This window comes from Oncorhynchus tshawytscha, linkage group LG16 (genome assembly GCF_018296145.1).
Source record: "Oncorhynchus tshawytscha isolate Ot180627B linkage group LG16, Otsh_v2.0, whole genome shotgun sequence".
In the NCBI taxonomy this organism is placed as follows: Eukaryota; Metazoa; Chordata; class Actinopteri; order Salmoniformes; family Salmonidae; genus Oncorhynchus; species Oncorhynchus tshawytscha.
This window is the reverse complement of record NC_056444.1, coordinates 57,027,216-57,171,394: the sequence shown is the minus strand read 5'-3', so window position 1 is coordinate 57,171,394 and position 144,179 is coordinate 57,027,216. Positions and strand designations below refer to the sequence as shown.

The 144,179-nt window shown below is 42.9% G+C and overlaps 1 protein-coding gene across 2 annotated transcripts; it reads left to right on the top strand.

The window, feature by feature from the left end:
* The first annotated feature begins 41,982 nt into the window (after positions 1 to 41,982).
* LOC112215981 (multiple epidermal growth factor-like domains protein 6) lies at positions 41,983 to 127,534 on the top strand. 2 transcript variants are annotated; one of them, XR_006079079.1, is made up of 35 exons: positions 41,983 to 42,368; positions 63,695 to 63,817; positions 66,687 to 66,812; positions 70,044 to 70,166; positions 70,285 to 70,407; positions 70,883 to 71,020; positions 71,166 to 71,288; positions 71,961 to 72,083; positions 72,364 to 72,537; positions 75,081 to 75,212; positions 75,666 to 75,794; positions 75,987 to 76,115; positions 77,820 to 77,954; positions 78,393 to 78,527; positions 90,525 to 90,650; positions 91,980 to 92,111; positions 92,203 to 92,331; positions 92,873 to 93,004; positions 93,188 to 93,316; positions 93,479 to 93,607; positions 95,296 to 95,424; positions 96,675 to 96,803; positions 104,108 to 104,236; positions 110,674 to 110,802; positions 111,050 to 111,178; positions 113,212 to 113,343; positions 113,606 to 113,734; positions 113,981 to 114,109; positions 114,283 to 114,411; positions 114,766 to 114,894; positions 114,999 to 115,127; positions 115,317 to 115,445; positions 115,678 to 115,806; positions 125,311 to 125,507; positions 127,371 to 127,534. XR_006079079.1 is itself a non-coding variant. In XM_024375512.2 (34 exons), exons 1-34 carry the CDS (start codon positions 42,200 to 42,202, stop codon positions 118,456 to 118,458), a joined length of 4,416 nt encoding a protein of 1,471 aa, XP_024231280.2. In that variant the 5' UTR covers positions 41,983 to 42,199; the 3' UTR covers positions 118,459 to 119,001. The 2 variants fall into 2 exon arrangements, 1 of the variants encoding a protein (XP_024231280.2); XM_024375512.2 differs by lacking the exons at positions 125,311 to 125,507; positions 127,371 to 127,534 and adding an exon at positions 118,382 to 119,001.
* The last annotated feature ends 16,645 nt before the right edge of the window (positions 127,535 to 144,179 follow it).

Below are 144,179 nucleotides of genomic sequence, written 5' to 3'. Positions count from 1 at the left end.
CTCCGGCGCGCACCTACGTCCCCACGGAGGCAAGGGATCGGCTGTTGACCTTCAATTCCATCTCCGCAAAGTACTGGTGGGCACCTTTGCGCAGGACTTTGTTCGCTGCATCAACTCCTGCTCCGTATGTGCCCCAAACCAAATCTCCCTGCCACACTCCAGCAGGGAAACCTTCCCCTTTCCATGCCTCAGCGGCCTTGGTCCCATCTGTCTATAGATTTCATCACTGATCTTCTCCCGTCTGATTGTTTCACCACTGTTATGGTTGTTGTGGACAGATTCTACAAATCCTGCCATTTTATCCCTCTCTCTGGTCTCCCTACTGCTCTCCAGGTTGCTGAGGCACTGTTCCAGCAGGACTTCTGGCACTATGGCCTTCCGAAAGACATCGTCTCGACCGTGGCCCCCAATTCACGTATCGAGTATGGAGAGCCTTCTTGGAGAAGCTGGGGGCCATGGCCAGCCTCACCTCTGGATGCCGGCCTCAGCCCAAAGGGCAGGTGGAGAGGACCAATCAGGAGCTGGGAAGGTTCCTTCCGAGTAATCAAATCAAATCAAATGTATTTATTTAGCCCTTCGTACATCAGCTGATATCTCAAGGTGCTGTACAGAAACCCAGCCTAAAACCCCACACTGTGTATCCGATGATACCCACAGACATTGCCAAACAGGAATGATATAACCCCACCCACTTTGCCGATGCACAGCCCCACACCACTAGAGGGATATCTTCAACCACCAACTTACCATCCTGAGACAAGGATCCTACAATGTGATTTTCTGCTTTTCTGATTTTTGCTATGTTACGTAGATGGAAAAAAGCTGTCCTTGAAACAGTCTTGATATGTTCGTCAAAAGAGAGATCAGGGTCCAGAGTAACGCCGAGGTCCTTCACAGTTTTATTTGAGACGACTGTACAACCATTAAGATTAATTGTCAGATTCAACAGAAGATCTCTTCGTTTATTGGGACCTAGAACAATTATCTCTGTTTTGTCCGAGTGTAAAAGTAGAAAGTTTGCAGCCATCCACTTCCTTATGTCTGAAACACAGTCATCATCACCGCATTGAGGCTCCCGTGTTCCATTCTGGTGATCGCATCTGGCTCTCCACCAGGAACCTCCTACTCTGCCTACCCTGACAGAAACTGAGCCCCCAGTTTGTGGGACCCTTCAAGGTCCTCCGGAGGGTCAATGAAGTAACATATCGATTAAAACTCTCTATCAACTACTGGATATCACCCTCTTTTCATGTTTCCCTTCTCAGGCCGGTGGTTCCTGGTCCCCTGGACATCAGTGGGACACCTGCGTATGCCGTCAGGTCCCACCAGGAGCGCTGTTGGGTCCTGGGGGCCGACATCCTGGATCCATCCTGGACCCATTCCCCTGGCCGGCATCGTCCTGCGGCTCGATCCGCGAGTCGTGGGGTACTGTCATGCCTATTCCCGCTCCCCCGCTTGATGTTGCCGGTCTGAACCACCGGTCCTGGCAATCATCATTACACACATCTGCTCCCCATTGTTACGCACACCAGGATCTCATCATCACCTTGATTACTCTCCCTTTATTTAGCCCTCAGTAGCCTCAGTATTGGTTTTGTTTGCGTTCAGTACGCTTCTCCTGTTCTGTTTTTTCTTATTCATTAAATGTACCTTCTGCACCTGCTTCCTGGGTAAATGGAAGCAAGGGCAGATGGTACATTTGGTAAAACAATTACAGAGTTTAATGGCTGTGATAGGAGAAAACTGAAGATGGATCAACAAAATTGTAGTTACACCACAATACTTACCTAATTGACAGAGTAAAAAGAAGGAAGACTGTACAGAATACATTTATTCCAAAACATGCCTCCTGTTTGCAACAATGCACTAAAATAATACTGTAAAAAAGTAGCAAAGTAATTCACTTTTTGTCCTCAATACAAAGTGTTATGTTTGGGGGAAATCCAATATAACACATTACTGAGTACCACTCTCCATATTTTTAAGCATAGTGGTGGCTACATCAGGTTATGGGTATGCGTGTAATCGTTAAGGACTGGGGGAGGGGGTGGTTCAGGAGTCAGGATAAGAAAGAAACGGAATGGAGCTAAGCACAGGCAAAAATCCTAGAGGAAACCTGGTTCAGTCAACTTTCCACCAGACATTAGGAGGTTATCTCAGTTTTGCTCTACAACCCCCACAAGTGTCACGAGACTGTCTGAATGTAACCAGTACTTGTTTTAAACAATTTATGAAAGTATGACGGTAGTTTTGTGCCTACCAAAACAATTAAAAATATATCCTATATCTCATAGATATAGGACAAACACTTGTTGGGGAATAATCAGAATTGGTGGGTAACATAGATAAGATGTTTTATATTCATCATATGCTTATGAGTTATTTCTCATAAGAATGTATTTTGTTGTACTATAGTGGTGGCCATTGGCAGTTATCTGTTCTATGTCAAGATTAAGTTGCATGGGCCGCAGAGAGGGGAGAGGTCAAGGTGTCATCATGTGTAAACATATCTCTTTTGTTTTTTTGCTCCACTGTGTCTGTGTGCCTGTCACTCCCTACTTTTCCCATCGGGGAGAGGAGGATGGCAGTGTCTGGAATCATTCTATGCTCTCTCTTTTGTTGTTCCTATCTTGACCTATAGCCCCACTCTCCTCTCCGTGAGTTTGTCCAGGATTGGTTGTATTCAGAATTGGTTGCATCTAAATGACAATTTGATATATATCATAGGGTGGGGGTAATGTCTTGGTACCATTTTGTACCAAGGACGAGATAAGAGCTTTGTTTAGGAGACCAAACTGAACGATAATTTATAGCCAACTCTGTCTGACTAGGGGATATTCCTCTGAAGTAAAGTCTTTCTTTGTGTAAGTTCCTAAGACCTGTGTTTTGTCATGTCGTCTAGGGGGGGGTGGATCTTTGCTATAAAGGATCCCATTTGCCATTATGTTGGCCACTCTCAACTTTTCATTAGAGATACTGAACTGTTGAAAGTCAAAATGCTATTGCAAAAGCTTAATTATTATTAAAGGTGAAGATTAAGCATAACTCTGACTCGTGTGTGATTTGCTCTCTCATCATTTGGTAATTAAGGAAATTTCCACGACACACTTTTTTGCAATTTATGAATGTGTTATTCAATGTGTTTCTCTGGGCTATAGTAGTAAAGGCTAAATTCAATATTTTATCAAAAATGTTTTTATCAAAACAATTATACCTAAAGGGGTCCTAAAGCTTAAAATCAAATAACTAAATGATCTATAGTATGACCATCTTAAAATAATTCCATATGTCAGCTTAGAACTCCCCCCAACAGCTTAGACTTTTACAAAATAACCTAAAACACAAGGCCAAATCTACACTGACGTTACTTACGAAGAAGACAGTGAAATTTCCTGACTGGCCGAGTTTCCGTTTTGACTTAAATCTGCTTAAAATTCTATAGCAAGACTTGAAAATGACTGTCTAGCAATTATAAACAACCAATTTGACAGAGCTTGAAGAATTTTGGCAAGAATAATGAGCAAATATTGCACAATTAAGGTGTGAGACTTACCCAGAAAGACTCACAGCTGTCATCGCTACCAAAGGTGATTGTAACATGTATTAACTCAGTGGTGTGAATATTTATGCAAATTACATTTCTGTTATTACTTTGTGATTATGAGGTTGTGTGTGTAGTTGGGTGAGATTTAAAAAAATCCATTTTGAATTCAGGTTGTAACACAGCAAAATGTGGAGTAAGTCAAGAGGTTCAATACTTTCTGAAGGCACTGTAAATAATAGCCACTATTGATAGCCTTTCTTTCGTCTGTCACATTTGTGTGGTTGTTCCTGAGCCTTGCTAGCAATAGTGGATTATATTAGGCTAAGATATTACAAGTTGTGCAATAATTTGGGACATGTAGCCTATTTGAATCATTATGGAACCCATGCCATATGCATCCGTTTATTCCTGGAGCCTAGTGCATGGTTCACGACAACTTGACCATTGTCATCACCGTTCCATGATTAGTGAGGATTATTAGGGTAGATTTATAGGACTCCTGTTAAACCTATAGTGTACACTTTTCTCACCTTCCAATATTTCATGGATTGAACAATTAAATATGACAACTTTCAGGATGAATAAAACCACTGTATTTTTGATTCACCAATATACAGTGGGGCAAAAAAGTATTTAGGCAGCCACCAATTGTGCAAGTTCTCCCACTTAAAAAGATGAGAGAGGCCTGTAATTTTCATCATAGGTACACTTCAACTATGACAGACAAAATGAGAAAAAACAATCCAGAAAATCACATTGTAGGATTTTTAATTAAGTTATTTGCAAATTATGGTGGAAAATAAGTATTTGGTCACCTACAAACAAGCAAGATTTCTGGCTCTCACAGACCTGTAACTTCTTCTTTAAGAGGCTTCTCTGTCCTCCACTCGTTACCTGTATTAATGGCACCTGTTTGAACTTGTTATCAGTATAAAAGACACCTGTCCACAACCTCAAACAGTCACACTCCAAACTCCACTATGGCCAAGACCAAAGAGCTGTCAAAGGACACCAGAAACAAAATTGTAGACCTGCACCAGGCTGGGAATACTGAATCTGCAATAGGTAAGTAGCTTGGTTTGAAGAAATCAACTGTGGGAGCAATTATTAGGAAATGGAAGACATACAAGACCACTGATAATCTCCCTTGATCTGGGGCTCACGCAAGATCTCACCCCGTGAGGTCAAAATGATCACAAGAACGGTGAGCAAAAATCCCAGAACCACACGGGGGGACCTAGTGAATGACCTGCAGAGAGCTGGGACCAAAGTAACAAAGCCTACCATCAGTAACACACTACGCCGCCAGGGACTCAAATCCTGCAGTGCCAGACGTGTCCCCCTGCTTAAGCAAGTACATGTCCAGGCCCGTCTGAAGTTTGCTAGAGAGCATTTGGACGATCCAGAAGAAGATTAGGAGAATGTCATATGAAACCAAAATATAACTTTTTGGTAAAAACTCAACTCGTCGTGTTTGGAGGACAAAGAATGCTGAGTTACATCCAAAGAACACCATACCTACTGTGAAGCATGGGGGTGGAAACATCATGCTTTGAGGCTGTTTTTCTGCAAAGGGACCAGGATCACTGATCCGTGTAAAGGAAAGAATGAATGGAGCCATGTATCGTGATATTTTGAGTGAAAACCTCCTTCCATCAGCAAGGGCATTGAAGATGAAACGTGGCTGGGTCTTTCAGCATGACAATGATCCCAAACACACCGCCCGGGCAAAGAAGGAGTGGCTTCGTAAGAAGCATTTCAAGGTCCTGGAGTGGCCTAGCCAGTCTCCAGATCTCACCCCCATAGAAAATCTTTGGAGGGAGTTGAAAGTCCGTGTTGCCCAGCAACAGCCCCAAAACATCACTGCTCTAGAGGAGATCTGCATGGAGGAATGGGCCAAAATACCAGCAACAGTGTGGGAAAACCTTGTGAAGACTTACAGAAAACATTTGACCTCTGTCATTGCCAACAAAGGGTATATAACAAAGTATTGAGATAAACTTTTGTTATTGACCAAATACTTATTTTCCACCATTATTTGCTAATAAATTCATTAAAAATCCTACAATGAGATTTTCTGGATTTTCTTTCTCATTTTGTCTGTCATAGTTGAAGTGTACCTATGATGAAAATTACAGGCCTCTCATCTTTTTAAGTGGGAGAACTTGCACAATTGGTGGCTGACTAAATACATTTTTGCCCCACTGTATTTAGTGCCTAATGGCTGTCCAAACCAGTTTTTTTTTAATTATTCATAAATACTTTAACCCTAAATAATATACAAGATCAGAGTATTTTTTTATTAACCAATTGTTGCTGAAAAGAAGATGAATATGTCTGTATTTACATGGCTTTCTTTCATTGATCCCTAATATTCTGAACTGTTCTCTCAATATATTCTAGTGAGTCTGTCGAGAAAATTGGAATTAAAGGTACACCAAATTTTAAAAGGATGGCTTTAGATAAATGTACTGAAAAACCTATTGAATGAAAACACCACAAGAAAATCTGTTGGCCAGGAAGTGGGACACTTTTCAGCTGTTGAATTACATTTATTCAGCGAGCGCAAGGGAACCACTCCTTCAAAGCCCGTTACGCACCTGCATAAGGTAAATCAAATAGAATGATATTTGTCACATGCTTCGTAAACAACAGGTGTAGACTAACAGTGAAATGCTTGCTTATGAGCCTTCCCAACAATGCAGAGAGAAAAAAATGAAATTGTAAAAGAATGAAAAATAATAACACAAGGAATAAATAGTCTCAATACTAACTACTCAGAAGTGTGTAGGAAAGGCGCAAAGTCTGCCCAAACTGAATTAGAACCAGAAGCACCATGGAAATAACAAATCTCCTTCTTGACTGTTTTATATTGATTCATGTTCTTGACCTTGGAGGCATCTCCCACGTATCTTCCATGCTTTTGCTAATGGATGGTTTGGGAGAGCCAAAGAATACAAGATCTCACAGTTACAAACTCCTTGGCCACACTGGAGAAGGCATCATTTTACTCAGTTATTGTTTTTGTACATCATCTGGTGGTTAGCATGCACTTCATTGTGGGTTGCTTCTGCTAGCATCTAATCTGCTTCCATTAGAAACCCCTGAAAGGAGGATGTCATAACCTTCATGTCATAACCATAACCACATCAGGCTATGTCATACATCAAATACACTGTAGAATGTGATAGAGTATATTGATGATTTCAGAGATACATACAGTGTACAGCAGATGTACAATATAGGTGGTTAAGAAAAAATAACCACCCATGTTTTAGCCCACATATTATGGAAATAATTTCCCTCCTTGCGCCAGGACTTCCCTGCTTAGGGCAGGTACTGCACAGGGATGAGGTATCGTGGACAGTGATTTGTCCTGTAATCTCATCTGGAATTTGAATCCCTCCTAATATGTGGTAGAACCAGTGTGCATACAATAGGAATCACACAGTTTTACACTTCAGGTTTAGACTTGAAAGTATTGTCTGCTCAAAACATGTTAAGCATGCAACTCACTCCATTCTGTCCTGTATAACTGCTTAGTTTATGCTTGAAAATGATATTTTATGGAAACAATACACAAACTTCATGCTGATCACTCTCTCAAATTCCAGTGAGTACTCTTGGTTAAGAGTACTCACCTGGCTTCCGGGTTAAACGAGCAGTGTGTCAAGAACCAGTGCGGCTTGGCAGGGTTGTGTTTCAGAGGATGCATGGCTCTCGACCTTCGCCTCTCCCAAGTCCGTACGGGAGTTGTAGCAATGGGACAAGACTGTAACTACCAATTGGGGAGAAAAAGAGGTAAAAAGTAAAACATACAAATGACATGCAACATGTAAAGAAATAAAATATCCCAGAAACGTCCCATATGTACAAAAGTTTATTTCTCTAAACTTTTGTGCACATATTTGTTTACTTCCCTTTTAGTAAGCATTTCTCCTTTGCCAAGATAATCTATTCACTTGACAGGTGTAGCACATTAAGAAGCTGATTAAACAGCATGATCATTACACAGGTGCACCTGTGGCCAATAAAAGGCCACTCCAAAATGTAGTTTTGTTACACAATGCCACAGATGTCTCAAGTTTTGAGGGAGCGTGCAATTGGCATGCCGACTGCAGGAATGTCCACTAGAGCTGTTGCCAGAGAATTTAATGTTAATTTCTCTACAATAAGCTGCCTCCAAGTAATTTTTTGAGAATTTGGCAGTACGTCCAACCAGCCTCCCAACCGCAGACCACATGTAACCATGCAAGAGCAGGACCTCCACATCTGGCCTCTTCACCTGTGGGATCATCTGAGACCAGCCACCCGGACAACTGATGAAGCTGAGGAGTATTTCTGTCTGTCATGAAGCACTTTTGTGGGGAAAAACTCATTCTGTTGGCCGGACCTCCCAAGTGGGTGGGCCCATGCCCTCCCAGACTGCGCCCCTGCCCAGTCATGTGAAATCCATAGATTATTTAAATTGACTTTATTTAAAGTCAGTAAAATCAGTGAAATTCTTGCAAGTTGCATTTATATTTTTGTTAAGTATATGTATAACTTTATAAGCTGGATTTCCTGTCTTTGCAATTTAGTTATTTTTTCACTTGCGCTCATTGGCATATTTAGCTAGCAGCCTCTAGGGAAATGTGCCATTACTTTAAATTTGTTAACATTCTGGTAATATACTCCCAATGGCCTTTGTTTGTGTTTTCAGCGTCCCCTTGTGTACTAAGCTGGTAAAACCATAAATGCCCACAATGAGGGAAGGACGGTATGACGATTTGAAAATCTGGATAACGATAACCCTAGTTACCAGGTCAAAGTATTCATTGTGAAGAGTTACCACAGTAATTCCCAAATATATCATTCAAAGATGCCTTTGAAGACTGTCTCAATACTTCTAAAGTAAAAAATGTCATTGAGGACCAAACTATGTGTCAGAGTTCCCTCATAGTCCGATGCCTTCCAATAAAGCCTTTGTATTCATTAGCATTTCCAAGTTCCTCAACCTAGCCACCAAAGTAACTCATCCAGCACTTTGACCAAAATTACAAAATAACATCCCAGGTAGCACATTTGGTTCCTTGGAAGTTGTGGGAATGTATGTTTTTTGTTTCCAATTGGTTCTGGGAACAAAGCCATAAGTTTCCTAACCGTTTTCTAAACATTCTGAGAATGGAAGTGAAAATGTCACCTTTTCTGGGAATATTAATTACTTAGCTTAGGTTTTGGGAATGTTAACTATTTAGCGTAGGTTAACTGTTTTGAACACCAAGCACAGATGGAACTTCATTTCCTTAGGCATTAATCATTCAAACACATTTCTTTATTGTTGTGGCATTGCACCAGTGTGATGCAAACCTATGATCTTCTGCTCTTTATCCATGGAATTAGTCCACTGCGCCAACAGGATGGAGCTAGCATGCCATGTATTTTTTAACTCATACAAAGCTGTTCATTTTAGTCTATTCAAACAGAACCTGTTTCAAAGGAAAAAAGCACTCGTTAAAATCAGCTGTGGCAAATTAGTGGGGATGGCCAACACACCTGAACACACTTTCTTAGGGCTGAGATTCCGTTAACGGGATTGATATGACAACAGCCAGTGAAAGTGCATGGCACCAAATTCAAACAACAGAAATCTCATAATTAAAATTCCTCACACATACAAGTATCTTATACCATTTTAAAGGTAATCTTGTTGTTAATCCCACCACCGTGTCTGATTTCAAATAGGCTTTACAATGAAAGCACCACAAACGATTTTGTTAGGTCAGAGCCAAGTCACAGAAAAACACAGCCATTTTTCCAGCCAAAGAATGGAGTCACAAAAATCAGAAATAGAGATAGAATTAATCACTAACCTTTGATGATCCTCATCAGATGACACTCATAGGACTTCATGTTACACAATACATGTATGTTTTGTTCGATAAAGTTCATATTTATATCAAAAAACCTCAGTATACATTGGTGCGTTATGTTCAGTAGTTCCAAAAACATCCAGTGATTTTGCAGAGAGCCACATCAATTTACAGAAATATTCATTATAAATGTTGATGATAATACATGTGTTATACATGGAACTTTAGATAAACTTCTCCTTAATGCAACAGCTGTGTCAGATTTCAAAAAAGCTTTACGGAAAAAGCAAACCATGCAATAATCTGAGTACGGCGCTGAGACCCAACAAGCCAAAAAGATATTCGCCATATTGTGCAGTCAACAGAAGTCAGAAATAACATTATAAATATATTCACTTATTCACTTATCTTCATCAGACTGCACTCCCAGGAATCCCAGTTCCACAATAAATGTTTGTTTTGTTCGATAATGTCCATCATTTATGTCCAAATAGCTACTTTTGTTAGCGCGTTTGGTAAACAAATCCAAAGTCACAAAGTCTAGGAGCAGACGTAATGTCAAAAAGTTCCGTTACAGTCCGTAGAAACATGTCAAACGATGTATAGAATCAATCTTTAGGATGTTTTTAACATAAATCTTCAATAATGTTCCAAACGGATAATTCCTTTGTCTTCAGATATGCAATGGAACGGGAGCTACCTCTCACGTGAACGAGCATCACGAGTTTGTGGCACTCTGCCAGACCACTGACTCAAAGAGCCCTTATGAGCCCCTCCTTTACAGTAGAAGCTTCAAACAAGTTTCTAAAGACGGTTGACATTTAGTGGAAGCCTTAGGAAGTGCAATATGACCAATATCCCACTGTATCTTCAATAGGGAATGAGTTGAAAATCGACCAACCTCAGACTTCTCACTTCCTGGTTGGATTTTTTCTCAGGTTTTTGCCAGCCATATGAGTTCTGTTATACTCACAGACATCATTCAAACAGTTTTAGAAACTTCAGAGTGTTGTCTATCCAAATATACTATATGCATATATATAATATAATATGCATATATTAGCAACTGGGACTGAGTAGCAAGCAGTTTACTCTGGGCACCTCTGGGCACCTTATTCATCAAGCTACTCAATACTGCCCCCGGCCAAAAGAAGTAGATAGTGGCTAGAGAGTTTTGTTGACGCTGAGAACGGAATGTATATGTTTTTAAATAACGTTTTTTGAACGTTACTAATGTTTTATTTTATTTTAATCCTTATTTTACCAGGTAAATTGACTGAAAACATGTTCTTATTTACAGCAACAAACTGGGGAATAGTTATAGAGGAGAGGAGGGAGGATGAATGCTTTTTATGGAAAGTTTTCTTAATGTTCTGGGAACATGCCTTTAAATAGAACCATGCAGAACCTGCAGAAAATGTTATGCTGAATAACTGACATTCCCACAGAATAACGTTGTTTCTTAACATTTTCAGGAACAAATTGAGAACATTACTTTAGCATCATGAGCAAACCTGTTATATGAAGGTTGTGTGTAAAATAATCACAGGACAACCACACTCTCACCAAGATCTAAGAAACATACACTGCATTCAGAAAGTATTCATACCCATTCACTTATTCCAAAAATGTTTTGTGTTACAGCCTGAATTCAAAATGGATTAAATAGATTTTTCACACCCATCTACACACAATACCTCATGATGACAAAGATAAAACAATACAGAAAAATCTCATTGACATAAGTATTCACAACACTTTGCTATGACACTCCAAATTGAGCTCAGGTGCATCCAATTTCCTTTGATCGTCCTTGAGATGTTGCTGCAACTTGATTGGCGTCCACCTGTACCCAATTCAATTGTTTGGACATGATTTAGAAAGAAACACAAGTTTCTATAGAAGCTCCCACAGTTGACAATGTGTGTCAGAGCAGAAACTTTACCTTGAATTCCAAGAAACTGTCCGTAGATCTCAGAGAAGGGTATAAAACCATTTCTAGTGTTGAGAGTTTCCAAGAGCACAGTGCTCTCCATCATTGGGAATTTGAACAAATATGGATCTACCCAGACTCTGCCTAGAGCTGGCTGTCTGACCAAACTCAACAACCGAGCAAGAGGGACCTTGGTCAGGGATGTGACCAAGAACCCAATGACCACTCTGACAGAACTACAGAGTTCCTTGGCTGAGAGGGGAGAACCTTCCAGAAGGACAACCGTCTCTACATCACTTCACCAATCTGGGCTTTATGGGAGACACTCCTGTGAAAAAGGCAAATGACAGCACATCTGGCATGTGAAAGACTCAAAGCATAAGGCAAAATATTCTGAGACAAAAAATCGAACTCTTTGTCCTGAATGCAAAGCGCTATGTTTGAATAAAACCAGGCACAGCTCATCACCTGTCTAACAGCATCCCTACCATGAAGTATGGTGGTGGCAGCATCATGCAATGGGGAAGCTTTTCAGCGGTGGGACTGGGAGACGGGTAAGGATAGAGGGTACAATGAATGGAGCCAAATACATGCAAATCCTTGATGAGAATCTGCTTCAGAGTGCAAACAACTTTAGACTGTGGGTGAACATTTACATTCCAACAGGACAATGACCCAAAGCGTGCGTCCAAAGAAATTCTGGAATGGCTTCAGAACAAGAATGTGAAAGTCCTTCAGTGGCCCAGCCAAAGCCCAGACGTGAATCTCATTGAAAATCTTTGTAAAAACTTGAAGATCCCCAAATCCAGCTGTGCAAAGCTGATACAGACATACCCAAAATGACTTAAAGCTGTAACAGGCACCAAAGGTGCTTCTACAAAGTTTTGACTCTGGTCTTAACAGATCCACCTGTACCTGAGTATCTGAGACCAGATCCGGGACCCTAAATAATATCACAGGTCTGGGTTGGATCTGATATGATAGTCACAGGTCTCCGGTATGTGTCATTTTAACTGGCAGGTCTGGAAGTGCCCGTACAGATCCAAACACTGCTGCAGTAGAGAGCGAGAGAGAGAGGGAGAGAGCGAAATATAATTTATGCTACTGCTCTTGCTTTTCACGAGAGTGGAGCATGGTGCATGTAGCTTGTTGTTGTTGGCCAATAAGTCATCAAAGCGGTAATAGGCTACAGTCATAAAACCCTGTGTATGGCAAAAGTTAGGACATATCTAATCAATGGAAGAAGGAATTAAAATGCTGGAATTAAAAGTTAAAGGAGGATAGGCTACAACCACCAAGAGCCAACAGGTAGGCTGCTACTTAATATTTGTTATTTGTTAATTGTTAACTGATTTAAGCGCATGCACTGAGAAAGCGCATGCACTGAGAAAGCGCATGCACAGCAGCCTCAATTAGACTAGCTAGCTAACATTTGATGCAGTCATATTTGATCCTATATAACCTAGCTATGGTAGCTATTGGTCTACTATAGCGCAAGTTCGCTTGGTTGGTTGCTGTCTCTCCCTCCCTGCTCCTGTGTCTCTCACTCACGGAACGGGCCCTCCGCTGCCTGCTAGAGTGGCACCCCTCTCTCCCTCCTCTCACACTTTTAACAGCTCCTATTTAATAAAGTAACTTTAAAAATATATATTTTCTGCTGCTTCCCTCACTCGGATCGGACTAGGTCTGGATCTGAGCAGGTCTATAAGGAATGTGTCTAGTTCAGAATGGTTCTTTATATATATATATATATATATATATATATATATATATATATACTGCTCAAAAAAATAAAGGGAACACTAAAATAACACATCCTGGATCTGAATGAAATATTCTTATTAAATACTTTTTTCTTTACGTAGTTGAATGTGCTGACAACAAAATCACACAAACATTATTAATGGAAATCAAATTTATCAACACATGGAGGTCTGGATTTGGAGTCACACTCAAAATGAAAGTGGAAAACCACACTACAGGCTGATCCAACTTGAAATGTAATGTCCTTAAAACAAGTCAAAATGAGGCTCAGTAGTGTGTGTGGCCTCCACGTGCCTGTATGACCTCCATACAACACCTGTGCATGCTCCTGATGAGGTGGCAGATGGTCTCCTGAGGGATCTCCTCCCAGACCTGGACTAAAGCATCCACCAACTCCTGGACAGTCTGTGGTGCAATGGTGGATGGAGCGAGACATGATGTCCCAGATGTGCTCAATTGGATTCAGGTCTGGGAAACGGGCGGGCCCGTCCATAGCATCAATGCCTTCCTCTTGCAGGAACTGCTGACACACTCCAGCCACATGAGGTCTAGCATTGTCTTGCATTAGGAAGAACTCAGGGCCAACCGCACCAGCATATGGTCTCACAAGGGGTCTGAGGATCTCATCTCGATACCTAATGGCAGTCAGGCTAACTCTGGCGAGCACATGGAGACCCCCCAAAGAAATGCCACCCCACACCATGACTGACCCTCCGCCAAACCGGTCATGCTGGAGGATGTTGCAGGCAGCAGAACGTTCTCCACAGCGTCTCCAGACTCTGTCACGTCTGTCACATGTGCTCAGTGTGAACCTGCTTTCATCTGTGAAGAGCACAGGGCGCCAGTGGCGAATTTGCCAATCTTGGTGTTCTCTGGCAAATGCCAAACGTCCTGCACGGTGTTGGGCTGTAAGCACAACCCCCACCTGTGGAAGTCGGGCCTTCATACCACCCTCATGGAGTCTGTTTCTGACCGTTTGAGCAGACACATGCACATTTGTGGCCTGCTGGAGGTCATTTTGCAGTGCTCTGGCAGTGCTCCTCCTGCTCCTCCTTGCACAAAGGCGGAGGTAGTGGTCCTGCTGCTGGGTTGTTGCCCTCCTACGGCCTCCTCCACGTCTCCTGATGTACTGGTCTGTCTCCTGGTAGTGCCTCCATGCTCGGGACACTACGCTGACAGACACAGCAAACCTTCTTGCCACAGCTCGCATTGATGGTCCATCCTGGATGAGCTGCACTACCTGAGCCACTTGTGTGGGTTGTAGACTCCGTCTCATGCTACCACTAGAGTGAAAGCACCGCCAGCATTCAAAAGTGACCAAAACATCAGCCAGGAAGCATAGGAACTGAGAAGTGGTCTGTGGTCACCACCTGCAGAACCACTCCTTTATTGGGGGTGTCTTGCTAATTGCCTATAATTTCCACCTGTTGTCTATTCCATTTGCACAACAGCATGTGAAATTTATTGTCAATCAGTGTTGCTTCCTAAGTGGACAGTTTGATTTCACAGAAGTGTGATTGACTTGGAGTTACATTGTGTTGTTTAAGTGTTCCCTTTATTTTTTTGAGCAGTATATATATATATATATATATATATATATATCGGGTCATGACCCGTGAAGACCTCTAGTGTGAATACTTATATAAATTAGATTTCTGTATTTCATTTTCAATACATTTGTAAAAATGTGTTTTCCACATTGTCATTATAGGGTATTGTGTGTAGATGGGTGAGGGGGGGAATATAAATGTAAAACATTTTGAATTTAAACTGTAGCACAACAAAATGTGGATTAAGTCAACTTTCTGAACTCACTGTATGGTTCCCAAAATGTTATGTGCTGGATGGGATTAGAGGACATCTGGGTGATATAGGTCCTACTGAACACAACCCTGGCTTGCCACACCTGGTCCAAGGAGACTATCCTGTCTGTATGTACTGTAGGATGGGGATTAAAGGGTGACTTACTCCTACTAACCACACAATGCCACCCGTCAGGCACTCTGTTTGGATGTGTTCTCCTTGAACTTGTTGATCACTATGAGGGTCAGGAAGGAAGGTTAAGCTTGTGTGCTTTTTTTTTGGAGGAGATTTCACAGTTGATTTGTTCTTGGAAATTGGGTGGGGGGTGGGTACAGCAGGTCCTCAAAACCCTGTAGAACACATGCCCACACACACTCACTCACACAAACTTGTCACATACTTCCACAAGCCGTCTACTATCACGTTAGGCACAAACCAGTGTGTATGTGGAAACATGCTTTTCAATGTACACAAAAGTAGCTGATAAATTAAGTTGTTTTGGAGCAGGTCCTGTAGAAAGAAGCCATAGCAGTAATTTGTGAATTCTGACATTCCTGTCTGTCTCCTAACCTTGCCTCGGGGCTCTGTGAAACCTTCCAAATGCCAGAGGTAGACTCAACATACAAACACTGCCCAGAAGGTTAAAGCCAACTGTCTCAGGAACATGTTTGCTTCTGTAATATAATTTAGTGCAGATAGACAGACAGTTGTTTGGCCTTCTCTGCACAACATCATGCTAGTCAAAATTACTGTTGACTTGGGCTATAATGCACATCTGTATCTGATTAGATGCCTATTAAAGGATCCTGCAGGAACATGGTGCATCCTGGGTTTCTATGCCCCCAACAACGCACACTTGTACGTACACACACACAGTGTGTGTACACAATCACAGTGCTCAAAGGGAAGTCCATGTTGATGCAGTTCTCATAGGAGAGATCAAACAAGCATCACGTTTTTTCACACATACAGGACTGTTTGCCATTGGTCCACTGAGCTTAAAGACAATGTTTGGTTGTTCAGGTAACTGTCAAAATGAAGGAAACATGTGAGAAATGAGGATTACAAAGTATATTGAAAGCAGGTCCTTCCACACAGGTGTGGTTCCTGAGTTAATTAAGCAATTAACATCCCATCATGCTTAGGGTCATGTATAAAAATGCCCAGTTGCCTATTATTTTGGCTACCATGGCTAGAAAAAAAGATATCTGTGATGTTGAGGGCTTTCACACCAAATTGGTTTGGAGTGGTTTTCCAAATTACCCCCTTGTTCGGTTTCGGTTTGTTTGGACTGGTGTGAACACTCTAACTGCACTTGGAAGCTTACTAAACAACGCACCGTGGTTCGCTCACAAAGGGTGGTCTAGGTCCGATTACATTTGTACTGTGGTGCGGTTTGCTGCAGGTGAGAACGCAGTCCGGACCAAACACAGAAAAAGAACCATGACTAAGCATTTAATGAAATGCACACAGTTAGGCTACCATAACTTGATATCTCTGAAACATTATGTGAGTAGCGTAGCAGCACATTTATGTTATGAGTGCATCCGATGCAGATTAGGGGAGACGGGGATACACAGTGCATTCGGAAAGTATTCAGAACCCTTGACTTTTTCCACATTTTGTTACCTCACAGCTTTATTCGAAATGTTATTAAATTGTTTTTTTCCCACCTCATCAATCTACACACAATACCCCATAATGACGAAGCAAAAACTGGTTGTTAGAAATGTCTGCAAATGTTTTAAAAATAAAAAACTGAAATATCACATTTACATAAGTATTTCGACCCTTTACTCAGTATTTTGTTGAAGCACCTTCAGCAGCGATTACAGCCCCGAGTCTTCTTGGGTATGACGCTACAAGCTTGGCACACCTGTATTTGGGGAGTTTCTCCCATTCTTCTCTGCAGATCCTCTCAAGCTCTGTCAGGTTGGATGGGGAGCGTTTCTGCCTAGCTATTTTCAGGTCTCTCCAGAGATGTTTGATCAGGTTCAAGTCCAGGCTCTGGCAGGGCCACTCAAGGACTTCAAGGACATGAAGAAACTTAACCCGAAGCCACTCCTGCATTGTCTTGGCTGTGTGCTTAGGGTCGTTGTCCTGTTGGAAGGTGAACCTTTGCCCCAGTCTAAGGGTCTGGAGCAGGTATTTATCAAGGATATCTTTGTACTTTGCTCCATTCATCTTTGCCTCGATCCTGACTAGACTCCCAGTCCCTCCCGCTGAAAAATATCTCCACAGTTAAGGTTGGTTACAAAGGATGAACACACCACAATTTTATTGTTCTCTCTTTTCCTTTCTCTTCCCATCATTGCATTAAGCCCTTCCGATTGTTGTCTTGGATTGCCTGTACAGAACCTCTGCTCCACTTTATCCTTGAATTCCTTTTTAGCTTCCCACATTTTTGACCTGAATTCAGTATCTCCTTACAGGAACGCAAACTTCCTTTCATTGAGGCACATTTTCAAGTCCTTGGACACCCAGGGCTTGTTGTTGGGAAATACTCTGACAGTTTTTGTGTTAATGATAGTATCCTCACAGAACTGGATGTATTATGTGATGCTGTCTGTCAACTCGTGGGGATCCCTGCAAAGAAGGTCAAAGAACACCTCCCAGTCTGTGATGTCAAAGCAATCCTTGAGCTCAACGAGAATCTCATAGTCTCTGGTGCACACTTGTTCAATCACATTACACTACATGGACCAAGTATTCACTACAAAGATACATAGCCCCCCGCCTATTGATTTATGTGATGTTGTAATGACAGTGTATCCATCAATGTTCACATCAATATTGTCCTGTCCTGCTTGAGCCACGTTTCTGTAAAGCAGATTGAATTACTTCTCCTAAAGTCCTCTTTAAATTTAGCCCTTGACGCTATCTCATCCAGTTTATTATTTAGTGACCTCACATTTGACAGGGTGATCACCAGGAGCGAGTGACGGCTTCTCCGCCTCCGTAGTCTCGACCACATCTTGAGCCTCGCTTCTTCTTAGTTTCCTTTTTTGACTTTGTAGAACAACCATCAGGCAAGGCAATGCTGTTTTGGAGAGTGTGAGTTGTATCTCGGAAAGAGAGTAGAAACTCACCAGAGTAGGTGATGGTGGTTGATTTACTCACAAAATCCCTACAACCTCCAGTAGTGATTGTAAAGTTTTCCGCATATTGCAGCGATTAGGATGAAGAAGGTCACACATGCCACGTACGTTCAAACTTGCGACACACTTGGATTTAGACAAAACAAAACTAAATTGAGCGATATAACTATAAACAAACAAATAATTCACGCAGGTGAGCTCAGGGTCTGGCAGCAGTGCCACGCCCCCAAGTCGGGCCCCCAAGTCGGAGCCTGACTAGTCCCTGCCGCTGAAAAACATCCCCACAGCATGATGCTGCCACCAACATGCTTCACCGTAGGGATGGTGCCAGGTTTCTTCCAGATGTGATGCTTGGTTTCAACAGACTAGGGAATCTTACCATAAAGGCCTAGAGTGCTGCAGGGATGGTTGTCCTTCTGGAAGGTTCTCCTACCTCCACAGAGGAACTCTGGAGCTCTGTCAGAGTGACCATCGGGTTCTTACTCACCTCCCTGACCAAGGCCCTTCTACCCCAATTGCTCAGTTTGGCTGAGCGGTCAGCTCTATGAATAGTCTTGGTGGTTCCAAACTTCTTCCATTTAAGAATGATGGAGCCCACTGTGTTCTTGTGGACCTTCAATGCTGCAGCATTGTTTTGGTACTCTTCCCCAGATCTGTGCCTCGACACAATCCTGTCTCGGAGCTCTACGGATAATTCCTTTGACCCCATGGCTTGGTTTTTGCTCTGACATTTACTGTCAACCGTGAGACCTTATATAGACAGGTGTGTGTGCCTTTCCAAATAATGTACAATCAATTGAATGTACTGTACCACAGGTGGACTCCAATCAAGTTGTAGAAACATCTCAAGGATGATCAATGGAAACAGGATGCACCTGAGCTCCATTTTGAGTCCCAAAGCAAAGGGTCTGAATATTTATGTAAATAAACATTTCTAAAAACCTTTTTTCACTTTGTCATTATGGGACATTGTTTATAGATTGATCAGGAAAATAAGTAATTGAATCCATTTTAGAATAAAGCTGTAATGTAGCAAATTGTGGAATAAGTCTAGGGGTCAGAATACTCTCCGAATGTACTGTAGGCTACTGAATATAGGCTATTAACATTGCAGTTCAAGCAGCTATTGTTTGCTCCCTTATGTTGTTGAAAATTGTAATATTACGTTTGGGATACAGGTTAATAATCGTAGATGGATTTAATGTGATAAACAAGTGACTTGCATGGACACTTGGTTTTGTTAAGTCATTTTAATTAGTCAGTTTAGTTTGTGGCATTGTGAAACCAACCGGACCAAATTAGAAAAAAATACAATGTGACAAATAATCTAACTCTGATTCAAACTATAGTTTAGAAAAATGTGTGAAAATGCCCATAAAAAGGGGTCTCAAAGGAGCATAGGGGGTTTCAAGGGTGTTTGTGTGTGTCTCAGTCACCAAATCTCAACCCAATTGAAAACTTATGGGAGACTCTGGAGCCGTAGCTGAGACAGCATTTTCCACCACCATCTACAAAACACCAAATCATTGAATTTATCATGAAAGAATGTTGTGACATCTCTCCAAGAGTTCCAGACACTTGTAGAATCTATGCCAAAGGTATAGGAATGGGTGACAATGTATCAGTGTTGAAGAATGTTCTTTATGTCATTTAACATTTGCTTTATGATGTTGAAATTACTGTAGGATTGGCAAGGCTTTATTGCATTATCCAGCTTCCACATTATCCATATCATATGATCATAGACTTACACAAAATAGACCAATCTGTGGAGGACTCTTATTCACTTACAGCTACAGTGAGTCTGTCTAATGTTGGCTTGACTCATCTTGTCTGGAAACGCTAGCTATGATACTTATATATGTACAGTACAGCGAATCAATACCAGACTCCCTTGTGGACTCTCGGGTCCTGCAGCTCTTGGCCGTTGGCTAGGCCGTCTTGAGGAAGTTTTGGAGATATTTTTTTATTTGAAGAACTGAGAGAGATGACGCCTATAGGAAATACTTCAGCAATTTGTCATGACATTGAGCATAGCATATGTAGTAGATGCAGTGATGGACCCACGCATTCAACACTCTCTTTCCACTGTCCTGCATTCACTCCATTTCCGCTTGATTGGAAATCCCACTCATCGCTCACCGAGCATCCTTTCCACTAAAAACCCCTCTCCGCTCACAGGAACAAAAAACTGCCGCTCGAAATTCGCTCCATTCATCTTTTATAGTCTACCATTTTAAGAAAGAAAGAAATACATTTTTAAGCATTTGCGACACGCTATATGCAGCACGATCACTCAGCATTTATTTAATCAACAAAGCTTTTAAACCGGGCCTTTAGGCTGTATAAAATGAAATGCAAAAATATACTTTGAATTTAAGAACAATTTATAAAGAAAAATGCCTTATTATTACAGTCTACAGTGCCTTTGAGTTCACTTTTAGAAACACCATAACTACACAATGTCGTCCAGCATAGCCTAGTTTTTTTAAAGTTAATTTAGCCTAGTAGACGTTCTTATATTCCCATACCCTAATTACAATCAACATAAATATTATTGATTAACAATATAATGGATTAAAATATAATACATTTAAAAATGACATTTTCCTATATGAAAATGCTGCAAGTGCATACATGATGATATGCGGCCACTGTGTTAAAAAACAAATCTCCTTTTCTCTAATCCATCGATGATCAGACACTTCAGTTGTAACTGGCTCTGCTGTGCTACATTTTTACAGACAACTTTAGACTATCCACATTATTAACAATATCCTCTGTAGAATTTAAAACGTTGCCAGTGCTGCAGCATTCACTCATTCATTGTCCCGCCATCATCAATTACACAGGCTGTCAGTAACATATTTCTTTGGTCGACTCATATCTCTGCGCATTGCTAGTGGTGTGGGGTAGGCTAAATCAATACAACAGAAATAGGCCTTATTAATGTTATAGTGATTAAGGGAACAACAAATGCTGGGCAAAGCATGCCCATACCTTATGACTGACCGGTACTAGAGCGAAATTGGAATGAGAGAGAAGGCCAGAGAGAAGGCCGATGATCTAACATTTTTTTTAAATCCGCTTCACGCTCCAGACAAATTATGCACACTCCACCCCTCGCTTCAATCCAACTGCACCTGTATCCCAGCTATGATCACATGCTCTCACTAGTATGGCTGATTGAGGGGGGGTTCCTAATATGGATTCCGTAGGGGGACTATTTGGTCACCTGGAGATACAGGGAGCAAGCATCGAAATAGAACAGCACCGACGATGAAGCACTGACGCTGTGTAGCGTGTTATTTTGTGCCGTCTCATGGATGGAAATATGATCAACGAACTAAGTATTACTTTCGCAATGGAAATTGCTGTCTTTTGTCATTAAAACAAGAACCGCTGGGCCTCGAGTGACCCCCCTTCAAGCTAATGAGCAGTCATTCTGACTGCAGCATTCTAGCAGTGTAAACAATACCTATGGAACCGAAAGCATGTGTTGGAACGCGGTAACAGCTTATTTTTGTAATTAGAAAAAAATGAAATACCCCAACCACCAAGACTCGCGGTCAAATGATGAAAACATCAGTAGCCTAAACATAATATCAGTAGCCTAAACATAATTTTAAGCGCCAACTGTGCTTGATAAAGAGTGAAAATCTGCACAAAAGCAATAATTGCATTATAATGAATATAAGTGTTGATATGACAGCAAGGCCCTTGAGAAGGCACTTAACCTAATTGTTCATGTAAGTCACTCTGGATAAGAGCGTCTGATAAATGACAACGACAAAAAAGCTGGCGAGTGCGTTGCTGATGTTGTTTTCTTGCTTGAGATGTAGGGCCTCCTTTCTGTGATGACATTTTGCGCTGTTAATCGGCAGTAGCATTGTCACCAGCATGCGCAACATTCTGGATTTTTTGCATTTAGGCCTCGGAGGTGCAGGTTCACAATCAGAATAATAATCATCAGCGATGTGATGAGTCATTTCTTCCACAACATCTGAGTCGTTTTCATTCAGATTTTGTAGCGTCACTAACACAGCATGTGCATCCATTCATCTTGGTCTTCTTGCCATTGTAAATTACCCACTCTCTCACTGTGTACTCCACGTAGGCCAGCGTAGACTGACACGAAAGCTTGAATTCGGGGGACTGATATAGGGTACATACCATTTTTAGATTATAATTAGAATAAATCACTAGAATAGACTTGCTGCCCTGTTCTTCATTTGCAATTGGTAATTACATCCCCTCGCTCATCAACTCACCCATTCTCCCCCTTTCTCCCCATCATAGTTTGCTTCATTTATTTCATATGTTGTTTATATGTGTGAAATGAGTTTCTGTGTAGTTTATGTTCAGTTTCCAGGCATTTATCGGGGTTATTATCAACTTGGCATGGCACCTTCAGAAGGCCTTTCTGTCGGGAGAAGGGGGCAATGGGGGGGGAAACTGGTTACAACTCCAGTTTTGTTTGTGATATTAAGATTCTAACAACGACAGTGTGTTTATATAGACTTATTTAGGACAAGTCAAGGATGGAGGGGGGGCATGACTTATAAAAATAAATAATGATATGAGCAGTCCAAATGACCTCATCAGCAGTTCTAGTGATAACATTTTTGTCGGGTGGCCATGGTGATGGAAGAAAGACACAAATGTAGGTCCGTTTGCCAACACAGTCAGAGTGTTTGTGGATGCTTTCCTTGGAGATACTAAGGAAATATCCTGAACCAGGATATTAACTTTCAGGACATACCGGAAAGGAATTCTCAGGATATACCAGATAGGAACTCTCAAGGCATACTGGAGAGGATCTTTTTATACTTAATCTGCACAAATAGCTGCTTACCCCTCAAAGAGGGTGGAAAGGTTACAGTACATGAGAGATCAGGGGTACTTAGCTCTACACCCTTAAAGCATTAAAACATTAAAACAGGTTCTAACCAGTTCTCACAGCCTATGTGTCTAAGATAGGGGAGTGATAAGATCTCAGTCATGCAGTGAGTTTCAAACACCAGGGAGGTTGTCTAATGCCTCACAAATAAGGACACCTTTTGATAAAGGGGTAAAAAAAAACAGACATTGAATATCTCTTTGAGCATGGTGAATTTATTAATTACACTTTGGATGGTGTATCAATACACCCAGTCACTACAAAGATACAGGCATCCTTCCTAACTCAGTTGCCGGAGAGGTGTTGCTCAGGTGTTTCACCATGAGGCTCTTTGAAAGAGTTACAAAGTTTAATGGCTGTGATAGGAGAACTGAGGATGTACTGTAGTTAATCCATAATATTATCATTGTAGTTAATCCACAATATTAACCTAAATTACAGAGAATAAAAATATTCCAAAACATGCATCCTGTTTGCAATAAGACATGAAAGTAAAACTGCAAAAAAATTGGAAAGGAAATTAACTTTATGTCCTGAATACAAAGCGTTATGTTTGAGGCAAATCCAACACAATTATATTACTGAGTACCACTCTTCATATTTTCAAGCATGGTGGTGTCTGCATCATGTTATGGGTACGCTTGTCATCAGCAGGATAATAACATAATACACAAGTCAAAATATACAGTACAGTCAAAGGTTTGGACAACACAACTGATTGGCTCAAGCACATTAAGAAGAAAATAAATTCCACAAATTAACTTTTAACAGGGCACACATGTTAGTTGAAATGCATTCCAGGTGACTACCTCATGAAGCTGGTTGAGAGAATGCCAAGAGTATGCAAAGCGGTCATCAAGGCAAAGGGTGGCTACTTTGAAGAATCGAAAATCTAATATCTATTTGGATTTGTTTAACACTTTTTTGGTTACTATATTATTTCATGTGTTATTTCATACGTTTGATGTCTTCACTATTATTCTACAATGTAGAAAATAGCAAAAATAAAGAAAAAACCTTGAATGAGTAGGTGTCTTCAAACTTTTGACTGGTACTGTAAATCGGCTTAAAAATCTATGGGAAGACTTGACAATGGCTGTCTTGGAATAATCAACAACCACCTTGACAGAGCGTGAAGAATGTTTAAAACATTATGCAAATATTTTACAATCCAGGTGTTTAAAGCTCTTACAGACTTACCCAGAAAGACCCATAGCTGTAATCACAGCCAGAGTTGCTTCTACAAAGTAATGACTCAGGGGTATGAATACTTATGTCAATGAGATATATTTCATTTACAATGAATTTGCCCAAATTTCTAAAAACATGTTTTTATATTTTCAATATGGGGTATTGTGTGTAGATGGGTGAGAAAAAAAATATTGAATGCATTTTGAATTCAGACTGTAACAACAAAATGTGGAATAAGTCAAGGGGTGTGAATACTTTCTGAAGGCAAGTCATACACTGTAGGTGACACAATATTTTGCAGTACACTGCTGAAAAAAAAGCTCTCGTTAGTGATCATGTTGAAACTTTGTAATCTTACCAATTGATCGCAAAGTAGGTTATGAGACAATATGGCTGACAGTTTACAGTAATTTGGAAAACAGACAACCACAGAACTAAATATGATTGTTGCATTTGTCAAGTTCCTCTCATGCCCTTGTAACTGGCTGTAATTTTGGCTGCCCAGCATTTGTGGGTAGTTTGTTTTGGGCAGCATGTGATTTATTATATTTATACTTGAAATGAGTGTTCTGCAAATGTACCCATACCTTCCATTGGTTTTATATTCCAGAGTTACAACAGTTTCCAAATTAACTACATTAGTTGGCAAAAAAGGGGATTTGGTTATTACTATAACTCATTAATAGGAAAAGCACCCTTTGAGGTTTAGTTTAAACTTGACTCATGTTACTCCACTTCACTCACACTACTGTGACAGAGCCATAGGGACCGGTTCAATTGTTAAAGCCGCTTTTGTCGTGGAAATTCGAATTCATTAATGAGGCGAGACAAGGGGCAGTCAGCAATTAAGTTATTTCTTCATTCAAAACGTATTAAGGGAGCAGGTCACACCACACACACAAGTGAATAGACTGAGAGCTCAGCGATTCAGAGTCTGGGCTTGCCTTGTATAGCCCAACCCTGTTACATTTCCTTAATCCACCACAACCGTCTCAATGTGTTGAACCAACCGATATCTACTGGATCAGCTGGCCATATTCTGAGTCCTCTGTGTTCTCCTGTGAGTACTAAAAACGGTTTGTTCCTAGAATAGACATAAGTAGACTTCATTCGGAACAGAGATACCTCGCTCCGAACATGCAAGTTTCAGAATACAGAGGGTGGGGGTAAGAACACGAGATGTGCACAGCCGTGGTGGATTAGGTACAGAGTTAGGTGAAAACAGCAACTTACACAAACAGAATAACAGGATTGTACATACCAATCATTTAAAGTAGTGCTAATACACATTTTTCCCCCACAATTTGCAGAAAGATTCAATTGTTCCTGCACCCTGCGAGACAAGGCACCCTTTCAGTACATTCCAAATGAATGTAGGTTCAAACAGTTAAAGATTTTAAATATACTGAACAGAACAGAGAATATGTTCTTATAGGTCGCATGCTCATCTAGAAAGTATACATTCTAAATAGACTCATGTAATGGCCGTTGAAATTCAAACCAACTGTCCTCTCTCTCTCTCAGCAATCCAATCCTTTTGACACTATGAATGACTCTGAGCTAGAGCAACTCCTCTAGGCCAGACTCTGACTGACAAATGAAAAAAGGCAGATCCCATTTGGTTCTATTATAGGGCTTCCACTGACTAAGCCCACTGGCAGTGCCCACAGTCCCATCAATGGGACATTTATTCCAACAGGAAGTGTGCATCAGGGTTGATTTTAGGCACAGGGAAAGAGGAAAGACTGGTTTTGGCTTGGCCTGGGACAGGACAATGTGGAGATGGCTCAGTCCAGTTTTCAAATAAACTTTATTAACAAATGCCGTACCATATACAAACAACAAAAGGAATAGTCACATACCTCTCAGTCACAAATACAAACTTCTTAAAATACTTGTTGTAAACTTTTCCAGTTGCAAGAACAGTATTGTGATACAGTATTAGTGAACTGAAAGTCACACTCAGTATGATCAAGCTCACATCAGTGCTGTGCAAATTCCAGACTAATCAGCCTTGGGTAGATTCTGGCACAAACTTATCACGTTTTGTTCATTGATGTTAAGGTTTTAGTAGAACACTCTAAATTACCCTAATCTTCAGTAGTTTGACCTTATTTCCCCAGTGGACTTATGTTGATTTCTTCCACTTTTTTTTAGTGGTGGCTAATGAGTGAACTCATGCCCACCCCTTGACAAGTTTGATGGCTTTGTAATAAGTCCATGGCCACATTAGTATTTTGTGTGTGAGAATTACAGATGGAGTAAGTGTGTGTTACGTATGCAACTCGTCCGAAAAGTAGAAGGATGAGTTGTTATTTTGTGTTAATGCATGTCTGGCCATGCCCTAAAGATGCTACACAACCCCCTTCCTTCAGGAGGCCTGTCCTTTTTCTGTTAATCTCTTTCATCTCATGCATCTGAATTATTTAATGATGTTTGGTCTATCAATAAAATATAACAATGAACTGTTGCAATGAAATACCTTACTGTAATAGCTTTCCATTTAAAATGGTCAAAAGCTAAAATAAATTGATTTCAGCAAAAGACCATTTTTCAAACAAGAATTCGGCTAGGACTGTCTAGGAGTGGTCTGAGCGAGGGACCTTTTTTGGAGGGGCCTAATGGGAGGGATATGTAACCTGACAACTAGCTGTTATTGGCAGAGAGGATTGGAACCATTTTTGTTATTGGTCTGTTCACTTTTACCGCCTGGTGATGTCACCAGGCAAGCAAAACCTCGGCCCATGCAAAACCTGCTGATTAGAAGGTCTGGTGTAAATTGTATTTTCAACCAGCAACTATCAGGAAATAACACTGATTGCTTTTTCAAATTTTTACAGTGTTAGTTTCATCAGCCGTTGTACAATATGATACAAAATTCAGGAAAACTGAATTTTGACTGCACTGGGCCTTTAAACGTAAGATGGTACAGAACATTGATCACCACATCCCATGGAACTGAATGAAACACTCTTATAAACTGGCTTCTATACTATAACCCCATAAGACGATTCAGTGTGGAAGTGTTTTACCATGTAAAACGTTTTATGTTTTATATGGGCCTCACACTTAATTTGGGCCCTTCACACAAATCCTTTATTGAGCAGAGGATAACATCAAACCTGTGCACTGGAATTGACTTCTACATATCCATACACATCCATAACTCACTCTCCACACTCTCCTCCTAGCGTAGCTTATGAAAGCGATATCACATGTACATAGCCCAGGAGGTCTATGTAGCTCATGCATGTTTCCCCCGATAAATCAAAGTAACTAGTGGATTTGTTGAGCTTTTGGGTGCCAGGAAAGCAATGAAGCTATATTATGTTTCCTAGACAAAGCCCTACTGTATTTTTATGACGCCAGGCCCGAACCAGTGCCAGGACATCTTTGCTGTGATGAATGCAGACCTGCTCGGACTGTGTTTACTTAAAATGTGAATTGATTGCTTTCTGTTCCCCGCAGTGCTAACTGAATGTTGTAGAGAAATGTTATGCTGAGGTGGAAGTTATTTCAAAGAGTAAAGAGTCATGGCACAAAGTAAGAGTTATTGCATAGAGAGACCAAAATAAACGGTTGCATTGATAAAGAGTCCATATTTTCCTCCCTCCATCTAGGTGTCATTGACTTTAGTGCTGTATATCAGTGGAGGCTGCTGATGGGCGGCCGGCTCATAATAATAGCCGGGACGAAGCTAATGGAATGGCATCTAACACCTGGAAACCATGTGTTTGATGTATTTGATACCATTCCACGTATTCTGCTCCAGTCATTACCTCGAGCCCGTCCTCCCCAATTAAGGTGCCACCAACCTCCTGTGATGTACATGTATTCTTTTTATGTTATATTCTTTGTTAAACCGGGTAGTATCAACTTTTGTTGTAATATCAGCCACTGCGAGAACCCCTTTAAAATGATTTTATAGCGATACATCAATCTTAATAAATGTGACCGACTGGGTTTGAAGCTGGGTCCACTTGTCTGCGCACGGCAAGACTGTTAACCTGCTGTGTGTGTGTCTCTGTCTCTGTCTCTGTCTCTGTGTGTGTGTGTGTGTGTGTGTGTCTGCATTTCAGTGAGAAATAGATCATTTTGGTGTGTGCTTTGGCATGTCTCTGCGTTACCTTGCACTGACCTGATAGTGTGGCCTGTTTGGGAGATGAAGAACATACTGCTTTCCCCACTGGACTGGAGGAATATATTTTGGGCCGGCATGTGAGGTACATTCTGTTCCATTTGATTTCTGTGTTTGTGGCCGTGTCCCAAATCTGGCTTGTCTACTACTTACATCACTTAAAATGTATACTGTGTACTAATCGTACTACATGCTATTTAGAAGGGACAGCTTAGTACAACAAATATCAACAGGCTACTCATCCACACTGAGAAGGCGTCATCAAATCAAATTGTATTGGTCACATAGAAGGCGTCATCAAATCAAATTGTATTGGTCACATAGAAGGCGTCATCAAATCAAATTGTATTGGTCACATAGAAGGCGTCATCAAATCAAATTGTATTGGTCACATAGAAGGCGTCATCAAATCAAATTGTATTGGTCACATAGAAGGCGTCATCAAATCAAATTGTATTGGTCACATAGAAGGCGTCATCAAATCAAATTGTATTGGTCACATAGAAGGCGTCATCAAATCAAATTGTATTGGTCACATAGAAGGCGTCATCAAATCAAATTGTATTGGTCACATAGAAGGCGTCATCGAATGAGCAACTGCGCTTGTTCCCCGCCATTCCTTCATTTTTGTAGAGTGCTATTCTGATTAGCAGCTGTTGTCAAACACACTTGAGTGTGAAAAGACAATTCTCTGTGCATCGAATTCTACTAGATGAAAAGCCTAAATGAGTATGACGTCCAGGAACTCCGCTCCAGACATTACCACGAGCCCGTCCTCCCCAATGAATGTGCCACCAACCTCCTATGGCGTGTACTTGTGTGTGCATGCCAGGAACACAGACCTGTCTTATTACATGTGTCCACCAGTATAGGTTTGTGTCCTGGAGAACTGGCTGTAAGATTCCCTTGTTCCCTTCTACTATGGCATTGTGGAATCTTTTATGGCTGGGACGTTCTTGAACAACAGCAATTTCATTTTGACCATTCAAGTTCTTTGGCCTGAGTCGTCAGTGAACAATTTACGCTTTAATCAAGTGAATGTTGATGGATCTGGTTGCTTACAGAATCTATCATTAGTGATACCAGAGGGACCTTAGCTAGGAGCAGTAGCAGAGATACACATGCTTCAACCCTTATGCTTAGAAAGCTTTACATTCATTAACAACGTACAGTTCCTGTATACACTTGTCCTCGTTAGCTAACACGCTGAACAGTGATATGTCGCAAATGTTCGGATTGAAACCTTGACCTTGATGTTGCCAGCACCATATTTCAGTCAATTGAGCCACCTAGAAAACTATGATATTGTACATCAGAGTTTGTTGGACTGTATGAAACTAAAAGACACTTTTGCTCCCTCAAGCTTCTTCATTGACGTGGCCAAGGCTTTCTCAAATGAATGCCTCGCCTGGTTCACCAACCACTTCTCAGATAGAGTTCAGTGTGTCAAATTGGGGGGCCCGTTGTCCGGACCTCTGGTAGTCTCTATGGGGATGCCACAGGGTTCAATTTTGGGCCTACACTTTTCTCTGTATATATCAATGATGTCGCTCTTGCTGCTGGTGATTCTCTGATCCACCTCTACGCAGACGACACCATTCTGTATACATCCGGCCCTTCTTTGGACACTGTGTTAACAAACCTCCAAACGAGCTTCAATGCCATACAACACTCCTTCTGTGGCCTCCAACTGCATTTAAATGCTAGTAAAACTAAATGCATGCTCTTCAACCTATTGCTGCCTGCACCCACCCGCCTGTCCAGCATCACTACTCTGGACAGATCTGACTTAGAATATGTGGACAACTACAAATACCTAGGTGTCTGTTTAGATTGTAAACTCTCCTTCCAGACTCACATTAAGCATCTCCAATCCAAAATTAAATATAGAATCGTCTTCATATTTCTCAACAATACCTCCTTCACTCATGCTGCCAAACATACCCTCGTAAAACTGACTATCCTACTGATCCTTAACTTTGGCGATGTCATTTACAAAATAGCCTCCAACACTCTATTCAGCAAATTGGATGCAGTCTATCACAGTGCCATCCGTTTTTTCACCAAAGCCCCATATACTACCCACCACTGCGACCTGTATGCTCTCGTTGGCTGTCCCTCGCTACATATTCGTCGCCAAACCCACTGGCTCCAAGTCATCTATAAGTCTTTGCTAGGTAAAGTCTCGCCTTATCTCAGCTCACTGGTCATGATAACAACACCCACCCGTAGCACACACTCCAGCAGGTATATCTCACTGGTCATCTCCAAAGCCAACACCTACTTCGGCCGCCTTTCCTTACAGTTCTCTGCTGCCAATGACTGGAACAAATTGAATATCTCCCTCTGTAACTTTAAGCATCAGCTGTCAGAGCAGCTTACCAATCAGTGTACCTGTGCACAGCCCATCTGTAAATAGCACACCCAACTACCTCATCCCCATATTGTTATTTATTTATTTTGCTCTTTTGCACCCTAGTATCCATGCTTGCAAATCCTCATCTGCATAATGCTAAATTGTAATTATTTCGCCTCTATGGCCTATGTATTGCCTTACCTCCCTAATCTTACTACATTTGAACACACTGTACATAGACTTTTTCTCTTGTGTTATTGACTGTGCGTTTGTTTATCCCATGTGTAGCTCTGTGTTGTTGTTTTTGTCACACTGCTTTGCTTTATCTTGGTCAGGTCGCAGTTGTAAATGAGAACTTGTTCTCAACTGGCCTAGCTGGTTAAATAAAGTTGAAATAAAGTAAATTATACAGTATTTCATTCTCATTGGATTTTCTCTGTTGAATTACCAAACTTCCCTGACCATTGAATCAATATTCAATAGAGCTATGGATGTGTTCCCTTCTGATTATGCAGTTTAGACAAGTGGCAGAATGCACAGATTGAAGCAAACAGTTGTGCTCATTTCTTCTACAGTCATGCACATATTAAACAGTCAGATATGTTTTTTTCCTAATGGTTCGATAAAACAAGCTGGAAAATATTTGCTCCTAATGTTGGAAAATTTAATGTGCACCGTGCAGCCATTTCTCTGTCATCTACTTTGAAAAGGTCAGGAATTGGAGCCAGCTAACTGGAGGTTGTGGTTTTTCAGATCGCTGTCTGTGGTTTCCATCGCCAGTGGTGCAATTCTTGAAATAGAATTAAACGGTTTAAGTCATTTGCCAGGATTCAAAGTTGTTTATGGAAGCTATTTGCCATTGAGTTTAGTCTATTATTATCTGGTATTGGATTGTCCTCATTACTGTACAAGATGTTTCTGTTTGAACTAATCCATTTTCAAAATGACCTCCAAGGATGTACAATAGCAAATTCCCCTGTGAAATCTACGGTAGGAAAAGCAGTATTGTAATAATCTGTGTGATCAAGGCTGAGGACCGAGGAGTTGACTTTGACCATGACTCAGCATAAAATATATAACGTTTAGTCAGAAGTCTTATGACCTATATTGAAGGCCCAGAGTTCTTCCTGGTCAGGTCACATGGTCAGCAAAGCTCTGGGCCCTACTCACAAACTACCAAAACCAGGGATTCCCAAACCTTTATGGTCCGCGACCCGTTTCATATCAACATTTTCTTGTGAACCCATCATGTAAAAAAAGTTAGGTAATGTTTACTTTTTTTATTTGGGCCATGACAATCTATCAGTCTGACAGCATTTTGACAGTATTTCAATTTGAAGACAGTGTAGTTTGAAGTGACTGAAATGCATCAGAAAGGTATTGGTGGTTATGGTACCGGTACCCCCTGTATACAGTGCATTCGGAAAGTATTCAGATCCCTTGACTTTTTACACATTTTGTTACGTTACAGCCTTATTCGAAAATTGATCAAATAGTTTTTTCCCCTCATCAATCTACATACAATACACTGTTGATACAAAACAAAAACAAGTTTTTAGAAATGTTTGCAAATGTACAATATATATTTTTTTATATTTACATTTACATAGGTATTCAGACTCTTTTACTCAGTATTTTGTTGAAACACCTATGGCAGTGATTACAGCCTTGAGTGTTCTTGAGTATGACCCTACATGCTTGGCACATCTGTATTTGGGGGGTTTCTCCCATTCTTCTCTGCAGATCCTCTCAAGCTCTGTCAGGTTGGATGCGGAGCGTTGCCTGACACCTATTTCCAGGTCTCTCCAGAGATGTTCAATTGGGTTCAAGTCCGGGCTCTGGCTGGGCCACTTAAGGATATTCAGAGACTTGTCCCAAAGCCACTCCTGTGTTGTCTTGGTAGTGTGCTTAGGTTTGTTTTCCTGTTGGAAGGTGAACCTTTGCCCCAGTCTGAGGTCCTGAGTGCTCTGGAGCAGGTTTTCATCAAGGATCTCTCTATACTTTGCCCCGTTAATCTTTACCTACGGAGCTCGATTCCCTCATTGCTTTGACCATCCGTATCGATGGGCGATTATGGGAATGAAGGAGGGAGAGGAAATTGGATTTTGCTCGCACGCCCAGGGATCCCACCTTGCCTCCGAGTCATCCCAGAGCGGCAGGGTAGCCTAGTGGTTAGAGCATTGGACTAGTAACCGAAAGGTTGCAAGTTCAAATCCCCGAGCTGACAAGGTACAAAATCTGTCGTTCTGACCCTGAGCAGGCAGTTAACCCACTGTTCCTAGGCCGTCATTGAAAATAAGAATTTGTTCTTAACTGACTTCCCTAGTAAAATAAAGGTAAAATAAAAAATAAAAGCTCCCGACAGTCTCGATGCCCAGAGAACCCGATGCTTCCCAACCTGCCCCGAGGGCTGCTGAAGACGGCAGAGTCACCACTTCCTGAGCCAATGCCACTAGGCAGAGCTGGGTTATCGCCAGCAGAAAGGCAATACAGGATCGACACAAAGAGTTATCTGTATTGCAGGACTCTTGGTAATTTTGTGTCCTATTGTCCTTTAAAAAAAACAGGCTCACCGGTAGGAGCGAGTACTCTGGTGGGCCATATGTAGAACATTCCTGCTTCCCCTGCTCGCACCCCTTTTCAACCATTCTGCTGTGGGGAGACCAGTCCAAATCTTTCACGGTTCTCAATGACTCTGGGGCCAACGAGAGCTTTTTGGACGCTACCCTGGGGTTCGAGCTTAACATCCCCACTCAGCCCCTCTCCATTCCCATGGACGTTAGAGGGCTGGACGGGCGCTTTATAGGCCGAGTCACCCACAACACTACTCCCATCAACCTACGTGTGTCAGGGAACCACAGCGAGGCTATCCAGTTCCTGCTCATCATGTCCCCTCAGCTTCCCGTGCTATTGGGTTTCTCCTGGCTCCAGCGACACGATCCCCTCATTAATGGACTTGGTGTTTTACAAAATAGTACTATCTTCTGTATACCACCCCTACCTTGTCACAACACAACTGATTGGCTCAATGGATTTTAAGCAAAGCACACCTGAGAGTGTGAGGAGGAGGCATTAGACTTACTGGGCTGTGGAGGCGCACTGGAGGCGTACTGGAGACCTGGTGCGTAGAGCTGGCACAGATGGTGTCCTTCCTTCACCGCTTGCGTCTACTTCCATGGAAGGCTTTCGTCTCCTGCCATTATCTCTTCTCAAGTCCAGGATGTCCTTACCTCCTGGATATCCTCCCAGGCCCAGGATACCCTCTCCTCCTGTGCACTCTGCTTGGTCCTGGTGTGGTGGGATGTTCTGTCACGATCGTCGTGGTAATCATACTCGGAACAAGGTGCAGCGTATGTAGATTTCCACATGTTTATTAAACAAAACTCACAAAAACAATACAGCGCAACGTGACGTTCTGTAGAGCTCACAGGCATTAACACGAAAACAAGATCCCACAAAACACAGTGGGGAAATGGCTGCCTAAATGTGATACCCAATCAGAGACAACGATAAACAGCTGCCTCTGATTGGGAACCATACCAGGCCAACATAGAAATAAATTAACTAGATCACCCACCCTAGTCACACCCCGACCTAACCAAAATTGAGAATTAAAAGGCTCTCTATGGTCAGGGCATGACAATGATTCCATATGTGTTATTTCATAGTTTTGTTGTCTTCACTATTATTCCACAATGTAGAAAATAGTAAAAAGAAAGAAAAATCCTTGAATGAGTGGGTTTGTCCAAACTTTTGACTGGTACTGTACATGCCTCCTTTAAGACCCTATGATCTGTAAACCGTACATGATACAGACAACACCTTGGTGTCATTATAATCCCAATAATGTGCTCTAAAATATGGAGTATTGTCACGCCCTGACCTTAGTTATCTTTGTTTTCTTTATTATTTGGTTAGGACAGGGTGTGACAAGGGTGGTTTGTTTAGTTTTGTATCGTCTAGGGGTTTTTCTAGTCCATATGTCTATGGTTGCCTAGATTGGTTTTCAATCAGAGGCAGCTGTTTATCGTTGTCTCTGATTGGGAACCATATTTAGGTAGCCATATTCCTTGGTTATTTTGTGGGTTGTTATGTCTATGTGTAGTTGCCTGTTTCAGCACTCGTTGTTTATAGCGTCACGTTTGTTTTGTTGTTTTTGGTTAGTTTGTTTAAGTGTTCTTCGTTAATAAAAGAAGAATGTATTCTAATCACTCTGCACCCTGGTCTCCTCTATACGACGAACGCGACAAGTATTTATAGATTCCGTAATACAATTTTATATATGAATTTATTAAACATTAAATCCATTAATGTTAATGTCTAAAAAAAATTGATTTTGTTAATTTTGTGACATATTATTTTAAGCAATATACTCTACAAGTACATCCACTTTCCAGAGTGGGCTCTCTGCTGCTTTTAAAGTTATGATACATTTTATAAGCACAACCAATACTGTGAATGTGAAAATGGATTCAAAGGGAACTCCCTCTGCTGGTGTTTTGCTGAATATGCAATCCTACAATAGGGATGTGATCGGTTAATTACCTATAATGTAATTTCCCTGATATCAAATGGATAATTTCTTTAAAAGTACTAGAGAGCCCAGTCTTGAAATGTTTTGTGTTTGAAATTAAGAGTAAATTGTTCCAAACAATGTCTAAAAGTAAGCTAAATCAAGATGCGGTTGATGTTTAATAAATGAATGTAGACATACTCCATATTTTAGAGTGCACTATAAGGGGTATAATGAAAACAAGATGTTCTATGTACCATGTGTGGCTCACGGATTATAGGATCTTATAGGAGTTATGTACATGTAGACAATAAACATATAGACCAGCGGTTCCCAACCAAGGGTACTAGGACCCCATGGGGGTACGTGAAAAGACTCATGAGTCCATGGGGTTACTGGTAAAACGCACAGGAGCGGGTACTTCAGGCATACTCCGGGCAGAGCAAAATTCAGTTGGTGGTACAACAACCAAAAAAGGTTCGGAACCCCTGCTATAGTCCATATAGGTTTAAAAAGGGCCTAAAATAGCCACTTTCATCAAGATCTTCTCAAAAATGGTGAGAATTGTCAGAACAATCTGTGACACCAAAAATATTGCTCTATTACAGTAGGAAAAATAGGAATTCCAACAGTAGGAATCCCAACACCCATCTAAAAAAGGCAAAGGTTTGAAAAGCTGTAAGCCATTAAAAGTAAGAATGTCCTGTCTGGTTTACATTAACTCTTGGCTTTTTGGGGTTGAAAGAACTGCAAAGTTTTCTTTCCTTGGCCTCATTAATCAAAAGAAGCCTTCAGGAGCTGTGTCCATGTGCCATACTCTATTACAGGAAGCAGGAGTGTTTGTGTGTGGGTTTGGGTTTGTATGTAGGTGTGTGTGAGAGAGTAATGCACACATGTACTCATGTATACACACACACACATGCGCAAGCAAGCACACACACGGCAAGGAATTAATCATTTGTGGGGGATCACTGTGGGGAACAATCTATACTGAGCCTATAGCCATAGTAGAGATGTACTGGTGCTACAATGATGGTGTGTGTGTGTGTGTGTGTTTGCACGTGTGTGTGTTTGTGTGTGTCCTATTTAACCCTTGTGTTGTCTTAAGGGTAAAAAATGACCCACCACTATGTTTAACAGCAGAGAAAAACTCCTAAATTATATTTTTTCAACTTGAAATTGGATGACTTTTCAAAGAATGACCCCAACATTAGAAAATGTGAAACATCACATTTGTTAATATTTCCATGAAAGCTGTACACCAGCAGGGTACAAAGATTATCTTAGGGTCATTTTTGACCCGGCAGTTATAAAATAATTTAAACCACAAAGACACACACACACACACACACACACACACACACACACACACACACACACACACACACACACACACACACACACACACACACACACACACACACACACACACACACACACACACACACAATGAGAAATTGAGATTGTGTGCTACTGATTGAACTCAGACAAAACTGAAACTTTCTTGTGCATGTGCAGCATCTCCCCTCCACAACCACACACATGACTCAAGTTCACAGACAAAATAAACAACATTTCAGACAAGATAAACAACATTTCCTACAAAATAAAAACGTCTTGAAAGCATTGTTACCTAATGGGGAATGCAGTCAGAGGCAATAAAGGTGATGCAGATTACAGTCCCCTGAGTTCTCTCTTTGCTGAAGCCATGAGTGCACTTTTCAGTGCCCAATAGGTCATAGATCTGATTTTTTCAGATGTCCAGGAGGAACAAGATAACAATGATTTAGAAGAGGAGGAGGTATCTGAAGAAGAAGATGGTGAAGAATACAACCCAGAGCACGATGCATCATCTTCAGATGAAGAAGAATACAACCCAGAGCACGATGCATCATCTTCAGATGAAGAAGAATACAACCCAGAGCACGATGCATCATCTTCAGATGAAGAAGAATACAACCCAGAGCACGATGCATCATCTTCAGATGAAGAAGAATACAACCCAGAGCACGATGCATCATCTACAGATGAAGAAGAATACAACCCAGAGCACGATGCATCATCTTCAGATGAAGAAGAATACAACCCAGAGCCACGATGCATCATCTTCAGATGAAGAAGAATTACAACCCAGAGCCACGATGCATCATCTTCAGATGAAGAAGAATACAACCCAGAGCACGATGCATCATCTTCAGATGAAGAAGAATACAACCCAGAGCACGATGCATCATCTTCAGATGAAGAAGAATACAACCCAGAGCCACGATGCATCATCTTCAGATGAAGAAGAAATGCCCCAAGCTGAAAAAGAGACATTTTTGTCAAAGAACAGCAGAATAACATGGTCTTTGTCACCATATGACGACCAGGGCAGGATGGCAGCACAACATGTCATAAGGATGACCCCAGGGCCCACAAGACATGCAGTTGCCCAGGACATCGCGTCAACATTCTACATGTTCATCACACGAGCCAATTAGAGTTGATTGATTTATGTTCTTCACGTTTTTGTTTTGGATCTATTATCTTATTTCATTCGTATTTATTGATGTTGTTTATACACCTTGTGGGTGGGGGCAATGGTTCAAAAATGGGACTAGTATTTTGTAGTTGAATTCCTCATTGTACGGTGTATAAGTGTATATCTCTATGTTGCCAAAAAAGTTCAAGACTGTTATTGTTTCCCTTCAATACAATGCATTCAAAACTACTTTCTGCACATTTCTGCTACTTTCTTAGGCTATACAAGTGCTCTCTTGCTAAAATAAAAATTATGTTTACACCTATGCAGTACCTTTAGGAATAATAAAAATAAACCTCTACTTTACTAAAGAAAACAATTATGACAGGTGTGTTGTAATAAAAACGAGTGATGTCCACTGATTAAATGCAGTCTTTCTGCATTGTGAAGAGGGAAAACCCAGATATTCACAAAATGTTTGAAAGACAGGTTGTATCTTCATGCAAAATAGATTTGGAGTTTAAATTTCAGTGAAGATGCTTTATTTTAAGGGTTTAGTGAAGGAGGGTCATTTTTTACCCTTAGGACAAGGTGAGTATACAGAATGTTAAGACTACACACGGGTTAAGTCCAGACCTGTTGGCTTGAGGACAGCACCTATAAAAGATAGGACAATACCATGGAAATGACAGAGGATCCTTGAGTCGAAGCCATTATCAAAATCTCAATGCTCTCACTTCAAATCAGGCCTTTAGCCTAATCAATGGCGGTGCATTAAGGAAGGTATGAACCAGTATGAAGTGAACAGCCCAAATCTCTTAATAATCAGGTCCGGCTGGCTGCTGATCTCTGTCTAAAGCGTCAAAGGAAGCGTATGCATTCAGGGAAGTGGCTCATGGACTGTTGATTTTCTTCTTCGGGATCGGTGGGTCCCCCACGGGACAGTTGAGCTAATGTAGGCAAATGCGATGAGGTTGTAAGTAAGAAGAACATTTCCCAGGACATATACATATCTGATATTGGCAGAAAGCTTAAATTGTTGTTCATCTAACTGCACTGTCCAATTTACAGTAGCTATTACAGTGAAAGAATGCCATGTTATTGTTTGAGGAGAGTGCACAGTTATGAACTTGAAAAGTTATTAATAAACCAATTAGGCATATTCGGGCAGTCTTGACACAACATTTTGAACAGAAATGCAATAGTTCAATGGATCAGTCTAAAACTTTGCATGTCCACTGCTGCCATCTAGTGGCCAAAATCTAAATTGCAACGGGCTGCATAATACATTATGGCCTTTCTCTTGCATTTCAAAGACGATGGTACAAAAAAACAAAATGTTTTGTTTGTTTTTTTCTTTGTATTTTCTTTTACCAGATCGAATGTGTTATATTCTCCTACATTCATTTAACATTTCCACAAACTTCAAAGTGATTCCTTTCAAATGGTATCGACAATTTCCACATCTTTGCTTTAATGCCTGAGCTACAGGCAGTTAGATTTGGGTATGTCATTTTAGGTGAAAATTTAAAGTAAAGGGCGGATCCTTATGAGGTTGAAGATGTCAACTTCCTTCATCCAGGACACACTGCTTTTCAAATCAAACACACTCCTGAAAACTGCCATCTTCAACAAATGTATGAACTTTTCAATCCCACTTGGCCGCACTCGGACCACAATTAACTTTCTGTTAATTGCCTTAACTGGCCCAGATTTGACTGCTATCTGGGACATAGTCCACATCCTAAAAGCTAGTGATTTCCAGGTAATGAACAGCCTGTAAAACAGTATTTTAGTTCCAATGTTCTTCTATAAGTCTCCTACTGTACATGCAGCCGTGTACTTAAGGATTTGTTATTCTATAGATGAGCTCACATATGGCTTGCCTGGCACATCACTTGAGCACGCTATTACCTATAATTTCCCTCACTCAGCTGAAGTTGGCCCTTCTCTCGCTGCTCCCATCCAAGCACAGCAGTCGATGATTGATTACATAAAAAAATAGCCCTCGCAATTCCCACAATTCCTTTCATGTCCAAAATGGCATTGACGTCTTGATTTATGTCAGGAAGTGTCCGTGTTGAGTTAGTGTAGTGTAGGTAGTGTAGTGTCTTGTCCTCGACAAACGTAATGTCCTTCAGGGGTAGCTACTATAGTTTTTTGGTCAGATGAGTGTCTTGTAATAGATGTGTTCTTTGTGTGTGTTCCTATGAGAATGTTCCAGTGGTTAGTGCTTTGGAAGCTCCCTTCTGTGGCTCTTGGTTCCCCCTGTTGCTACTTTTTCTACATGGGAGACTGAAACTAAGCGACCGACAGTCGCAATATGGGCTCTTCAGATGGCCCATTAATGAACAGAGTCGGTGCTCTCTCACAGAGTCCAATGTAAGGGTTACTCTGGAGACTTTAATACACTGGGAAGGCATTACAGGTCCATTAGCAGTAAGTAATCATACCTTTTCTAGCCTGGAGCCCTTATATCAGTACCATTGATGCACAGTCCATCAGTACGCTAGTAGCATGGATGGACGCTAGACTATATCCAACAGGTCACCTTTCTCTCCTTGTATTCCTGACAGTCCTGGTGACAGAAGCGAGGAGTTGATTCCCTTAGCTCTGTCTCTTCGCATATTACTCCCTCCAGATCCTCTGTTCTGCTCTCTTTCTCTCATTCTCCTTTCAAGGCCTGCAACAACGGTAAATGTAATAACACCGGAAAATGTACAAATTTTTCTATTTGTAATAACATTTCAATTTTTTTATGTAATAAACCTGGTAAATGTAATAACTTGCCAGTAAATGTTGAACTGTAAGCTTAATAATCAATGTTTTTATGTACTACTTCCCTCGATTTGATGCACATACCACCACCCACTGCCAATTATGACACAAACAAACTCATGCACATCAATACAGGAATACTCATACATAGAGACACTCGCCAGCACACATTGAAATGTACACATGCACAGTCACGCACACACACACACACACACACACACACACACACACACACACACACACACACACACACACACACACACACACACACACACACACACACACACACACACACATACAAAGATTTTAAAAAAGACCTGAATGAGTCTGTAGGCCATAATTTTAAACATATAATCTGCAATCGTTACCTGCAAACAATAATGAGTCGGTTCGGACATCCTGGGACGTCACGAAATGGCCGCCTGGAGGTTTTGTCAAGTTCCCAGTTTGATTGAATCTCCCCTTTCCACAGTGGGGTGACATTAGCTTTAACCCAAACGGTTCAGACGCTACAGACAGATGTTGTTATGTCGACGGTACCGACTTCAGATGGTCGTAGAGCTAAACAGAGAACACCATGGTGTCCGTGAGAGTCTCCCCTTTCCATAACACTGGCAGATGTGGTGGATTGAGACAAATCCAATGCAAACCTGATATCTCTAGCTTAAACTGAGGATATTTATGGGGATTTTTTTGTTGTGTCACTTCAATTCACTCTAGGGGGGTTGACCTCTGTCTGGTGCGCTCTGTGTAATACTTTGGATAAAGTTGTGACATATAAGGCGGCAGGTGGCCAAGGATAGGGAGAGAGACTTTTATTGTGGTTTAATTCAACATCTGGGAACTCTTTTGGACTGTGTCGTTCATCACCCTGGGAAGATTATTACCTTATTTTGTTATTTGTGTGGGGATGGTTGTGAACGGGGATAAACAGAGCCCCAGGCCCAATGTTTGAGAATCTAAAAGTAACAGTGTGATAATGGTTTTCTGTCTCATCCCCATTGGGTAGTGAGATGAGGTGGGCATGCTGTTACTGTTGACTTCCTTTCTGCGTTCTCTTCAGTAATCACTTCCATTCACATGTCCTCATTTCTGCTTGCTGGACAAGCTGTAAAACCAAAATAGCAGTCTCTTTCTATCTCCCTCCTACTCTCCCCCCCCCCTATCCTTTATTGGCAGGTTAATACCTCCATGGTGATCCCTTTTCATGAAGATAATATGTTGACCTCTGCTGTAATACTTCCATATTTTCCTTTTGTTGCATTTTCATCTTACCTGTGACGAGCCAGCTAGCTGTCAAAATCCCAGTTACATGTACAGGCCTACTCAAGCTCTCCCATTGCCATGAAATCAGTGTGATTTACAATACATTTCTCTATGGTATTAGGAGTTACAGGATAGAGGGAAAGGTGTGACAGTGCTTGGCTTCTCTGGTGTGATGTCACCTCTGTGAATGTTCCTGTGCGGTCCAGTTGTTAGAGTTCCTCTGTACAACTGTGTCTCTGTCACTGTACCTGAGGGGGCAGGGAGGAGGGAAGAAGGAGGGAGGAACAAAGGAGCAAGGAGAGTGGACCTGTCTTTGGGGAGAGGGAGAGGGGGAGAGAGGGAGAGAGGGAGGAGCTCCCAAGCAAAAGAGAATCACTTACAACATGTTTGTCAAAGCTGAGAGAGTTAGAGGGAGAGAGAAAGAGAAAAGGGGGAATGCTGCCTGAAATACCAAAGAAAATGACTCAACTGGTGCGGTGATCAACCTCCTTCGGAAGCGATGCTATCGACAGCATGGTCCAGGCTCTATCTCTCTACACATCGTAGTTCTCTTAGTTCTTTGTAGACACTTATCTCTTACTTTCAGTGCTGTTTAGACCATGGCTTCCACAGGATGGTTTATGGTGGTTCTAGTGGGCTTTTGGAGTCAGTTAAGCCCTAGTTGGGGAGCTAATAACAGGCTTGGCAGATACCGCTACCAGCGCAGGAACTGCTTCACCTGTTTTTATGGATACAGTGGCTACAACACGGGAAACATGCATGGTGCAGGTGAGTGAGAAGTATGTGCTGTGTGCACAGTGCTCTACCATAGTAGCGACTTTGACGGGGGTGGGGGCCATAAACAATTTGAAGTCATCATGAGGGGCAGCAGTGGCTTGAGGGTCTGCGTACCCACATACATACCCACAGATGCAGTCAGAGCCGGCCCTAGCCTTTTGGGAACCCTAAGCGAATACATTCTACTCATTTTGCCATGGGGAGGGGGAAAAACTGCTATTTGAACTCTCAACTGTAAGACTGGAAAAAATATATAGAATAATTGTGGCTTAAGCCTACAAAGTTGCCCTTCCCTGATATAGTATATCAGTCCTGGCAGTACTGTATGATGATAGACAATGTCACTTGCATCTTCTGGAATGCAAGAGAACCCCTAGTCTGAGAGATTATAATTCTGAATCATGGCATCTGTGTGTTGACATCTGACATGTCACTAAATTATCAGTGTGGGCTTTAGCTTCCGTCCCTCTCCTCGTGCCTACCTGGGCTCGAACCAGGGACCCTCTGCACACATCAACAACAGAAACCCTCGAAGCATCGTTACCTTGCAGAGCAAGGGGAACAGCTACTTCAAGGTCTCAGAGCGAGTGACGTCACCAATTGAAACGCTGTTAGCGCGCACACCTCTAACTAGCTAGCCATTTCGCATCGGTTACACTCACCCCCCTTTTGACCTCCTCCTTTTCTGCAGCTACCAGTGATCCGGGTCAACAGCATCAATGTAACAGTATAGCTTCCGTCCCTCTCTTCGCCCCGAACCAGGGACCCTCTGCACACATCGACAACAGCCACCCTCGAAGCATCGTTACCCATCACCCCACAAAGCCACGGCCCTTGCAGAACAACTACTTTAAGGTCTCCGAGCGAGTGACGTTACCGATTGAAACACTGTTAGAGCGCTAACTAGCTAGCCATTTCACATCGGTTACACTTGTCTGTGTGAGAGTTAGAAATACAATGCAACTTTATTGTCCCACATGAGGCTATGAACCTACATTAGTGGCTTAACCAACATTACCTTTAATGGTAAAATTGTAATGGTGTGAGTGAACTTGTGTAAAATTAATTGAAAACAGGTAAGGATCAGGAGACAATACTGCTCCTGCAGATAAGGGGTATACCCTGGAAGATGTTTAATAGCCTCTCACTTGTCAGAGATACAGGGAGGATCTATATGTGGAGAGAGAGAGCATTTGAACACGTCATAAGCAATGGCAAAATGTGTAGAATTGCAGGAAATTGGCTTTAAAACATCACATTTTTCTCTCAGCCACATGACAAAATGTGTAAAATAGCATCATAAAACTGCAAAATAATTCTCTCTTCCCATGGCAAAATGTGTTAAAATGCAGGAAGTTAGCTAAATTCTTCAAATCAAATCAAATCAAATTTTATTTGTCACATACACATGGTTCTCTCAGCCTCATCACAAAATGTGAAGAATAGCATGAGATTAACAATAAAACAGCACGTTTCTCTCTGCCCCGTGGCAAAATGTACACAATTGCAGGAAATTTGCTTTAAAACTGCTAAATTCTTGCAGCCTCAAACCAAAATGAGTAGAATAACATCATACAACTGAAGGAAACAAATATCTCTGCCCCATGGCAAAACGTGTTAAAATGCAGGAAGTTAGTTGTTTTCCTAAAATAATCTGCTTCCCTTTTTTGGGGGGCGTTGGGGCTCCCCCTGGAGCTAGGTGCCTGGGGCCCCAAATGCGGTAGTCCGACCCTGGAGAGAGAGAGAGATAGAGATTGATTAATAACTTAAATCATATGACAGCGGTAGGCGATTTTTGTCGGAGTGGATGGTCGGGAGCTGGAACATACAGTAGATATAATCATTTACACTGTCACACCCTGACCTTAGAGAGCCGTTTTATTTCTCTATTTGGTGAGGTCAGGGTGTGATGTGGGGTGGGCATTCTATGTTTTGTATTTCTTTTGTTTTGGCCGGAGTCTGGTTCCCAATCAGACGTAGCTGTCTATCGTTGTCTCTGATTGGGAATCATACTTAGGAAGCCTGTTTTCCCACCTATGTTGTGGGATCTTGTTTTTTGTTAGCTCTGTGAAGCCGGCAGAACGTGACGTTCGTTATTCCTTTTGGTGTTTTTGTTTGGTGTTCTGAGCATTAAAGATCATGAACACTTCTACGCTGCAACTTGGTCTACTTCTTAAGACGAACGTTACATGTACACTGCAAATTTACCATAACTGAGCCCACATATGTCTCTTTATTTTATTTTGGGGGAATAGTTGGTGAACAGATTTCCTAAATTAAATGCATGTTTTGGTGAATTCCTGGTGATTTGTCTTTTTTAAATTTTTTATTTTTTTCACAAACATTTTCCAAATTCCAGTGTGTCGGTGCCCTAACCCAACTGTAGATGGTGTATCCTGTGTCAGCATCAGGAGAGGGTGAGATGTCTATACAAAACATTAGGAATACCTGCGCTTTCAATGACGTAGACTGACCAAGGGAATCCAGGTGGAAGCTATGATTCCGTATAGATCTAACATGTTAAATCCACATCAATCAGTTTAGATGAAGGGAAGGAGACAGGTTAAAGAAGGATTTTTAAGCCTTGAGACATGGATTGTGTGTGTGTCATTCAGAGGGTGAATGGGCAAGACAAAAGTTTGAAGTGCCTTTGAACGGGGAATGGTAGCAGGCACACCGATTTGAGTGTGTCAAGAACTGCAATGCTGCTGGGTTTTTCACACTCAACAGTTTTCCGTGTGTATCAAGAATGGTCCATCACCCAAATGACATCCAGCCAACTTGACAAAACTGTGGGAAGCATTGGAGTCAACATGGGCCAGCATCCCTGTGGAACGCTTTTGACACCTTGTAGCCCATGCCCCGACGAATTCAGGCTGTTCTGAGGGCAAAAGGGGGTGCAATGTTTTGTACACTCTGTATGTCTTAGGGTGTTTTCACATATAGTCCTCTTTAAAAGAACCCATCTCAGTCCTCTTTAAAGTGAACTCTGGGATAAAAAAGGCAAACGAACTCAGTTCTCTTTGTATTCACTCTGCCCTGGCATTTGCATTTGAACTCTTTTGCCAGTTCACTTCAACTATCTTGTGGTCTGAATCCTCTTCGTATTCACATTGCTATGCTTATAAAGAAACCAGTATATTTTTTCAACATTCACTCAATGCATTCTGGGTTTAAACTCTCCTCTTTTTAAGTGGGAGAACTTGCACAATTGGTGGCTGAATAAATACTTTTTTGCCCCACTGTATATCGTCATAACCTGAAAGGCCACTCAGCAAGGAAGAAGCCACTGCTCCAAAACCACCATAAAAAAGCCAAAGTACGGTTTGCAACTGCACATGGGGACAAAGATCGTACTTTTTGGAGAAATGTCCTCTGGACTGATGAAACAAAAGTAGAACTGTTTGGCCATAATGACCATCGTTATGTTTGGAGGAAAAAGGAGGAGGCTTGCAAGCCGAAGAACACCATCCAAACTGTGAAGCACGGTTGGCAGCATCATGTTGTGGGGGTGCTTTGCTGCAGGAGGGACTGGTGCACTTCACAAAATAGATGGCTTCATGAGGAGGGAAAATTATGTGGTTATATTGAAGCAAAATCTCAAGACATCAGTTAAAGTTAAAGCTTGGTCGCAAATGGGTCTTCCAAATGGACATGGACCCCAAGTATACTTCCAAAGTTGCGGCAAAATGGCTTTAAAAAATGACTTATTCAAATCAAATCAAGTCAAATTTTATTTGTCACATACACATGGTTAACAGATGTTAATGCGAGTGTAGCAAAATGCTTGTGCTTGTAGTTCTGACCATGCAGTAATATCTAACAAGTAATCTAACAATTTCACAACAACTACCTCATACACACAAGTGCAAAGGAATGAATAAGAACATGTACATAAACATATATATGGATGAGCGACGGCCGAACGGCATAGGAAAGATGCAGTAGATGGTATAGAGTACAATATATACATATGAGATGAGTAGTATAGGGTATGTAAACATTATATAAAGTGGCATAGTTTAAAGTGACTAGTGATACATTTATTACATCCAATTTTTTTATTATTAAAGTGGCTAGAGATTGAGTCAGTATTTTGGTAGCAGCCACTCAATGTTAGTGATTTGCTGTTTAACAGTCTGATGGCCTTGAGATAGAAGCTGTTTTTCAGTCTCTCGGTCCCTGCTTTGATGCATCTGTACTGACCTCGCCTTCTGGATGATAGCGGGGTGAACAGGCAGTGGATTGGGTGGTTGTTGTCCTTGATGATCTTTTTTCTCACAGCTTATGAAGCTCTCTTAGCCTATAGATCACATTATCGCAAACAAGTAATCTTGAACTAAAAAAATATGCATCCTTGATGCACATCATCTTCTCTCTTTTGTGGCACCAATGTGAGCATTTATGGCAGGGAAACAGGTGTTGAAGTAGTCAGGTGTGTTGTGTAGGAATAATGACAAGCGAACCTGGGGAGCTTTGTTTTCACATTGCCCTAAAAAAAGGAACTTGACCTCCTCTCGAAATGATCTCAGTTCAGTTCGGTTCTCTTTGGGGGCTCTTTGAGGGGTCTAAGTTCCTTTGGAGTATTCACACTGCCCCCAAAATTAAGCAAACCAAATTGGCTGAAAGGGACTAAGTGTGAAAACACCCTTCGACTAGATATTAGAGTTATAGACTACCTGGCATATTCAATCTGCAGATGCAGCAGTTTCTTTGTTGTTTCTTTGACTTGGTGAATTCCTGTGATCCTCCTGATTTATGTCAGTTGGAGTCTAGTAGCATTTTGAATGCGTCTTATCATTGTCCAGTAAGAGTATGGCAAGCACAAGGAGATCCTGGCACCACACACACCCATGCATGGACACACACAAGAACTCACTCACACATGCACACATATTCATGTGTGCACACACACGCCCGCAATCACGCACACGCCAATGCTACTTCCCAAAACCAAGGTTCGGCTGCACTCCATACCTCTAATCCTGAAAAATGTTGTGATATTGGACCGCAGCGGACCACCGTCTTGTAACCCCCACAGGTTGCCAAACTGCGTACTTGATCTGAGCCATGTGTGTTCCATCTCTGGTCGTGGTTCCAGTTCCAAACATGTTGATGCTGGCTGTGAGTGTGGGAGAGACCCCAGGGCAGCTGTTTAGGACTTAGGACATTACAACGGAGTTGTGTTCTGCTAGTGAGTGTGAATTTCATGGCTGTTGGTGAGAGGTCAGTGACTTGAGGCCAGATATACACTGAATGACTGTGAGGTCAGGGAGGGACGTTGGCCACAGCAGCAGAGGCCAGTGGCTCCAATCCATATCAATAATCCTCTCATGTCGAGAACAACATTCAGAGAATGTTGTATGGTAAACAGCTAGGCTAGCACAAGTGGGTGGTTTGATTCTCTTGCTGCAGTTGCTCTTCCTCTCTGTCTTTTCTTCTGTCAAATGTGCCTCACGTCATCTACTGATTGAGAGAGGATCAAGTCTATCAGTGCAGTCGATGCCCCCTGTAGCATGAGCGAACTGTTCATGCCTCTTGTCTGACTGCTCCACTTACTCATTGCTAGCTATAGCCTGACATGAGGAACCACTGCACTCATTGGGAGTCTGGGCTGTATCACCACTTATGCTGCACAGAAGTTAACACACTTGAATAATGCAACACAGTATGTAGAAATGTTGAAACTGTTAATTGCTGTTCTCAAAACAATGTCCAGTACAGGCTAGAACACTACAAGGCAAGAAGATACCGGTAGCTTCCATCTTTGTAGGCTAACTTTCCTTGCTAGCTGAAGCCAACATCAATTCACTTCCCCAGTACTGTTTGTGATAATATGTCAACCATAATGCTAAATATGCTGATTTGTCAGCAAAAAACATTATTCATCTCTCCCAGTCGAGATCATCTTTGCTGGGGCCTCGAATTGGCTTTGTGTGTGAATGACCTAATGGGTCTTAAAGAGACAGTGCACACTTTTTAAAAATAAGAGATTGCTTCTTCTATGCAAATGTTGATAAGTCCCAAATGGAAGGTTAACTGATTGTTTTTCATTTGTAGCCACATGACATCAGCCAAAACAAGCTCAATAACGCATGCACACGCTCTTATTGAATATGTATTCACCTGTATTGTGAATAGGCTTAGGCTACACCTTGATTTACCCAGTTTATCAATAGAGATTTACCATTCAAATGAATGATTACCATTATGCAGTTATCTTGTATAAAAACAAGTTTATTTAATGCATACGATCAAAAATACAAAATGTCCAATATAATGATATTGAACTCAAAGGATATGTCTGGATCAAGTGCCATTCTGTTACTTTGGCTAAAACGTCTTCTATTGTTGACGTGGTATCATTTTGGTATCAAGTATCGTGATGGTATTGTGATACTAAACCTGGTATCGGTATCAAAGTCCTGGTATCGTGGCCTCTCTCCCTCTCCCTCTACCTCTCTCTCTACCTACCTCTCTCTCTACCTACCTCTCTCTATACCTCTCTCTCTACTAGAGGTCGACCGATTATGATTTTTCAACGCCGATTCAGATACCGATTATTGGAGGACCAAAAAAGCCGATACTGATTAATTGGACGATTTTAAATGTTTTATTTGAAATAATGACAATTACAACAATACTGAATGAACACTTATTTTAACTTAATATAATACATCAATAAAATCAATTTACCCTCAAATAAATAATGAAACATGTTCAATTTGGTTTAAATAATGCAAAAACAAAGTGTTGGAGAAGAAAGTAAAAGTGCAATATGTGCAATGTAAGAAAGCTAACGTTTAAGTTACTTGCTCAGAACATGAGAACATATGAAAGCTGGTGGTTCCTTTCAACATGAGTCTTCAATATTCCCAGGTAAGAAGTTTTAGGTTGTAGTTATTATAGGAATAATAGGACTATTTCCCAAAATATACCATTTGTATTTCATTAAACTTTAACTATTGGATGTTCTTATAGGCACTTTAGTATTGCCAGTGTAACAGTATAGCTTCCATCTCGCTCCTCGATCCTCCCTGGGCTCGAACCAGGAACACAACGACAACAGCCACCCTCGAAGCAGCGTTACCCATGCAGAGCAAGGGGAACAACCACTCCAAGTCTCAGAGCGAGTGGCGTTTGAAACGCTATTAGCTTGCACCCTGCTAACTAGCTAGCCATTTCACATTGGTTACACCAGCCTCATCTCGGGAGTTGATAGGCTTGAAGTCATAAATAGTGTAATGCTTGATGCACAACGAAGAGCTGCTGGCAAAACGCACGAAAGTGCTGTTTGAATGAATGCTTTTGAGCCTGCTGCTGCCTACCAACGCTCAGTCAGATACTTGTATGCTTGTATGCTCAGTCAGATTATATGCAACGCAGGACACGCTAGATAAACTAGTAATATCATCAACCATGTGTAGTTAACTAGTGATTATGATTGATTGATTGTTTTTTATAAGGTAAGTTTAATTCTAGCTAGCAACTTACCTTGGCTTACTGCATTCGCGTAACAGGCAGTCTCCTTGTGGAGTGCAACGAGAGGCAGGTGGTTATAGTGTTGAACTAGTTAACTGTAAGGTTGCAAGATTAGATCCCCCCCAAGCTGACAAGGTAAAAATCTGTCATTCTGCCCCTGAACGAGGCAGTTAACCCACCGTTCCTAGGCCGTCATTGAAAATAAGAATGTGTTCTTAATTAACTGACTTGCCTAGTTAAATAAAGATTAAAGAAAGGCGTAAAAAAATAGGTGTCCAAAACTACCGATTTCCTATTGTTATGAAAATTTGAAATCAGCCCTAATTAATCCGCCATTCCGATTAATCGGTCGACCTCTACTCTATACCTCTCTCTCTACCTCTCTATGCACAACTGACCCCCAGGTATGTGCACCAGATACATTTCCTAACTCGGCTATAACCAGAATGCTGCAGCACCAGAGCAAATGCTTTAACCCCAACCCCATGCTAAGCTGTTGCATACATTTGGCTTTACCAATAACAATTGGTTGCTGACTGGGAATGTACTGTATTGTCATAACAGATCATGGCCCACTTTTACTCACAGTGGTGTAATCATGCTCTAATGATTCTGTGTGAAACAGTGCTGCTGTTTATGTCCTCGCTGACCGTGTGTGTGAGTGACACAAATGCACGCACACACACACACACACACACGCACGCACGCACGCACGCACGCACGCACGCACACACACACACACACACACACACACACACACACACACACACACACACGGGGCATTAATTTAGCCTCCTGTCAGCGCTCCGGGCCACAGCTATTAAAATTCTTTGCTGATCTCTCGGGGAGGTGGTCTTCGTTAGCCTGTAGAGTTTGCATGTGCTCGATTGGTACACTGTTTGGGAGGCACACTTTTGTATACACTGTAAATATTTAGGGGAGACGGAGGTTGGTTGTCGCACATTTTGCTCTCGTGTGTATTTCACAGCACCAGTCTATCTGACTTTTCAATATTAGGATAAAGAACAAGATGATGATTTTTATCCTCATATCTTATTCCAACATGAAGTTATAAGCCATCAAACACACTCTGTCCACTTGTAACAACCAGCGCCCTCGCGTGGTTGGTTGTCACACAGTATGGGGTTGGCTGTCACAATGTTTGCTAGTAGTTTATAGCATACAGAGTCTTAGAAATAGCCACTCCTTTCTTTGGTCTGTTGATATTCCTAACAAAAGTCAGAATTTTATGCTGTGAGAATAACATTTGTAGGGTGTATACGTGTGTTTGCACACTTGTGGGTGTGTGTGACAGAAATTACGGGGGCTCTTTATAGCACACACACAAAATATATACTACCAAATATATACTACCGGTCAAAAGTTTTAGAACCCCTACTCATTCGAGGGTTTTCTTTATTTTGACTATTTTCTACATTCTAAACTTTTGACCGGAAGGGTAGCTCTTTATTCCCTCTTTTCAAGAAACATAATTGTTCATAGATACTCCCATAATTCAAACATTTACAAAGAAAATACCAATAATGCATTTATTTTCTTTCTTTGATAAACACATAAATTCCCCTCACCTTAGTATTTAGTCATGCTAACACAAATTGACCAGGTGGATGTTTTTTCAAAGAATTCAAACATTTGAACCTTAAAAATATTACACGATTTACATTGGTAGTATTTACCGCTGTGACAATTAACCCCAGTCTCCCCTAGACTACAGTGTGTTCGGAAAGTATTCAGACCCCTTGACTTTTTCCATATTTTGTTACTTTGCAGCCTTATTCTAAAATGGATTAAAAAAAACTTTTCCTCATCAATCTACACACAACACCCCATAATGAAAAAGCAAAAACAGGTTTTAAAAATGTTTGCAAATGTATTAAAAATAAAAAAACAGAAATAACTTTACATAAGTATTCAGACCCTTTGCCATGAGACTCGAAATTGAGCTCAGGTGCATCCTGTTTCCATTGATCATCCTTGAGATGTTTTTACAACTTGAATAGAATCCACCTGTGGTAAATTCAATTGATTGGACATTATTTGGAAAGGCACACATCTGTCTATAGAAGGTCTCACAGTTGACAGTGCATGTCAGAGCAAAAACAAAGCCATGAGGTCAAAGGAATTGTCTGTAGAGTTCATAGACAGGATTGTGTCGAGGCACAGATCTGGGGAAGGGTACCCAAACATTTATGCAGCATTGAAGGTCACCAAGAACACAGTGGCCTCCTTCATTCTTAAATGGAAGAAGTTTGGAACCACCAAGACGCTTCCTAGAGCTGGCCGCCCGGCCAAACTGAGCAATCGAGTGAGAAGGGCCTAGGTCAGGGAGGTGACCAAGAACCGATGGTCACTCTGACAGAGCTCCAGAGTACCCCTGTGGAGATGGGAGAACCTTCCAGAAGAACAACCATCTCTGCAGCACTACACCAATCTGACCTTTATGTTAAAGTGGTCAGATGGAAGACACTCCTCAGTAAAATGCACATGACAGTCCACTTGGAGTTTGCCAAAAGACACCTAAAGACTCTCAGACCATGAGAAACAAGATTCTCTGGTCTGATGAAACCATGATTGAACTCTTTGGCCTGAATGCCAAGTGTCACGTCTGGAGGAAACCTGGCGCCATCCCTACAGTGAAGCATGGTGGTGGCAGCATCATGCTATGGGGGTTGTTTGGGCAAAGCAGTGGTTCGCGCTTTCAGTTTCACACGAATGCTGCCATCAATCCACGGTTTCTGGTTTGAGAATGTTTTAGTCGTTGCTGTGGGTATAACATCGCCAATGCACTTTCTAATGAACTCGCTCACCGAATCAGCGTATTCATCAATGTTGTTGTTGGATGCAATGCGGAACATATCCCAATCCACGTGATCGAAGCAGTCTTGAAGCGTGGAATCAGATTGGTCCGACCAGAGTTGAACAGACCTGAGCGTGGGAGCTTCTTGTTTTAGTCTCTGTCTGTAGGTGTAAGGGATTTCCTCCTCTTCTTCCGAAGAGGAGAGGCGAAAAGGATCGGAGGACCAATATGCGGTGTGGTAAGTGTCCATGGTTCTTTTAATAAGAAATAGTACACGAACAACTGAATACAAAAACAATAAACGTGGAATGAACGAAACCCAAAACAGTACCTTGTGGTGAAAAACACAGACACGGAAACAAACACCCACAAACACACAGTGAAACCCAGGCTACCTAAGTATGATTCTCAATCAGAGACAACTAATGACACCTGCCTCTGATTGAGAAACATACTAGGCGAAACATAGAAATCCCCAAATCATAGAAAAACAAACATAGACTGCCCACCCCAACTCACGCCCTGACCATACTAAATAATGACAAAACAAAGGAAATAAAGGTCCGAACGTGACAGTAGGCTGGAAAGCAACAGAATGGAGTCGTGGTCAGCTTTTCTGAAAGGAGGGCGGGGGAGGGCCTTATATGCGTCGCGGAAGTTAGAATAACAAATGATCCAGGGTTTTACCAGCCCTGGTATCACAATCGATATGCTGATAGAATTTAGGGAGTCTTGTTTTCAGATTAGCCTTGTTAAAATCCCCAGCTACAATGAATGCAGCCTCAGGATATGTGGTTTCCAGTTTACATAGAGTCAATTAAAGTTCGTTCAGGGCCATCGATGTGTCTGCTTGTTGGGGAATATATACGGCTGTGATTATAATCGAAGAGAATTCCCTTGGTAGATAATGCAGTCGACATTTGGTTGTGAGGAATTCTAAGTCAGGTGAACAGAAGGACTTCAGTTCCTGTATGTTGTTATGATCACACCACGTCTCGTTAATCATAAGGCATACACCCCCCCCGCCACTCTTCTTACCAGAAAGATGAATGTTTCTGTCGGCGTGATGCGTGGAGAAACCAGTTGGCTGCACCAACTCCGATAGCGTCTCTCCAGTGAGCCATATTTCCGTGAAGCAAAGAACGTTACAGACTCTGATGTCCCTCTGGAATGCTACCCTTGCTCGGATTTCATCAACCTTGTTGTCAAGAGACTAGACATTGGCGAGTAGTATGCTAGGGAGTGGTGCACGATGTGCCCGTCTCCGGAGCCTGACCAGAAGACCGCTTCGTTTGCCCCTTTTACGGCGTCGTTGTTTTGGGTCGCCAGCTGGGATCTGATCCATTGTCCTGGGTGGAAGGCAAAACACAGGATCCGCTTCGGGACAGTCATATTCCTGGTCGTATTGATGGTGAGTTGACGTTGCTCTTATATTCAGTAGTTCCTCCCGACTTTATGTAATGAAACCTAAGATTACCTGGGGTACCAATGTAAGAAATAACACGTAAAAAAAACAAAATACTGCATAGTTTCCTAGGAATGCGAAGCGAGGCGGCCATCTCTGTCGGCGCAGGAAGTTAAAAGGGATTTATTATTAAAAATGGTGATGTCTGAGCGTGTGTGCCTGCGAGTGAACTTGTGTGAGCGCGTGTGTGTGCGCACGCCAGTGTGTAAAGTCTGCGTGGCATGTTTCATGAATCCCCATTTTCCATCAGTGTTGATGTGGCTTTGGGTTTGATCTTCCTGTTGGCTGCGTCTTATAAAAACCTGTCACGTCTTGTATATGCTAGCAGCTTAATAAAATTACTCTAAGCCATAAGATTGATAACATGTGGAAACAGCTATCATCTCTCAAATTGAAATGTGTACTGACCACTTTGTTGTGGAGGCGTAACATTCATGACCCGTGAACAGCCATTTTGTCTGCCAACGTTTCTTTTGAGATTCATCTTCATGTTTCACCCTGTAATTATCTAGAGGATATAAGGTTATGGAACTGACGCTTAGAGCAGATTTAGTTCAGTTGTAATGTGAAGAAAAGTTCATGCTGTTACACTCCACTCCCTTATTTTTTAGTCTCTCAATTGTTTTTTTTGGTAAAAAGGAACTCATGCCTTTGTCGATTTGGGGGAGAAAAACATATAGCATGTCAAAGTGCCTACCTCCTTAAGACAATGATTAACAACCCAGATATCTTGCCGGCAGAATGTAAATGGGGTTGCCAGCGCAATGTGAGATAAATTAGTAGTGCCTACTGTATATCAACTCAGACGCCCCATCAGCACAAGGCTGCTCGCCATCAGAGTACGGTGGACCTCAGGGGTCAGACATAGTTATTTATCTCCTGGAGTAGAATAGGCAGGACTTTAATCATCATCACAATAGTCCTGAATGCAAGTAAGACTTCTGATGAGCCCTTTTGTCATCATGGGCTGCCTCAGAGAGTGTGCCAGACTGTCTGTTGAGCTGTCTGGACACGCTTGTCTTTGTCCGTCAGAGGGAGACTGACGTTTAATGAAAGCTGCAGTCTAGTGCACCTATTGACTGTACTCTTATACCCTACATTACCCTCCTCTACCTTACATCGCCCAAATGGGGTTGTCTGGCACTGCTTTGTGTTTTTCAAGACAGGCCACTCGTTCCATCACTGTCAAATGGCAATATTCCCAAAATTTTCAACCTTATATTCATTATCTCCATCACCATACCAGTGTCTACATATACTGTATTAAAATGACCATATGGTAGAGCATGAAAGAATCATGACGTTGTGTTTTTTCTTATTATCCATAATTGGATTCTATATGTATAACAGTTGGTGATATTTGTCAGTCAACTTGAAATATGAGTGTTTCACTTTGAGTAACTCCTTGTTTGGAACCTGAAGGTTAAAGCAATGAAACTAAGGTCCCTGACCATTCATTTCTCACCCTCTTTGTGTTATTTTTCTGCTTTCATCTCTTGCCGTTCCACTAATTAATCCAGACATATCTTTGTTTTTATTTGGATTCTCTCTCGATCCAATTGGTCTCAAGGCCCTTCAGCAGTAAATTGTCCCTTGGCTGTGAAAAGTAGCAAGATGTTCAAATCCTTATACATTAACATGCTGTAAATGGGTCTCTGAGCTCCACATTTTGGGCAGAACTATTACACGCTCCTGGCCATGTGAAACAGATAACGTCTGGCACTAAGAGTCTCTTGGCTGCAAGGCTTTTTTGGAGGAAAGTGATTAAATGCCGTAGCAATGACCCCGCCCCCTCCTCCAGCTGGTGTTCTGTATGGGGAAACAAATGGCTGTAAATACAATCTGAGGATGAAAGAGACAGCTTCGTGAATAAATACATTTATTTTAGAAAGTTTCCTTCGTCTGTTAATGGACTTTCAAGTCATTTCAACTGACAGCCTTGACTTCACCCAGACACATCACGTGGATTATTTGGCCAAATTCTACATGTAAAGCAAATATTCTCTCATATGTACATTTGTTTGCATTGGCTGGCAGCAAGGTTTTTGTTGGATTTGATATTTGTCCAAATGTTCAAATATATACTGAGCAAAAATATAAACGCAACATGTAAAGTGTTGGTACCATGTTTCATGAGCTGAAATAAAAGATCACAGAAATGTTCCACACGCACAAAAAGCGAATTTCTCTCAAATTTTGTGTACAAATTAGGTTACTTCCCTGTTAGCATTTCTCCTTTGCCAAGATAATCCATCCACCTGACAGGTGTGGCATATCAAGAAGCTGATAAAACAGCATGATCCTTACACAAGTGCACCATGTGCTGGTGACAATAAAATGCCACCTCTAAAATGTGCAGTTTCGTCACACATCACAATGCATCAGATGTCTCAAGTTCTGAGAGAGCGGCAATTGGCATGCTGACTGCAAAGAATTGAATGTTAATTTCTCTACCATAAGACACCCCCAACTCCAGATAATTTAGCAGTACATCCAACCGTCCTCACATCCGCAGACCACGTGTAACCACACCAGCCCAGGACCTTCACATCCGGATTCTTCACCTGTGGGATCGTCTGAGACCAACCACATGGACAGTTGATGAAACTGAGGAATATTTATTTCTGTAATAAAGCCCTTTCCTTGGAAAAACACATTCTGTTTGGCTGGGCCTGGCTCCCCAGTGAGTGGACCTGGCTCCCAAGTGGGTAGACTTACGCCCTAACCAGCCCACCCATGGCTGCGTCCCTGCCCAGTTATCTGAAATCCAGAGGTTAGTGCTTAATGAATGTATTTCAATTGATTGATTTCCTTATATGAACTGTAACTCAGTAAAATCATTGAAATTGTTCCATGTTGCGTTTATTTTTGCTCCGTATAGATTGATACATAGATTGAACTTTGCTGTAACTCCAAATCCCTTATGGTACCAAGATAAATCCAGTAAACATAATTTGGCTGATCACTTCAGGCATTTACTGCTTATCACACTGCCCAGTTTTAATGGCAACTGGGCCACTCTCCACTCCTGGGCCTCTTGAGGCACGAAGCCAGACCTTTCCTTCCGGCTTTAGTAACGTCCTCTGAAGTCTCTTTCAGGCCTTGCCCCCAAGTGGACCCTAATATAGCTCCAGAACAGAAGACAGAGGACATCAGAGGACATCCAAAGGTCTTTGTTTCAAAAGCCAAATACCTCCTCATAGCCTATCTCTCATTCTGACATTCGTCTTGTTTTGGTGGTCTCTGGTTTTGTTGAAGTTGGAAGTAGGGGATGTCTGCGTCACAGATGGTTTCTCATAGGCTTGAAAGGCGAGCCGTGTGACCACAGTGCCTTGAAATGATAACAGTAAAGCGTGTCGTGGAATGCTACTGGACTTGACATTGTGGAACGATGGCTGTATTTCAAAGAAACTAAGAAACCATGTTTGTTCTCCATAAATCTTGAATGGAGAATAAGCTCTCGTCTTATTAAGAAAATGTCACTTCATTGCTTTGATGGAGTCAGCAACTCTCTTCATAGTGACATACTGTATTTGTTATGACTGCTTTTTTCTGCAGTATGTATCTTGTGCATTGTATGGATGTGGCTCCTTAGAAGAACAAATGTGTAGTTTATAGAGCTAAATCTACTCTGCAGGAAACTATTACGTTTTTGATAGCTGCAGGTTTGTGCTGAGTATGTATTTTCCCTATGGTAGTGCTCTTTGAAGCGGTGATATCCAGAAGAGAATGTCTTCAAACTGGCCCCTGAAGGACACTTAATGTCATAGGAGCCTCTGGATCAAGTTTTAATAGAGGCACAGAGAACCCTTATGAAAAAAGATTGCAGTACACTGGAATACAACGGCAGTTAGTGAGTGAATTATAACCACAGTATGCTACAAATACTGCATCCAAAATAACAATTTTCTTACTGCAGTAATTTAGCAGTGTAACTGTAGTTAAAGTGCAGTATAACTGCAGTTCAACTGCAGTACACTGCAGATATTCTGCAATTACTGTGTCCAAAATACCACAATCGACAGCAGTTACTGCACTTTAACTGTAGTTTCAAAACCACAATATATTTTTGTAAGGGAATCATTGACCTCTGGCCTGTGAAGGACAGATAAAACTGGTTGTTATGGAGAGGAACTGGATGATGTTTACTGCCTTTGAGGAAGCTTGCATGGGGCCATATGTTAATTTTCCAGTGCCATTCCTAATCCAGGTGTAAGGTTAATTTTTGTTGTAATAAATGGGGTAGATATACTCCATTTTAGCATTGCTTGCACTGATCTGTCTCGTATCTCGCAAAGACTAATGGGATGGATCAAACGTAGTTTGGCTACAACGTGGTGTCTAACACTAGATAATATTACCTAGGTGACATTGTCTGCTGAACCCCATTTCTGCCTCAAAGCTGTCTGAATTAATCATGGAGCTAGCATAAATCATGCTGGGACTGTATGTCGACAACTTCAATGTAATTTAAGCAAGCCTTTTATGTCAATAAAGATAGAACTAGAAAGCTAACTAGCTATGTCAGTAAGCTAGCTCAGAAGTTAGCTAAGCAGCTGATCAAGTCACAGCACTGGAGACCGACTTCCTTGCACAGAATTTGTGCAGGAGATAGCCACCACTTTGATCATTTTTTTCTCAAATTTGCAAACTATTAAATCACTGTCACAACGTGTTTAATCATTCAGTATAAACGCAACATGCAACAATTTCAAAGATTTTACTGAGTTACAGGTCATATAAGGAAATCAGCCAATTTAAATCAATTCATTAGGCCCTAATCTATGGATTTCACATGACTGGGGATACAGTTATGCATCTGTTGGTCACAGATACCTTAAAAAAAGTAGGGGCGTGACCACCAATTTGCCTCATGCAGTGCTACACATCTTCTTCGCATAGAGTTGATTAGGCTGCTGATTGTGGTCTGTGGAATGTTGTCCCACTCCTCTTCAATGACTGTGTGAAGTTGCTTGATATTGGCGGGAACAAGCTGTTTTACACATCGAGCCAGAGCATCCCAAACTTAATCGGTGACATGTCTGGTGAGTATGCAGGCCATGGAAGAACTGGGATATTTTCAGCTTCCAGGAATTGTGTACAGATCCATGCAACATGGGGCTGTGCATTATCATGCAGAAACATGAGGTGATGGCGGTGTGTATGAATGGCATGACAATGGGCCTCCTACGGTTCTGAGGCCGGTTGGACATACTACAAAATTCTTTAAAATTATGTTGGAAGCAGCTTATGGTAGAGAAATTAACATTAAATTCTCTGGCAACAACTGCTGGTGAGAATTCCTGCCGTCAGCATGTCAATTGCTCCCTCAAAACTTGATACATCTGTGGCATTGTGTCGTGTGACAAAACTGCACATTTTAAAGTGGCCTTCTATTGTCCCCAACACAAGGTGCACCTGTGTAATGATCATGATGTTTAATCAGCTTCTTGATATGCCACACCTTTCAGGTGGATGGATTGTTTTGGCAATGAGAAATACTCACTAACAGGGATGTTAATTGGGCTGCAATCCCGTTACCGGGATGATATGACAACAGCCACTGAAAGTGCAGGGCACCAAATTCAAAACAACAGAAATCTCATAATTAAAATTCCTCAAACATACAAGTATCTTATACCGTTTTAAAGGTATTCTTGTTGTTAATCCCACCACAGTGTCCGATTTCAAATAGGATTTACGGCGAAAGCACCACAAACGATTATGTTAGGTCAGCACCGAGTCACAATAAAACACAGCCATTTTTCCATCCAGAGAGAGGAGTCACAAAAACCACAAACAGAGAAAATGAATCACTAACCTTTGATGATCTTCATCAGATGACACTCATAGGACTTCATGTTACACAATACATGTATGTTTTGTTTGATAAAGTTGATATTTATAAAACAAAATCTGAGTTCACATTGGCACAGTATTTTCACTATTTCCAAAAACATCCAGTGATTTTGCATAGCCACATAAATTCAACAGAAATACTCATAATAAATGTAGATGATAATACAAGTTATACACATGGAATTATAGATATACCTCTCCTTAATGTAACCGCTCTGTCAGATTTCAAAAAAACTTTACTGAAAAAGCAAACCATTCAATAATCTGAGACGGCGCTCAGAACAATTAAGTCAAAATAGCCGCAATGTTGTAGTCAACATAAACCATAAATGACATGCTAAATATTCCCTTACCTTTGAGGATCTTCATCAGAATGCACTCCAAGGAATCCCAGGTCCACAATAAATGCTTGATTTGTTCGATAATGTCCGTTATTTATGTCCAATTAGCTACTTTTGTCAGCGTGTTTGGTATACATATCCAAACGCTCATTCTGGTAAGCGTTACGTCGGACAAAATCTTCAAACAGTTATATTACAGGTCGAAGAAACATTTCAAACTAAGTACAGAATCAATCATTAGGATGTTTTTAATATTAATCTTCAATAAAGTTCCAACCGGAGTATTCCTTTGTGTTTTCAGGAGCCATGGAACGCAGGTCGCTATCATGTGCAATGCGCGCAGCTAGAAAATGGCTGACTGCCAGACACCTGATTCATTCTGTTGTCATTCAGTCCCACAACACAGTAGAAGCCTCATTCACATTTCTATAGACGGTTGACATCTAGTGGAAGCCCTAGGAAGTGCAACAACATTCATATCTCAAGCGGGTTTCAATGGGAACTGTGTTGAGTACATACAAGCCTCAGATTTCTCACTTCCTGCTTTGATTTTTCCTCAGGTTTTTGCCTGCCATATGAGTTCTGTTATACTCACAGACATCATTCAAACAGTTTTAGAAACTTCCGAGTGTTTTCTATCTAATACTAATACTAATATGCATATATTAGCAACTGAGACTGAGGAGCAGGCCATTTACTTTGGGCACCTTATTCATCCAAGCTACTCAATACTGCTCCCCAGCCATAAGAAGTTAACAAATTCGTGCACAACATTTGAGAGAAATACGCTTTTTGTGCATATGGAACATTTCTATGATCTGTTATTTCAGCTCATGAAACATGGGACCACCACTTTACATGTTGCGTTTATATTTTTGTTCAGTGTAGCTAGCTAATTATTCTGCCTTATTCATGGAGAGTCATATAAAAAAATAGGAAGTATGTTTTCATTGTTAAATTGCTGATGGTCTGGAATATTACAATTTGAATATGAGTTCTACGTCCTACAAGACAGGTTGCTTGAAGTACAAGCGTTGTCAAGATGCCGTAGGACTTCTGTGGTTAGAGGGCTGGTTGTGTGTGTGTGTGTGTGTGTGTGTGTGTGTGTGTGTGTGTGTGTGTGTGTGTGTGTGTGTGTGTGTGTGTGTGTGTGTGTGTGTGTGTGTGTGTGTGTGTGTGTGTTTTTACCAGCCCTCCAGTACTTTCTTTGCTAACTGTCCTGGCCTTCGTCCATCTGTCTCCAGTTACCTCCTGGCCCTGTGAGATTGGCATGCGCCTGTATTTATTGCTGATTGCTCTGTGTGTGTCTAATGACTTCTCTGTAAGTGGCCTGCAGGGCTTCTGGTGCTTAGGCAGGACTGGTGCCAGAACAAATCAGTTGGAAGGATATTTGATTTAAATAGGGGGCGCTTTTTTTTTCATGGGACCTCCGATGTCTGCAAGTGCTGCACACATTTTTTTTCAAGTAGAACTGCTGGGTCTCAAGGGACCCCCCTTCAAGCTAATGCCATACTCATTTTGTCCAGACAGCATCAGATACAGTACAGTCGTTTTGAGAAAGACACAAATACTAATTTTCAAAGTCTGCTGCCTCAGTTTGTATGTTGGCAATTTGCATATACTCCAGAATGTTATGAAGAGTGATCAGATGAATTGCAATTAATTGCAAGTCCCTCTTTGCCATGCAAATGACCTGAATCCCCAAAAAACATTTCCACTGCATTTCAGCCCTGCCACAAAAGGACCAGCTGACATCATATCAGTGATTCTCTCGTTAACACAGGTGTGAGTGTTGACGAGGACAAGGCTGGAGATCAGTCTGTCATGCTGATTGAGTTTGAATAACAGACTGGAAGCTTCAAAAGGAGGGCGGTGCTTGGAATCATTGTTCTTCCTCTGTCAACAATGGTTAACTGCAAGGAAACACGTGCCGTCATCATTGCTTTGCACAAAAAGGACTTCACAGGCAAGGACATTGCTGCCAGTAAGATTGCACATAAATCAACCATTTATCGGATCATCAAGAACTTCAAGGAGAGCGGTTCAATTGTTGTGAAGAAGGCTTCAGGGCACCCAAGAAACTCCAGCAAGTGCCAGGACTGTCTCCTAAAGTTGATTCAGCTGCGGGATCGGGGCACCACCAGTACAGAGCTTGCTCAGGAATGGCAGCAGGCAGGTGTGAGTGTATCTGCACACACAGTGAGGCAAAGACTTTTGGAGGATGACCTGGAGTTAAGAAGAGCAGCAAAGAAGCCACTTCTCTCCAGGAAAAACATCAGGGACAGACTGATATTCTGCAAAAGGTACAGGGATTGGACTGCTGAGGACTGGGGTAAAGTCATTTTCTCTGATGAATCCCCTTTCCGATTGTTTGGGGCATCCGGAAAAAGCTTGTCCGGAGAAGACAAGGTGAGCGCTACCATCAGTCCTGTGTCATGCCAACAGTAAAGCATCCTGAGACCATTCATGTGTGGGGTTGCTTCTCAGCCAAGGGAGTGGGCTCACTGACAATTTTGCCTAAGAACACAGCCATGAATAAAGAATGGTAACAACACATCCTTCGAGAGCAAATTCTCCCAACAATCCAGGAACAGTTTGGTGACGAACAATGCCTTTTCCAGCATGATAGAGTATCTTGCCATAAGGCAAAAGTGAAAACTAAGTGGCTCGGGGAACAAAATATAGATATTTTGGGTCCATGGCCAGGAAACTCCCCAGACATTAATCCCATTGAGAACTTGTGGTCAATCCTCAAGAAGCGTGTGGACAAACAAAACCCCACAAATTCTGACAAACTCCAAGCATTGATTATGTAAGAATGGGCTGCCATCAGTCAGGATGTGGCCCAGAAGTTAATTGACAGCATGCCAGGGCGAATTGCAGAGGTCTTGAAAAAGAAGGGTCAACACTGCAAAGACTCTTTGCATCAACTTCATGTAATTGTCAATAAAAGCCTTTGACACTTATGAAATGCTTATAATTATACTTCAGAATTCCATAGTAACATCTGACAAAAATATCTAAAGACACTGAAGCAGCAAACTTCGTGGAAATTAATATTTGTGTCATTCTCAAAACTTTTGGCCACGACTGTACATGGGCAACACATACTGAGACAGAGGGGCGCTGTTTTGCTCGCTTGGATGATTTATCTGAGATTGATAGGTCTTTCTGTCAGTGCGCATCTCGGTCAAATAAATGATCAATATTACAAGGTACGATAGGGCAGGCCAGGCCCCCTAAGCCCCGCTCATAATGCCGGCCTTGGGCTTAGGCAGAGATGTTCCACCACAATTTACTGTGCTTTACTATTAACGAGTGATTACACTGATTTGTAATTTCTCTCCCACAGATATTGATGAGTGTCAGGTCTATAATGGGGGCTGCCAGCACCGATGTGTCAACACCAGGGGCTCGTACTACTGCGAGTGCAACCCGGGCACCCGTCTGCACACAGATGGCCGGACTTGCATCGGTAAGATCCAGGGGAGGGTGTGGAGGGGTCACCTGAGGTCAAAGGGGTGCAGGGGGGTGAGGGAGGTTTGGGATGAATCAGGTGGATGTGGGCCAACGTGGATGTATTCTGTTGTTGCCCTCACCGTCTGGAAGCTAGGCCACGGGAAAAGCTGGGACTCACATCAAAGCAGTGAAAGAGGGGTCTCCACCTTCTGCTTGTGTCAAAAGGGGGAATCAAAGAGTCTGTTGTGCTGGCAGGAGACAAGCTTTCCCACTGTTCCCCAGCAGCCCTGTCAGAGCAGGTTTGTGTCTGGGCATATATAGTAGTGCAGTGTCTCCCTCTCTCTCTCTCTCTCTCTCTCTCTCTCTCTCTCTCTCTCTCTCTCCCTCTCGTATATGTGTACATGCGCACACACACACTCTCGCTTAGATCTCATCTGTTTTCCTCTGCAAGTTCCAGGGATGCATCAGAAAGCTTATTTTAATTCACACAACAACAGCGTGTCAGGATAACTCTCTCTCTCTGATTGATTAGGGAGCATTACCGCACAGCGGGCCAGACGTCAATTCAACGTCTTTTCCACATTGGTTTAACGTAATTTCATTGAATTGATGTGGAAACCATGTTTATTCAACCAGTATGTGCCCAGTGGATGGGAAGCTCCGAGGCCTGTTGAAACACAGTTGGCTTTGACCAGGGCTGGTCTGGATGAAATGTTAGTGTGCCTGTTATTTATAATTACCACAGAGATACTCCAAATGAGCCCTAAATTACACTCAGTTTGTGAATAGAATTCTGCAGAGTGATGACTTAGAGTGCAGGTGGCCAACCCCTTTTCCTGGAGAGCTACTGGGTGTGCAGGCTTTTGTTCCAGCATGGCACTAACATACCTGGTTCAGCTAATCAAGGTCTTACAGCTATTTAGTAGAAACAGGTGTGTTACTGTTAAAGCTGAGCTGGAACAAAATGTGCACCACTTAGAGCTCTCCAGGGTTGGCCACCCCAAATGCTGTCCTCTCAGCTCAACTACAAAGACTTTCAATCACATTGCTTTTCCTTTTCACCATTGAAGAGGCAGACCATGTGCTTTGACACACGCTCTAATTTTAGATTCCCTGTAGTCTTATGCACATCATCTGTGTGCAGTCCAGAAGCGCAGAATCAATAGAGTTATTTATTTCGATTTTAATCAGGCTGCTTTGAAGGCACAGAAACCTCTGATGGCGTGATGTGTCAAACAAACCGCCTCGTCATTCTCACGTTGTTTTTCACCAAGCCTCATTTTCCTCCTTTAAATGAAAGGCAGCTGATGAACTCAAGGATGCTCCAAACAGTAGAAAAACAGAAGACATCCTTAACAAACTGTGTGTGATATGGCTTACTGAAAAAAAACATGAGTAGTGTGATCCTACTTCGCAAAAGTTTAAATGAAAGACTCACTCTTGATGATGCTTCATTTCCTTTCAATGAAGTCCTCCCTTTCCCTGAACAAAGTGTCGACCCATGTACGTCTGGCCTTTTAGATTATGAGCCCTAAGTAGTCTCAACTGTCCCCTAGCATTCCCAGATGAAACAAACCGGCGAGGAAAGCATGTCTCTCTCCCTCTTCACACTAGAGTGCTCTGGAGCCTCCCTCCACTAAGAGCTCTGTTCCTGTGATTCCTCCTGAAACCAGGAGCAAGTACTATAGAAGCTAACTGCAGACAGTCAGTCTCATTGGATCTTAGCACAGTCAAAAGAGCCAACTCATCCATCATTAGGAAAATGATCATTGTTCTTTGAGAATCAGTGAAACTTGGACCAACGCTATATCGCTACCTGGCTCAAATATTGGCTATGTGGAGTGTTGATTGATTTACAAACAATGGAGAGCAAATGGGCAATCTATCTTTCCAAGCAACACTGTCCGCTGACTCATGTTGGCTTCCCCTGGGCACGTTGCCAGTCAGGGGAAGACCTGATACTTTCCACTGATAATCTCATGGCTTTCCTCCATAAACATAGGCCCTGTCCAGAAACAACCCATTTCCCCTATACCACTCTAGGTACTTTAGTAGATCTGACAGGACTAGGTGTAAGCAATATTGGTTAAGCCACTACCATATTGCTTATATCTATCCATTCCTGTCAGATATACTGTACATAAGGTTCCAATGGCCTAGAGGTTAGCGGCAGGGGTTGTTTCTGTACAAGGTCCACTGCAATGAGCCACGTAAGTACCCCCTGCTGTCCGTATGCTTATTGGCCCAACACAATGGCTCGCTAATGGAGCAGCAAAAAATGAATTATCTCCGGCATTTCTCTCCATGTTATTATTGGGCTTTTCTTCCGAGGTAGCAATTGAAGGGAAAACAGATTGGAGCAGAGGGGACAGTGTCTGCGATCATCACATTCCAAGGGTGGAGTGGAGATGGGGTACATTTTAGTTTTTGTTTTGAAACTGGGACTCCCTTTTCTTAGTTCATCCAAATGAAAATGGAGGAGCTACTTCTCATAAAGAGATACAGTTCACCTTGGGTTATGATACATCCAATGTTTGAAACAATCTCGTGGTGTCTCGCTCTTTCTGAGAAAACATATAGACGAACACTTGCTCCTGCTGTCAGAGAAAGCAGACCTACTGTACATGTAATGTTCATAACAATTACTAGTCATTGTTAGGGCCAGGAGTTTATCCTGCTCTCATGAAAAACTCTGGGCCTGTGTCAATGTAGGTCATCGGAAACAAAAAACAATAGTGGTCAAATTGTGTCTGTCTGCATTAGACTTTGAGAGCATCAAAACAGGTATTTTTTCTTCATACGATAATAAATCAACTTTATTTGTGTCCTATACATCACCTTTAATTGTTGATCTGTTGTCGCTCTCTCTGTGTGTTTGTCTCCAGCCGTCCGATCCTGTGCCGTCAGCAATGGAAGCTGTGAGCAGAACTGTGTGCAACTGTCCCCGGCTCACTACCAGTGTCACTGCAGACCCAACTATCAGCTCGCAGAGGACGGCAAACACTGCATACGTAAGTGCCGCTAGACTGCCATAAAAAAAATGTCTGTCCGTGTAATATTCCATATGTTCAATATGAATCATGAAGTCATGTCCAGACACGGATCAGGTTGGTGGTCGTTTATCAAGTGTTGCATGGCTCACACATGTGTGGTTGACTGATAGCAATGATCCACCATGAGGTGTCGCATTACGCTAGTTTTGTCAAAAACAATGAAATCAATGTTACTGCACTGTTGTGCCTAAACTTTATAGTGGATGTGGGTGTGCACGCAATTTCTCAGTCCATCTTGGCCTTGAATCTCCATGCAGCACAAACTTTTTTGTCTTTGTTTGCCATGTCAGGGATGAGGTGAAATTACAAAATGCTGACTGTGCTGGCTATGCTAGCTGTGTTGACTTCGTTGGCTGTGTTGACTGTGCGGACTGTGTTGACTGTGTTGGCTTTGTGGTCTGTGCTTCAACAGCTCACTTCCTGTCTGTCTGTCTGTCTGTCTGTCTGTCTGTCTGTCTGTCTGTCTGTCTGTCTGTCTGTCTGTCTGTCTGTCTGTCTGTCTGTCTGTCTGTCTGTCTGTCTGTCTGTCTGTCTGTCTGTCTGTCTGTCTGTCTGTCTGTCTGTCTGTCTGTCTGTCTGTCTGGTCTGGTCCTGTCCTGTCGTGGGTCCGAATAAACCTGATGCAAGTCCATGACTTTAACTCCAGCCTGGTGTTTTCCTAACCAACTCCACATTATTTTCTCAAACAAGGCTCATGAAAACCGTGGACAAACACCGCATCCTCATAAAAGTAGAACTTTAAACAAACTCAAATGCACATGTGGCCATCGTTGTTTCCCATGCCCATTTGGTATGACCGCATAAAGGCGTTTGACCGCATAAAGGCGTTTCATGGCTTGCAATGAATTTGAAACGTACTTAAAGGCTGGAGACGGCACTGATTATGTTCATCGATACTGTACTTACTAGCTTGTGTTAATGACTTCTAGGCCAAACTATAGCACCCAGATTTCCTCCTGCTAAAGATACAGTAGATAGAGGATACAGCTGTGCTAGAGTGGTTGGCTTCAGATATCGTGCCTGGCAGTCCTCAGTCCTTACCCAAAGCCCATTGGCAGCTCAGATCCTTTAACTTCAGACGGTTCTTATTGTGGTCGACAAGTAGATCTCAGATATATCATGTCGTATTTTATATATCAAGACATATGGACGTATTTAATATTCTTGGAATTTCACATTTTCAACAAAAAAAAAGCACTTTGAGAGATGTCACTGCTATTGTAGATCCAATAGGATTGAAGTTATATTTAAATGGTTTTGATACCAGACATGCATTAGCCCAATTTTAGCACTAAAGCGGGGGATACTTTTATATAAATATATTAGGATGTAATATAGAGAATGCAGCTATTTGGGAGTGAACACTGTAATAACCCTATATGTTAAATTACTGTGCACTTTGGCAGGCTTTGAAATTCCTCCTGTCTTGTATCAGACTCCAAGGTCTGAGAGAGAGACCAGTCCGACTAGGCCGTCATCACCTTGGCGACCTCTGACCAATGGTCTGTCGTGCCAGCAGAATGACTGGTTAATGCAATCATCAGGAGGCTTACCAGAGTTCCGCTGTTGTTATGGTTACCGAACCCGATCCAAAAGCGACATATAGAAACGCATTAAATAGTTATCCACCTAGGGTGGATTTCAAACAAACCTGCATTGTGAAAAAGTAACATTGTTACTGCTGTATCAATTCTATCTATGGGCAGATGTGGACATCTTCTACCTTTTCTGATTTTCTGTCCCTTTACAATATATGAAGCCATCTCCATTTCTTGCTTAGCTAGATGTGCACTGTCTAACATCGTCTTCCATACATCAACAACTAACTACCAAGAAAAAAATCTAAAAAGCTTTAAAAAGTGCATAATTTCTAGTAAGTGGAGCTCCTTGGAAATTCACTCCTCGGGGGTGCAGACATGAAAGTAATTATGGCCTGTTCTGCACAGAGAAAGTAACCACACCACCATTTAACCACATTACCCATTTACTCTCTTAAATCCACAGGGGAGACGGGCTAGCAAGAGGAAATGAAGTGTGTGTGTGTGTGTATCTGTCAGTCTGTGTATGTTGTAACGGTTTTGACTTGAGGTTATTGTTTGTAGGGGTGCCAGGTAGGTTGTGCCCACCAGAGAAAATATTGATTTTTCCTTTCGGTTTGGGAGGGAATGAGTCCCGTCTGGTCTGTCAAGTCAACACCAATACAAAGAACTCATGTAAAAGTCAGGATGGACATACACTTTTCATAAACCCTTAAAACATTGGAAATAACTTCAAAACAACTGTGTTCTTTCGCGTGGGTTGTATTACCAACATAAATGATCACACACATAATAATATAACAAATAATGAGCTCTGGTTCCTCCAGAAAAGTCCCATACTTCGGGCCTAAAAGAGTCCAGCCTGGTAAATGAGTTCAGTGAACTCAAGTGACCTCATAAAGTGTAGCGTAAACCCAGTCTCAATCATACAATCAAAATATAAACTATTTTACCACACAACCATGAAGAATATCACATCTCAATAAGTCTTAAATCATCACGGTATACATCACTCTAAAACAAATGAAATACTGTATGCAAAATAGTTCCAGTCAGTCGGTCAGTCAGACAATCCAATCCGCCAACAGATCTCCAGGTGGTGAAAGGCCATGAAGAACCAACAGAGAACAACAGATGTGTAGTCCAAAGGAAGCAATGAGTGGATCCGATCCTGGTTAAACTTGCGACTAGGCTACAAAGCACACTTTTAAATACAACAAAACAAACGGAGTAAAGAAGCTTTGGAACTGAGGGTTGAACACATCCTCATTCGCTTCTCCATCACCACCCCACTTTGAGCAGCTGATGCTGGCTATTTAATTGGGAATTAAAAGGGAAGCGCCCTATTGGAAGGAGAAGCACTGAGACGTTCTGGGCCGTCACAATGTGTGTGTGTATGTTGCTTATGTGTATTATGCATATGTCTCTATTAGTCAGAGAGAGAGAAGGGCTGACAAGTGAATATTATGAAATGTGTGTGTGTGTGTGTGTGTGTGTGTGTGTGTGTGTGTGTGTGTGTGTGTGTGTGTGTGTGTGTGTGTGTGTGTGTGTGTGTGTGTGTGTGTGTGTGTGTGTGTGTGTGTGTGTGTGTGTGTGAATGTTTCTTTCAATGTTCATGTGTGTGTACTCATCCCATGTAACTGTATTTCAGTAAGAAACCCCTGTGCAGACAGAAATGGGGGCTGTATGCACACCTGCAAGAATGATGGAGGAACAGCTCAGTGCAACTGTCTTCCTGGATACATACTGGCACAGGATGGCAAAAACTGTGAAGGTAAATATCCATCATTTGCTAAATGAGTCTGGTGATGATTTTATTGGTTATGGTGGTGATGAGGATTATGATGATAATGCAAGTAGTTCAAAGTTGTGTGTGTGTGTGTTTGTCCCAGACATTGATGAGTGTGAGACCGACAAAGCTGCTTGTGCCCACGGTTGCCATAACACCCAGGGCTCCTTCACCTGTGTCTGTAACCCAGCATACGAGTTGGGTGCCGATGGCAGGAAATGCTATCGTAAGTCAACTCCCATTCACTCTGTCAACTATCATTTTCACTCAGTCAACTTCCATTCTCTCTGTCAACTCTCATTCACTCAGTCAACTCCCATTCACCCTCAGTCAACTCCCATTCACCCTCAGTCAACTCACATTCACCTTCAGTCAATTCCAATTCACCCTCAGTCAACTCACATTCTTTCTCAGTCTTCTCACATTCACTCTCATTCAACTGTTATTCTCTTTCAGTCAACTCACATTCATTTTGTCAACTCACATTCACTCTCAGTCCTGTTATTCACTTTGTCAACTCCCATTCTCTCTCAGTCAACTATCATTCCCTTAGTCAACTCCTATTCACCCTCAGTCAGCTCCCATTCCCTCTGTCAACTCCCATTCACTCTCACTCAACTCCAAAGCGCAGATCAGCAGAACTTCACAATGCAACGATAATCCTATATTCTGGGCATGTGGCCATATTTCTTTCTCTTAAGGAATCGAGATGGAGATCGTGAATGGTTGTGAGACTGCCAACGGAGGCTGTTCCCAAAAGTGCCAACACTCCACCCTCGGACCTGTCTGCAGCTGTCACCATGGTTACCACCTGGACGATGACCTCAGGACATGTGTAGGTGAGCAAAGAGCAGTTTGATCGATATGGAGTGATTTTTATCTGCAAATAATTTAGAATTTTACATGAATTAAAAGTTATTGAAAAAATTGCCACTAAAATCTCTCCATAAACAGACTTGTCAACAACGACTGTGTATGTTTCAGACTTGGACGAGTGTGAGGTGGGAAGCTCGTGCTGCGAGCAGGACTGTACCAACTATCCCGGGGGTTACGAATGCTACTGCGGGGCTGGCTACCGTCTCAATTCGGATGGGTGTGGCTGTGATGGTACGTTCTATTAAGCAACATAACTTCCTTGATCAAAATTGGATCAAATATGTTTTTTAATTTTTTATATATCTACACAGTGTTATGACTTACTGCAAGACATCAACAGAATCTAAATCTGTCAAGATTGTAATAGTTGGCTCTTCCCAGTATACTGTACACAGTATGTATACCACAAGGGGGCAAATTGGATGGTGCCAATAATCGCAGTCTTGGCAGATTTTAGTTCCGTTGTTGATGTTTCTAAGCAGGAAGACACCCCGCTGTGTACGATGATGTCATGCCATGATGATGCTGAACCTATGGTGCTCTTTTATGCCATTTTCTGTGCTGTTTTAATAGGGGTGCTTGCTTCAACTTAAACAGTACATTTGCCTCTAACAATTTAAACCTCTGACACTACCATTTTATTTTACTCAGCAAGTCAGTTAAGAACAAATTCTTATTTTCAATGATGGCCAAAGAACAGTGGGTTAACTGCCTGTTCAGGGGCAGAACGACAGATTTGTACCTTGTCAGCTCGGGGGTTTGAACTTGCAACCTTCCAGTTACTAGTCCAATGCTCTAACCACTAGGCTACCCTGCCTCCCCATGAAATATATTTTAGACTGCTGAAGCAAGCACATACATTTTCTTCAGGAAATCTGCATTTTCTGGTTGTTGATGTTGCAGATGTGGATGAGTGTCTGGTAGACAACGGAGGCTGTGACCATACCTGCCAGAACACAGCCGGCTCCTTTCAATGCTACTGTCACCTAGGACACCGGCTAGATGAGAACCGTGTCTCTTGTATTCGTAAGTGGAATAGATATGAATCCTGTCTTGGTGGTAGTCAGGTAGAAATAATACATTGGGCCAGGAGTTTTCCTGACCTGATTGTAACCAGACTAGGAAAAACTCTGGGCCTTAGTGGTAGGCTATAACTGGCAGTACAAGTTAAAGGCTATAGCTAGGGCCCAGAGTTTACAAGCAACAAATTGCTTTATGTTAATAAGTGGCATGCTCAACTGGATATTAGTTTGGAGAGAAAGTGTGCAAGGAGAATGACAATGACTGTTGTACTTTCTCCCTCCAGCCCTGGAGGGGGCAGTAGAGGCGTTGGAGTGGAGCAGTCGCATCGCAGTAGAGCGCCCTCTGCCCCAGATAACCCTGCTGGGGGATTACTTCCAGCCGCTAGAGCGTTATGACGACTACGAGGAGGACAGCCTGGGAGAGCTGCGGGCCCAGAGCACCCTCACCCAGACCTTTGGTATACATACACCTGTAGTAACATCTACATAAGGCTGTCGTAACACCTATACAAGCAGCTTATAAGCAGTTCCTTAACAGCTTGTTTGCACCGATGTAGAATTTGGTTATTTTTTAAGATTACTCCAAGTCCTTTTCCCAATATTTATCTACCTATACAGTACCAGTCAAAGGTTTGGACACACCTACTCATTCAAGGGTTCTTCTTTATTTTTACTATTTCCTACATTGTAGAATAAGACATCAAAACTATGAAATGACACATATGGAATCATGTAGTAACCAAAAAAGTGTTAAACAAATCAAAATATATTTTTGATTATAGATTCTTAAAAGTAGCCACGCTTTGCCTGTAAGGGGTGCGTACTGGTGGATGAGAAGTCAGGCGCAGGAGAGCAAAAACTGTGTTACAACGGCGCAGTTTAATAATAAAAATCACCGTAAACAAAACAATCAATACAATGGGTACAAAACCCATCGCACACCAGAAATAATGTGCACAAGCACTTACAATAAACAATTCCGGGTAAGGACATGGGGGGAACAGAGGGTTAAATACGCAACATGTAATGATGGAATTGAAACCAGGTGTGTGGGAAGACAAGACAAAACAAATGGAAAAGGAAAAATGGATCAATGATGGCTAGAAGACCGGCGACGCCGACCGCTGCCCGAACAAGGAGAGGAACCAACTTCGGCGGAAGTCGTGACATTGCCTATGACAGCTTTGCACTCGGGGACGACCCGGAGGAAGAGGTGCAGGGCGATCCGGATGAAGACGGTGGAACTCCTGCAGCATTGAAGGGTCCAAAACGTCCTCGACCGGAACCCAGCACCTTTCCTCCGGACCGTACCCCTCCCACTTCACGAGATACTGAAGGACACGCGCCTGACTCCTCGAATCCAGTATGGAACGAACGGAGTACGCCGGGGCCCCCTCGATGTCCAGAGGGGGTGGAGGAACCTCCAGCACCTCAGGCTCCTGGAGCGGGCCAGCCACCACCGGCCTGAGGAGAGACACATGGAACGAGGGGTTAATACGGTATTCGGGGGGAAGCTGTAACCTATAACAAACCTTGTTCACTCTCCTCAGGACTTTAAATGGCCCGACAAACCGTGGACCCAGCTTCCGGCAGGGCAGGCGGAGGGACAGGTTTTGGGTTGAGAGCCAGACCCGGTCCCCCGGTGCGAACACCAGGGCCTCACTACGGTGACGGTCTGTGTTCTCTTTTTGGCGCAGCACGTCCCGCTGAAGGTGAACACGGGCAGCTTCCCATGTCTCCTCCGCACGCCTGAACCAGTCGTCCACCCCAGGAGCCTCGGTTTGACTCTGATGCCAAGGCACCAGAACCGGCTGGTACCCCAGTACGCACTGGAAGGGAGAGAGGTTAGTGGAGGAGTGGCGAAGTGAGTTCTGTGCCATCTTGGCCCAGGGCACGAACGCCGCCCACATCCTGGTTTACTCTGCGGTTTTTTTCTGTGGTTTAACTCAAACCCGGATCTGGGAGCGTAATCATCGCCTCAAACTAATTAGCATAACGCAGCGGACATAAATACCCCTAGAAAATGTTCCTATTCATGAAAATCACAAATGAAATATATTCAAACACAAGCTTAGCCTTTTGTTAATCACACTGTCATCTCAGATTTTCAAAATATGCGTTACAGCCAACGCTAGACAAGCATTTGTGTAAGTTTATCATGGCATAATGCTATGCTGGGCTCTGCTGGCAGCAGGCAACATTTTCACGAAAATAAGAAAAGCAATCAAATTAAATCATTTACCTTTGAATAACTTTGGATGTTTTCACTCAGGAGACTCCCAGTTAGATAGCAAATGTTCCTTTTTTCGAAAAAGATTATTTTTGTAGACGAAATAGCTCCCGTTTGTTCTTCACGTTTGGCTGAGAAATCGACCGGAAAATGCGGTCACTACAACGCGCAAATTGAAAAAAAGGGGGCTATCCCACATTAAAAGTTCTTGATATTTTCCTGGATTGACTGACCTTCATGTCGTAAAGTAATGATGGACTGTGGCTTCTCTTTGCTTATTTCAGCTATTCTTGCCATAATATGGACTTGGTCTTTTACCAAATAGGGCAATCTTCTGTATACCACCCCTACCTTGTCACAACACAACTGATTGGCTCAAACACATTAAGAAGGAAAGACATTCCACAAATTTACTTTTAAGAAGGCACACCTATTAACTGAAACGCATTCTAGGTGACTACCTCATGAAGTTGATTGAGAGAATGCCAAGAGTGTGCAAAGCTGTCATCAAGGCAAAGGGTGGCTATTTTGAAGAATCTACAATTTAAAATATATTTTGATCTGTTTTACACTTTTTTGGTTACTACTTCATTCCATATGTATTATTTCATAGTTTTGATTACTTCACTATTATTCCACAATGTAGAACATAGTAAATCTAATAAAGAAAAGTCATGGAATGAGTAGGTGTGTCCATACTTTTGACTGCTACTGTATATTATTTTACTTCTTCTTCCTCTTCCTTCTTCTCCTCTTCTTCCACCTCTCCAGTGTGTCTAAACAACACGTTTGGTTACGACTGCAGCCTGACGTGTGACGACTGTTCCAACGGTGGCGTGTGTGACATGGAGGAGGGCCACTGTGACTGTCCTGATGGGTGGACAGGTGTTGTCTGCAACCAGAGTGAGTGAAGCCATGCAGAGAAAACAAAACATCAAAACATCAACAGGGTTAAATCCCTCAAAGTCACAGGTGATGCTGATCACCTGGGAATTTATTTACTAGGAACTAAACGAAAGCAAACCAATGTAAACATGGAGGGGACTGCAAAACATTTCCTTTGCAAAAAGTTTTGCAACAGTTTGCTTTGGTGTACACTCATGAATACACCCCAGTTGTGTTACTAGTCATCTAAGTTCGAACCAAATGTTTCTCTATCTATTGCTGGGTGAAGCTATAGAAGTGGCCTACCTTATGTTTAAATGGAATTCACATTCTGTCAGACATGATCATCCTACAGAAAATTCCGTATTTTGATGATGTATCTACTGTGTATAGCTTTGTTGAGAGAAATAACGCCCTACCTCTGTCTCTGCTTCTCTCACCCTCTCTCGCTCTCTCCTTCCCTTTGCCCAGCTTGTCCAGAGGGCACCTTTGGCAGGAACTGCTCCTTCAGCTGTAAGTGTAAGAATGGTGCCACCTGTGACCCTGTGAACGGGCACTGCCGCTGCCCGCCTGGCATCAGCGGGGACATGTGCCAGGATGGTGAGTTGGCACAGATTCATGTTATCATGCAGCACTGGATCAAAATGGAATTGCTTTCTCTCAAAAATGTACAATTTATTTAGCTTACAATTGAACCAATGGAATTGTCCTAAAAGTGCTAATCTTAATATTGGTGCACATTATAATATGTTGTACTTTCTACTCTTGCCTCTGTGTCTCTGTGCTCTGTAGGCTGTCCTAAGGGCCTGTATGGGAGACTTTGCAATAAGAAGTGTAACTGTGCCAATAATGGGCGCTGCCATCGTACCTATGGAGCCTGCCTGTGTGATCCAGGGCTCTACGGGCGCTTCTGTCATCTAAGTGAGTGGAATGATGTCTCGTTGCCTCTCCACCTCTACCTGTAGTTTCTTTCGCTCTATTTCCTTTATGTCAGTGGTTCCCCAAAACGTTTCACCCCCTTCTGTCATAGGGGAATATCCCACACTATTTCTATGGGCACAAGCACTGTCCATGACTGTTCTCACCCCTCTTGTTGGAGGAGGGAACATTTTGCAGGTTTATATCTTATTTCCTGCAATTCTATATGTTTTGCCATGGTGTGGATAGTTTTTGTTTGTTGCCATTTTAAAGAAAATGTCCTGCAATTATATGCATTTTGATATGGGTTGGAGAGAACATTTTGTAGTTTTAAAGCTAATTTCCTACATTTCTCTGCATTTTGCCATGTCTTATATGTGTTCATGTGACACTGTATCTGAGTGGCTCAAACATTAGAACATTTTCTCCCTGAATGTCAAAACCAATGGGCAAAAAAACCTAGCTAAAAAACGTTATCTGACCTCGGCTAGTTGATCTGGACATTTCTGGCAAGTTATAAACAGCTCTCTAAGGTCTGCAATGACTGACGTGACAAAAGGACAACTGATGATGCGCTACCCAATTTAGAAATCGCACCTTGTGCAATCTACTATTATTACTTTCAAGAGTAAGTTGAAAGTCAGACTGCGTTCCTTAAAAACCCAGCATGCTCCACAGTTTGGGAACTACTGCTTTATGTAATCCTTTCACTCCCTGCAGCCATTTCTCTGATTGCCAGGACCAGTGATTACCTCAAGGAAGGACTCATTCCTGGTACATCTGGATCTTACTGTGAACTGGGGCTGTTCGGCCACTAGGATTGCTGATCTAGGATCAGGTCCCCTCTGTTGTGATCAATACGATCTAAAAGGCTAAACTGATCCTAAATCAGAACACCAACTCTAAGATGCTTTATTTGATTTGAGTTATGAGGATCCCCGTCATCTGACGTCAATGGTGAGAGCTCATCTTACTGGGGTCCAACACACAACGGAAAATACATTACAGACAAAAGACTTTACAATTGACATACATTTAAAAACATTAACGTGTGTGTGTGTGTATGTGTGTGTGTGTGTGTGTGTGTGTGTGTGTGTGTGTGTGTGTGTGTGTGCGTGTGCGTGCGCATCTATCAGTTACACATACATGTCAGTACATACACACAACAAGTAGGTCACATGGGGGAGAGGCGTTGTGCCGTGAGGTGTTGCTTTATTTATTGTTTTAAACCAGGTTTGCTGTCCACTTGCGCTATATTAGATGGAGTTCCGTGCACTCATGAACCTGTATAATACTGTTAGTTTCCTTGAATTTGTTCTGGACCTGGAGACGGTAAAAAGACATGTGGCATGTCTGGTGGGGTAAGTGTGTGTGTTAATGCTGTGTGTAAGTTGACTATGCAAGCAATTTGGACAAACATGAATGTTTCTTATGAATACAAGAAGTGATTGTCAGTCTTTCCTCAACTCTTAGCCAAGAGAGACTGGCATGCATAGTATTAATATTAGCCTTCTGATTACAATGAAGAGCAAGACGTGCTCATATTGTCCATATGACTGGACAATAATCAAGATAAGATAAAACCCATATTTATGAATAAGGGCCTCGCACCTCTCTCCCCCTGCACTACCATGTAAATAGTTGGGAAGTGTGTACCTTATCAGGCCTGCAGTCCTGTTTAACGCTTAGTGTGCCATCTCTCCCCAGCGTGTCCTAAGTGGGCGTTCGGCCCTGGCTGCTCGGAGGAGTGCCAGTGTGTCCAACAGAACACCCTAGAGTGCCACCGCAACCATGGCTCCTGTGTCTGCAAACCAGGCTACCAGGGAAAGAACTGCCAGGAGGGTCAGTGGTCCAGAAGATGTTCTGCAGACACGCATGAGCGTACCCAGACACAAGCATACACCCGCATGAGCGTACCCAGACACAAGCATACACCCGCATGAGCGTACCCAGACACAAGCATACACCCGCATGAGCGTACCCAGACACAAGCATACACACACATGAGCGTACCCAGACACAAGCATAGACCCGCATGAGCGTACCCAGACACAAGCATACACACTCATGCACATGCACACGTATGTGCACATGCACACATAAACACACACACGCATTCGCATATACCTATGTACATGCACTCACACACACACAGACACACAAACAAACACAACACGCATACGTCAATGGAATGGTTCTATCTGGCTTGATCTCGGTCCAGGAAACAGGCCCTAAATGTGTAACCAGTACCTTTAACCCACTTTTGCTCCTCTCCTCTAGAGTGTAATAGAGGATACTATGGCCTGGCCTGCAAGAGGACATGTCAGTGTCCATCTGGGGTACCCTGTGATCATGTGACAGGGGAGTGTCTGAGCCAGTGCCCACCTGGCTTCCATGGGGACAACTGTGACCTAGGTGGGTACAGTGCATGGCATGCCAACGCAGACCAATGCAGAATAGTACTTTCTTGTCCATGTATTGGGAACAGAAATGTGTATTTCTTGTTTCTTCTAACTCCCTCAGGCGAGACAACATCAAAAGCTTGCAGACATGCACACAGACACACACACTCGCACTTGCACACATGCACAGTATGGCACCTAAGTCTATTGCACTCATTCTCTGTCATGGCTAGATTCCAAAGCGACTGGTTTCATGTTTGTTTTTGCTAGTTTTCTCATGGTGTTTCTCATGGACTCAGTCTTTCATACACCAGTAGTTGCAGCTGTTTATGAGTTTGTCTTCTTTTAGATGTGGTACTCAACACTGGTCTTCTGTTTTCCCCTCTCTTGAGGTTTGTGTTGAGCAGTTACATAATAATCAACAAGAGATGGATGGGGTGTCTCCAACTCTGGTCCTGGAGAGCTACTGGCCTGGGTGTGCAGGGTTTGGTTCTAACCCAATTCCAACAGACCTGCTTCACCTAGGGCCCTATAAAATCTGTGTTCCGGACAGAATCACGGAATCCAGAAAAGAAAACTAAATTCAACAATATTAAAAAATGTATTCAAAACAACTAGTAGAAAATCAACTAAATGTATTGAACTTATTAGAAAATGCATGGATTTGCCCAAGTTGTTCATAAGAGAACAACAAAATGCATCAGTGATTTGTATTTTCCTGCAACCTTCTGAAACGGCACTTGTGTGTGTGTGTGGTGCGCATATGTGTAGCCGTTAGCGATGACGCTAATGACAACCTTCTTCTGGTAGAGATGGAAAGGCTCTCCCAAAAACCTTCTCCATTAAATGTAAACTACAAAGTAACTTATGCCTACCTGGTATATCATAATCATTTGTATCAATCCAGTGGCCATTTGTTTTTGCAAACTCTGCGATCACATGAGCTCTACAGAGACATTGCTAACCAAACAAAGGTATCTTGCTGGTGCTTACTTGCATATATTCTATTTTTCTAAGACCTCAAAAGTGGTCTCCTGATGTTGTTTAAAGCTCCAATGCAGCCGTTTTTTTATCTCCATATCAAATCATTTTTGGGTAACAGTTAAGTACCTTGTTGTGAATTGTTTTCAATTAACATTGTCAAAAAGAAACACAAATAGCTTCATAGCGAAGGGCAATTTCTCAAGTAAGACTTTTGCTAAGACTGTCTGGGAGTGGTCTGGAAATGTGCTGTTATTGGTAGAGGTTTGGAACTCTTTCTTATTGGTCTATTTAACTAATTTACTGCATGGTGATATCACCATGGAAGGTCAAAACTCCATCCCACCAAAACAAGCTGATATTTCAGGCAGTCTTTTCAAACAGCTCTATAAAATAAAATATAAAACGCAGGTATATCAGATTTTTGACTGCACTCGGCCGTTAAACATTTTTGTGGACTTTTGTGGACATAATTTTTTTGTTTTTCTATAAATTAAAGTGTGATTTTGAGAGTGAATACCTGAAAGAATTGGAATCAACACAAAACGGATTCAGGCAAACAATTTAAAAAAATGTATAGGGTACTATTCACATAAGACTGAAGAATTACCTGTACTAGCTGCACGTCAGAACCTTGATTATTTGAAACATGTGTTAGTACTGGTGTGGAACAAAAGCCTACACACCCTGTAGCTCCCCAAGGACAGGAGTTGGAGACCCCTGTATTGGAGTCATTAGGTCTGAGCAGATGTGCTCATTATGGGGTGACATTTTGACAATGGAAAAAAGCAGAGCTCACATCACCCCCACACCAACTGACGTACAGCACCCTAGTTATGATCCAACCTGTGAGCCTCAACCCCGGTCTCCCCTACTGGGTTGTGGGTGGGTGGCTACACTGACAAGCAGCTGTGTGAATGTGTGGGGCTATGGTACTTTACCTCGGATACCTCCAAGGGGAATGGTCTGGGAACCGGGGCTGTCCATTGAGTCTGCTTCCTCCATCCATCCTTCCATCTTTTAACTTATCCCTCTGTCTTTCCCACAATGGTGTCTGGCTAGGATGTAATGAATGTACTCAAACTCTGTGGGAGAATAAGGTGACGTGGTGTGTGTGTGTGTGTGTGTGTGTGTGTGTGTGTGTGTGTGTGTGTGTGTGTGTGTGTGTGTGTGTGTGTGTGTGTGTGTGTGTGTGTGTGTGTGTGTGTGTGTGTGTGTGTGTGTGTTTACATACATGCATGCTTGCATCCATGAAAGTGTGTGTTTGTGGAGATGCACTTACTGTATAAGTGAATTCCTATATTGGTGTTTTGTGTCTGCGTGTGTATATAGCTATGCATGCGTGTGTGTGTCTATGTGTGTCCGTTTATGTGTGTGGGTCAATAACAGACAGAAACAACCAGAATAGTTTAATTGAAACACCAAGCTGGCGGTGAGTTTCTTGTCATCTGGAAGCCATTAAGCGATCAGACCCTTGCATCTCCAATCAATTAGAAATATCGGGGATCGAGGGGAATCGTGCTGGCCTACCTCCTCTAATTTCCCTCTGTTTTTCTGCATCTCTCTTAATGGTATGTTTTTCAACCTTTCCCTTCCAATTTAATTGGGATACTCTGGGCACTCTGGAGGGGAAGGATACCCTCAATCTGTAAATTAGTACAGGGTCTCAGAGAAAGTTGCCAGAGGGGATGGCTACTGTTTTACGGGCTCCTAACCAATTGTGCTATTCTGTGTATTTTTTTGGCCATTGTCTCTTCTAACCAAAAAGAGCTTCTGGACATCAGAACAGCGATTACTCACCTCAGGCTGGGCAAATATTTTTTCTTCAATGACTCGGAGGCGAAAGATTTACGGCTCCTCCCGGACCAGGCCCAATTCCCCGTCATTCCCATGAAGAGGAGACACCTATACAGGATTCGCAGATCCGGGTGCTTGATGAGAATTTGTCGGCGAGTGGATAATCTACCTTTACCATCCGTCCTACTGGCAAACATGCAATCACTGCAGAATAAACTGGATGAGCTCCGTTCGAGACTATCCTACCAAAGGGACATTCAAAACTGTAATATCTTCCGGGATTCATCCGATGGCATTGAGGAGTACTGTCACGCCCTGGTCTTAGTATTTTGTGTTTTCTTTATTTATTTGGCCAGGCCAGGGTGTGACATGGGTTTATTTTGTGTTGTGTTTTTGTATGGGGGTTTTTCGTAGGTTTTGGGATTGTGGCTTAGTGGGGTGTTCTAGCAAAGTCTATGGTTGCCTGAGGCGGTTCTCAATCAGAGGCAGGTGATTCTCGTTGTCTCTGATTGGGAACCATATTTAGGCAGCCATATTCTTTGAGTGTTTCGTGGGTGATTGTTCCTGTCTGTGTTAGTTTGCACCAGTTTAGGCTGTTTCGGTTTTCACGTTACGTTTATTGTTTTTGTATTGTTCGTGTTTCATCTTTATTGAAGATGTATCGAATTAACCACGCTGCATTTTGGTCCGACTCTCTTTCGACGGAAGAAAACCGTAACAGAATCACCCACCACACCAGGACCAAGCGGCGTGGTGACAGGCAGCGACAGCAGGAGCAGCGAAAAGAGGAATGGACATGGGACGACGTTTTGGATGGCAAGGGTTGTTATACTTGGGAGGAGATACTGTCTGGAAGAGATCGCCTCCCATGGGAACAGGTGGAGGCACTTAGGAGAGCAGAGGCAGCAGGAGAGAGGAGCCGGCGATACGAGGGTACACGGTTGGCAAGGAAGCCCGAGAGTCAGCCCCAAAAATGTCTTGGGGGGGGGGCTCAGGGAGAGTGTGGCAGAGTCAGGGTTCAGACCTGAACCAACTCCCCCTGTTTATCGTGAGGAGCAGCGATCACAGGACTTCTGGACTTGGGAGGAGATATTGGACGGAAAAGGACCCTGGGCACAGCCTGGAGAATATCACCGCCCCAAAGAAGAACTGGAGGCGGCGAAAGCGGAGAGGCGCTGGTATGAAGAGGCAGCACGGCGACGCGGATGGAAGCCCGAGAGTCAGCCCCAAAAATGTATTGGGGGGGCTCACAGGGAGGTATGCCAGGTAGGAGACCTGCGCAAACTTCCTGTGCTTACCGGGGGGCTAAAGAGACCGAGCAGACACCGTGTTATGCTGTGGAGCGCACGGTGTCTCCAGTGCGGGTGCATAGCCCGGTGCGGTACATACCAGCTCCTCGTATTGGCCAGGCTAGAGTGGGCATCGAGCCAGGTAAGGTTGGGCAGGCTCGGTGCTCAAGAGCTCCAGTGTGCCTGCACGGTCCGGTCTATCCAGTGCCACCTTCACACACCAGTCCTCCGGTGGCAGCTCCCCGCACCAGGCTTCCTGTGCGTGTCCTCGGCCCAGTACCACCAGTGCCAGCACCACGCACCAGGCCTTCAGTGCGCCTCGCCTGTTCAGCACTGCCAGAGCCTTTCTCCTCTCCAGCGCTGTTGGAGTCTCCCGCCTGTTTAGCGCTGTCGGAGTCTCCCGCCTGTTTAGCGCTGCCAGAGCCTTCCTCCTCTCCAGCGCTGCCGGAGTCTCCCGCCTGTTTAGCGCTGTCGGAATCTCCCGCCTGTTTAGCGCTGTCAGAGCCTTCCTCCTCTCCAGCGCTGCCGGAGTCTCCCGCCTCTCCAGCGCTGCCGGAGTCTCCCGCCTGTTTAGCGCTGCCAGAGTCTCCCGCCTGTCTAGCGCTATCAGAGCCTTCCTCCTCTCCAGCGCTGCCGGAGTCTCCCGCCTGTCTAGCGCTATCAGAGCCTTCCTCCTCTCCAGCGCTGCCGGAGTCTCCCGCCTGTTTAGCGCTGCCAGAGCCTTCCTCCTCTCCAGCGCTGCCGGAGTCTCCTGCCTGTTCAGCGCAGCCAGAGCTGCCAGTCTGCAGGGAGCAGCCAGAGCTGCCAGTCTGCATGGAGCAGCCAGAGCTGTCAGTCTGCATGGAGCAGCCGGAGCTGCCAGTCTGCATGGAGCTGCCGGAGCTGCCAGTCTGCCAGGATCCGCCAGTCAGCCATGATCTTCCTGATCTGCCAGTCAGCCAGGATCTTCCGGATCCGCCAGTCAGCCAGGATCAAACAGATCCGCCAGTCAGCCATGATCTTCCAGAACTGCCAGTCAGCCAGGATCTGCCAGAACCACCAGCTAGTCAGGATCTGCCAGAGCCAACTACCTGCCTGAGCTTCCTCTCAGTACTGGGCTTCCTCTCAGTACTGGGCTTCCTCTCGGTACTGGGCTTCCTTTCAGTACTGGGCTTCCTTTCAGTACTGAGTGTTACGTTCCCCAGATTATGTGTTGTAGTTTGTGTATTTGCATGTGTTTATTTCAGGAAATGGCTTCCTGAAATCCCTCAAGCAGCTGATTGGTCGACTCCAGGGCTAATTGGAGAGCTGACCCCGCCCCCTCGTCAAGACGCTGCTGTCTCCAATTACCCATTCCTTCTGACGCTATATAAAAGCCAGTGTTCTGTTCAGGAGGAGATTCTTTTTGTAGAGGATTTTGCTGGAGGTAGATTTGCTAGAGAGATTTGCTGGGAGGTCATTGTAGAGATTTTGCTAGAGAGAGATTTTGCTAGAGGTTGATTTTGCTGGGAGTTCATTGCTGAGAGTTGGTATGTTTTGTGAGTTTGTTGCTCAGATAGAACTTATTTGATGTCCTTTGTCTCTTAGTTTGTTTGTGAAATTGTTTAATATTCTGTTTCATTTATTCCCAGGGGGAAGGGGAAGGCACCTAGGGAGTGCTTAGGCAAGAGGCCCGCGGGCATACATATACCCGTAGCATATTCGCTGTCTAGGCACACTAGGTAAGACCTGGGCGGACCACCCCTTGTATTTTGGTTAGGGCACCAGGTGGTGCTAAATTAGGTAAGTAGTGGGTAGGCAGGTAAGATAGGAGAGGGGGGGGCTTTGAGATTTACTTTCTTTGCTTTGGTTCCGTCCAGCCCCTTTTCCCCATATTACCGTGTAAAGGAATAAAGTCCTTGTAAACGGTACCACATTCTGCTTGTTGTCATTTTTACTCGCACCTAGTCCATACCTTTTTCGCTTCACAGAGAGTTTAGTTGTAGCAGGGTGTTGCGTTCCCTCTTCATAGAGGTGTGCGTAACACTGAGCTTCCCCTCAGTGTCGAGCTACCCCTCAGTCCCGAGCTACCCCTCAGTCCCGAGCTACCCCTCAGTCCCGAGCTTCTACCTCAGTCCCGAGCTACCCCTCAGTCCAGTGGGGTCCTTGGTGAGGGTTATTAGGCCTAGGTCGGCGGCGAGGGTTGCCAATCAAAGGACGCGTTACAGGGGGACTAAGACTTGGTTGGAGTGGGGTCCACGTATGCTCGCTTCGAGCAACACTGAACCATGCATGCGATCACCAGCTGTTCTGTACGGCTTTGTGATCACGTCTCTCCGTAGCCGATGTAAGACCTTTAAACAGGTCAACATTCACAAGGCCAGACAAATTATCAGGATGCGTCCTCAGAGCATACAACTGTCTTCACTGACCTTTTCAACCTCTGCCTGACTGAGTCTGTAATACCTACATGTGTAAAGCAGGCCACTATAGTCCCAGTGCCCAAGAACACCAAGGTAACCTCCCAAAATGACTACCGACCTGTAGAATTCATGTCTGTAGTCATGAAGTGCTTTAAAAGGCTGGTCATGGCTCACATCTACACCATCATCCCAGAAACCCTAGATCCACATCAAATTACATACCGCCCCAAAAGAGCCACAGATGACGCAATCTTTATTGCACTCCACACTGCATTTTCACACCTAGACAAAAGGAACACCAACTTGAGAATACTGTTCGTTGACTACAGCTCAGCGTTCAACACCATAGTGTCCTAAAGCTCATCACTAAGCTAAGGAACCTGAGACTATACACCTCCCTCTGCAACTTGATCCTGGTCTTCCTGACGGGCTGCCCCCAGGTGGTAAGGGTAGGTAACAGCACATCTGCCATGCTGATTCTCAACACGGGGGCCTTTCAGGGGTACGTGCTTTGTCCCCTCCTGTACTCCCTGTTCACCCACGATTGCGTGGCCATGCACGACACCAACACCATCATTAAGTTTGGAAGCGACACAATGGCGGTAGGCCTGATCACTGACAACGATGAGACAGCCAATGGGGAGGAGGTCAGAGACCTGGCAGTGTGGTGCCAGGACAACAACATATTCCTCAACGTGAGCAAGACAAAGGAGCTGATCGTGGACTACAGGAAAAGGAGGGCCGAGCACACCCCCATTCAAATCGACTGGGCTGTAGTGGAGCAGGTTGAGAGATACAAGTTCCTTGCTGACCACATCACTAACAAACTATCATGGTCCAAACACACCAAGATAGTTGTGAAGAGGGCACATCAACGCCTATTCCCCAACAGGAGACTGAAAAGATGTGGCATGGGCACTCAGATCCTTAAAAAGTTCTACAGCTGCACCATCGAGAGCATCCTGACTGGTTGTATCACCACTTGGTATGGCAACTGCTCGGCATCCAACCATAAGGCACTACAAAGGGTAATGTGTACAGCCCAGTACATCACTGGGGCCAAGCTTGCTGCCATCCAGTACCTCTATACCAGGCGATGTCAGAGGAAGGCCCTAAAAGAATAGACTCCAGCTAACCAAGTCATAAACTGTTCTCTCTGCTATCGCACGAGAAGTGGTACAGGAGCGCCAAGTCTAGGTCCAAAAGGCTCCCTAACAGCGTCTACCCCCAAGCCAAATGGCTACCCGACCATATGCATTGACCACCTTGAATAGTCACTTTAATCAATCAAATGTATTTCAATCGAATGTATTTATAAAGCCCTTTTAACACCAGCCAATGTCACAAAGTGCTATACAGAAACCCAGCCTAAAACCCCAGACAGCAAAAAATGCAGATGTAACCCTACCTACATATTACCTAAATTACCTCGACTACCTGTACTTCCGCACAGTGACTCGGTACCGGTATACCCTGTAGATATCCTTGTTGTTATTATTATTTGTTATACATAATTTTTTAAATTTTATATTATTATTACATTTTAAATTTTTATTATTATTTTTTTCTTTAAAAAAGAACTCTGCATTGTTGATTTTAAGGGCTTGTAAGTAAACATTTCATGGTAAGGTTGTATTCTGAGCCTGTGAGAAATAAAATGTCTCTCTTTCAGTCTCTTTGTCTCTTTGTCTCTCTCTCTCTCTGCTGTAATGAGTGTGAATACTTTATGAAGCCACTGTGTACAGTGCCTTTGGAATGTATTCAGACCCCTTCCTTTTTGTTATGTTACAGCCTTATTCTACAATGGATTAAATTAAACATTTTCTCAAAAATCTACACACACAATACTCCATGTATTGTGCATTATTTATATTTATATTTTTTGCAAATGTATTAAAACTAAAAAACAGAAATATGTTATCTACATAACTATTCATACCCTTTGCTATGAGACTCAAAATTATGTTCAGGTGCATCCTTTTTCCATTGATCGTCCTTGAGATGTTTCTACAACTTGAATGGAGTCCACCTGTGTTAAATTCAAATGATTAAACATGATTTGGAACGTCTAGAGGAAACCTGGCAACATCCCTACAGTGAAGCACGTGGTAGCATCATCATGCTGTGGAGATGTTTTTCAGTGGCAGAGACTGGGAGACTAGTCAGGATAGAGGCAAAGATGAACAGAACAAAGTACAGAGAGATCCTTGATGAAGACCTGCTCCAGAGTGCTCAGAACTTCAGACTGTGGCGAAGGTTCACCTTCCAACAGGACAATGACCCTAAGCAGACAGCCGAGGCAATGCAGGAGTGGCTTCGGGACAAGTCTCTGAATGTCCTTGAGTGGCTCAGCCAGAGCCTGGACTTGAACCCAATCGAACATCTCTGGAGAGACCTGAATATAGCTGTGCAGCCACGCTCCCCATCCAACCTGACAGAGCTTGAGAGGATCTGCAGAGAAGAATGGGAGAAACTCCCCAAATACACGTGTACCAAGGTTGTAGAGTCATACCCAAGAAGACTCGTGGCTGTAATCGCTGCCAAAGGTTCTTCAACAAAGTACTGAGTAAAGGGTCTGAATACTTATGTAAATGTAATATTTCCGATTTTTTATTTTTAAGGGGTGGCGGTGATATACAGAAGATTTGGTAAAAGACCAAGTCCATATTATGGCACGAACAGCTTAAATAATTAAAGAGAAACGGCAGTCCGTCGTTACTTTAATTAAGACTCAAAGAGCAGTCAATGCGGACAATTTTAAGAACTTTGAAAGTTTCTTCAAGTGCAGTCGCGAAAACCGTCAATCACTATGATGAAACTGTCTCTCATGAGGAGAGACAGGAAACGAAGACCCAGCGTTAGCTCTGCAGCAGAGGATAAGTTCCTTAGTTACCAACCTCAGAAATTGCAGCCCAAATAAATCCATCACAGTGTTCAAGTAACAGACACATCTCATCATCAACTGTTCAGAGGAGACTGCGTGAATCAGTCCTTCATGGTTGAATTGCTGCAAAGAAACAACTCCTAAAGGACACCAATAATAAGAAGGGACATGCTTGGGCAAAGAAACATGAGCAAAAGACTCCAGGCTGTGTAAGGGCTATTTGACCAAGAAGGAGAGTGATGGAGTACTGCATCAGATGACCTGGCCTCCACAATCACCCAACCTTAACCCAGTTGTGATGGTTTGAGATGAGTTGGACCGCAGAGTAATGGAAAAGCAGCCAACAAGTGCTCAGCATATGTGGGAACTCCTTCAAGACTGTTGGAAAAGCATTCCAGGTGATGCTAGTTGAGAGAATGCCAAGAGTGTGCAAAGCTGTCATCAAGGCAAAGGGTGGCAACTAAAATATATTTTGATTTGTTTAACACTTTTTTGGTTACTACATGATTCCATGTGTTTTTTCATAGTGTTGATGTCTTCACTATTATTCTACAATGTAGAAAAGATTAAAAATAAAGGAAAACCCTTGAATGAGTAGGAGTGTCCAAATTTTTGACTGGTACTGTATACGTAGATAAATATCTCCATCCCTTTCTCTCTTTCTTTCTCTCACTCTCTCTCTGTACACCCCCATCACTCTCTATCCCTCCCTCTCCCTGGCATTTATCGATTCAATACATTTTAGTGGTGCTTACACATCCCTGGTTTCCCATGTAAATCAACATTAGCAGATGGGGAATTGCTGGTCATTCTGTGCTAGATACAGTGCCTTGCAAAAGTATTCAACCCCCTTCGTGTTTTTCCTATTTTGTTGCATTACAACCTGTAATTTAATTTCATGTAATGGACATACACAAAATTGTCCAAATTGGTGAAGAGAAATGAAAAAAATAACGTTCATAAATGTAAAAAAAAATTAAAACGGAAAAGTGGTGCTTGCATGTGTATTCACCCCCTTTGCTATGAAGCCACTAAATAAGATCTAGTGCAACCAATTACCTTCAGAAGTCATATAATTAGTTGAATAAAGTCCACATGTGGAATCTAAGTGTCACATGATCTGTCACATGATCTCAGTATATAACACCTGTTCTGAAAGGCCCCAGAATCTGCAAAACCACTAAGCAAGGGGCACCACCAAGCAAGCGACACTATGAAGACCAAGGAGCTCTCCAATCAGGTCAGGGACAAAGTTTTAGGTTATAGGTTATATTTAAGGTTTTAGGTTATATTTAAGGTTATAAAAAAATATCTGAATCTTTGAACATCGCACGGAGCACCATTAAATCCATTATTAAAAAATGGAAAGAATGGCACCACAACAAACCTACCAAGAGAGGGCCGCCCACCAAAACTCACAGACCAGACAAGGAGGGCATTAATCAGAGAGGCAACAAAGAGACCAAAGATAACCCTGAAGGAGCTGCAAAGCTCCACAGCGGAGATTGGAGTTTCTGTCCATAGGACCACTTTAAGCCATACACTCCACAGAACTTTACGGAAGAGTGGCCAGAAAAAAATAAGCAAACTTGTTTGGTGTTCGCCAAAAGGCATGTGGGAGACTCCCCAAACATATGGAAAAAGGCACTCTGGTCAGATGAGACGCAAATTGAGCTTTTTGGCCATCAAGGAAAACGTTATGTCTGGCGCAAACGCAACACCTCTCATCTCCCCGAGAACAACATCCCCACAGTGAAGCATGGTGGTGGCAGCATCATGCTGTGGGGATGTTTTTCATCGGTAGGGACTGGGAAACAGGTCAGAATTGAAGAAATGATGGATGGTGCTAAATACAGGGAAATTCTTGAGGGAAACCTGTTTCAGTCTTCTAGAGATTTGAGAGTGGGACGGAGATTCGTCTTCCAGCAGGGCAATGACCCTAAGCATACTGCTAAAGCAACGCTCAAATGGTTTAAGGGGAAACTTTTAAATGTCTTGGAATGGCCTAGTCAAAGCCCAGACCTCAATCCAATTGAGAATCTGTGGTATGATTTGCTGTACACCAGTGGAACCCATCCTTCTTGAAGGAGCTGGAGCAGTTTTGCCTTGAAGAATGGGCAAAAATCCCAGTGGCTAGATGTGCCAAGTTTATAGAGACATACCCCAAGTGACTTGCAGCTGTAATTGCTGCAAAAGGTGGCTCTACAAAGTATTGACTTTGGGGGGTGAATAGTTATGCATGCTCAAGTTCTCTGTTTTTTGTCATATTTCTTGTTTGTTTCACAATAAAAAATATTTTGCATCTTCAAAGTGGTGGGCATGTTGTGTAAATCAAATGATACAAACCCCCAAAAATCTATTTTAATTTCAGGTTGTAAGGCAACAAAATAGGAAAAATGCCAACTAGGGTGAATACTTTCGCAAGCCACTCGAGATCCACCATTCACATGCCAAGGGGGATATCAGACAAACTTGACAAAGGAAACGCATATGCTATCCAACACCCATCCACATATATTTCCTACATATTAATCTAATCAAACATATTCATCCAAATTCAGTTCAATTGAGGGTAGCCAAACAGTTGTGTAAACATAAAATAGTATAGTGTGTTTTCCGTCTGTATATCATCCTACTATCTGTCAATAAATCATACATGTGTGTGTCTTCTTTCACAGACTGTCCAGAGGGTTACTACGGGGCTGGATGTAACCAATCGTGCCACTGTTCTGGCTCCCCATGTGACAACATGACAGGACAGTGTCACTGTCTTGCCGGGATGAAGGGACAGCACTGTGAAACTGGTAAGGATGGGAGGCGACATGCTAATAGGGCGTGTCGTGTAGGGCCATGGGGGAAGAGGAATTTGGGCAGAGGGCGCAAGGGGTTCCAATCAATAAATCAAAAATTATTTTCTCTTTTTTCTTTACGTGTACTGCACAAACATCAGGAAGGAAAAGGCGGGACTCTATCATAAAAACATGAGATTGTATTTTCTACTTCAAATTCAAATCATGACGTTTCGGCCGTCAATGCCGTGGCCTTCAACAGACGCTATCCAAAGACATTTGTCTGGCACTAGGTAGGTAGAATATTAACTGTACAAAAAATAAAGCTGTCACTGAATAAAAAACTCAACCTCCCAAAGCGTTTGAAAAACAAGGAAAACTGTAGGTAGAGGAACCAGTCCTCCTAGAACCAGTCCTCCCATCCTCTTCTGGCTGGCCGGGCATAATGACAAATCCCATAGGAATATCCTCCTGGCATACTGGCATGGAAAAACCCCTGTGCCGCAGTATCGGCCACGGTCTGTCCTCTTTAAAAGCTCTCTTCAATTCAACATGGGCTGGGCACGAAAGAGCAGGACGTGTGTTCTATTCAACATTGTGATGGCACATATCTCTCTCCAACTGCTAACCATAGTAAAACAACCAAGAAAACATGTTGTGATTGCATCTTTAATGTTTTTCCATTCTGGTCCGTTTGAAATTCTCCTGGACATTGTTGGGAATACGAGCTCCTTGGAAGAGGTGATGGAATTGAGCCTGGCAGTTTTAGAGAAGAGAGAGTACTTAAAGGCCCAGTGTAGTCAGAAACGTGATTTCCCTGTGTTTTATATATATTTCCACGCTATGAAGTTGGAATAACACTGTGACATCTTGAAAATGATAATACCCTTTTAGTGTAAGAGCTGTTTGAAAAGACTGCCTTCAATTTCAACTCGTTTTGGTGGGAGGGAGTTTTGGCTTTCTTGGTGACATCACCCTGCGGCAAATGTGTTGATAGGCCAATAAGAAAGAGTTCCAAACCTCTCTGCCAATTACAGCTAATTTACTGTTTTTTTTCTCCCCAATCAAACCACTCCTAGACAGTCCTAGCAAAATTCTTGATTGAAAAATTGTTTTTTCCTATTTGGGACACAGCACTTTATGAAATTAGATTTTCAAATAAGCTATATGAGAATCAGTACTCTGTTCATTCTTTATTCATGGAACACTGGTTAGAAAAATAATGCTGAGTAGTACTAGCCCCATTTGAAGAATAGAACATTTCATTCACAAGGACAGCTTTGGAGGCTTTTTTTCTCTAACTTTCTTTCTCTCTGTCCCTCTCTCTCCCCTCATGTCTGTTAGAGTGTGAGGAGGGTCATTGGGGAGTGGGCTGCTCAGGCTCATGTCCCCACTGTCAGAACAGGGGAGTGTGTGACAAACACAATGGAGTGTGTTTCTGTCAACCTGGATACATGGGCACCTTGTGTCAGAGCGGTGAGAGAGACACCCGCGCACACACACACGCACACACTAGTCACCACTCCTCAGACTAAGTATAATTGACCACACATTCTCTCTTTCGTAGCCTGCCCGGTGGGTAGATTTGGCCTGGGTTGTCGGCTACGTTGTTTGTGTGATAACGGTGGGCTCTGCCACCCGAGGACGGGCAACTGTGCCTGTCCTGTAGGATGGACTGGACCCAGCTGCAGCAGAGGTAAGTAAGGATGATTGATTGTGTGACCCACAATCCTCACTGGAGTACCTTATGGTCCGTACTAGACCTGGGTTCAAATACAATACTATTTGAAATCTTGGCTTAATTCCTTGGCTCAACGGAACCAATAGAAGAGTCGCAAAATTGCAAAACCTTGCCCATCTTGTGCTACAGGCAGGCTGAAGTAGTTGAACCCAGGTCTGCTCCCACCACAGCTTGTAATAATAGTTATAATAACATTGTAGTTCAATAGTTGGTTCCTTCTTTGATCATGACTGTTTAGGTGAAAAGGTGGGGATAAAATATGAGATTTATGACTTATTTTACCTTTAGTTAACTAGGCAAGTCAGTTAAAAACAAATTCTTATTTTCAATGACGGCCTAGGAACAGTGGGTTAACTACCTGTTCAGGGGCGGAACGACAGATTTGTACCTTGTCAGCTCGGGGTTTGAACTTGCAACCTTCCGGTTACTAGTCCAACACTCTAACCACTAGGCTACGCTGCCTTCTGTTGACCGCTGACCTTTGTCTCCATGGCAGCATGTGATGCCGGGCACTGGGGGGCGGACTGTGCTAACATGTGTGAGTGCCCGGGCAGCGATGGCAGCTGTGACCTCATCACGGGGCAATGTCGCTGTGAGGCGGGCTACACGGGACCCCGCTGCCAACAGAGTAAACACTTACAGTATATATCCTTGTGTATGCTTGTGCACGTTCATGTGTGCGTGTCAATTTGTGTGTAACTGTACATACACTAGCTGGATTGGAGACAATGCCTTAACAAAGTCACTAGCAGGGGAAAGTGTTTAAGTTTCTCTCTGAGCTCTCTCTCTCTCTGCCCTGGCACTGCCACAGAGTGCCCAGAAGGCTCGTTTGGCATAGGCTGCAGACACATGTGCCAATGTGCCAATGAGGCGGCCTGTGAGCATGTTAGTGGAGCCTGCACCTGCCTCAGTGGTTGGACCGGCACATACTGTGAAAAATGTAAGTGTATGTTTGCGTGTGTGTTGGATAACTAATTTGAGTATCTGAGCATGCTCACATGATATGTTGAGCTGTGTAAGGTCGTAATTAATGACTTACCTGTATAAATAAAGGTGACATTTAAAAAAATGTGTGTGTGTGTGTGTGTGTGTGTGTGTGAAGCATGTCCTGACGGCTTCCATGGGCTGGAGTGTCAGCAGCAGTGTCAGTGTTCTAACGGGGGCCGATGTGACCACCTGACGGGTGCCTGCCACTGTCCAGACGGCTGGGTCGGACCACAATGCAAAATCAGTGAGTCCCATTGGCCTTGGTCCTCTATGCAAATTCCATCCTGCCCACCCATCCACCCACCCACCCATCCATCCATACACATACAGAGCACGCGTCAGGTAGCCTAGCAGTTAAGAGCGTTGGGCCTGTAACCAAAAGGTCACTGGTTCAAATCCCTGAGCCGACTAGGTGCCCTTGAGCAAGGCACTTCACCTGAATTGCTCCTGTAAGTTGCTCTGGAGGAGAGCTTCTGCTAAATGACTCAAATGTAAATGTTTAACACACTAGACAAAAGCACACAAATGAACAGTTCAACTCAGCACCGTAATCAAATTGTTTTAATTTCTCCAATAATGAAATGTTCCACTAACATCACATTAAGAGTTGTTTGTGTGAGAAAATGTTATGGAACACCCCTTTAAATGATATTCTCTGGTACTTTTGTATACTTTTTAGCCAGTAGCTCTGAAAGTAATGCTCACGAGACAAAAGTGGTCCCCAAAATGTATTACTACGTCACATATGTGCAGATATGTTCACTGTCATTGCTCCTCTTTCGCTCTGCTGTGTGTGGATCTTGCTATCTGTCACTCAAATGGCAAGTGGCTGAAGCTCATTGGCTAGAACTCAAATTTCTAGGGGGCTGGCCCGCGTGGGGGTAAATGACGCAGCACAGTTTATAGAAAAACAGTCGCTTTCAGACTAGGGATGTTGTGGCTAATTGAGGTAAGACAATAATTTCATAGATTATGCATGTATGAACCACACATTGACACATTCAGCCCCAAGGTTTAAAAAAGGTTTAAAAAATACTTAGTAGTCGCCAAAGTTCCGGAGCAGGTCTTTAACAGCTTGAATAGAACCAAACATGCATCAAACCAATATCCGTGTGATTTCTTTAGCCACTAGATAAAAGAAAAGAGAAACAGAAAAACTGGTGGCAGTAGATTTAAGGAAGTGGTAATGACGTGTCTGGTGAATACTCCTCATGTTCCCCACTTGCATGTTTGTGGGCTCCCGAGTGGCGCAGCGGTCTAAGGCACTGCATCTCAGTGATAGAGGTGACACTACAGACCCTGGTTTGATCCCAGGCCTTATCACAACCGGCTGTGATCGGGAGTCCCATAGGGCGGCGCACAATTGGCCCAGCGTCATCTGGGTTAGGGAAGAGTTTTACCGGGGTAGGCTATCGTTGTAAAATAAGAATTTGTTCTTAACTGACTTGACTAGTTAAATAAAGGTTGAGTAAAAATACATAAATGTGGCATTGCATAATCCCCTGGATCAACATAGTCATTTTTCAGTTCTGACTGGTAATGGGGTGCCACCAGGAGGGCCATACTTAGTGAATTGGAGGCCCCAGGTATAGGCCAGTCTGAGGCCCCTGCCGAGAGCCTCCTCTAGCCTTTTGGAGGCCCTTAGTAAGATTTGGTTGTCTAATGGTAAGAGGAGGGCCCACAAAGAGTGTGTGTGTGTGTGTGTGTGTGTGTGTGTGCGTGCCTGCGCCTGTGTGTGTGCGCCTGTGTGTGCGCCTGTTTGTGTTCCTGTGTGTGCGTGTGCCTGTGTTTGTGCATGTGCCTGTGTTGTGTTGTGTGGAGAGCCGAGCATGGCACACAACTGTCACAACACCCTTTGTATCTGTATACAGTTACAGTATGTTATGGCTGTTTTCGTTCCCCCTAACTTTCTGTGCCCTGTTCCTGTGGTAGCATGCCAGGCAGGGTGGTTTGGCCGTGGGTGTGAACACACCTGTGGATGCCGTAATAATGCCACCTGTGACCCTGTGAGTGGGCAGTGCCAGTGTACGCCAGGGTGGATCGGCCCCAGCTGTGAGAAAGGTACTGTCAGTGTGTGTGTGTGTGTTCGTGTGTTCGTGTGTGTGTGTGTGTATGTGCGTGCGTGTGCGTATGCGTGTGTGTGTGTGTGTGTGTGTGTGTGTGTGTGTGTGGTATAAAAATAAAATAATATTAACTGCCAGTTAATCCCAATTCAAGTAACAGAGTTGACCGTAACAAGATTGACCTTGCATCTTAAATCAGCCATAAATCCCCTTGTGACAGGAAACATGTTGTGTGCTACAGGAAGGGACATGCAAGCTTAACATTTTTATTATTTTGTATGTTCTATCCTGTGTCTATCTATGGGCAACAGGGTTGATGTGTTATGCTTGACGTGTTATGCTTGATGTGCTGTTTTCCACCATAAAACCCCAGAAAATTGCCAAAAAAGCAGAACTAGCTCACCTGCTTTTACACTATGATTTTACTGTTATGTTTTCAATGTTTCTTTTGAAAAAAAAATGAAAAAAATAGGAATAGTTTCACCATATTAAAACGAGAGTTCAGTTTTTATAAAAGGGTTGGTCTTAAAATGAGATGGAAATTAATCACTTTCACTCACATGAAAATAAATTATATTCTTCAGAAATGACTTTTTCAAAGCAACAAAAATAACTACGGCTTTACAATGATGGGGAAAACTTGGCAAAAGTTTGGGGTTAAGTGAGTTAGTCTTCCTCGAAGTTGTGAAAATAAAGAATTTTGGCACTTTGGCAAGTCTTGATTCATATTCAAAATCTGATATATTGGATTTTCCACGTGGTGTTTGTTAATAATAAGGCACTTCATTTAATATAACAGGCTTTTAAAATTCCATTTTGGTGGACAATTTCTACTTAAAATATCAATGCATGTGTGCCTGCGTAACAGAGAATGTATTATTTTGCCTACAAAATTGGAAAGTACATTTGAAAAGCAGGCTATATTTAGCTGCTATTCAAGCCTCCACATCTGTACATTTCCTTGAAGAAGTAATGAACGTCGTTGATGCTAAGTAATGGTAGACTATACATACAGGACAGTGGCTGCACCCTGATTCTCTACCCTTCTCCCTAATGTGTGCAGTCATTCAATAGAACAGACTATACATGGAATACAGTGGCTGCACCCTGATTCTCTACCCTTCTCCCTAATGTGTGCACTTAACTTTTTCACTCCACTTCCTGGATCAAAATGGAATGGACTTGTGTACGTTTGAAATATGGTGGGAATCTAGCTTGTGTTTACAGCGATGTATATCTTTCTTTCAGAATGTGTCGAAGGCTTTTATGGGCAAGACTGCCATCATCACTGCCTGTGTCACAACGGAGGGGTGTGTGATCAGTTCTCTGGGCGCTGCTCGTGCTCCAACGGGTGGACTGGGGCAGCCTGCGAACTGGGTAAGTGGTGGATCAACTTCCAGGACCAAATAGGGAAGAAGGGGGTCTGGGAGAGTTCCAATGCACTTAGGCCCTCTACAAGAGTTAAAGGGATATTGCGAGATTCTGGCATTTAAGTCCTTTGTTCTACTTACCTAAAGTCAGATGAACTCGTGGATACCATTTGATTGTCTCAGCCTTCTGTATGAAGGAAGTTAGCGGTTTGCGTTTGCGCAATGACTGAAAGTCTACAGGGACGGTAAATGCCAGAATCTCGCAGTATCCCTATAATGCAGTAGCAGATAACGTTATAACTTGTCATAATGCAATAACCATTTAACAGGGTAATGTAATAAGTTGTCAGGTAATGTAGGCTAATAAACATGTCGAACAGATAATGTGATCTTTTTTTCCACTGTAGTAAGTTGGTGTGTTATCCTGTGGTAAATTACGTTATTAACAACTTTTTGGATGAATAATTCACTTCAAACGGATCATGTGATATTCCAAAATCACTGTCGTTAAGATTTACATCATTTATTTTCCTGGTGATTCGCTGATCTGTCCACTATATGTGCTAGCTAGACCGAGTTACAGCTATGTATGCCATACAGACACCATATAATAAGTCCTTAATAGAAGTCTGACTTCAACCTCCTGTATGTGCCCCCCCCCCTCCCATTGTACTGTATCTCAGCACATTTTCAAACAATGGCTGCAATAAGTGTTTCTTCCAATCACAAACGGTTGTGGTGGTGTAGATGTGAGCCATCAAAGGTGAATTCACAGTTCTGACCTGAGCACTTACAGTGCATTCAGGAAAGGATTCAGACTCCTTCCCTTTTTCCACAATTTGTTACGTGATATTTCCTTTTTTTAAATGTTTAATACAGTTGAAAAATGGTATGCATAGGTGTCCGAGCTGTGTGCTAGTAGTATACAACAGACACCTCGGTGCATTCCTCATGTCAACCTTTTTTATGATGTATTGAATGGCATCCGAATAACAAGTCAGTTGGTGTGTTATACAAATTTACTGTAAGTAGGCTTTGCATGACAAGGGAAGTGGGTTATGGAGGAAGCAAAAGAGAGAAACCATATCATTTGTTGTGTCATTTCTTACCAACGGGCTGTGGGGGGAAAAAAAAGTCAACTACCGACTGCCTTAAACAGAATAAAACAAGTATTGGCATTGAGAATGTTGATGCCAAACCATGCAGGTCTGTGACATGAAATAGTCTAACACCTCACACACTGAAGGGTGACAACTTGAGAGGAGCAAACTACTCCAGATAAAACATGCTCTTACCAGGGTCTAATCCTCTCATTCTCCTCTTCGTCTTTAATGTTGGCATTCAACCCCAGTGTTTGACCATAGACGTTGCTTACAGTCTGTTGCTTGGATGTGTACCAAGCTCTCTCATCATGGCCTCTTGTGTGTGACGTCTTCTTTCAAAACTCAATGTTTTCGAGAGAGAAGCTACATTATGGCCAGATTGGTCACAAAGATCAGATTATGCAGTTATACAGAATAAAAAAATGTAATACATCGAACATCTTCCTCCTCAAGGCAGCTGGGATCAACAACCTTGTCCTCCTGGAGTTATTTTGTTACATGGCGACTCACTTCTTCATGAGCCCAGATTGCAGAGGGGTCATCCACATAGAAGAGCTCAATGCAGCTGAATCAACAACCTTGTCCTCCTGGAGTTATTTTGTTACATGGGGACTTGTTCACTTCTTCATGAGCCCAGATTGCAGAGGGGTCATCCGCATAGAAGAGCTCAAGGAGCAAAGTGAAACTGTATCATTTGTGGTATACCCAACACAGGTGTGGAGGGTCACCTGCTTGTGAGAATCACCAAATTGAACTGCCTGGATTTCACTGGCGTATTTACACAGGTAGTTCTCTCAGGGGCGCAACTTTGGTTTTAGAAGTGTGTGGGGGGGGGGGATAATTATTATAATTTGTTTTATCCAGTCGGATGAACATTCCAAACAGCCTACCCGACTGCTCAGAGGCGTCTGCATGGTCCTAAAGCACACGTTTCAATACGCTTTGTGTTGTAGTCACGACAAGCAAAGATATATAGTTAAGCAAACTTTACTAGGCATGTTGTCAACCAGCACATCCAGTACATGAATAAGGTAAGTAACAATTGGTTTCCATTTCCTGTGTAACATCAATATGAGTAACATCAATATTGCTACAAGTCTTTCAGGTGTATAGGTCTTCGGATGGCCCTACCAAGCTTTGTGTGGGGAGTGTTGATTACATCAGGAGGTGCTTGACCTGAGATGTTTGAATCTTCTTGTTGAGGTGCAGAGTTCACCTCTAGGTTGCGTTGGGCGTCAACTACTGCTCTGTTTACTGGCTCTGTGCCAGGCTCCTCAACAGTGGGGAAATCCTCCTCTATTTCTCTGCTATTCCTCAGGTGTCTCCTGTTCCTCCTGAAGACTTGTCCCTGTTCTGTCTTCACCTCGTAGGACTCTCGCTCAACAGGTCTGACTACTGTGGCCCTCTACAACCACTATTTCTGTCCTGTGAGTGGCTGAACTCCCACCCTGTCATCTCGTTGCAGCTCTGTGAGGTCCTTAGCAGAGGTGTCGTAGTACTTTGCCTGTCTCTGCTGTTTTTCTTTGAACTTCTCCAGTTGACAGTTTGCCATCACAGGTCCCAGAAGATTTTCGCTCATTATAAGTAGTGTCTTTTTACGTCTTCCCATGGAGCACCATTGCAAGGCTGCTGTCTGTTCCTTGTGAAGGGTATTTCTGTGATCCAGCAGGGCCAGGTACGGGTCAGCACCTGCTCTCTTTGCTTTTGCCATCAGTCTTTTGGCTGGTTTTAACTGCCAATTCCACTTTTGGTTGGTTTTAACTGCCAATTCCACTTTTCTATTTCTGTGTGGGTACCCTGGAGACGATGTTTTGTGTGTAAATTCCCAAGCCTTGCTGAAACTTCGGAACTCGTCTGAAGAGTACTGGGGACTATTGTCTGAGTAAAGGATGTCAGGTATCCTGTAGCGTGCAAAGTGTGTCTTCAGTTTTAGATTTGATTTTTGACTATGTGTTCTCCAAATGGTCTGCTTCCCAGAAGTTGGAGAGATAATCAACTGTGACCATGTAGTCTCGGTCGTTGAACTGGAACAGATCGGTCCCTATTTTTTCCCAGGGACGCTTTGGTGCTTTGTGTGGCCTCAGCGTCTCTTTCTGCTGCTTCACACCCCATGCAGTGCAGGTGCTACATCGTGCCATATATCTTCTCAGCTGCTCAGCATATCTTCATGCCCGGCCAGTAGACATGCTCGCGAGCCCTTCTCAGACATCCCTCGATTTCTATGTGTGAGGAATGGATTCTCTGCATTATCTCTGACCTGAGGGCAGTAGGCACAACTACTCGCTTACCTCTGAAGATAACTCCACTTTGCACACTCAGCTCATCTCTGTTGTGAAAATACATGGCTTCTTCCAAGGGTACATGTTCTTTCACTTCAGGCCACCCCTGCAGGATCGCATTTTTCAGTGTCTGGATCTCCCGGTCCAGCTCAGTGGCTCTCTGGATGTGCTTTAGTCTCTCGCTTGGCACAGGAAGGTATCATATTGATTGATTCCACTTCGACCTCCACATGGCCTCTGTTGTCTTGTTCTGTGAGGTACGCCCTGCTCAGGGAGTCGGCCAGCACCACATGTTTTCCCGGAACGTATCGGAGACTGACCTCGTAGTTTTGGAGTCTCATGAGCATGCATTGTAGTCTTTTTGGTGCGCTGAGGATAGGCTTTGTCATGATGCTCTCTAGAGGCTTGTGATCTGACTGCACTTCCACAGTTTATCCATGTGTGAAACCTCTCCATGCCAAACACCACTGCAAGCAGCTCCATCTCTATCTGTGCATACCCTTTTTCAGTCTCTGTCAGGGCTCTGCAAGCAGCTCCTTCTCTATCTGTGCATACCCTTTATCAGTCTCTGTCAGGGCTCTGCTGGCGTATGCTATTGGTTGTCCTCCCTGCATCAAGGCTGCTCCTAACCCACTCTCTGAAGCATCACATTGTAGTACAAACTGCTCTGTTGGGTTGTAGTATTTCAGCACAGGGGTCTGTGCACTGGTATCCCTGATTTTATTGAAAGCTTGTTCATGTCTCTCTGACCACTCCCACAGTAAGTCCTTGTGTGTTAGCTGTCGCAGTGGCTCGCAGAGCCCCGTGGCGTGGCTGCAGAACATGGCTAGGTAGTTTACCCTGCCCAGGAAGCGCTGCACCCCCTGCACATCTGTAGGCCTAGGCATCCGTCTGATGGCTGTCTCTTTTCCTGGGTCCACTTTCAACTCCTCTGATGTTAGCAGGTGGCCAACGTAAGGCACATCCTTCAGCCTGAGCTGCAGCTTCTCTGGATTCAGCTTGATATTGAGCCTCCTGCATCTGTCCAGGAGCAGTCTCAGGTTTTTGGTCATGGTCCAGAGTCCGCTTCATCGTTGTCTCCTTCTCCCACAATCAGGATGTCATCTGCAATGATTTTGACTACTGGAAGACCTTCCATTGCCTGGTTCAACTTCCTCTGAAAGATCTCTGGGGCCTGGACTGATTCCCATTGGCAGGCGCAGCCACCTATACTGTCCCATGGGAGTAGAGAACACGGTGAGATAGCTGGATTCCTCCTCCAGTTCCACATGCCAAAATCCGTTTTACATCGCAAACAGAGAACACGTGTGCTCTGTTCAGATCTGGCAGCACGTCTTCAACAGTGGGAAGTGGGTAATTGCTCCTCTTGAGCACCTTGTTGAGAGGTTTTGGATCAATACACTCTTAGTTTTCCAGATGGTTTCTTCACTACGATCAGGCTGCTAATCCAATCTGTGCTTTTTTTCAGCTGCTTTTATCATCCTTCTTTTCTCTAGACCACCGAACTCCTCTTTGTGGTTTATATAGAGCTACTGGCACTCTTCTCTTTGGCAGCTGGACGGGCCCAGTTGAGAGTTTAGAAAAATATCTCACTTTCAGCTTCAGTTTGCCGGGTAAGCATCCATCTCCCTGGAATACATCAGAGTACTCCTGTTAAATTTGCTCTTTAGTCCAGGATCCTGTTGTTTTCTCGATGGGTAGGATGTTGTGATGCTGCACAGTAATAAACTCCATTGCCTCCATTGCCTGGATAGCCTTACTGCCTAGAATGGGCCTGTGCACATTCTGGTTGACTATGATGAACTCAACTCGGTAGGATTTCTTATTGCGTGGATTGATCACTTTAAGTGTAGATTTCCCCAGTGGCGTCAGTGTTCTCTTGTTAAACATCGCTGATACCTGACTGCAGGGCTCTTAGGTGACTGGCTTTTGTGAGGTTTGCAGGGATGACGTTACAACTAGCACCACAATCTAGCTGAAATCTAACCAACTTTTTGTTGACCAGCATGGTTGCAAAGAGAGCTGCATTGGGGTCTGTGGTTTTCTTCTGTACCATGTTGATGCTTTCTGACTTTGGCCCTAGTGTGACGCAGAGAACATCCTCACCGCTCTCTGAGTCAGCTGTTGCATTTTCCATTGCCAGGACTCTGTTTCTCTTGCTGATCTCTGCACTTTTGCAAACTGTAGAGAAGTGATTGTTTTTTTCACAGGATTGACATTTTTCTCCATGTGCAGGGCATTTTTTCCTTTTTTCTCTCATGGTTCCATCACAGTATCTGCATTGTATAATGCTCTGTCCCTCTGTAGGGTCTCCTCTCCCTCTGTCCCTCTGTAGGGTCTCCTCTCCCTCTGTCCCTCTGTAGGGTCTCCTCTCCCTCTGTCCCTCTGTAGGAATTTCAGAATCCCTTTGTGGGGGTCCCTTTGTAGGGTCATGTCCCCCCCTCTCTGTCCCCTGTAGGGTCTCCTCTCACCCCCCTCTGTCCCCAGTGAAAGTCCCTGCTCCCCCCTGAGTTCTCTGCAAAGTCAATATGCCCTCTGTACGTCCCTGATGCAGAGGCATGTGTCCCTATCCCCAGGACTGTTGGCTTGACAAAGTCAAATGCAGGCAGAGGCATGTGTCCCTATCCCGGACTGTTGTCTTGACAACCCAAAGAGGACGTCTTTTGCGGAATTCATAGAAGGACATTTTAATCTGAATATTCCCTCTTAAAATTCTGAAAAAGGCTCTGAATTGTGCCATTCAAGAAGTGCTTCGGCTTTTCGTTCTTGTGTGTTCTTTTTCCCTGTTGTTGCTCTACTGTTGACATCACTTTCATAGAATATAGTGATTTTCTCTTCTGTGGCTGTGCTAATCATGTTACACGGCTCTTTCCTGTAGTTTTGAAGACTTGTTGGCCTGTTTCCATTTGCCTTCATTTCTTTTGCTGAAAATCCAAATTCTCTGTTTGCGTCTTTGACCAGGCCATACTTTCTCAGGATGTTCGTAAAGGATCGGTTTTTATTTTGTTTCTATGTCTGTAACCTCTGCTGTTTTATGTGGAATCTTCTAATAACAAAGAAAAATACTTAAGTTTTCCAATTGTCCACACCTTGGAGCATTTTCTAGATTAAAGGAATTTAAAACATGTTTAGATAAGCCTAAACATTTTTTTTTTAAAGTAATAACATAATCGATTTTTGTCATTTCCACCACAGTTAAGTTTGTGATGGAAATAATGCTTCTACTGTTTTTGGAGAAAAATGACAGACTGCTTAGCATGCTTTGGCAAGTATTACAGCTAGCATATACAGGTAGTTTACACTAAATACATAAAATATATTTTAAAAAATCGAAATTCTACCACAAATTAAATAAATGTATAGCCTGTTTGGAAATGACTGACAATAAAAATATTCTCTACACAAGTAATATTTACCTAGATTTTTCTTCAACTTCTGGACTTCACTTCTGGAACAACTGTCTCCTGCAGCCATGTGCTTCAATGTCACAATTTTAATTTTATTTTATTTCACCTTTATTTAACCAGGTGGGCTGGTTGAGAACAAGTTCTCATTTGCAACTGCGACCTGTCCAAGATAAAGCATAGCAGTGTGAACAGACAACACAGAGTTACACATGGAGTAAACAATTAACAAGTCAATAACACAGTAGAAAAAAGAGAGTCTATATACATTGTGTGCAAAAGGCATGAGGAGGTAGGCAAATAATTACAATTTTGCAGATTAACACTGGAGTGATAAATGATCAGATGGTCATGTACAGGTAGAGATATTGGTGTGCAAAAGAGCATAAAAGTAAATAAATAAAAACAGTATGGGGATGAAATAAGTTTCCATGGTAACTAAATTAACATTCTCGTGACAAAACATTATTAATGAGGAATTATTCTTGTCTCTCTTCCTGTCTCTCTCTCTCTCTCTGTCCCCAGAGTGTACCCATGGCTGGTTTGGGGCGGACTGTGCTCAGCCCTGTGAGTGTTTGAATGGTGGTGTGTGTGACCATCACATTGGAGAATGCAGTTGTGGCCCAGGCTGGGTAGGACAGCACTGTCAGACAGGTAAGGAATAAGAATCCTAACCATGTTACTGTAAAATGACATTCTCCAAGATGGCGTAGCAGCAAGATGTTTGTTTTTGTCCCGTGTAAATATTCATCTATTTTTTTTAGACCTAACTGGAACCTCCATCAGAAGCTAGCCTTCAGAATCTAGCTAGCTAATTAGCTACTAGCTATTTAGTCATTGTTAGCCACTGCTAGCAGTCTTTACCTTTAGCACAGACACCAGTCGCTTTAGCCCGGATAGCCTGGATAATATCTGTCCTGAGCATATCGGACTGCTTTTTTCCCCCTACTACATCACCAGATTCCTGCCGCAAGCTCTGGACCATTACACCGGATCATCACAGCTAGCCAGCTGCTACCGAGTGGCTATCGTGGCTAACACCCTTGTCCAGAAGCAAGCACCAGTTAGCCTGGAGCTAGGCCCATTCTCCCGGCTAGCAAACGAAGTACACCAACTACAATACCTCTCTTTCCAATTGTCCTGGACCCTTTTTCGACACTGAGCCCCGCCGATCCATCACAACTGGTCTGCTGACGTATTTCGGCCGATGTGCTCTCAACCGGCCTCTGCGTCGTTGATGTCGGTGAGGACCCAGCTACCAGCCCTGGCCTGCTAACTCTCTGAGCGTCGTGTCTCCCGCTGTTTTGTCCATTGCTGCTTATTGGACACTGTGATCACTCGGCTACACAGTTGATGCTTAACTGGACTGTTCATGTTGTTTATCTGCCTTTCTAAACGACCTGGCCCGGGTATCCTGGGAGGATATTGACCTCATCCCGTCAGTAGAGGATGCCCGGTTGTTCTTCAAAAGTGCCTTCCTCACCATCTTAAATAAGCATGCCCCATTCAAAAAATAAGAACAGATATAGCCCTTGGTTAACTCCAGACTTGACTGCCCTTGACCAGCACAAAAACATCCCGGGGCGCACTGCACTAGCTTCGAATAGTCCCCACGATATGCAACTTTGCAGGGAAGTTAGGAACCAATATACACAGTCAGTTAGGAAAGCAAATGCTAACTTTTTCAAACAGAAATGTACATCCTGAAAAGTTTTGGGACACTGTCAAGTCAATGGAGAATAATAACACCTCCTCTTAGCTGCCCACTGCACTGAGGCTAGGAAACACTGTCGCCACCAATAAATCCAGGATAATCAATAATTTCAATTTCTCTACGGCTGGCCACGTTTTCCACCTGGCTATCACAACACCAGCCAACAGCTCTGCACCCCTCGCAGCATTGGCTTGTCCCCACTACATATTCATCCCCAAACCCACTGGCTCAGGTCATCTAAGTATTTGCTAGGTGAAGCTCTGCCTTATCTCAGCTCACTGGTCAACATAGCCACACCCACCCGTAGCACACGCTCCAGCAGGTATATTTCACTGGTCATCCCCAAAGCCAACACCTACTTTGGCTGCCTTTCCTTCCAGTTCTCTGCTGCCAATGACTGGAACGAATTGCAAAAATCACTGAAATTTGGAGACTTCATGGGATCATGTAGTAACCAAAAAGGTGTTTACCAACTCAAAATATATTTTATATTTTACATTCTTCAAAGGAGCCACCCTTTGCCTTGATTACATCTTTGCACACTCTTGACATTCTCTCAATCAGCTTCATGAGGAATGCTTTTCCAACAGTCTTGATGTAGTTCCCACATATGCTGAGCACTTGTTAGGTGCTTTTCCTTCACTCTGCATTCCAACTCATCCCAAACCATCTCAATTGGGTTGAGGTCGGGTGATTGTGGAGGCCAGGTCATCTGATGCAGGACTCCATCACTCTCCTTCTTAGTCAAATAGCTGTTACATAGCCTGGAGGTGTGTTGGGTCACTGAAGTTGGAGACTTACAGTATACAGTGGGGCAAAAAAGTATATAGTCAGCCAGCAATTGTGCAATTGTGCAAGTTCTCCCACTTAAATCCCACTTTTTAACTATGACAGTCAAAATGAGAAAATAAATCCAGAAAATTACATTGTAGGATTTTTAATGAATTTATTTGCAAATTATGGTGGAAAAAAACTTGTGTTATTGACCAAATACTTCATCTCAATACTTTGTTATATACCCTTTGTTGGCAATGATAGAGGTCAAACGTTTTCTGTAAGTCTTCACAAGGTTTTCACACACTGTTGCTGGTATTTTGGCCCATTCCTCCATGCAGATCTCCTCTAGAGCAGTGATGTTTTGGGGCTGTTGCTGCGCAACATGGACTTTCAACTCCCTCCATAGATTTTCTATGAGGTTGAGATCTGGAGACTGGCTAGGCCACTCCAGGACCTTGAAATGCTTCTTACGAAGCCACTCCTTCGTTGCCCGGGCGGTGTGTTTGGGATCATTGTCACGCTGAAAGACCCAGCCACGTTTCATCTTCAATGTCCTTGCTGATGGAAGGCGGTTTTCACTCAAAATCTCACGATACATGGCCTCATTCATTCTTTCCTTTACACGGATCAGTCGTCCTGGTCCATTTGCAGAAAAACAGCCCCAAAGCATGATGTTTCGACCCCCATGCTTCACAGTAGGTATGGTGTTCTTTGGATGCAACTCAGCATTCTTTGTCCTCCAAACACGACGAGTTGAGTTTTTACCAAAAAGTTCTATTTTGGTTTCATCTGACCATATGACATACTCCCAATCTTCTGGATCATCCAAATGCTCTCTAGCAAACTTGAGATTACAGGCTCAAAATGGCCAGAAACAAAGTGCTTTCTTTTGAAACTTGTCAGTCTATTCTTGTTCAGAGAGATGAAGGCTGTTCCATGCAAGAAATTGCCAAGAAACTGAAGATCTCGTACAGCGCTGTGTACTACTCCCTTCACAGAACAGCGCAAACTGTCTCTAACCAGAATAGACAGAGGAGTGGGAGGCCACGGTGCACAACTGAGCAAGAGGACAAGTACATTAGAGTGTCTAGTTTGAGAAACAGAAGACTCACAAGTCCTCAACTGGTAGTTTCATGAAATAGTACCCGCAAATCACGGGTCTCAATGTCAACAGTGAAGAGGCGACTCCAGGATGCTGGCCTTCTAGGCAGAGGTCCTCTGTTCATTGTCTGTGTTCTTTTCCCCATCTTAATTTTTTATTTTTATTGGCCAGTCTGAGATATGGCTTTTTCTTTGAAACTCTGCCTAGAACTTTGCAGCTCTGCCTAGAAGGCCAGCATCCCGGAGTCGCCTCTGGTTAGAGCTAGTTTGCGCTGCGTTTTGTGTTTTGTTCAGGTGGGTCATGTTTCAGAGGACACATGAACCGACCTTCGCCTCTCCCGAGCCCTTTGGGGAGTTGCAGCGATGAGACATGGTCGGAATCACGAAATTTGGGAGAAAAAGGGGGTAAAAAAAATGGTTGTCTGTTTCGCAAGTTTTTGGGGGAATTAATACATGTCACATATCAGTTTGCAAACAATGTAAAAACAAACATGGTCTCTCTTTTTGTTTTCTGCTTTCTTGAGAAAGGCAGCTCCAAAATGCAGGTGTTTCAGCCTAGCTCAGTGCTTTCTTTGGTGGAGGGGCAGCCAGCAGAAAATACAGAGCGTAGGGATTGGCAATCTTCTCTAGTTGCCCCGTGATTTGCTTAGTATTCTGTCACTCATGGAGACACTACGTCACCTCAAAATCTACAGGGAGAGCTTGACCCTGCTGGTCATCTATGAACGTTTGAACATCTTGGCCATGTACTATTATAATCTCTACCCGGCACAGCCAGGAGAGGATTGGCCATCCCTCAGAGCCTGGTTCCTCTCTAGGTTTCTTCCTTGTTCCTGCCTTTCTAGGCAGTTTTTCCTAGCCACCGTGCTTCTACACCTGCATTGCTTGCTGTTTGGGGTTTTAGGCTGGGTTTCTGTATAGCACTTTGTGACATCGGCTGAAGTAAAAAGGGCTTTATAACTAAATGTTATTGATTGATTGATTGATTGATTGATTGAATGTTCAAACCCCTTGGGTGCTGCCATATACAGTGCCTTGCGAAAGTATTCGGCCCCCTTGAACTTTGCGACCTTTTGCCACATTTCTGGCTTCAAACATAAAGATATAAAACTGTATTTTTTTGTGAAGAATCAACAACAAGTGGGACACAATCATGAAGTGGAATGACATTTATTGGATATTTCGAACTTTTTTAACAAATCAAAAACTGAAAAATTGGGCGTGCAAAATTATTCAGCCCCTTTCCTTTCAGTGCAGCAAACTCTCTCCAGAAGTTCAGTGAGGATCTCTGAATGATCCAATGTTGACCTAAATGACTAATGATGATAAATACAATCCACCTGTGTGTAATCAAGTCTCCGTATAAATGCACCTGCACTGTGATAGTCTCAGAGGTCCGCATCATGAAGAACAAGGAACACACCAGGCAGGAGGATCAACATTGGATCATTCAGAGATCCTCACTGAACTTCTGGAGAGTGTTTGCTGCACTGAAAGTAAAGGGGCTGAATAATTTTGCACGCCCAATTTTTCAGTTTTTGATTTGTTAAAAAAGTTCGAAATATCCAATAAATGTCATTCCACTTCATGATTGTGTCCCACTTGTTGTTGATTCTTCACAAAAAAATACAGTGATTGGGAGTTACAATTTGTTTATGCGCTATTTGAAAGAGGAGGTACTGGACGCATCAGATGACCCTCTGTCATGGTGGTGGGATAACCACTCTAGCTTTCCTTTCTTGGCTCAACTTCAAATCAAATCAAATCAAATTTATTTGTCACATACACATGGTTAGCAGATGTTAATGCGAGTGTAGCGAAATGCTTGTGCTTCTAGTTCCGACAATGCAGTAATAACCAACGAGTAATCTAACCTAACAATTCCAAAACTACTACCTTATACACACAAGTGTAAAGGGATAAAGAATATGTACATAAAGATATATGAATGAGTGATGGTACAGAACGGCATAGGCAAGATGCAGTAGATGGTATCGAGTACAGTATATACATATGAGATGAGTAATGTAGGGTATGTAAACAAAGTGGCATAGTTTAAAGTGGCTAGTGATACATTTATTACATAAAGATGTATGATACAGTATATACATATACATATGAGATGAATAATGTAGGGTATGTAAACATTATATTAAGTAGCATTGTTTAAAGTGGCTAGTGATATATTTTACATAAATTTCCATCAATTCCCATTATTAAAGTGGCTGGAGTTGAGTCAGTGTGTTGGCAACAGCCACTCAATGTTAGTGGTGGCTGTTTAACAGTCTGATGGCCTTGAGATAGAAGCTGTTTTTCAGTCTCTCGGTCCCAGTTTTGATGCACCTGTACTGACCGGATGAACAGGCAGTGGCTCGGGTGGTTGTTGTCCTTGATGATCTTTATGGCCTTCCTGTGACATCGGGTGGTGTAGTAGGTGTCCTGGAGGGCAGGTAGTTTGCCCAAGAAGTCCATGTGCATTTGCGCAACCAACGGACGTGATTGGGAGTTCCATATGGTGGCACACAATTGGCCCAGCGTCGTACGGGTTTGGCCGGGGTAGGCCATCATTGTAAGTAAGAATTTGTTCTTAACTGACTTCCCTAGTTAAATAATGGTTCAATAAAATAATATTTTAAAAAATAGCACCGCGCCAGAGAAAGTGTTCAGCACAGCAGGGAACATCTCTGTCCAGTCTTCACTGAACCCCGATAAAGTAAACATGCTGGAGTTTCTTGCTCGGAACCTCAAGGAGGAGGAAGACTTAAAACTCCTAGCCTAACTTTAGTGTGTGCCATAGGCCTTCTACAACTGACTGTAGCCTAACAACAATTTGTTTCGAAGAACAAAGTAGAAAAAAATATACTACATTTTTGTTTATGTTTAGGGCTATAATTATTTGCACTCCCTTGCTCTGTTTCTTTAAAATATAGTTTCTATTATTATTTTGAAGTGTTAGCCTATACTAACGCCTAAGTACAGGTACTTTTTGTTGCAATGCTAATGTCTTCTTATCACCCCAGTAAACATGCACACTTTTGGCCGACGTATCAAAATCTTTAGGTAATATGTCGTTCAGAGAGCGTTTGCACATTGGGAAGACGTCGCCGAGACATCAGATAGACAGAATAGTCTTGACAATATGCCTAAACTGCATCTTCCCGAAGTCTCCTGTATACATCGTGCCTATGTTGGGCAGATCGATGTGTGCTATCTATACATTGCTTTCTGGTGCTTTTTAATTTTTTGCAATCAATACAATTCACATTTTTAAACAGTGAATGTGTTTGTGTATGCTTAATCCCAACAGCAACAACAGCGTAATAGATCGTCTTTGATAATGGTGATGGTGGTAGTAGCCTATAGAAAGCTTTTGTCTCCAAGCCAAGGGTAAGAGCTACGTCCAGCAGTTCAATATGAGAAGCAGCAGTGCAGAGGAGCATAAGCACTTTGACAGCATCTCAACGTGTTTTTGTTTTATGTGCACTTGTGTCCTGAACAGCGTGTGAGGCTGGCCTGTTTGGCCCAGGGTGTGAGGAGCGGTGTCAATGTAACCATGGGGATATGTGTGACCAAGTCAGCGGTGTGTGTGTGTGTCCTCCTGGCTGGAGGGGACCCAAGTGTGACAGAGGTAAGGCCAGAGTGCTGATCTAGGATCAGTCTTGCCTTTTAGATCATAATGAATAAGATTACATGGACAAGGGGACACATGATCATACATCAGCAAACCTACTCAGAGGCACTTTATGAATACAGGTCCTGACATATAGTCAAATATGAATGTATAGTAACTATTTATTACAAGGACCTGTATATACTGTAAATAGCAACAGACTGTATGCATTGACTTCATTGAACAATTTCCCCGTTCACCACAGCCTGTTTACCTGGCTCCTATGGGAATGACTGTCTGAGCGACTGTAACTGTCCCCACGGTACTTCCTGTAACCATGTGTCTGGCAAATGTGGCTGTCCCCCTGGATTCACTGGCAATGGCTGTGAGCAAAGTGAGTGACTTGGGGAAGCTGAAGGAGAGTGAAGATGTATCGTACTGTTTCACTTGTTTTGTGTTGCATTGAGCAAAATAACAGACACTGCAATGACACATGCAACCTAACAAGTTAGCATTCGTTTGGTGATAGATTGTGGTGTGTCATAGTGTAAGTGCCCGTAGAGGGAGCTCTGGTCTAGCCTAGAAGCTAGAGCCAGAGGGATAGGAGAATAGAGTAATCGAGAACTCAATGCTATGGCCATGTTTGAATAGTTCAGAAATGTATCCTTGGTTCTTGAGGTAAGCACAGATCTAGTATGCTTTCACCATCAACAATCCAACCATTGCAGATCCATGATAACCTCAAGGAAATTAGGAAGGAAAGATGCATTTCTGAAGTATTCGAACAGGGCCCATGAGGTAGATATGCATTGTATGTAATGGTGGTTCTGCATGAAATGACAGTAAATATACGTTTTTTAATTACCGCTACAGTAGGCATAAAGAACATTTGGAAAGTACTCAGACCCCTTGACCTTATCCACATTTTGTCACGTTACAGCATTATTCTAAAATTAACTAAATTGAATTTTTTCTTCATCAGTCTACACACAATACCCCAAAATGACAAAGCGAAAACAGGTTTTTAGAAACGTTTGCACATTTATTAAAAATAAAAAACAGAAATATGTTATTTACATAAGTATTCAGACCCTTTGCCATGAAATTGAGCTCAGGTGCAACCTGTTTCCATTGATCATCCTTGAGATGTTTCTACAACTTGATTGGTGTCCATCTGTGGTAAATTCAATTGATTGGACATGATTTGGAAAGGCACACACCTGTCTATATAAGGTCCCACAGTTGACAGTTCATGTGAGAGCAAAAACCAAGCCATGAGGTCGAAGGACTTGTCCGTAGAGATCCGAGAAAGGATTGTGTCGAGGCAAATATCTGGGGAAGGGTAACACATTTCTGAAGCATTGAAGGTCCCCAAGAACACAGTGGCCTCCATTCTTAAATGGAAGAAGTTTGGAACCACGAAGACTCTTCCTAGTACTGGCCGCCCGGACAAACTGAGCAATCGGGGGAGAGGGCCTTGGTCAGGGAGGTGACCAAGAACCCGATGGTCACTCTGACAGAGCTACAGAGTCCCTCTGTGGAGATGGGAGAACCTTCCAGAAGGACAACCATCTCTTCAGTATTCCAACAATCAGTTCTTTATGGTAGACTGGCCATACAGAAGCCACTCCTCAGTAAAAGGCACAGCCTCAGACCATGAGAAACAAGATTCTCTGGTCTGATGAAACCAAGACGGAACTCTTTGGCCTGAATGCCAAGAGTCACATCTGGAGGAAACCTGGCACCATCTCTACGGTAAAGCACTGTGTTGGCAGCATCATGCTGTGTGGATGTTTTTCAGCAGCAGGGACTGGGAGACTAGTCAGGATTGAGGCAAACATGAATGATGAATGGAGCAAAGTACAGAGAGATCCTTGATAACCTGCTCCAGAGCGCTCAGGACCTCAGACTAGGGCGAAGGTTCACCTTCCAACAGGTCAACAACCCTAAGCACACAGCTAAGACAACGCAGGAGTGGCTTGGGGACAAGTCTCTGAATGTCCTTGAGTGGCCCACCAGAGCCCGGACTTGAACCCTATCGAACATCTCTGGAGAGACCTGAAAATAGCTGTGGAACAACGCTCCCCGTCCAACCTGACAGCGCTTGAGAGGATCTTCAGAGAAGAATTGCAGAAACTCCCAAAATACAGATGTGCCAAACTTGTAGCGTCAAACCCAAGAAGACTCAATGTCGTAATCACTCCCGAAGGTGCTTCATTTTTAATATAATCACTAACATTTCTAAAATCATGATTTTGTATTGTCATTGTGGGGTAGATTGATGAGAAGAAAAAAAATTGAATCCATTTAGAATAAGGCTGTAACGTAACAAAATGTGGAAAACTTCTAGGGATCTGAATACTTTCCGAATGCACTGTACCTTTGTTGTATGGGACTTGATGTGTGTGTTGTGGGTTTCTCTGCCAGCATGCCAACCTGGCACATATGGGCTGAACTGTAACCAGGTGTGCCAGTGCTCTGGCACCAACCAGCTGTGCCACCCTGTCACCGGCTTCTGCTTCTGCGCCCCGGGTTACCATGGCAACAACTGTGATCAAGGCAACCACCCCACACACATGCACCGACCGCCACACACTTCCTTAACCAATGTCATGAAGGAATTCCACTGTTGAAAGTTTGTTAGCTTACAATAGTCATAGTTAGGTTCAGGGGTTTTTCCACAATGTGACCTGATCAAGAAAAACTCTTGGCCCTAGTTATGACATCAGCTGATCAGAACAAAACATTGCTCTTACCAGTAGGAAATGTGTTAACCATAATAACTACCACAACTAGGTCCTGTGTGTGTTTGCCTTCCCAGAGTGTGACATGGGACGGTATGGCCCAAACTGTGAACGCCCGTGCCAGTGTCTGAATGCCGGTGTGTGCCAGACCACCACGGGCACCTGTCAGTGCCCATCAGGGTACATCGGAGCAGACTGCAACACCAGTGAGTGCCAACGTGTGCCAGGGGTTTGGGCATATCCATAGGGTATTGACAGAAGGAGGGGAGGAGTGGACATTCACATATAATACAATGATATTTACATAGTATTTAGTTCAACATTAGAAAGTAAAATGGTAATTGCATAAAAAAGCAATTGCATGTATTTTTGATCCTATAACACAAGCAGTACCATATAACATTTGGTATGGTCTCCTCTCTTTCCCCTATCTTTTCCTATGGTTCTACCAGCATGCCCATCAGGGCGCTATGGGCAGGACTGTGCCAGGGTGGCCCTGTGTGGCGAGGGGGCACGAAGTGACCCAGAGACGGGCAGGTGTGTGTGCAAGGCGGGCCAGCGGGGAGAAGACTGCAGACAGGGTAATACGCACACATATTTCTGTTTATTCTTGCTCCACAATGTAATAAACTACCCCGTCAAGTTTTGTTGACATTCTATAGTATGTGTGTGTGTGTGTGTGTGTGTGTGTGTGTGTGTGTGTGTGTGTGTGTGTGTGTGTGTGTGTGTGTGTGTGTGTGTGTGTGTGTGTCAGATTGTGCCCAGGGCTGGTATGGGGAAGACTGTGGCCAGCACTGTAACTGCAGTAACGGTGGTGTGTGTGAACTGGTCTCTGGAGGCTGTACCTGCGGACTAGGCTGGACCGGACCCAGTTGTGATACAGGTGACCTCACTATGCATACTATTTTAAATCTTTCAATGTCTTTGCTTATTTGCTTAATCCAACCTGGAGTGCCAGGTAGGTGATGTTTGCAGAGACACTTATATTGGTTCAATTGCATCAGACAAGCTCAATCAAACACATACTCAGTGTTTCATTTATTTCAAATAGTATTTAAACCCCTGTCGTGACAACCATGTCAACAGCTCACATTTCACATTTTCCTCATTGTGTTGTTTTGTGAATTTGATGTGAAGACTCCATTTGAGTTCCCCTGATATCATGAGCCCATGACACCATTCCATTGTTTACCCATGACAAGGTGTTGTATGTGTTTTCTGTTGCTTGGTCATTCAGAGTGCCCATCAGGGAGTTACGGAGCCAACTGCAAACTGCAGTGTGATTGTCATAACAACGGGACGTGTGACAGAGTGACGGGAGAGTGCCAGTGTGACCCGGGATACTATGGTCACCTGTGTGAACATGGTGAGGCAGGGCCATTCAGTCTGTCTTATGTTCTGTTGTTCCTATGTCCTGTTTGATGTTCTGAAGTTCTAATGTTCTGTCTGATGTTCTAATGTTCTGTCTAGCCTGCCCTGCTGGTTTCCATGGCCACCGCTGTCAACGCCAGTGTAAGTGCCGAGGCCTCGCCCCCTGTGACCCAAGCACAGGGCACTGTCTCTGCCCTACTGGTTACCATGGATACCACTGTGAGAAAGGTGAAAAGCAGTTTAACAGTCAGAAATAGGATTAGGCTGAGATTTAGTAGATACAATTGCTGATAAAATGGGACTGTTACATGCCCCAGTCATAGTCTTTTACCTGCAATGCTGAGATGGGGATTACTTTTCATTCTCATATCCATGTGTGCCATGAATGCTCCCCCTCCCTCTCATTCCCGGTTATAGAGTGTGAGCAGCGTCGTTTCGGGGTGGGCTGCAACCAGTCATGTGACTGCGAGGGGGACACCCCATGTGACCCCATGACCGGCCACTGTCTGTGCCCCACGGGAAAGATGGGAACGCGCTGTGACACAAGTAGTTGTTTGTTTCTTTTGATCTAATATTGAAGTAGTGTGATTTATCAACATTCTTCAAATGACTATGGGGTGGCTCCTAACTTCCACTTAAGTCAGATGTTCACTGAGTCTCCCATTTAACATCAATGCAGTTTGACTTAAAGTCAATGTAAGGATTCAAACATGCCAAACAACACTACAATGTAAAAGTGTTGTCGCACTTCTTGTTTCCCTGTCTGGGTTGTGTCCAGATTGTCCAGTGAACCACTACGGCCCGGACTGTTCTGAGAGCTGTGAGTGTAGGAACGGGGCACGGTGTGATCCACGGAACGGCCGCTGCACCTGTCTACAGGGCTGGATAGGACCTACCTGTCAGGAAGGTACGTGTATTAATAAGGTGACAGGACAGAGCAGGCACGGATGTGGCAGAGCATTACTGTAGTACATGCTACACTAAGAACTGCACGACTAGGATAAATATCACACTGATTAAGGCGCTATACAAAAACACACAGAGATATTTCAGATAAAAATCAAGCAGATGGCAATACAATATACGAACAGTGGTGTAAAGTACTTTTAAGTAGATAAAAAAACATGAGCTGGCGAACACCCAGAATAATAGTTTGTGTGGAGGTGCTGACTATCGGCAAATTAACTATAAACTATCAAAATAAAGTTGCACACTCCATGTGTAATCTCCCAGCAATGTAATTGGTAAATACCCATTAAATTGCTGGGAGATTACACATGGAGTGTGCGACTTTCTTTATTTTGATAGTGTAAAGTATTTAAGTAAAAATATTTGAGTATTTCTTGGGGGTATCTGTATTTTTGACAACTTTTACTTCACTACATTCCTAAAGAAAATTATATACTTTTTACTCCACACATTTTCCCTGACACCCAAAAGTACTCATTACATTTTGAATGCTTAGCAGTACAGGAATATTGTCTAATTCACACACTTTTATCAAGAGAATATCCGTGGTCATCCCTATTGCCTCTGATCTGGTAGACTCACTAAACACATGCTTCATTTGTAGATTATGTCTGAGCCCTTGGCCATCCGCAAAAAAAATGTGGTTTGCTCAATATAAGACATTTTAAATAATTTTTGATACTTAAGTATATTTTAGCAAATACATTTACTTTCGATACTTAAGTATATTTAAAACCAAATAGTTTTAGGCTTTTACTCAAGTAGTATTTTACTGGGTGACTTTCACTATTACTTGAGTCATTTTCTATTAATAACCTCGACAGGATAGGTGTCCCTATACCAGGACGGGCTAACGTGTACTAATGTGATTAGCATGACAGTTGTAAGAAACAGCAAACTTTCCAGGACATAGACATGTCTTATATGGGCAGAAAACTTTAATTCTTGTTAATCTAACTGCACTGTCCAATTTACAGTAGCTATTACTGTGAAAAAAATATCATGCTATTGTTTGAGGAGACTGCAAAACAACAAAAAACATTTATCACGGCAACTGGTTTGATGCATTCACCTCTGAAGTTAAATAATGTACTTACATTCAGTAATCTTGCTCTGATTTGTCATCCTGAGTGTCACGCCCTGACCTTAGAGAGCCGTTTTATTTCTCTATTTGGTTAGGTCAGGGTGTGATGTGGGGTGGACATTCTATGTTTTGTTTTCTATGTTTCTTTATTTCTATGCTTTGGCCGGGTATGGTTCTCAATCAGGGACAGTTGTCTATCGTTGTCTCTGATTGGGAATCATACTTACGCAGCCCTTGTTTCCCTCCTTTCAGTGTGGGTAGTTGACTTTTGTTAGTGGCACTATAGCCCTGTAAGCTTCACGGTTGTTTCTTTGTTTGTTGTTTTGTTGGCGACATTTTAAATAAAAGGAAAATGTTCGCTTACCACACTACACTTTGGTCTTCCTTCAACGACAGCCGTGACACTGAGGGTCCCAGAGATAAAATGTAGCATAGCTTTGATTGATAAAATACATTTTTGTATTCAAATGTAGGAACTGGGTTCTACAGTTTGAGTCCCTGCTGTCTCTGTCTCTACACCCACACCGCCCCGCCCGGTTATGTAGATGTGTGACAGTTAGTGTATAAGCTAATGATCCATCATGGAGTCTAAGCAAGAGAGGGTCACCTCGCTTCTAGTCCTTAGGAAACTATGCAGTATTTAGTTTTCTGATGTATTATTTATTGTTAGATTCTGCTGCACTATCAGATCTAGAAGCACAAGCATTTCGCTACACTCGCAATAACATCTGCAACCATGTGTATGTAACCAATCAAATTTCATTTGATTTGTATGACATTCCTGAGAGTGTGTAAACTTACATTTTGTATTACCATATCATTTTTGTATGTTCTCTATAGTTATGTACTTGAAAATGTATCAATTGACCAATTCAGCACATTTGGGCAGACTTGATACAAAATATTGTCCAGTATTGCCATGCTTCACTGGATCAATCTGAAACTTTGCACACCCACTGCTGCCATCTATTGGCCAAAATCTAAATTGTGCCTAAACTGCAATAATACATTATGGCCTTTCTCTTGCATATCAAAGATTATGAAAAGAAATGCATGTTTATTTCATTGTATTATCTTTTACCAGATCTAATGTGTTATATTCTCCTACATTAATTTCACATTTCAACTAACTTTAAAGTGTTTCCTTTCAAATGGTATCAATCATTTGAATATCCTTGCTTCAGGTCCTGAGCTACAGGGAGTTAGATTTGGGTATGTCATTTTAGGCGAAAATTGGAAAAAAAAGGTACGATCCTTAGGTATCTTTACTTTTACTCAAGTATGACAATTGGGCACTTTTTCCACGACTGTAAATGAATAAAATAGCATAAAAGATGACATTTTTAAAATGATAGTGAAAGCTGTTTCATAAGAATTCAGTCTAAAGAAAAGAACGCTCTTTGTTCTCTTTCTGTCTTCTCGTCTGCAGGAGGGTCCTCACGTCTCCACAGCAGTCCCAACAGAAACCAAGAAAATAAGCACTCACACACTCCTGTTCCAGTATAGCACCCCCTACTGACTGACCCCCAGCTGGGGCTTACTGGTCACCTCTAGAGGCCGCCGAGTTCGAAATTGAACTGACACACTCAAAACAATAGACTGTTTATACAGAGATGGGAGTGCAATGGCATGGACTTGATGAACTAAATACCAGTAGGTGTCAACAGATAATTTGTACCGAGACATTCTATTGGTGTCAGCGCCGGGACCTATGAACTGGTAGATGCCATTTATGGAGTTGTCTAATCGCAGACATTGATGAAACAATGGAGTTCACATAACACACTACACTTGACGTCATAGGATTGATTATTCTACACTTCACACTACGGGGTTGACTCTGCTACATTTTGCTTGACGGGGTTGACCATCCTACTCTTCACGTTACAGGGTTGACTCTGCTATACTTCACGCTACGGGGTTGACTATCCTACTCTTCACGTTACAGGGTTGACTCTGCTACACTTCACGCTACGGGGTTGACTATCCTACTCTTCACGTTACAGGGTTGACTCTGCTACACTTCACGCTACGGGGTTGAATCTGCTACATTTTGCTTAACGGAGTGGACTATCCTACTCTTCACGTTACAGGGTTGAATCTGCTACCCTTCACGTTACAGGGTTGACTCTGCTGCACTTCACGCTACGGGGTTAACTCTGCTACACTTCACGCTACGGGATTGAATCTGCTGCTACACTTCACGCTACGGGGTTAACTCTGCTACACTTCACGCTACGGGGTTAACTCTGCTACACTTCACGCTAACTCTGCTACACTTCACGGGGTTGACTCTGCTGCACTTCACGCTACGGGGTTAACTCTGCTACACTTCACGCTACGGGATTGACGCTGCTACACTTCACGCTACGGGGTTAACTCTGCTACACTTCACGCTATGGGGTTAACTCTGCTACACTTCACGTTACGGGGTTGACTCTGCTACACTTCACGTTACGGGGTTGACGCTGCTACACTTCACGCTACGGGGTTGACACTGCTACCCTTCACGCTACGGGGTTGACGCTGCTACACTTCACGCTACGGGGTTGACGCTGCAACACTTCACGCTACGGGGTTGACACTGCTACACTTTATGTGACTGGGTTGACTCTGCTATACTTCATGTTATGTGGTCAACTCTCAAAAGGTACTCAAGAGTTACCAGACACTGGTACACATTTTCTAGTTTGCCCTGTATAAGAGGACATTTCTGGGTCAAATTCCAAAAAGGACAAAGTTATGCAGAGGTTTGCGGCATTATTTACTGTAAAATTCAGTTAAGTTGTTGACAATCATGTACCATGCTTAACTGTTGTGTGTATTTGTCTGTACATTGCATGTATGTAAATGTGTTCACGTCTACAATAAAATAATGTTGTACTTATACTCTCACGATATGATAGTACCTCTTTGGAAGGAGATTTTCACATCCCTGGTGTTCTACATCCCTGCAGAAGCCTCTGTCACCATCTTCTGGTGGCTCTCCACACTACATATTGTGACATCAAGTCAACATGAATTCTTAGAATTGATTGCCAGCCTACACTGGAAAGGGCTAAATATATTTTAGCCTACATTCCTAGCTTTATATATATATATGTATATATATATATATATATATATACACACACACACACATGTTTTTTTGTCCTTTAAAATAAAGTTTTTTTGTCCTTTAAAATAACTTGAAAGTATTCAGTAATACAATGTAGACATTGTTAACGCTGTAAATGACTATTGTAACTGGAAACGGCACATTTGTAATGGAATATCTACATAGGCGTACAGAGGCCCATTATCAGCAACCATCACTCCTGTGTTCCAATGACACGTTGTGTTAGCTAATCCAAGAAAACCATTTTGCAATTATGTTAGCACAGCTGAAAACTGTTGTTCTGATTAAAGAAGCAATAAAACTAGCCTTCTTTAGATAGGTTGAGTATTTGGAGCATCAGCATTTGTGGGTTCGATTGCAGGCTCAAAATGGCCAGAAACATAGTACTTTCTTCTGAAACTCGGCAGTCTATTTTTGTTCTTAGAAATGAAGGCTTTTCCATGCGAGAAATTGCCAAGAAACTGAAGATCTCGTACAACGCTGTGTACTACTCCCTTCACAGAACAGAGCAAACTGGCCCTAACCAGAATAGAAAGATGTTTTGACTCACCAGGGCTGCTTTTACACGTAACTTTTCACATCAGATCTTTTTCAGAGCTACATAAAATACACATTTAAAAAGCTCTGATTTGGCTGCCTTTCTAAACGCAGCCCAGGTAGCCATTTAAGCATATTTTACACCTTGCATGAACATGGTTTGTTGCATCTACACATGGTATTAAAATGTGTCTCTTATACTTTTACTGTGTCCGCATTGTGACCAGATTACCTGATCTCTCCCTGAATGCTAATTATTTGAAAGATATTTCTTAAATAATATCTATTTTAAGACAGATTGATGCCATAAAACAATGGTGTCACCTGTCAATGGTTTACATGCGCATAATAATGATTATTGTGAATACTTAATATATTAATATAATAGTTTGCTTTAAACATGTCCACTACTTAGAGGTCCAATCCTGCGAGGGGGTGTTAATCCTTAATAGTCTAAGATGGGGGAGGGGGTGGGGTTCTACAAAGCTATATGGAATTGTTTTTAGAAAGTATTACCAAGAATCATTTATCTATTTAATTTAGAATTTTAAGACTCCTTGAAGTATACAAAATAACATCCAATACCCGCCAAAAGCTTTAGAACACCTACTAATTTAAGAGTTTTTCTTTATTTGGACTATTTTCTACATTGTAGAATAATAGTGAAGACATCAAAACTATGAAATAACACAAATGTAATCATGTAGTAACCAAAATAGTGTTAAACAAATCAAAATGTATTTTAAATGTGAGATTCTTCAAAGTAGCCACTGTTTGCCTTGATGACAGCTTTGCACATTCTCTCAACCAGCTTCATAAGTTAGTCACCTGGAATGCATTTTAATTAATAGGTGTGCCTTCTTAAAAGGTCATTTGTGGAATTTCTTTCCTTCTCAATGCATTTGAACCAATAAGTTGTGTTGTAACAAGGTAGGGTTGGTATACAGAAGATAGCCCTATTTGGTAAATGACTAAGTCCATATTATGGCAAGAACAGCTCAAATAAGCCAAGAGAAATGACAGTCCATCATTACTTTAAGACATGGCAATCCGGTCAGGCAATCCGGAAAATGTCAAGATCTTTGAAAGTTTAATCAAGTGCAGTTGAAAAACCATCAAGAGCTATAATGAAACCGGCTCTCATGAAGACCGCCACAGGAAAGGAAGACCCAGAGTTACCTCTGCTGCAGAGGATAAGTTCATTAGAGTTACCAGCCTCAGAAATCGGCAATTTCCTGCACCTCAGATTGCAACCCAAATAAAAGTAAAAGACACATCTAAACATCAACTGTTTAGAGGCGACTGCGTTAATCAGGCCTTCATTATCTAATTGCTGCAAAGAAACCACTACTAAAGGACACCAATAAGAATAAGAGACTTGCTTGGGCCAAGAACCACGAGCAATGGACATTAGACCAGTAGAAATCTGTCCTTTGGTCTGATGAGTCCAAATTTTAGATTTATAGTTCCAACCGCTGTGTATAGTGCCTTAAAGTATTCAACCCCCTTGGCGTTTTTCCTATTTTGTTGCAAGACAACCCATAATTTAAATAGATTTTTATTTGGATGTCATGTAATGGACATACACAAAATAGTCCAAATTGGTGAAGTGAAGTGGAAAAAAATTACTTGTTTCAAAATATGTTTTAAAAAATGGAAAAGTGGTGCTTGCATGTGTATTCACCCCCTTTGCTATGAAGCCCCTAAATAAGATCTGGTGCAACCAATTACCTTCAGAGGTCACATCATTAGTTAAACTAAGTCCACCTGTGTGCAATCTAAGTGTCACATGATCTGTCACATGATCTCATTATATATACACCTGTTCTGAAAGGCCCCAGAGTCTGATACACCACTAAGCAAGGGGCACCACCAAGCAAGCTACACCATGAAGACCAAGGAGTTCTCCAAACAGGTCAGGGACAAAGTTGTGGGGAAGTACAGATCAGGGTTGGGTTATAAAAAAATATCAGAAACTTTGAACATCCTACAGAGCACCATTAAATGAAAAGTATGTGGCACCACAACAAACCTGCCAAGAAAGTGCCGCCCACCTAAACTCACACACCAGGCAAGGAGGGCTTTAATCCGAGAGGCAACAAAGAGACCAAAGATAACCCTGAAGGAGCTGCAAAGCTCCACAGCGGAGATTGAAGTTTCTGTCCGTAGGACCACTTTAAGCCATCCACCCAACAGAGCTTGGCTTTACGGAAGAGTGACTGAAAGCAAAAAAAGCAAACATGTTTGCATGTGGCATGTGGGATAATCCCCAAACATATGGAAGAAGGTACTCTGGTCAGATTGAGCTTTATGGCCATCAAGGAAACCGCTATGTCTGGCGTAAACCCAACACCTCTCATCACCCTGAGAACACCATCCCTACAGTGAAGCCATGTGGTGGCAGCATCATGCTGTGGGGATGTGTTTCATCGGTAGGGACTGGGAAACTGGTCAGAATTGAAAGAATGATGGATGGCGCTAAATACAGGGAAATTCTTGAGGGAAACCTGTTTCAGTCTTCCAGAGATTTGATACTAGGATGGAGATTCACCTTCCAGCAGGACAATGACCCTAAGCATACTGATAAAGCCCCACTCGTGTGGTTTAAGGGGCTGTAGTCAATGAATAGCATTCTCATGTAGGTGTTTCTTTTGTCCAGTAGGGAAAGGGCAGTGTGGAGTGTAATAGAGATTGCATCATCTGTGGATCTGTTAGGGCAGTATGCAAATTGGAGTGGGTCTAGGGTTTCTGGGATAATGGTTTTGATGTGAGCCATAACCAGTCTTTCAAAGCACTTCATTGCTACAGACGTGAGTGCTACGGGTCGGTAGTCATTTAAGCAGGTTACATTGGTGTTCTTGGGCACAGGGGCTATGGTGGTCTGCTTGAAACATGTTGGTATTACAGACTCGGTCAGGGCAGGTTGAACATGTCAGTGAAGACACTTGCCAGTTGGTCAGTGCATGCTTGGAGTACACATCCTGGCAATCCATCTGGCGCTGCAGCCTTGTAAATGTTGACCTGTTTGAAGGCCTTACTCACATTGGCTAAGGAGGGAGTGATCACACAGTCGTCCAGAACATCTGATGCTTTCATGCATGCTTCTGTGTTGCTTGCTTCGAGGCAAGAATAGAAGTGATTTAGCTTGTCTGGTAGGCTCGTGTCACTGGGCAGCTCGCGACTGTGCTTCCCTTTGTAGTCTGTAGTAGTTTGCAAGCCCTGCCACTTCTGGCCAGCGTCGGACCCGGTGTAGTAGGATGCAATCTTAGTCCTGTATTGACGCTTTGCCCGTTTGATGGTTTGTCGGAGGGCTTAGCGGGATGTCTGGAAAGTGGTAGCTCTGCCCTTTAACATTTACATGTTATATAATCCTCCTACATCTATTGCTGTGAAAACACATGAACGTGTGTGATAGGCTAAAACATGGGATTTTGTCATATGCGAAAACATGCTTTTTTAAATTTAGTAGCTAGTAGCCTGCCTTGTCAAGGATACATCATGCAATATTGAGTGGGACACTACACTTTACAGATCTAGTGGAACAAAAGTAAACCTTGAATTTGGAGGTTTAAAATATCCTTCTGGTGGCCAAGTTGACCTGTTTTAAGAAATACCATTGATTGGTGGCTACAAAGTCTAAGATCTTTGTAAATAAGATGATACAGAATTTGGTACAGGAACTAGTCACTGTCAGCTGGCGAAGTTAGCATAGGGTTACTAACGTGTGCCAGGTTATTTGATGGGACCATAGGGCTAACGTGTGCCAGGTTATTTGATGGGACCATAGGGCTAACATGTGCCAGGTTATTTGATGGGACCACATACAGTGTAGGGTTCTATCATGTGCAAGTACCTCAACGATTTTAATTGGCTGATGCCCATTTTGAGGTTCGCAAGTATGGCCCTCTAGTATTAAATTACAATTACATCGTTTACAACCAATGGAGTTAAACAAGATTTGGGAGTTCTGATGAGGTACAACAGTTGAACTAAGCTCATGAGGCATTTAGTTATATTCTTCAATAATCAATTACTATATATAATTAATTTAAAAATCAAAAAATGGATGTACCAATCACAGACTGCAACTTTAATCTACATAATTTGGGCATGTCTCAAATTAGTTTCAAATTAAATTATAATTTAATTCAACACAAAAAATACAATGTTATAACAACTCTTCAAATGTATTGGTGAGCTGTGGAAATAATTTCATGTTTGATGAAGAACAATTAATTAAATTATTATGAAGAACAATAATAATTATTCATTCAGTTATTCATTCTCCTCATATAGCAGTTATACTGCTGACACCAGCTGGCTAAAGATCTGAATTGTGGACCTGTGAACTTTTCTGTGATTGGTATCTCTTGTGCCTATGTCAGAGGACATTAAGTTAAACTGATTCTGTTCTGTACAGCGTAATCCTGTACTACTCCAGTGGCACATTGTGTAGATTGTAATTTACCAGCTCTTACAAAGGAAAGGAATAATGTTTGGGGTATGATACTGGGATTATACTCTCCTGGATAAACCATGCTATATATGAGTTATTTAGCAGTATTTGGACTGAAATAATGAAATAAAGGGATGGTTTGGCGTCCAGTCCCAGCACACATGACGATGCAATCAGAGGACTCTTGTGGGGGGAGGCGGGCTGATTGTAATTGAAACTCATCACCGTTTGATTTATTCTATTCCAGTCATTACAGTAAATCCATTCCCGCCGAGATCTCCGCCCACCAGCCAGCACTGGATGTAATACCTCTAAACGGCCATGACGCAAAAGAAGAATGCCCTGGTACAAATGCACAAATGCATGACCCTCCTCCGCCACCTAGTGGGTAAAGCAAAAGATGTGGTGCTAAAAAAAGGCTGAAAATGCATTTGAGTTGTGTCGGTAAGTAGTCTTCACTCTCCTACAATACAGTTGAGAAAGAGGCGAGAGGAGATAGGGTGCAAGGTATCAATGAATTGAGATAAATCCCTTTATGTGTCACTCTACTTGTAGTTCAGAACAACAACAGTAGAGGGCAGCAGAGGAACATGGTCAGAGCAGACTTGAAAATCAATAAAAACCTCTGAGATAATAACTCCATTCAACAGCTGGGTTTATGAAAAACTGTAAATTCTTGTTTAAAATTGTGCCAATAATTCTATAGTACCATACCATCACTGTCATAGTCAAATATAAATTATGGATACAAATGTCTATTTTATAGTGTTGTTATTTCAGCCAACATGTACTCAATATAGTTAGAAAAACATCAGTCTGGAAAATCACCAGGAATTCAGCTACTAAATCAGCACTTTTTACATCACCAATTCCACCCCTGGCCATTGTCATTTTACACAGTTTGATCTTCGTTTAATTTCCATAATGTGCAAGTTTGGCTCACACAATTAATAATAACATGTCTACAAACAATGAGGTTTGAGGTCAATCTAGTTGATTATCTGGAGCAAAACACAAGTCTCAACGTCAACAGTGAAGAGGCGACTCCGGGATGCTGGCCTTCTAGGCAGAGTTACAAAGAAAAATCCATATCTCAGACTGGCCAATGAAAAGAAAAGATTAAGGGCAAAAGAACACAGACACTGGACAGAGGAACTCTGCCTAGAAGGCCAGCATCCCGGAGTTGCCTCTTCACTGTTGACGTTGAGACTGGTGTTTTGCAGGTATTATTTTTATTTTATTTTTTTATTTTTCCCCCTTTTCTCCCCAATTTTGTGGTATCCAATTGTTATAATTACTATCAATTACTACGGGCTCGAGAGAGACGAAGGTCGAAAGCCATGTGTCCTACGAAACACAACCCAAACAAGCCGCACTGCTTCTTAACACTGCGGGCATCCAACCCGGAAGCCAGCCGCACCAATGTGCCGGAGGAAACACCATGCACCTGGAAACCTTGGTTAGCGTGCACTGCACCCGGCCTGCCACAGGAGTCGCTGGTGCTCGATGAGACATATCCCTACCGGCCAAACCCTCCCTAGCCCCGACGATGCTAGGCCAATTGTGCGTCGCCCCAAGGACCTCCCGGTCGCGGCCGGCTGCGACAGAGCCTGGGAGCGAACCCAGAGTCTCTGGTGGCACAACCCGGGAGGCCCGCGGGTACTATTTAATGAAGCTGCCAGTTGAAGACTTGTGAGGCGTCTGTTTCTCAAAATAGACAATCTAATGTACTGCCCTCTTGCTCAGTTGTGCACCGGGGCCTCCCACTCCTTTTTCTACTCTGGTTAGAGCCCGTTTGTGCTGTTCTGTGAGGGGAGAAGTACACAGTGTTGTACGAGTTTCCAGCTACAATAGTCATTTACAAAATTAACAATGTCTACAATGTATTTCTGATCAAATTGATGTTATGTTAATGGACAAAAAAAGATCCCTTTCTAAAACAAGGACATTTCTTAGTGACCCCAAACTTTTGAACGGTAGATGATATTAGCAGCTACAGTTGAGGTACAGCACAGCTACACTTTGTTGTATAATATTGACAACTTTTATAGTCACATTTTTAGCAGTTTAATAATCTATATTATAATAGAAAATAATAGTATAACATTAACACGCAATTTATAATAATATACAAAATCACCATAACCTTGCTGGAGTCAATTCTATATGATATTGTATACCTAAAAATGTGTAACACTAGGTTGCCTACCATTAGAATACACAAATACTGTAAATGTAGTACATCTTTTTGATCTATATATCAATTTTCTCTTTGTTTATCAACTATTCACTCTGTTATATGTACAGTGCCTGAGGAAGTCCTGCAGCATCATCATGAACCACACACCCTAGCCACAAGCTGTTCACTCCCTTACCGTCGGGAAGACGGGGCATGAGGTCTCATACCAACAGGCTCAGAGACAGTTTCTATCTACAAGCCATCAGGCTGCTGAACACTTGAACTGGACTGACCACCTGCTCTGATTCTCTGCAACTTAGCACACATGCACTCACACTCACACTCACACTCACACTCACACTCACACTCACACTCACACTCACACACACATCACAATTGCTGCTACCAGATTCTTCTTTACTATTGCTAATACTGCACAATTTAAACACTTGTCTCCCAATCCCCCTGTCTCTGTGTAAATATTGTACAATCAATTGTGCCTTCCTAAAATGTTTATTCTATTCTACTGAGCCATTTACTTTGTTTGTATTCTAATATTTTCTTATTTCTTATTGTTGTTGCATTGTCGAGAAGGGACCTGCAAGTAAGCATTTTGTTGGATAGTGTATACCATGTGTACAACAAACTTGAAATAAGACATGTGAGTTGCTGGGCAGTCTTACATAGAACAAACTCCCTGTGATAGCTCTGTTAATCCACACAGTATATTTGTACTCAGCAGTACCCTCTACTATTTCATTAAAGGAATGACTCTCCACAGGCTATTTGTGGTCTGTCCTGTACTGGACTGGGTCCATTGACAATTGGAGCTTTAAAACCCAGGCCAATCCACACCAGTTATGGAACTGAGTAGCAGACATGACTAATATATTAAGGTGATCATCAAGATAAAAGGCCTCCTCTTTAACCAAACCCAAAAAAGGGAGAATATCTCTGTTTTTGACAGAAACAAATTCAGGAATCACCATTGAATTATGAATTATATCGGATCTCTATGGGAATCAGTACCACCACAAAAACACACCAACACATGAAGAATGCAAGTTATGCTGCATGGTGATTCCATAGCTTCATAGTCCAAGATTGGTTGGGTGGCGGTTGGTAAACACACATTAGACTTGATGACCTCATGATTCCTCAGTCGCTGAGAAACACTCCGTCCCAAATAACTTTGATGTCAAAGACAAAAGGGGAAATGTCTCCCTCGGGCTTTGGAATTCATGTGTGGAGACCACAAAAACAACACTTAATCAGGACCATTCAGACTGGTGATCAGCAATACATGTAGGAATTCAAAATGAGAGGCATTGTGTATAGAAAGACCAAAGAGATTTGTCTGGTCCCTTCCTTACATCCTCTCGCGAGCGACTTGAATGTGTACAAAATGATTGAAAAACAGCGCAGTGTGGCTCGATTGAATTTAGCCGAGAATAGGTTAGTGGGAAAGAGGAATGGTCGGTTCGGTTTCAGAAAAGTCAATTCACAGAGAACACTGGAACAAAAATCACATTTTAGCGAGTGTATCAATCTGCCAGCCCAGAGAAGAAAGAGGGGAGGTGGTGTGGGTGAATAAGAAAGAGAGAGGGAGAAATGTGGAGGGAGAGAGAAAGCAGGGTGTAAGAGAGAGAGCGAGAGAGAGAGAGATGTGGAGGGAGAGAGAAAGCAGGGTGTGAGAAAGAGAGCTTCATTTGGCTCACTCTTTAGAAAAGGCCTCTCCTCTCCTGCTGGGCTCCGATCGGCTCCCGTCCCCTCCGCACAATACTGGTAGGGAGGCAGCCCCCCGCGCACTCCCGACTGCCCTCCATGTGCTGGGGCTAACACTGACAGCCTGGGTCCAGAGCGCTAGCATATGGAGGCCAGACCATGGGACTCCTCTCCCCTGTGGACCCAGCTGGAGGTCTGGTGGATTGGACAGTGTAGTGCAGAGACACACCCCTCTCTCTCTCACTCACACACAGATCCAATGTGATGACCCTGTTATAAAATGTTAAACTATTAAATAGCAGACTATTAAAATATACATGTATGTACAAAGAACACCGTACTACTCTTGGTTGCCAATTCTCCCCATTTTATAGTCTGCTGTTTAATCATCTTCATCAGATGTAATTGTGTACTTACAGTATTGACACAACATGTGATAGCCATTTGTATGTGAAGACAATGCAAATCTTACACAGGGGAGAGTGACATTTGCTGTGTACTTTTGCTGGAAAAGAGACCTGTTTGTGAGCCACCAAAGAGATACAGAACAGGTGTAGTTCATTCACTCCACAATGAGGATGGACCACACACGCAAGCACAGTGCAGCCACTGTTAGGACCCAGAACACTTTTCCAGAGGAGAGAGCTAAGGTTTTTTGGCCTGCCTTTCAACCCCTCGATTCTGAAATGAACTAATGTTGACTCACGGCAGGAATATGTTGCCATTCTGATGCTAATGGCAGCTTGAACCAACTCCTTCACCAAGCTGCCTGAGCTCTCCATGCAGCAGCACTCAGGCCTGATCCCTGTGTGTGTGTGTGTGTGTGTGTGTGTGTGTGTGTGTGTGTGTGTGTGTGTGTGTGTGTGTGTGTGTGTGTGTGTGTGTGTGTGTGTGTGTGTGTGTGTGTGTGTGTGTGTGTGTGAAAGGGATGGGTAGAGGGCGAGGAAAGATGGACAAGGGGAGAAAAGCAATGAAATCAAAGAGAATGTTAAAAACCACTTGTTTACTTCTGATGGCTGAGCTACTCTTGAAAGTCTTTTGGTCGGTGAAATCCACAAATAACTGCAAATGTCATCTAATTATAGATACAGAACACATGTATGAAACGCTATAGGTTTTATGCTTAAAATTCATCAGCACAAAACTGTTTGTGATAAGAGCAGCCCATGAAGGATATAAAAGAATAGTAAGGGCCCATCGTAACTTCCATTAACTGTTACATAACCATATTATATTATATATTATATTTCTATTAACATAACACATTGGGCAACATTTTGGTAGTGAAAAAGCAATGTGCAAAAAGTACCGTAAACCTCATTATAATCTTAATTCATTCTTCAACAATATCTGGTATGAGTAGGCAATTATTTTACTGGAGTTCAGAACACTGAGCAATACATCATTATTTAACTGGAGTTCAGAACACTGAGCAATACATCATTATTTAACTGGAGTTCAGAACACTGAGCAATACATCATTATTTAACTGGAGTTCAGAACACTGAGCAATACATCATTATTTAACTGGAGTTCAGAACACTGAGCAATACATCATTATTTAACTGGAGTTCAGAACACTGAGCAATACATCATTATTTAACTGGAGTTCAGAACACTGAGCAATACATCATTATTTAACTGGAGTTCAGAACACTGAGCAATACATCATTATTTAACTGGAGTTCAGAACACTGAGCAATACATCATTATTTAACTGGAGTTCAGAACACTGAGCAATACATCATTATTTAACTGGAGTTCAGAACACTGAGCAATACACAATTATTTAACTGGAGTTCAGAACACTGAGCAATACATCATTATTTAACTGGAGTTCAGAACACTGAGCAATACATCATTATTTAACTGGAGTTCAGAACACTGAGCAATACACAATTATTTAACTGGAGTTCAGAACACTGAGCAATACATCATTATTTAACTGGAGTTCAGAACACTGAGCAATACATCATTATTTAACTGGAGTTCAGAACACTGAGCAATACATCATTATTTAACTGGAGTTCAGAACACTGAGCAATACATCATTATTTAACTGGAGTTCAGTAAACTGAGCAGTGCATAAACAGTTGCCTCCACATAATTCACGTTGTTGAAGAAGAATTTTGAATGAAATCATGCCGAGGTTTATTGTCATTTTCTGGCACTTTGCAGAAGACTTTAGCACTACAAATGTCGGCCATTATCTTATAGGCAATATGAGTCATGCTAAGCCCAGTATTACTCACTCCACTTTAAAACACTAAAACATTGACAAACTGTGGATTTCATTTGAACATTATTTTTTGTCACACAAGAGAAGCTGTAGCCTATGAAAAGGCCATGTTGGCTAAATGGATGGACAACTGTTAATAATAACATTGACCACACCATTGACCACACCACCTATCTGCCCGTCAGGTTTGTGATGGTGGAGACAAGGGTCAGTAGTTGCTCTCTGACCCTTTAAAAACAGAGAAATCCTAGCTGCTCGGCCCAACACTACACAATACAGTGCAGGAGAAAGGGCAGGTGGTCATTAAAACTGCTGTAATTCCTTCCATGAATAGCTCAGGACTTCTCTCACTCTGTAAACCATGGTCATGGGCATAGAGAGAGAGAGAACGCGAGAGATGAAGAACGCGACTGAAGAGAGAAGAAAAAGGGAGGGAAGAGGGGGCCCCGTCGTTTGATGCCCCGGACCACGGGGCCGTGCTTCAGAGCGGATGTGTTAACAGTTTCGGGCTCAATGGAGGGAGAAATCCCCACAAAGGGAGGTGTACAAATATTGTGGGAAATCTGTCCGCTCTTTAATATTTCATGAGGGCCTGCCATCTATTCATGGGACTTCATTCCTCTGGAGGGGCCCGCATTCAAGCTCACTCTGCAGGCTCAATGGGCAGCCCTTAATTGAGTGCCCGCTCATTCTTCGGGTAAAGAAAGAACAGATCCATGCCCTCTAGCATGAGACTAACTGCGCGGTAGGTTCAGTGATGATTCTAGGGCTGGTGTCACGCTGCCTCCCTGTCAGTGAGGCTTTCAGCGGTTCTATTGCCAACACTCCACAACCCCTGCTGTCCTAAGCCTCTGTCTGTTATGAAACTGCTAAACAAATAGAACAGCACTTACGGTACGAGTGAATCTGCCAATCAACATCACCAAGAACATTTCCCCAGCCTACCAGTCATTTTCTTTGTTTTCTGGACTAGACAATGATGACAGATTTTTACAAGTAAGTACGTCTCCTATTGTGGGCGCCAATTGCGGCGTGCTGACCGCTTTCCCCGTCTATCCTCAGATAAGCCAGAGTCGCAGGTCACCGTCTGACCCAGCAGAATGAGATGCATAATAATGTTGGAAATAGTTCATTTCTGTAACATCAGTAGTTAAGTGGTCAGAATGTTAACCTTAATGTTGCCCTAATGTTGCCTTTTACACCCCAATCTCAACTCCAGAGACAGAAATGTGAGCTGCTCCATATGGTGACCTGCGACTCTGGATTATCTGAGGATAGACTGGGAAAGCGGTCAACACGCCGCCAAGCTGAACTTAGTATACTAAACGGTAACAATTTACGGACCACTATGTGCTTTAAGAATTCCACTTCTGACACCATTTGTATTTCATGACCAATCCATTGGAGGACGACCCTGGCTCTCTGATAAACACAGAGGAAACATGCACATTAGCTGAATCTCAATCCATGCACAAACTTCACTTGGGAATATCTATTAGTCAGGGACAACTACAGTGTTCGGGAGGCATAATGACATTTTTTGTGTTTGTGGTGACCAGCAGACCAAACCTGCAGACAGTGAAGATCTGGAGAGTAGGGTATATACTGTACATGCACCCCTGCCTTATGGGTTTTCTGGAGGGAGTTGCCCAGTGTATGTGTATGAGGATAACGCTAACCTATTGAGATTAAGCCGTGTTGTCATATACCTCGTGCCTGTGCTGACCACTTCATCTCAACCCGGCTGATGCTATGTGGCGGCAGTGGGCTGTGAGGCCAGAGGTATAATCAGGGCTCCTGGGGGCCTTCAGCTGCAGGCCTGGCTCCTGATCCTTGATTAAAGGTCACCCCGCTCCCTCTAAGGGCCTGTAAGCCCCTGGGAGCCCTAGACTCTCCCCTTCACCAGGCCTGATGCGTGTCCAACAGGCTTAGTCCAAGTCTTGAGGGATGGAGAGAGGGCCTGCCGAGAGGAATCCCAGGGAGAGGAAAATCCTCAACAAACAAAATGGATTCCACAGCGGAAGCGACTTAAAGCTTTCATAGCACATACTTTGTTCCAGGCCGCTTCATTTAAGAGCAGCAAGGCTTTGATGGATTGTTCTCTAGTTATTTTGAAGACTTTCATTTCAAATATACTGAACAAAATATAAACGCAACATGTTGGTCTCATCTTTCATGAGCTGAAATGAAAGATCCCAGAAATATTCAATACTCACAAAAAACTTATTTCTCTAAAATGTTGTGCACAAATGTGTTTACATCCCTGTTAGTGAGAATTTCTCATTTGCCGAGATAATTCATCCACCTGACAGGTGTGGCATATCAAGAAGCTGATTTAACAGCATGATCATTACACAGGTGCACCTTGTGCTTGGGACAATAAAAGGCCACTCTAAAATGTGCAGTTTTGTCACACAACACAATGCCACAGGTGTCTCAAGCTTTGCAGGAGTGTGCAATTGGCATGCTGACTGCAGGAATGTCCACCAGCTGTTGCCTGAGAACTGAATGTTAACTTCTCTATCGTAAACCACCTCACAACTGCAGACCAGGTGTAACGACTCCAGCCCAGGACCTCCATATCCGGCTTCTTCACCTGCGGGATTGTCTGAGACCAGCCACCCGGACAGCTGGGGTTTTGCACAAGCGAAGAATTTCTGCACAAACTGTCAGAACCAATCTCAGGGAAGCTCATCTGCGTGCTCCTCTTCCTCACCAGGGTCTTTACCTGACTGCAGTTCGCCGTCATAGGCGACTTCAGTGGGCAAATGCTTACCTTCGATGGCCACTGGCACGCTGGGGAAGTGTGCTCTTCACAAATGATTCATGGTTTCAACTGTATCAGACAGATGGCAGACAGTGTATATGGCCTCGTGTGGGCAAGAGGTTTTCTGATGTCAACATTGTGAACAAAGTGTCCCATAGTGGCGGTGGGGTAATGGTGTGGGCAGGCATAAGCTACGGACAACAAACAAAATGGCATTTTATCAATGGCAATTTGAATGCACAGAGATACTGTGACGAGATCCTGAGGCTCATTGTTGTGCCATCCATCCACCACCTCATGTTTCAGCATGATAATACATGGCCCCATGTCACAAGGATCTGTACACAATTCCTGGAAGCAGAAAATTTCCCAGTTCTTCCAGGGCCTGCATACACATCAGACATGTCACCCATTGAGCATGTTTGGGATGCTCTGGATCGACGTGTATGTCAGCGTGTTCCAGTTCCTGCCAATATCCAGCAACTTCGCACACCCATTTAAGAGGAGTGGGACAACATTCCACTTGCCACAATCAACAGCCTGATCGACTCTATGCGAAGGAGATGTGCTGCCCCGCATGAGGCAAATGGTGGTCCCATGAGGTACTGACAGGTTTTCTGATCCACACCCCTTAATTTTTATCAGGTAACTGTGCCCAACAGATGCGTATCTGTATTCTCAGTCATGTGAAATCCATAGATTAGGGCCTAATGAATGTATTATCCTTATATGAATCTTTGAAATTGTTGAATATGGTTGAAGATGTTGCTTTGCAGAAAAGCTCCTGCTCAGACGAGTTTACCTCTGCACATTTATTGTGGTCAACGTTTCGCTACAATACCTTGTCTAGGCTGTTTTATTCCAAACTCTCACCAATAATAACTTCCATGACCTTTGACTCCCAAGTGCAAACCTTGTTAACCTGGATACTCTACAAGCTTCTGCAAATCCTTTTTGTGAAGATGGCCGCTAATGCTGGCTAACGAGCTGGGTTATCTACTTGTGGAATCAAAGATTCACTGGAAGGTTCAAACGCCTATCTGAAATCTGAATCAAATAACTTTTCAAAGCTTTATTTATGGTTTAATAGAGATTACTTTTGAGTCATTTTCAGTCCCTCACGTATCTGTACATATCTGCGTATCTGCAAAGCCATAGCTTTGAGCCTTGAATTTGTCATTGGCCTGCTCAGCCACCACCACCTGTGCCATCCCCAACCCCACCGGCGTAATCACCATGGCCAACACCACACGACATCATGGTCCAGGGATTCCTGGATAGATTTAGAATTGACTGTGGTGCGTTAACAGGTAGGAAATAGAGGGAGACGTCAGATCAGAACCAGTAATATGATTGCACCTTGCTTGTTAACCTAACAACTACTAGATGATTAATTCAGTCAGTTAATCCCTGGTGGCCATTGGGCTCAGGGGGGAGTAGTTCCGGCAGTCTAATCCAAGCCTCACCATGCCACTCCAATGGGCTTTGTGTGAGCAGGTATTAGCACCACAAGTGCAGCCCGAGACAGCGGTGGGCAGAAGATTGGGAAAGTCCCGGACTCAAAGGCGGGAGCGAAGGGAGGGGGGCAGGGAGAGATGGAGGGGAGGGGAGGGGGCAGGGAGAGATGGAGGGGAGGGGGCAGGGAGAGATGGAGGGGAGATGAGGGGGCAGGGAGAGATGGAGGGGGGGAGGGGAGGGGGCAGGGAGAGATGGAGGGGAGGGGAGGGGGCAGGGAGAGATGGAGGTCGCACTCAAGGTGAGACTTGGCAAGACTTGCATTTCCTGGGGACAGAATCTGATGTAGAGAGTCTCTAGTGTATTTATGTGTCTCTGTTCTAAGTGGGTCCTATGTGATGCTAATGGTTTAGGACTGGTATAGAAACCATGATGAGAACAACCCCACGGATAGTTTTGTTCACTTCTCTTTTGGACAAGAAAACGTGAGAGAAATGCTTTAGAAATCCCCTCTATGGATCGTCCTCATGTGCATCCACGCGCTAAACAGGTTTGCTAAAGAATTTGACCCGCCAAGGTCCAGGTCTATAAATTAATTCTGTTAAGTGGCAGCCTTCAGGCCCCAAAATTATTTATACCCTTACTATTGGCCGGGGAGTCACTTAGATAAACACTGCGGAGGTTCATCTCATGTGGGCCACAAAGGTCCTGAGTGTGCCGCTGCCAAAGCCTGCACTGAACTCTGACCTCGACAGGTCACGAGGAGCATTTTTCCCTCAGTAATTGGACAGAAGGGCCCTTTCGCTCTTCATTTAACCTTTTGGGACTGATTCTTTCTACCTCAGCTACCCCAAAGCCCCTGGTCCCAACCCAGTGTTTTCAGGCCTATCTTTCCACCCTCAGCACAAGCCTTTGAAAGCTGGAGAAAAGCTGGAGTGTGCTTGCCCTGTCAGGGACAATGGCAGAGTTAGTGACCCCTGACCTCACCAGCCTCTGAGTTTTCTTTCTGGATCAGGGGCAGCCATTTGTTACGGTAGGTTATTGCACCACAGCTCTGCAACAGAATGAGGGTAAACACTTGTTAAGAGATGATTCTTCTTCTCTGGGCTGCGCCCCGACTCCTCCTTTTCTCTCTTCTCCTTTTGTTTTTGAGGGTCTGTGTGTTAAAGATGGACAGGTCTCTTGTTTGAAATGCAGGCAGCAGTTCCACAGTCAATCACTGTGACAGTTCTTTGTCACTTGTCCAGAAGGGACAAGATAGAACCCTGTGTTACTCAGGAACAAACACAGAATAGTATAAATTATTCAGATATTCACATCTGCACAAAAAAAGGGGAGAAACTTCTGGGAGAAACATATCAACATAGCAAAAAGTAAAGGGAACGTTTGTAGCAACATACTTTCAGGACAGATATTGCCCACATGCAGACTCAAATGCATTATCTTACAAAAAAACAGACACTAGCATCTCTGAAAAGCCTGTATGTATGTGTTGCATGTTCCATACAAAAGCTAGAGGTAGGTTCCAAGTAGAATTTATTTCAGCACTCTAGGCAGAGTTATGGATCAAAACTGCAAGGATTTCATGAAAGCGACATGTCATGCTATAATCACTTGACTTTAATGCATGTAAAATACAGTCTCCAAAACAGAATAGACTCATTATATTCTCTAACACTGACAAGGGGGCAAACATTATAACCTTGTGCAGCCACTTTACTCATTCTTCAGGGAAACCACAATTACACAAAAAACTCAACTAGATTAGCCTTTAGTGTTCCTAAAGTAACCCCCCCCCCCGCCTGCCTCCCTCCCCCTACTCGCTCCCTGGTCACGAGGTGACCGAGGACCTCGTGTGTCCAGATGCCGAGCATGCGGCCGTGGCGGCAGGAGCGTCCTGTGAGGCGGCCGGAAAGCATATGGGCTGAAAGGGACAAATCTTCTGGAGCTGCTGTCCCCTTCTCTCTGGGGACATAAGCCTCATTGTCCCTGCCCTCCGTGCCACTTAATGGTGCAGAACAGCATTGTACAGTATTGTCAACTGTTCCTTGTCTTTTTCGCCTTCAATAGCAGGGCCTCTCACTCACTCTCGCTCAGTAGGTGTTTTAGTGCCCCCTCCTCTTTCATCCCTTTCTTCTCCTGCCACCTCCCTTTGCTACTTTTTTTGCTAGATTGCTTAATGTTCCTCTTGAGTGATGGGCTAATTGTGAGAGAACAATTAAGCCATCTTATTTTCTCCCCCTCTTCGCTGTCGTGTCTGCTTTTGTTTTAGGGTAGTGTCTCTTGAGTGGAAAAGGACTCGAGGTCAGTCCAATATCTGTCTGGGTGTCAATGCAAATCCCCCCCAACGCGGGCCTTAAATCATGCAGAGCTCATGGGGTGAACAGCTTGTGGTCAGCTTAAAGAGGCAGGCTGGAATCCTCTGTCTTAGTGACTTGCTTACATTTTGTATGTGTAGGTGAGTATAAGTATTTCAATGTGTGTGCACAATGTGCATGCAGGAACCTTTAGGGAAGGAGCTCTGAATTGATTGATATTACTTGTTGACTTAGAGGCCTGCTGCCCTGACACAGTCAGTGTTTGGGATGGTGAAACACCAGTCCCTTACTAACACTTTTTGAATGGAACCTGTCTGTCCTATATAGTGTGCAGACGTCATACTGTATATGTAACACCTGACCTGTATGCCTCCCGTGAACAAAATCCTCCACTCAATATTGTAGATATCCATCCACATATGCGTGTCTAACAAGCTTGTCCAGTCCAGTCAACCCAAATCGAGAGGAAATGGGATTTACTACCCCCAGTGTTATAATCCAACCACTTAAAGGCCCCTCTCCCTTGTCAGCGGTCTCTCCTTTTGTGTGTGCTGAGAAATATGTTCCCATTTAATAGACAGGCGATCAAACCAGCTGAGAGACAGCTTTGGCCAAGATGGGATGTCTACACACTTTTATCCAGTCTCCCCTATTGTCTCTGTAATGTCACAGCTGTGACCCTGTCTGCAACCTTCCCTCATTTGGGCTTTCATCCTCTTTTCTTCGCCCATACCTTCCGCCCCATTTCATACTGTCTGGATCCCGCCCTACACGTGGACCCTAGTAACAGCATCCTGCTCCTAGCTCCGACCCCCCCGAGCTTCTCACATCTAATCCCATTTTAATTTGGCTTCTTTTCCACAATCTGCCACTTCTAACATGAGAGATGTCAAAGAGAGAGAGAGAGAGAGAGAGAGGGAGGGTTTAGGCATCTTGATGAGTCCCACACTGTTCTGAAGACGCTGCAATCTTTTTTAAATCATACAGTATTCTTCCGCTTTTCACAAGGATACATCAGCTCTGAGGAAATATCATTCCCTAACGTACAGCAGTGAGTAGTACACTAGTTACATGGTTGTGTTCGTTGTTTGCTTACTTGCTATCTATAGAGCATTGTTCACTAGTGCCAAAAAAAGAATGTATACAGTTGAAGTCAGAAGGTTACATACACTTAGGTTGGAGTCATTAAAACTAATTTTTCAACCACTCCACAAGAACAATTATGTGGATATATTGAAGCATCTCAAAACATCAGTCGGGAAGTTAAAGCTTGGTCGCAAATGGGTCTTCCAAATGGACAATGACGCCAAGCATACTTCCAAAGTTGTGGCAAAATGGAGGACAACAAAGGCAAGGTATTGGAGTGGCCATCACAAAGCCCTGACCTCAATCCTATAGAAGATTTGTGGGCAGAACTGAAAAAGCATGTGCGAGCAAGGCTTGCAAACCTGACTCAGTTACACCAGCTCTGTCAGGAGGTATGGGCCAAAATTCACCCAACTTATTGTGGGAAGCTTGTGAAAGGCTACCCGACACGTTTGACCCAAGTTAAACATTTTAAAGGCAATGCTGCCAAATACTAATTAAGTGTATGTAAACTTCAGAGGAATTTTTACTCGGATTAAATGTCAGGAATTGTGAAAAACTGAGTTGAAATGAATTTGGCTAAGGTGTATGAAAACTTCAGACTTCAACTGCATGTATATAATTCTCACAATGCTTCCTTTGAACAACTAATACGCATTATTTTGGTATAAAGTTGTCCTACAGACTATCAATGCATACTGTCCATTTTTTTTAAAGGTTGGAGGTGGATCACCATTCTCCAAAGCCCACAAGAGAACAAGTTATAAATACTATATGATCTGGCTGTAGATGGCGGTGATGTGTTATGAATGACCGTCTATTCATCACACTATTGTGCCGATCCCAACCGTAATCTGCTGGCTCAGATCATTTCTTTTCACCGACCACAACTGTAATCTGCTGGCTCAGATCATTTCTTTTCACCGAACCCAACCGTAATCTGCTGGCTCAGATCATTTCTTTTCACCGAACCCAAACGTAATCTGCCGGCTCAGATCATTTCTTTTCACATTGTCCTTTCCAGCATGGTTCCAGTTATTATGATGAATGCACAACCACTCCAGCCCAGTACAGATCAGCTTGGCTCGGTTTAGTTTGGCTCAGTAGTGTGAAAAAGGTGCTCTCTACAGTCATGATTGGGTCTGAGCTCACTGGTACCCTGTTGCCCATTAGCAACCATTAGTGGCCTGTCTCAGATTTTGGCACACCACTGGTAGTGGTGGTTAACCATCAGTCAGTGGGGTCTGTGTGACGATAGTCAGCGAAGGGAGGGCACTATGGTGCTAATGAGAGCAGAGGACGGCCTTTCCCTCTCTTTTGTCTCCCTCTCTCCCTGTGTCATTATCTTAATGTGTCTCCCTCGCTCCCCACTAAAAGGCCTCAGCCAGTTTGGCCTGAGGTACACAGATGCTAATCTGAAGCCCAGTGAAAATGGCGGTAAATGAAAATTAATTGATTCTCATTCAGGCTCCTTGTCAGGTTGCTGTTCTCTGCCCTGTGTTTTCTTAATATGCGGACCTTGCCTGTTGAACAATACGTGCATACCCCTACACCTACCCAACTCAGACACATGGTAATGTACTTGCCATTGCTAGGCAGGCCGAATGAGGCGAGCGAGAGAACGTAACGTCTTGAAACCTAGGTATGTATGAATTGTATGTACTGTACATTCGCTATTTGACCTGTAACCAGTGTAGACCTCAGACGATGCACATCTCAGGAACATCATTATATGTATAGATCATTTTGGACCAAATTTCACAATCATATTGACAAATGAAGTTATTGCAAAGAGTAATAAGAATCTAGCCCACATGTTGTCCATTCACTAAACTGTAATGCATGCAATCACCCCTTTACAAGCCATACATGGTGTTACAAAAACATCCTCAGCAGTGAATGAAAAGTAATAGAGTACAGTACACTTGTAACCTGTTGCCATTACAACCTGCTCACTGCTTCATCATTGGTCGTATTTGCATTATACCAATATTGTGGTTTGAATATGGTGCTAGAGTGAAATCTATTAAAAGGAGGATTAACTGTTCTGTGCGATTAACGTAATGTGCTCTGATCAATTGTGGTGTAACAGGCACCAGAGCAGGAGTACACCCTCTTCAACCTCAGGAGGCTGAAGAAATGTGGCTTGTCACCTAAAACACTCACAAACTTTTACAGATGCACAATCAAGAGCATCCTGTCGAGCTGTATCACCGCCTGGTACGGCAACTGCACCGCCCTCAACCTCAAGGCTCTCCAGAGGGTAGTGAGGTCTGCACAACATATCACCGGGGGCAAACTACCTTCCCTCCAGGACACCTACAGCACCCGATGTCACAGGAAGGCCAAAAAGATCATCAAGGATAACAACCACCCGAGCCACTGTCTGTTCACCCCGTTATCATCCAGAAGGCGAGGTCAGTACAGGTGCATCAAAGCTGGGACCGAGAGATTGAAAAACAGCTTCTATCTCAAGGCCATCAGACTGTTAAACAGCCATCACTAACATAGAGAGGCTGCTGCCAACATACAGACTCAAATCTCTGGCCACTTAAATAAATTGACTTAATAAAGGTATCAATAGTCACTTTAAATAACGACACTTTAATGGCCATCACTCATCCATATATTTATATGTACATATTATTTTTCATCCCTTTACATTTGAGTGTATAAGGTAGTTGTTGTTAATTTGTTAGATTACTTGTTAGATATTACTGCATTGTCAGAACTAGAAGCATAAGCATTTCACTACACTCGCATAAACATCTGCTAACCATGTGTATGTGACCAATAAAATTAGATGTTAAGTGATTTGACACCCCAACTCTTCTCTCCAGTCCCTTCTGCTCTGCCACACTGTCCATCCTGTTTGTTTACCAATCAATCGATCACCTTCCATTTTCTTTTTTTTCCATCCTTAACCAAGCCTCTCCTCCTCCACCGGGTGATTGAGGGGGTCAGAGTGGGCGTTCAGCTGAGCTCTAATCCCGGGGGTGGGGGGATCTCATTACTCACATGTATAGGGCCATGTAAGGGCCTGTATCCACAAAGTGTCTCAAAGTATAGGAGAGCTGATCAAGGATGAGTTTTGTCCTTTTAGTCATAGTCATAATGAATAAAATTATATGGACAGGGAGGACCTGATCCTAGATCAGCACTCCTACTCTGAGACACTGTGAATACAGGCCCAGACCTGGGTTAATATAATATTGGTTTTCTTCCATATACTTTGAGCATTTGATTGAACCTTCCTGCAGTGCCAGATGGGTGGGGTTTGGGACTGTTCCATTGGTTCGATTCCGCCAGGTAAGTGCAGCTTAAATATAAAAATAAAAAAACAACGCTATGAAACCAGGTCTGATATTTTTCCATGAACATTGCAGCCACATCAAACCAAACACATTTGATAGTGGAGTTTATGGTTCTCTGTGACAATGTGCTCTGGAAATTCCCTCATGATCTTATCCATAGATATTTCTACAGAATGGCAAGGACTAAAATGAATCAACATAAACCGAACTGTGATTTATTCTCTGTGAGGCTGTTATTGCGATTATCTAGTTGAATTTATGGAATGTAACACATGGTGTTTATCTAACTGGGATGAAAAACATCAAGACCTCCCAGAAAGGCCCTTTCAGATGGAACCCAATCACATTCAGTCCCTTTAGCTGATGACAGATAGCTTTACATCATCCCTCAGACAGTACCGTGAGACTGAGCTCACCCACTTAACACATAGACATTTACCATACATAAAATACCCCAAAAATCTGACAAAATGTTACATTTCAGAATCTCAAACCAATCAACCCTCCCCCCCAAAAAAATTTTTTAGAAAAAGCTTTGCTACGTTTTGAGAGTGTGAAAGAAAACGAGTGATGGCCCGCAATGAAAGGAGGGACATTTGCTAAGCTATCATTCATGAGTGAGGGTCCCATGCCTCCACAAGCTTGCTCCCAGCTCCACACACTTGTTGCCATTGTGACACACTGGCAGGGAGAAGCCTCTGTGGTCCAAAGGGATCAATTCAAATACTGACAACAACACACTAAACCAGGCTGCCATTTGTCCCAAGCAAACCCCCAAGAAACCCCTCTCTCCCCATCTGTCAGGGGGCCCCCAAGGCACATTGTGTGTATGTGAATGTGTGTGGGAGGGAAAGGGGGTGTGTGAGAGGAGGTTAATCAAGATTTGGATGAGGAAGAGAGAAGGGGAGGTGGAGGAGTGTGTGTGTGTGTGTGTGTGTGTGTGTGTGTGTGTGTGTGTGTGTGTGTGTGTGTGTGTGTGTGTGTGTGTGTGTGTGTGTGTGTGTGTGTGTGTGTGTGTGTGTGTGTGTGTGTGTGTGTGTGTGTGTCTAAGAGAGAGAGGGAGTGAGTGGATGTGTGGGAGGAGAGGAGCTGGTCATTATGCTGATTTTCCTGTTTTCTTTTCAATGCCATTAGAAGAATACATTCTTGTACGTTCCTTTCTTTTTGGTCAGGCAGTCTCTGTCACCTACGCTGCCCATTTTTATGCTACAGCAAGGGTGGTCACAGAGGGAACTAGAATCTGGGAATCAGGTCAATTATAGACGATGTCTTGCTGATAAGAGAAAGAAATTGAGAGAGAGAAAGACAGTGAGGGAAAGAGAGGGGGTCTGCTGTTTTATAATAAACCTTTAGAATAGCACCAGGTCACCTTACAGACAGAGTGGAGCTTGACTTGGCTGCCTGGTTTTGTCCTGCCTGTTGTGACGCTCCTAACAAGAGCCGTTCTCACACAGAGCACTTTCTCACCAAGCTGCTTCACACGCATCTATGCAACTGCAAATTCTCAGTCCCTATCTTAATTAGAAAATCTGAACAGTCCCTTTTAACCTCTTCCATGCAGCAGACCATGTCAAAGCAACAATCCCTGTTCAGTTTTCATCCCAGTGGACCTGAAACTACCTGAGCGCTCTCCCCTGCTGACAGTAGCCTTGGATTGGAGTTGGCTCTAGGCCACAATAGGACAAGTACTGACCCCTGACCTTTGCAGCGACCCATTCTCTTCCAGGGGTTAGGCGCTGTGGCAGATGTGGGTAAACTTCCAGCGAACTAGAGAATGGAGCACACTTGTTAAAAGGGGGTCTGTTTTCTCCCTGTCTTTTGAGTAGGTAAACCCCAAGTGGAAGATGGTTCTAATTGGGAAAAGGTTAGAATGTGAGATTCAAATAGCAGCAGACCAGCTGAAGCACACAGTGGCTATCAGTGGAGGAGCAGGAGACTCAGTAGATGAAAAGGTTCTGGTTCAGGGATGGTCCTAATTGGGTCTGTGTGTGATAGGTATCAAAATAAGCTCCCGATAATATCACTGCACACCA

Excerpts from the sequence above, each read along its gene's own strand:
- LOC112215981 (XM_024375512.2), top strand. The coding sequence starts at position 42,200 with ATGGCTTCCACAGGATGGTTTATGGTGGTTCTAGTGGGCTTTTGGAGT. Across the intron at positions 95,425-96,674 it reads CGGCCCCAGCTGTGAGAAAG|AATGTGTCGAAGGCTTTTAT; the intron begins GTACTGTCAGTG and ends TCTTTCTTTCAG. Across the intron at positions 114,110-114,282 it reads GGGAGAAGACTGCAGACAGG|ATTGTGCCCAGGGCTGGTAT; the intron begins GTAATACGCACA and ends TGTGTGTGTCAG.